The sequence below is a fragment of the Rattus norvegicus genome, chromosome 3 (assembly GCF_036323735.1).
Source record: "Rattus norvegicus strain BN/NHsdMcwi chromosome 3, GRCr8, whole genome shotgun sequence".
NCBI classification, from domain to species: domain Eukaryota; kingdom Metazoa; phylum Chordata; class Mammalia; order Rodentia; family Muridae; genus Rattus; species Rattus norvegicus.
Genome location: NC_086021.1, coordinates 135353577 through 135473271, shown reverse-complemented (window position 1 = coordinate 135473271; position 119695 = coordinate 135353577). Strand labels below are relative to the sequence as shown.

The following is a 119695-nucleotide window of genomic DNA, read 5'->3' as shown; positions in this document are numbered from 1 at the left end:
TATTAAAGGCAATTTCATCTAAGTTTGTTCATTTTGAGTGTCATTAAATTTTTTCTCTATTTGCTTATTTTAAAAATCGAGTTACCAGAAAGCTTAGATAAGAAAAAAGAACAGTAGTAGATGGACAGCACTTCAGGAATGATGCAAGTGAATATATGACTAATGTCAAACAAGAAATGTAGAAGAAATGCAGATAATCACAAACCAAGATTATCTCGCAGTGAAACTGACTTAAGAGCCAGGGAACGCTGTGTCCTTGGCTCGCGCAGACTCAGAGCGGGCCTCCAGAGAGCGCTCTGGCATTTGATCCTCGCGCCATTCCGTAGCTCAATATCTACTGCATGCTGAGCGTTTGCAATGGCGGACGTGTCTGAGAGGACGCTGCAAGTGTCCGTGCTAGTGGCTTTCGCCTCTGGAGTGGTCCTTGGCTGGCAAGCGAATCGGTTGCGGAGGCGTTACCTGGACTGGAGGAAGCGGAGGCTGCAGGACAAGCTGGCGACGACTCAGAAAAAGCTGGACCTGGCCTGAGCACGTTGGGTTCTCTCCAAGCCTCGTGCAGCCCGTATCCGGGGAGCTGCGCGACTACACGCCCTGAGTCCCGGCTCGTCCTTGCACGGCTTGCAGGAACGTGGCTTGCTTCCAGACCTCAGAAAGAAAATAGTTTTGTCTTCGCTAACAGCCTGTGCTCAGGTATTAACAGCTCAGTTTGCTGAGGGTATTTAATGGGAGTGTTTTACCACGTGCGATGCAGTTGCACCTTTACTTTTTTTTTTTTTTTCTTTTTTTTTTCGTAGTTGGGAACCGAACCCAGGGCCTTGCGCTTGCTAGGCAAGCGCTCTACCACTGAGCTCAATCCCCAACCCTTGCACCTTTACTTTTAACTTCGAAATGAGGGAGGGGGGTATTTCACGCCCCAGCCCCCACATTCATTTATAGTTCCACAATAGCTTTTTAGCGTGGATGTCAAGAGCTTTTCATTTATTTCATCATAGTTATTCTTCAGTGCTATAGTTTTCTTCTCTTAGTTCATGGTCTGCATCACAGTACGGAAATTTGAAGTTAAAGATAGTATGTTGCTGATTTTTTTTTTTCTGTTTTCAACAGCTTGTCGAAGATGGATATAAAGCACGGGAAAGAAAACATTTCTTGCACTTTATGAATCTATTTTTAAAATAAAAAATTTTAAACATCTTTGAATCATTTTTTTCCTCCTCACAAAGGAAAGCAGTGTTTTGCCTCCCATTCAGTTTGCTGCTGTAAGAGACTTGAAGCATGAAAGCAGAGACTTTCTGATAGAATCTTACATCCTTGAATACAGCCTGGATCTGATCAAGGGACCATGATGAGTCATTTTTCTGGACATATTCAGAAAAGCTAGTGACTGTGTCAAATGCCTGAATTAAGCATTACAAATGCAAGATATTTGCACTGACACATTGTCCTCATTTTTAAAGAAGAAAATCAGTTTGTTCTTCAGGAAAACACCATGGCCCATTTTCCTAGGATTATTAAGCCTTATTTCTGACTTTGTTCTTATTCTATGAATCCAGCAAGGACTGAAATGCAGGCTTTTAGAGCACCATCCTTTAGTTGACTGAAGCTCTAGTCAGCACCCCTCACTGAGACTAGCTGAAGATCTTTGAGGTAGAAGGGGGTTCTTACTTGCCTGTGGGTGGTGGTGGTGAGCAGTTGTGTGGGGACCAGAGGTCGTCAGGTGTCTTCCTCAACTGTTGACCGTTTGTTTTCCCTTGTGTATGTGTAGTGTGTGTACTGAATATATATCCATGTGTGTATGCGTGCATGTGTGACTGTTATGTAGGTGTAGACTGGAAGTTTGTCCTAGGGACTGCTGCTCCCATGGTGGGTTCTGGGAGTACAAACTCATGGTCCTTGGCACCTTGTTACAGAGTGCCTGTCCCACCCCAGGTTTTTACATGGATGCTGGGCGTTTGAAGCCAGAGCTTCATGCATGTGCACTAGGCATTTTCCTGAGTGAGCAGGGAAGCTTTATAGTCAACATCACTTCCTGAGGCCTAGTTGGGGAGGTTTCTTGAAGTACATTTTGTCCTAAACTGAAAATTTGGGGGTAAATTGACTTGTGACTAGACTAGTTCTGCCTCTGGGCCTGTTCTTGGAAGACCTGATATTTGCACTGTTTTGGCTTTTTTATGATTTTTTTTATTTTATGAGTGTGAGTGTTTTTCCTGCATGCACGTCTGTGTACTACATGGGCGCCTGGTACCTGCAGAGGTCAGAGAAAGGTGTCAGATCCCCTGGAACTGGAGTTCTAAGGCAGTTACAAGCTGCCATGGATTCAGGGAACTGGACCTTGGTCCTGAGCAAGAGCATCTAAACCACGGTGCCATGTCATCAGCCCTCTTTTCTCATTGCTTAAGTGCAGCATGCGGATATGTTCATCCTTTTCTAAGTCACTTCTGGGCATCCCGCTCAGACATGCTGGTGCCCTATGCTGTGCCAATCTTGCTCTCTACTACCACCTGTTTGTATGTCCTGTGTGTCCCCAGCTTCGTAGTGGACCATTCCGCTGGACATCACTTTGTATCACATTTCTTTTCCTTCAACTTTCATACTTAAGTATATGACGTTCCCTCTGATACGTTATTTTAACACCAGCGAAATGAGCTAATTCAAGCCAAATTAGAGAGTTCAAAGACCCTAAGGAAATTACCATGGGAAGAGAGAAGTGGGGGAAGGGAAAGAGAAAAAGCGAGAGCAAGGAGGAGGGAGGGGGAGAGAGTGACCAAAATGTCTGGATTACTTAAGAGCCTCTGGGTAAAGGGCAGCCCTGCATCTGGGCTGAAAAGTTCAAAGTTAGGGGCAGGGTATGTCAGATAAGGGCTGAGGGATCCTGGGAGAATCTGGAGACCCAGTCTGCTTTGATATGTAAAATATGCACCTCAGTCCCTAGTCCCAGGTCCGAAACCAAACACCCTCCTCGCCCACACCAGAAGTCTTCCATGGACTTGGTATCTTACCCATAAATTGGAAGCCAGGAGTCACGATAATAGATAGATACCTTGGCAATAACATACCGGCGCTATCCAGTGGTGCGCTTGGACTATCGCCATTCTTAAATCCAACGTTGCTGTCGAGTTTAAGGGTTGAGTCTCAAGGGAAGAACTACCGCCTTTCCTGAAAGTGAATAAAACTGGGGCTCTTGAGAAATCTATTTCTCAAGGCTTGCCCCACATGGCAGAATCACCACCTCCATAGAATTGAGGATGGGCCACCTGAAATTTTTAATGAAATTTTCAGAAATACCCCAAATGGCAAGATTCTAAAACCGTCTCTGGCCAAGTGTGATGGGACATACGTTTAATCCCAATACTAGGGAGGCAGAAAGGCCCGTGAACTTTTTTGAATTCAGGGCTACACAATGAGGCAAACAATAAAAACCATCTTCAGGGTGAAAGTGCAGCGAAACCAAATCCCATAAATGCCACGGGAAAGCTTCTGTAGCTCAGAAGGTTTTCCAAGCTAGAACTACTTTGAAGATTAGTTTCGCAGATCTGGCTTCGGAAAGCTGTGTAGAACAGAGCACCGCAGGGGGTTAGGTCGTGATAGTTACGAGACGTGCAGTTGGGGACTCCCGGGGACCTCTACTATCCCTAGGAATCCAGAGGAAACTACTTTTTTTTTTTTTTTCCCCAAAGCCTAAGCGGACCGTTTAGCGCAATCCCTGGCACGGGGTGGTGGCGCCCGCTGATAGCGTCATCTTGCTGAGCCCTTGCTTTGGTTTCCCTGGCAACCGGCGCGGTCCCGCCGGCGGCGGCTAGGCCAATGCTCGCCCGGCGGCCGCGGGACCCGCTGCAGGCGCTGAGGCGCCGCGGGCAGGAGCTGAAGCTGCAGGTAGGTCCGGGGGAGAGGGCCCCACTCCCCAGCCCCTCACCAGGAGACAAGTACCTGGCGGCCGCCATAGATAAAACCTCCAGAAAGCCTTGCGAGTCAACTAAGAACTCAGTCTAACGACTCACCAGCCCTCAACACCCTTCATCCCTCCCACCCATGTCTAAACTAGCCAGATCCACCCATCCCTGGGCCCCTCTCCTTTGAAATTCATCACTCTCTCTAAGTGTAACAGGTGTCAATGTATAGTCTTAATAAACTAACCCAGGACAGAAGATTAGTAATTTAAGAAAAGTTCATTTCAAAGGTGATCAAACACAAAAGAGGTAAGATCGCAAAGATTGTTAAATCACAAAGCTCGGTGCATGGAAGACGTGATGAAACGGGCAATGTATAAGCTATAAGATATGAGCTACAGCATTTCTGGGGTAGCAGTTTGACAAGATATAGCAAAACATTGATCCTTCTAGGCTGGATGATTACATTTGCAGGAATCAACCGCTTGTAATAATTTTAAGTTTGGGCAGAGATGTTTTTAATAAAAGAAACTGGATATGAATACATGACCAGTATTGGGGATGGATAAGCTACTCCATAAATGCATTATTATTACATAGGGCTCCTCAGTTCTTGTCTTGAGGAAAAGGATTTAGTGGCAGGACACAAAAACTTAAAACAAGTTTATATAGCAAACAAAGCACATAATGAAGGGGAGCCTTTTGAGAATGCAGCCCTTTTACACAACTCAGTGTGACAACTGAGTGTTCTGGCCTCCTTGGTTCTGTTATAATAGGGACAATCTAACTGCAGCTTGCAGAGTGTTTAACCACAAAGGACTGTCAGGAGACACAGCTACCAAGACAGGACTGTGGTTTTTCCTTGATGATGTCATTTGTAATTCCTTACCTACCGGCTATCATCTGATGGAATCTGATAGTGCTACGAGGAGATTTTTTTTCTAGAGCTTCTAGTTTAAATACTTAGGATAAGAAATCAAGTTAGGGGGCTGGGGATTTAGCTCAGTGGTAGAGCGCTTACCTAGGAAGCGCAAGGCCCTGGGTTCGGTCCCCAGCTCCGGAAAAAAAGAACCAAAAAAAAAAAGAAAAAAAGAAAAGAAAAAGAAATCAAGTTAGAAATGGAGTATAAGGAGTTAAAGACATGGCCCCATGGTTGAGAGCACTGGCCTTTCTTCCAGAGGTCCCTAGTACAGTTCCCAGCACCCACATGGTGGCTCACAGTTGTCTAACTCCTGAGGGTCTGATGCCTGATTCTGATGCGGGCACCAGGCACGCATGTGATGCACAGGCATGCATGCAGGCAAAATACTCATACACATATAAGAGAAATAAATACAGAGGTAAAAGAATGTGAAGTGGAATGCACACTATTTCAGTAACATTTATTCATAGTGTATACAAAAAGATGAGTGGGAACGCAAGGCAGGCTAGTGTGTGTGCAAACTGCTAATGGTTCTTGTTTGCCTATAGGTATTCTTTCTCAAGACACTGAATTCCTATTACTCTTAAACATAGCCAAGGGGAGAATGATGTAATTATATTATAATCTCAAAAAGGAGAAGAAGTAATAAATAGCCACTAATAGACTGTTCTTTGTTTTCTGAAATTGTTGATTTCCTTTAGAAGGGGTCTAACTATGTAGCTCTGACTAGTCTTGCACTTAAGTAGACCAGTCTGGCCTTGAGCTCACAGACATCCTCCTGAGAGCTGGGATTAAAGGCATGCACCACCATGCCCAGCTAGTTTACTTTTTAAGTCTGTGATCTGGCACCACATAGTTTTTCACTAAATAACTCATTTAATAACCTTTAACAGATTAAGAGACTTCCTGATGTTCATATGTTATCCAGTTTTAGATTTTTGTTTTAAAAATACAAAATTTTGTGTGTTTTCACCATAAAGAAGTGATACTTTTGAGAAGATACGTATGATTACCTGGATTTAAATATGCTTACTTATATTCAAATGTCATCCTTAAATATGTAGTGTTTCAACTGTGGAGGTGATGGGATCTAGGGGAATGGAACCAATATATGGGTGGACTACAGTCTCATGCACTAGCCAACTTTATTCAGAGCATCAGACGATTTATACTCTGAGGGTTAGGAAGGTCACGTGAGTAAAGTTCTCATGAGTTTAAGCTGTGTACAATCACAAGGACAGGCCTAAAAAACGTGTTTCCATAGAGGCACATGAATAACACAGCTGAAATAAACTCATGTCTATCAGCTACACCTGGGAAGAGCATAAAAACACATTCCAAGAGCAATTCCATGTTTTGAAGAAAATTCCTCACAAGCACTCAGAGTTCTCCTCACATGACTCCATTCTTGGATTGTGTTCTGGTAGTATACTTTTTTTTTTTTTTTGGTTCTTTTTTTCGGAGCTGGGGACCGAACCCAGGGCCTTGCGATTCCTAGGCAAGCGCTCTACCACTGAGCTAAATCCCCAACCCCTGTAGTATACTTTTTTATCAGCTGAAACATAATTTTAAAAATTTAAAGTGCAAAAGATTTGGCAAATATGTAGACAACTTTATATTTGAATCACAGTGATTAAAAAAAAAAGCAAACTACTATCTTCTGGAAGAATACAAATAAAATGGTGGAATACTGACTTCATAGAGTTTAGTAGACTTCTAACATGGAGTTCTGGATCTAATTTTATCTTTTTTTTTTTTTTTCCGGAGCTGGGGACCGAACCCAGGGCCAAGCGCTCTACCACTGAGCTAAATCCCCAACCCCTCTAATTTTAAATTTACAGAGACAATAAGAAAGCCAGGGGAAGCTTTAGAAGTACTTTATAAAAATAGTCGGGCATGATGGCACAAGCCTATAATCCCAGCATTTGGGAATCTAACCTAGGCTACATAGCAAGGCTCTCTCTCTCTCTCTCTCTCTCTCTCTCTCTTTCTCTCTCTCTCTCTCTCTCCTCTCTCTCTCTCATACACACACACACACACACACACAAACTTACTGGATTTGGATAATTAATATATGTATTTAGTTATTATATTTTAGTTAGATTATACCTAATCTGAGAGAATATTAAAAAATGCAGGGCAGGGGTATATAGCTGTTTTCTGCTGACCAGGGTCTTTGTCAGAGGAGGTAACTATGGGTCCATTGAAGAGGAGTCCTCTGGTCATATAGCAGGGGAGAGTCTTACCTTGACCAGCTGTGCTGGGTCAGGGTATTGTCATCCTGGATTCCTGAAGAGACTTAGAAAATAATTCTTCGAGGGCTATAAGCAGATGTTTGGTTATAGAGTAGAACTGGGAGCTTTTCTGGGAAGGCTAGGAGAGAGAGTGGGGGTCAGTGAGAGAAAGAGGGTGTAGAGTTAATTCAGAGTGACAGTGATTGGTCCCATTGTCAGGTCTGTTGCTCCAAAATGAGCTACCAAAGGAAAAGAATAGGAGAAAGTAGAGGCTAAAGGGGAAAAAGTTGTATCTGGGCTGGGATGGAAGGGATGAAGGTCCCCTGTAACCAGTTTCTCCACAGCATCAAAACATCTTTCTGCAGGTGTGTGGGAACAAATGGAACTGTTGTGGGCTTAGTACTGGGAGAGCTTGTGTGGGACCTTTGTCTGGGTATAGGGTGAACTTCAGTAGGTAAAATATTTAAAAGACAGGCTTAAAACAAAACTATGAGGATAATGAGGAGGAAAGAGAGATCAAGGGGGTTGGGAAGAACCAGAATGAGTAAGAACCAGAAGCCCATATAGAAGGAGGCTTGTGGTTGAAGTTTTGTCTAGCCCCTGTCTCTGGGCATCCTCTCAAACCAGTTAGAATTTATTGGTATGCAAGTGGCACTGTTTGAGGCAGGCACAGGTCCCATCCTTAGCAGCAGTCAGATCTAGTCCTTTTAAATTGTGGGACACCGCAGCAGCCAAGGAGTCCAGCTGGGCCTGAAGGGGGTTAACCTGATCTGAGTTGGTGAGCCAGACAGGTTTATTAATGCAAAGACTTTAGTCTGGGTATCTTAGTCACAAGAAGAGGGATGAGTTGGATGGCCCACAGCCCAATTAGTTCCCTTTTAGAGGTCACTGGAACTGCCTTTAGACATTTGGGGGGCATCAGTCTCTTGGTAACTGCTTCAAAGGCTGACAGAAAGGGGAGCAGCAGTTAGTGTCTCAGAAGAGGGCCCACCCAAGGGGCTATGATAAAATTTAACAAAGGGCAAAAATACAAACTTAAATCAAGAAGTGGTAACTGTAGAACTTTACAATGTTTTAAACTCTCCTTCTGTTGTAGGTTGATAGTTTGGTTACTGAAAGCCAACTAACAGGTGCTCTGGAACCAAGTAAAAGGAGAGATATTTACCAAAGGTAAAGTGTGCTGCCCATGCGCGCCGCCCGCCCGCCCGCCTGTTCAGGGGCTAGTTCAGTGCATGCTCCTTAATGATTCCCAGTGAGTCTCCCCTTCCCTCGCTCTTGCTTGCTCACTCTCTCACTCTCACCCTCTCCATCTCTCTCTTACTCTTTTCCTTTCCCCCAAAATGAAATAATAATGGAGAATAATGTGAAAGGAACAGTGAGTAAACGTTTCAGAAATGTATTTTAAAATACTGCTTTCTACCCAGTCTGACTGGAAGGAGGGAGCAAGCAGAGCTCTGCCGGAGGAGGGAAGCCTGCACGCAGTTTGTTCTCTGTGCTAAACCTTACATGTGGTACTCTGCGAACTTTCTCCATCTTCACAATAAGACCGGGAGATGCCTGCCAACACAGATGAGAAAATCAAATCAGATGTCAAAGTGGGAAGAGCGATACAAATGTTTTAGGGCAGCTAAGAAATCTGAGTTCTTTGTAGGGAACGTCGGTGCTTAGCTGCATTCTGCAGTGATGAGGGAACGTCGGTGCTTAGCTGCATTCTGCAGTGATGAGGCCGGAAGTTCCATGTAGATGCAGCACGGATCTAGAAGAAACCACACCACACCTGACAGCTGGAGACTTGCTGCCTTCATGACAGTAACTGTAAAAATTGCTCAGGGTCAGCCTCCGTAGCCATGGTAGAATCTCTCTAGCATCTTGGCCTGAGGAGCCCAGATTTGACGACCTGGTCATCAATCTCTAAAAGCCATTTGTCCCTGCTCAGGATAGTCACATCTTAACTGTCTTCGTGTGGCCAACTGTGCTCTAGGTGACCAGTTAGCCTTGCCACTCAAGAAACTGTGGCTGATTTAATAAAAGTATTGCCTAGTTCTGACAATAGAGGACTGACCTATATTTTATCTTTTTAAAATTTAGATGTATCCAGTTAAAACAGGCAGTAGATGAAAATAAAAACGCTCTTCAAAAATTAAACAAAGTGAGTATGATGAATCACCAAAATCTCCTTTTACACGAATACTTTAAGTGGGAATGGATTTCAGCTGCTAAGATCCTGGGTTTGCATCACGGGTGATGTCCAGCCACAGACAGCTCCAGATTGCTGATTTAATTTGCTTTAATTTGCTTTTGTTGCTGTGGTAAATGCCATGACTAAAAGCAACTTCAAGGAGGAAAGTTATTTAGTTCACAGATTACAGTCATCACCAAGGAAGCCATGGCAGGAGCCTAGAGACAAGAACGGTGGAGGCCATAGAGGGTTGGCTCACTGTTGGCCCTCAGGCTCACCTTCAGCTGCCTTCCTTGTACCCAGGCCCGCCTGCCTAGGGCTGGGGCTCTGACATAATTAATAGGCAGGAAAATGTCCCACAGGCCAGTCTGATGCAGGCCGTTCTTCAATGCAGATTCCCTTTGCCAGGTGTGTCAAGTGGACAGCCAGAATCCGCCACCACCATTGCCCAGTAGTTTATGGTGCGGCTTTCCTGGAAAGCAGAGCGGCTGGGACTTCAGATACTAAGACTCTTGCTGTACCCAGCACCACCAGTCAGGAAACCTGGGAACGGGGTGGTGGTGTTGTTGTTGTTGTTGTTGTTGTTGTTGTTGTTGTTGTTGTTTTGTTTTTCCCTTTCTTTTGCATTGGATTAGTTGTGTTTTACAGTTTAGACTTAGATTTAAAATGTGCGGACAGAGAAGATCTGGTTAAGAGGTCTCTTGCCCCCACGATAACTGCTATCAGTGACTGCAGAGGTGAGATGAACAGGGATTTGCTCTTGACAGCCCTGCCCAGGGTTTAAACACAAGCCGGGGTCTCTGTGGTGACCATGGCTAAGGCCCCACGGAGCATTTACAGTGGGAGCCACCTGTTCTGAATGGTTGATCCTGCACCTGAGCATGAATATGGCCTGGATCTCTCCAGTGACATTGGGCCCTTCCATGTCAGAGGCAGGCTGGCCCTTTAGGGGCAGTGAAGACCTCATTGCTCCTCATCCAAGGACAACAAAAGGATGTTTTCAAAGGGAGAAATCTTGTCTCACCCATAAATGCTGGAATACAGGAACAAGCCTTCCTTGTCTCTTAGCTGCCTAATATTCTACTACCGAAACCTGCCCCAGGCGACGATACAGGATCTGTAATGTAGAGTAAAAATCCAAAGAAATCCAAGTTTTCATTTGCTTTGAATTCTGAGTCAATGAACTTTAAACTCTCATCTCCAAGGTAAATGTATCCTCACGTTGGTAATTAATGCTTCCTTAAAACATTTTGTTATTTATTTATTTATTTATTTATTTATTTATTTTTGTTTTGTTTTGTTTGTTCATTAAGACAGGGTCTCACTCTGTAGCTCTGGCTGTCCTATTATAAACCAGAGTGCCCTCAAACTCAGGGATCTACCTGCCTCTGCCTCCTGGGTGCTGGGATTAAAAGTGTGCACCACAACACCTGGCTTCTTTTATATTTTTAAATATATTTTTTGGGTGTGAATGTGTGCCTGTCTGGCTGTATGCACCCCTCGCGCCTGCAGTGCCCTCAGGGACCAGAAGAAGTCATTAGATCCCTTAGAACCAGAGATATAGGCAGTTGTGAGCTGTCTTGTGCATGCTGAGAATCTAACTAACCTGTGTCTTCCACTGGAGCAGCAAGCACTCTTAGTCACTGAGCCATCTCCTAGCCCCGGTGTTATCCTTTTACATTAAATACGTTTAGGGATCCTGGGGTTGATTTTCCAATGATCCGAGTCCCTATTCTCTCGTAGGCTGACGAAGCTGCACCTGTGGGGAACTATGAGCAGAGGAAGGAGGAGGAGCACACACTTCTGGAGAAGCTAGCCTGCCAGCTGCAGGAGCTTGCTGTGGGCATCAGCAGGAAAGACACTCTCAAGTAAGCTCCCTTCTTCCCTCAGGCCTGTGGTAGCACCGTTGAAACTTGGTTCAGAATAGAGACATACCACAGTGTGAGCAGAAATGTCAAATACAGTACAGGCAATTCACGGACATTTGTTATGGATTCCAGAATGTGTTAGCTCCTGTGAGAGGTATAAAGAGTCATCATAGTCTCAGCTCTCAGACTGTCCTCTAGCTGGGGCAATAGACTAGAGATCTGAAAAGCCGAGTTAGAAAACATGGATGCTGCCTTAAAAGCAAGCCTTGATGCTAACAAAGGAGGCAGTTCAGGCTGTCCATTTACTCCATTTCCTCTTTCAAAGACCATAAATGTGTAAACATTGAAAGCAGGATCATGTACTTTGTTTTGGTTTTTGCTAGAAAGAACATTAATAATAGTTTTTTTAAACGATAGAGCAAATTATAACCCCTGTAGTTATGAGCAAATCCAGCTTGTGGAGAGAAAAGATCAATTATTGAGACTCTTCAAATGCTGCTGTTCTATTCGTTTAGATGGGATCTTGCTGTGTAGCTCAGGCCGGTCTTGGGTTTGTAGTCCTCCTCCCTCAGCATCTCCAGGACTGGAATTATGGGTATGCAAACATTCCCAGCTTGTTCTTCAATCTTTTACTTTGAACTCTAGGTAGAACTCGGATGGATATACATGCAAACATTCTGGAATTTTTCTGATTTTTAATATTAAGAATGACAGAATATCCAGTGTTGTGTTTCTGCTCCCATTAGAAATAACTAAGATCCAGGGGATAGCGGGTGGTGCAGCTCTCGGAAGACATTGCACAAAGCTGGACTGACATACTTCCTACACTGGTGATGTCAAACTGAGCCCTGGCTTTCACCTGTTCCCTAGGGATGAAATGGAATCTTAAACAAGAAACGAGCCTTACAGGGCTGAGGTGCCAGAGATCACATTTTAGAGTTGCTAAGTCCACTGGGACTGAGTTCTGGTACCATAGAGTGAAAGGACTTGGAGAGAGATAAGTACAGAAATCTGCTGTGTGTTGGGCTCCCTGGGGCATGATTCTGAAGACCAAGCAGAAGGCCTTTACTAAGAAGCTGAGAACACTGGGTTTGGTGGTGCATGCCTTGAATCCCAATACTTAGAAGGCAGAGTCGGCTTTGTTAGCTTGAGGCTGGCATGGTTTACATATTCCAGTATGTAAGTATTCCAGACCAGTATTCAGGGTTATGTAGAAAAACCCAACTAAAAGAAAAAAAGAAGAGGAGGGAAAGGAGAAGGAGGAGGAGAAGGAAGAGGAAGAAGAGGAAGAAGAAGGAAAGCTGAGAGCTTAACAGATTTTAAGGCTGGAGAAATTCAGACTTAAATCCTAGAGTAAAGAAACAAGATGCAGGTGAGGGGGTGCGCAGCACTCCAGAGGCAGGGGCAGGTGGACCTCTGAGATTAAGGCCTAGCCTGATCTACAGAGGGAGTTCCAGAATAGCCTGGGCTACTGCTGTGTAACATTAAACATATCAGCACTCTAAGAACACAATATAACCCCATGTATAAATATGCCCATCACAGTATCTAACAAAACATTACTAGACATGCCAAAACAAAGACAAAACTTGGGGGAGATAAATGAGCAGAATAGGCAGGTGGGGTGTTGTTAGTAAAGATGTGAGCCAAACAGTGGAGCTAGCTGGCAAGGACTTCAGTGAGTGATACATTAAAGAAAATTCAGGGGCTAGAGAAATGGCTCAGTGGTTAAGAGCACTGGCTTTTCTCCCAAAGGACCACGGGTCAATTCCCAGCACCTACAGAGCAGCTCATACCTGTGTGGGACTCCAGTTCCAGAGGCTCTGATACCCTCTGCAGACATGCATGCCGTCAAACACCAATGCACATAAGAGAAAAATAAGTAAGTCTTTAAAAAAGAAAGGAAAAATTCATCATGGAAGAAAAGATGGAGAAAGGGAAAGAGATAGCAGAGTTTATAGAGTTCTGGTGTAGAAGGTGATCGGATGAGCCTTCTGCAGCTGAGCCACACACCAGGCGATGGAGAACCCCACAATCAGATGTGCTCTAAAGCTCTGGAGAGATAGGAGTGTGCCATGTAACCGAAAGGGAAAGTGATGCCTAGGCTCGCATTGGACCAAATGTGAGCATTTCAGTATGCTGACAAATTAGACAAAAATGTACACATTGGGTGAGATGATGGGGATGTTAAGTGGGAAAATGAAAATTAGGGACAAAGGAAAAGTCTGGGATAAAAAATACAGTAGATGAAAATGTAAACACTGAGTTGTTTCTTAGCAAACCTCACACTTGAGGAAGGAATTTGTGACCCAAAAGGCAGGTTCAAAATTTTAATCTTATACACTGTGAAGGAGAAAGGGAAGGAGCAGAAAAGGAAGAGAAAAAGAAAAGAGGAGGACAAGGAAAAGATGGAGGGGAGGGGAGGGAGAAGGGCTGTCATGTATAGATAACTGACAGCTTAAAATATAGTTGACACATTAGTAAAAGAAGACAACTCTAACCTCTTGAAAGGACTGAGAATACCCAGAATTCTGCATGCAGAAGAAGCAAATTCTAGACACTGAAGAGAAAGGCAATTTCAGACAGACAGAAGCTGAACAAAGGTATCAGCCTGTCTTTCAGGCTGAAAGGAAATAACCCCATATAGAAATCCAATCTGCAATAAATGAGAGCTGCTGGGGTAGAATTAAAAATATGAGCTGGGTGTTGGGCACACTCCTTTAATCCCAACAATAACAAGGCAAAGGCAGACAAACTCTGTGAGCCTGGTCTACAGGAGTGAGTCCCGACAGCCAAAGCTGCATAGTGAGACCATGTCTCAAACAAACCAACAAAGCAAACAGCAGCAAAAACAAGACAGAAAGATAAAATATGAAAAACTAAGCTTTTTTATTTTAGATGCCTTTGAAAGACATTTGATTGTGTAAAGCAAAAGATATATTTGGGTACTTATGTATATAGTTTGGGGTACTTATATATATAGTTTGGGGTACTTATGTATATAGTTTGGGTACTTATGTATATAGTTGGTTCCATTCCTGTGACAAAACTCATAACCAAAAGCAGCTTGGGAAGGAAAGGGTTTATTTGTCTTACATATCCTGAGTCACAGTCCATCCAAGGAAGTCAGGTCAAGAACTCTAATCATGGCAGGAACCTGGAGGCAGGAACTGATGCAGAAGCCATGGAGGGGTACTGCCTACTGCCTTGCTCCCCATTGTTTGCTTAGCCTGCCTTCTTATAGAACTCAGCACCACCAGCCCAGGGGTGACCCACACATGATGGACTGGGTCTTCCCCTATCAATCAGTAATTAAGAAAATGCCCCCAGACTTGCCTGTAACCCAATCTTATGGAGACATTTTCTCAATTGAGGTTTCCTCTTCCCAAATGACTCTTGCTTGTATTAAATTGACATTAAATTTTCAATCACAATAGTCAAGTCTTATTATTTGCAGTAATTGTGTTTTATAAAGTTGCTATGAACACGGAATTAGAGATTACTAAGCAATTATACCTAGGGAAAATACAAGTTTAGAATTCTATAAGCTTCTGGTCATAGTGTTTTCAGCAACAGGGTAATACACAATATTGTTTGCATGTGTTTCTATTTAAAGACATATCACACACATGTGCACACGCGCACTGATTCATTAATACTAACCGAAAGCCAACAGAACCATAATTTACACATGAAAAGTCTTAGCCCCCCGCACATCTCTGCAAGGCAAAACCAGCTTTCTCATACTTAGAAGCACTTCATAACACTCCAGAAACCCATTTTGGAGCCATGTAAAAAGCAAACATACCACCACCGCCAATAACAACACAAAAAATGCAGAAGTTATGATGTTAAGTCAGCTGCAGCAAAGACATATGTTTTCTGCCTCAGAGCTAAAGGGAAAGAATGCTGCCGTGGTCAGCCTGAGGGGGAACTGAACATTGATAATTGAGTTTCTGCTGCCTTGCAAATGCCCACAGCTGACCACACACGCACTACACATGCTAGTTCACTTTACCCAGCAGACAAATTCAGACATAAAAACTGAAACTCCTGAATTAACCACATGTGATAGGAGCACAGCAGAGCACAGAGGAGAAGAGTGTAATTCTACTGTCTTAAGATTCTTTTATTTTTACTGATCATCAACTGTCATTACTGAGACAGTTGTTAAACTAAAGGTGACATGCCTGTGATGTTATCACTTAGTTATGTTAAAGGTAAGTAGAGTAGCATTCCACACTAACAAAGGCTACTCTCTAGCCCCAGCTGTCTTCGCCACCTCCGTGGCTAGCCCCATGGAATGACCACCCATCTCATCGTTCTCTTGCTACAGATCCTGCTCACATCCCCAGCCATCTGCCCCCTGTGGTTAGCTGTCACAAATCCCTGTAACCCAGTAAAATCAAAACTCTAGAGACTTGTGATTTATCAGTCAGATTTATATCAGTAAATTCTCAGCCCACAAAACACCCTCACAAAGAACGCAAAACTCAGTTGATATAAACACAAGCTACACACCTGGATGGGGCAAACGCACCCTACTTATAATTTAATCATCTAAGAAATTCCCAATGCTTATGGCTCCCAGGACTGTGTGGCTCTGGCTCCTCTTCCTCTCCTATAGGTTCCATCTTGCCTCCTCTCCGTCTCTTCCTCTGTCTCCCTCTACTCTCTGTATTCATCTCTAAAACTCTCAGCCCGCCTTCCTTTTCCACCGCCCAATCACAGGCTCTCACCTTATTTTGTGCCTGCCCTCACCTACATAAAGACAGCAACCCACAGCCTTGGAGTTTGGGTTTGTTTGTTTTTGTTTTGTTTTGTTTTTTGTAGACCCAAATATGTATATTGCTTATAAGAGTTATGTATTAGTGACAAATTATAGATGACTTCAAAGTAAAAGACTAGAAAATATATTATATGCAAAACTAACAAAAGCCAAGTAAGGCAGTTACTTTTTTTTTTTCATAAAGTACTTTTATAATTTTTGGGCTGAGGGTCACTAACACTTTATGCCCAGGAAACAAAGATTAGGTTCAATACATTCTAGAATAATGAGAATTTGGTTAAAATCTGTAATCCCTGCTTTTTTTTTTTTTTTTTTTTTTTTTTTTTTTTTTTTGCAGACCATTTCCCCCCCAACCCCCACCCCTGGAGCTGAGGACTGAACCCAGGGCCTTGTGCTTGCTAGGCAAGCGCTCTACCACTGAGCTAAATCCCCAAGCCCAAGGCAGTTACTTTAACTAGGCAAAGTAGATATTTAGGCCAGAAGTGTTTACTACATAACGGAGGACATTTTATATTTATAGAAGAGTGAGTTCAGTAGGCAAAATATAATCCTAACAACAGACTCAAATGTATAAAGCCAAAGTGGCCAGTAAATCAATCCATGGTACTCAGCGACCTTGACTAATAACATTGGTGTAGATTGTGTAGATCTCTGTGCACAAGGACACAGTGTGCTGCTTCTCAAGGTCAACGCACATATGACATCAATTGTTAATTAAATGAACTATGGAGCCACAAAATATTTGTCACTGTGTTTTTAAAAACTGAATTTGTTTCATGTATATTGTTTGAGATTTTGGAATTACATTAGAATTCAATAATAAAAAAATAGAAGTCACCAATATTTGCAAATTAAATCATATACTTTTATATAACTCATGAGTGAAAGAAAAGATTGCAATGATAGTATATTATGAATAAAAAATGAATATATCTTGTGAGTTACAGCCAAAGTGGTGCTTAGGGGAAAGTGTATAGCTTTGAATGAGTAATTTGGAAAGAAGATTGAGAATCAGAGCTTCTGACTTAAGGAGCCAAAGAAGAAAGGAAGGAACCAAAGAAAACCCAAGAAAGGGAACAAAGAAAGCAGCGGGAATGAGAACAGCTAAGTAGTGGTTCAGATCAACAGACAAAAGTCATGGTTTCTCCCCTTCTCTGCCCTCTCCTCTCCTCTCTTTTTTAAAAGATTTATTTATTTTATATATATGAGTACACTGTAGCTGTCCTCAGACACACCAGAAGAGGGCATCAGATCCCATTACAGATGGTTGTGAGCCACCATGTGGTTGTTGGGATTTGAACTCAGGACCTCTGGAAGAGCAGTCAGTGCTCTTAACCACTGAGCCATCCCTCCAGCCCCCTCCCCCTTCTCTCTTTTCTTTTTCTTTTCTTTTGAGAAACAATTACAACTCTTTCTGGGCATGGTAGCAAATGTCTCTAATCCCACAGGTGGGAGGCTAAAGCCACCGTTTGGCCAAGGACTGGGGTTATAGCTCAGTAGTAGAGCATTTGCCCAACATATTGAAGCCTTCAGTTCCGTTCTCAGCACTACAAACACACAAGACCAGCTAATCTAACCACGTTTATTCAAGGAAGTATGGGCAGAGGCAGAATTGAAGTCCGTGCCCCTGCTGTTGGCACCAAATAAGATGCTTGAGCAGTGTGCGTGTGCAGGGACCACTCCAGGGTCTGGCTACAGTCACTGAGCTCTCCTCCTCCACCCTCAGTGCCTCCGACTCTGTGAGCTCAGCCTGAGGGTGGAGACTGACAGCCAAGCTTTCCTCCTGCTTCCTTCCACTTCAGCTCCAAATGCAGAGCAGCTCTTGTCCATACATGCCCTCTCCGCTAATTATGTCACTGCGCCTTCACTGTCCCAGACGGTCCTCCTGACAGAAGTGTTTTTCACAGAGTTGAGGCACACAGTGACAAGGAAGAAGATGACACCACTGAGGATGATGAAGAAGAAACTGAAGAAACTGGTGGAGAGGAAGAAGAGTCAGAAGGGGACGAGGAAGGAAAGCAGGAGCAAGCCTCCCCAGAACATGCAGAAACTGTCACATACATTGCTCTTGGGGACTTCGCTGCTCAGCAGGCTGGCGACCTGACCTTTAAGGTAAGGTGGAGTAAATCTGCAGCATAGCCAGGGTAACTGCATGGCTGAGGGTATGAAAAGCTATGTGTGCTTGTGTTACACAGTCCTGGTATAATCCATCTTTAGAAAAATAACCATGACTTCTAAGTAGCACTAATTGGAGGATCTCTTATTAAAATTATCCCTTCTAAAGATTTTTTTAAATAGCTGCCGTTTTGATAACTCCTAATAAGAGTAAATTTTATAATTGTGATGTGCATGAAATCACTTAAGTAGATCCTCAGCTTGCAGCAACGGCATGCTTCATGTTGTTAGAGACACTTACGTCCCTGGCACTGGATTATGCCTTTACTCCCAGCACTCAGGAGGCAGAGACAGACAGATGTAAGTTCAAAACCAGCCTGGTCTACACAGTGAGTTCCAAGCCAGCCAAAGTTACATGGTAAGACCTTGTCTCAATAAAAACAAAACACCCGGTTGTGGATTTAGCTCAGTGGTAGAGCGCTTGCCTAGCAAGTGCAAGGCCCTGGGTTCGGTCCCCAGCGCCGAAAAAAAGAAAAAACAAAAACAAAAAACCACCCTCCTCCAAAATAAAACAAAAAACAAACCCCAAAACCCTCAGGGTATTGCTTCTTCAGTGCTAGGGAGCAAACTGCAGGCCTTACTAATGCTAGGCAACCACTTTCCCACTAAGTCAGCCTGGCCTGAGATTTGTGGTTCTTTGTTTGTTTGTTTAAACATATTTATTACAACAGATACAATTCACACCTGACTAGCTTTGTTTCTCCTTTCCCCTCCCACAACCATGTTCATTGGCCACTTCCCTGTGTTTGAGCAGCCAGTGTACTTTCAGCAGTACACTTGCCCAGCAGTACTTTGAAGTCCATTCTTACAGGCTGAACATGGATTTCAATAATTTATATAAATGTGGGTTGTCCTGAGATTTCACCTCACACCAGTGAGAATGGCTAAGATCAGAAACTCAGGTGACAACAAATGCTGGCGAGGATGTAGAGAAAGAGGAACACTCCTCCATTGTTGGTGGGATTGCAGATTGGTACAACCATTCTGAAAATCAGTCTGAAGGTTCCTCAGAAAGTTGGACATTGAACTACCTGAGGATCCAGCTATACCTCTCTTGGGCATATACCCACAAGATGCCCCAACATATAAAAAAGACACGTGCTCCACTATGTTCATCGCAGCCTTATTTATAATAGCCAGAAGCTGGAAAGAACCCAGATGTCCTTCAACAGAGGAATGGATACAGAAAATGTGGTACATCTACACAATGGAATATTACTCAGCTATCAAAAACAACGGCTTTATGAAATTCATAGACAAATGGTTGGAACTGGAAAATATCCTGAGTGAGATAACCCAATCACAGAAAAACACACATGGTATGCACTCATTGATAAGTGGCTATTAGCCCAAATGCTTGAATTACCCTAGATACCTAGAACAAATGAAACTCAAGACGGATGATCAAAATGTGAATGCTTCACTCCTTCTTTAAAAGGGGAACAAGAATACCCTTGGCAGGGAAGAGAGAGGCAAAGATTAAAACAGAGGCAGAAGGAACACCCATTCAGAGCCTGCCCCACATGTGGCCCATACTTATACAGCCACTCAATTAGACAAGATGGATGAAGCAAAGAAGTGCAGACCGACAGGAGCCGGATGTAGATCTCTCCTGAGAGACACAGCCAGAATACAGCAAATACAGAGGCGAATGCCAGCAGCAAACCACTGAACTGAGAACAGGACCCCCGTTGAAGGAATCAGAGAAAGAACTGGAAGAGCTTGAAGGGGCTCGAGACCCCATATGAACAACAATGCCAAGCAACCAGAGCTTCCAGGGACTAAGCCACTACCTAAAGACTATACATGGACTGACCCTGGACTCTGACCTCATAGGTAGCAATGAATATCCTAGTAAGAGCACCAGTGGAAGGGGAAGCCCTGGGTCCTGCTAAGACTGAACCCCCAGTGAACTAGACTGTTGGGGGGAGGGCGGCAATGGGGGGAGGGTTGGAAGGGGAACACCCATAAGGAAGGGGAAGGGGAGGGATTAGGGGGATGTTTGCCCAGAAACCGGGAAAGGGAATAACATTCGAAATGTAAATAAGAAATACTCAATTTAATAAAAAAAATAGAATAAAAAAAATAAATGTGGGTTGCGTTCAATCACTGCAACTTCCAGCTACTGTACATAGGAATGAGACGGTTATAGGAAAGTGCCACAGCAACAGTGCCCCAAGAAAGGAAAGGGGCACCTTTAAAAAATTGGGTGAAAGCAGGCCAAGGAACTTCAGAGGGAATGGGACACACAGGAAATGAAAACATCTCTTAGCAAAAACAAATGGAGCAGCACTGCTCTTAATCAGGTTCCAGTGCTGATCAATTGTCTCATGATATTTGTACACTGCTCATAAGGTTCAAAATCATATCCTCAGACACAGATCACCTGACACTTGCACGGAATTTTTGAAAATGCAAGATTTCTGAATGATAACTAGTCCGCCCAAATTTTTTCTTTTTTAAAAAAAAAAAAAAAAAGCTAATTTTGCAGTCAGGTTTCCATGTAAAAGGGTAGGTATTTAGCCACCTCAGCACTGATTAGTTTCAGATGTCTAAGCTCTGTTGCACATGGCTTCCCATGACTTCACTTTACAAAACATATTTACAATATGAAGATACATCTAGAAGAAGTCTACATTTCAAGGGAATTACAAATCTGTCTTGTATCTTTCTCCTGAATTGACTCACAGACCCTGTCCTCTTGTCATTTCATTTGTCCAGCTTAATGGTCCATGGTCTACTTAAATGCAGCTCAAAATACTATGACTGAGCAGCAGATTGACAGTTCCTCTATGAGATATGTGCAGTTATTCACATCTTCAAACTATGAAGAAAGTCTGAATTTTTAGCTTTTCAAGTTTCTTAATTTGTTGTCTCAAAAATAGTATCCTCTGCTCTCGCAGAGTTACTTAAATTTCACATATTCAATCTAATGATCTTGTAAGGCTCGAAGTGAGTCTTAACTACTGGGACATCCCCAAGTGAGAAACGAGAACGGAGTTTGATGCAAATGCAAGAGGTTTATTTTTCAGTGCGTTGGGATCGACCTTCAATCAGCCACTCATGTGACTGGAAGGTGACCCAAATGGCTATAACAAGCAGTTTTTGTACTTTTTAAAGGTGCAGGTTACATCAGTAAGATTACAGTTTAAACTTATTGGCTAAGCATATTGACCTTTGAATCTATTGTCTAGCAAGCATATGACATGCATTCAAGCTCTATCTGGGACCAGAAGGTCAAGTAACTATCAGTCAGTACATTCCGTGGATTTTCAAGAATGTCACTGCTCCTCCTGAGAACTGCGGGTGGAGAGTAGAACTTGACCTATCCTTGACCGGAGATGGGGAGCTGGTATTTGGCCTAATCTTGACCTGAGGCAGGGAGTATAAAGCTGGAGAAAGCCCTTAGGGTCCTTCACAGAAACTCCTTAACCTACCTACCTATGAAGAAATTCTACCAGGCCAAGCCTCTTAATAGCTCTTCTTACACTTCAGTAAGAACTAGGGTCCTTCAATCTCAAATTTTTTAACTCAGTACACATTTCTGACATATGAACACTTCCCATATTATGGGCTTCTTCACATAATCTTGATGCCTGTTTGTCTCCATGGTCTGCGAGCCACCCTTGAACATGTTTTATGAGATTACCATTGAAGTGTGCTGCTAGAGTAGGTGTTAATGAGCACGCAGGCCTAGCAGATGCATTTTGTGGTACAGAAGCTGCAGTTGATGCATTACTACTACAAGTATGATTTGGACCAGGTGATGGACTGCTCTGGCTACTTAAGCACTGAAGACTTCATGCAGAGACAGAATAGTGACACTGGTCAGCAGTTACAGGCTGCTGTGTAGCTGAATGTGACACTGGTCCTTGCTTCTTTACTGGAGCACTAACCTTTGGCTGTGATGAGACAGGTGGAGTACTAATCAAAGGTTTAATGGGGACTGTGTTGGTTTGAGGTGTGCTTATTCCTGGAGGCACGTAGGGTCTTGGGGATGAAGCATCAGACGTTAGAGATGTTGGAGACTGATTAGATGGCTGGGCTTGTGTAGAAAGCTGGGCAGCTTGAGAAATCAGCGAGGTGATGTTGAAAGCAGTAAGAAACTGGTGGATGATATATATACTGCAGGGAAGCTTGTGTTACGGCTGCTGTAAGAACTTCATTTATTTTGGATGTGTCCACATTAGAATTATCAAGCTGTAGCATGGCTTGCAAAGCAGGAAGCAACTGTCTGAAAAGATTTGGATCCTGAAGTAATGGAGGTATTGTCGACTGTGGGAAGGGAGAAGCAGGTACCGCTGAAGCAGATGTTGGAGGCACAGATGTAGGGTTCAGGCCAGAGGCTGAAGATGTGGAAGGAGTTGTGCCAAGAATGTGATACTGATTTGTCTCTTAGAGCAGATGTTCCACTGGTGACCCCACTAGTGGCTGCTGCTTCATCACCTCTCTTCAGTAACCTCTGTCTTTTGGGAAATTAACTGCCTACTTACTTGCTTCTCTTTGTCTCTGTTCTCTTCCAAGCCACTCTTGGTTTCTCCCATTGTGAAACTTCTGTAGACAATTGTAGTAGTATTTTTTCCAGATGAACTAACGTGCTCAGGCCAATCATCTGCAGAATCCTAAGGTGCATCTGAAGCTTTGCTTGGATTATTGCTTGGATTAGAAGAGTGTGAATTTGAATTATGAAGAGCACTGTGGTTGTGTGACTTTTCTTGAGGAGAGTAACTGGTCCCACCTTCCCTTTCTCTAACTCTTTGAGTATGTTCATTTTTGGCCTTATTGTGACCTGTGCTGTCACTGTATTTGTTTTCAGGGCTATTAGATCTCCACAACACTTTGTTTGGTGGTGAAGGATATGGCATCTCGCATCTTTTCATGTCTGTGATCACTACTGGGGTGACTCATCGACTGATATTTAAGTGCCTGTAAAACATCACTCCCATCCCCGACCCCGGAAAGGCTGAGAGTTCCCCCTCCTGTCGTGACAACCATCACCAAGTCTCTGGTGTTTCCTCGCATACATTACCATCAATGCCAGACTGTGTGGTGTATGTGTTGTGTGTGGTGGTGGTGGGGGAAGAGCGGCCATGAGGCGGGCACAGGACTTGGTGCACCCTCAGCGGTTCTTAGCACCTCCCTTACTGATGCTGGTGGTACCAGGCCATCTCCCTCTGGTCACTACCATTTAGGGTCCACCAGGGCAGAGGTGCCAGGTGCCAACTAGAGTGCGGTAGTGTGAGCGGGAGGGGGTGGAGAGCCGAAGCACCTCCTGCACCTTCCCTTCTCCTCCTCCACTGCTACCTTCTTCCCACCCGCACCTGGACACGGGTGCTTCTCGCTGCCTCCTGCCTCTCTACCAACTACATCCATGAGACTTGTGGTTCTTAAAGAAGCTTGTGACTCTGTCATCAACATGAGCTGAAAACTTTAAAGAATATACTAATCTTAGTCCTTGTAATTATCAATTTTCAAAATTAAATAATAAATGAATAATGCAATATATAAGTGTGTTATAAAGCTAACACATTTACATTTTAGTTCATAGGATTATTTTTCAGTTCTGAAGAATGCCCTCAATATTAGACATAATGTATACTCTAAGAAAGACTTCGTTTCTCAATCATCAATGATAGAACTTCTTTGCTCATATAGTTGACATGATCTCATAATCTCTGGCTGGCTTGGAATTCATCATGTAGATTAGTCTGGCCTCAAACTCAAGAGTTCCACCTGCTTCTGCCTCCCCAGTGCTGGGATTAAAGGTATTCACTACCATACCTAGCTGGTAGACTATAATTTTATATGTGCATAAATGTCATTCAGAATGTTAATTGGAATATGTTGGGGAAGTACTATTTTTTTTCTTTTTTTCGGAGCTGGGGACCGAAGAGAAGTACTATTTTGGCTTCAGCATATGGTTTAATTTTAATTTCACAGAACTGAGTTTCCTAAAGTATTCACATGTTGTTTCTGAAAGATATTGTCCAAAGAAAGACAAAAAATTCAAAATGTCTTATATAACCAAACTGTTAGCATAAGCATGGCGCCTTAAAAATGGTAGCGAAGGGGCTGGAGAGATGGAGAGCACTGGCTGCTTTGGAGGACCTGGGTTTGGTTGCCAGCTCCTACACTGTGGCTCACAAACACCTGTAACTCCAGTTCCAGGGAATCCAGAGCCCTTTCTGATTTCTATGGGTACCAGGCATTCATGTGGTATATAGACATGCACGCAGGCAAAGCATTCATACACGTCAAAATAAATAAATGAATGAATGAATGAATAAATAAATAAATAAATAAATAAATAAATAAGTAGAAAGAGGTGCTTCTCCCTTGAATATAATCTTCCTGTGATGTGGTTCATTTACAGTCACAAAGAGTCAATAGTAGAGTTTTACAGATTTTTTTTTCTTTTTCATTTAAATGGGACTAAATAAGCTCATTTTTCCTTTGTAAAAAAGATATTTTCGAAGCATTTGTAATGAACTATTATTCATAGTTTTACAGTTTTTGTTCAGTTTCTAATTTGTTTCTACCTAAGAAAGGAGACATTCTCCATATAATTGAGAAAAGGCCTGATGGTTGGTGGCTGGCTAAAGATGCTGAAGGAGGTGAAGGTCTCATTCCCAGGACCTACTTGGAGGTTAGTCCTGATCATTTATGCCTTCCAACTAAAGTGCTTCCATTTTGATGGTAATGAGGCATACAGCTGTCTTCTGATTTGTTGGTAAGTGGATGGTTTGAGATAGAGAATTGGCTTTAAGTTTAAAGAGACAGTGAGTAGGGGAACTGTGCTCACCCCCATCCCCTTGGGGCATGCTGTGAGCCCTGGAACACTGCCATCACGAGGGGGCTTTGGGTTAGTGCTGTTTCAGGCACCGTCCACCTTACTTGTTAAGTCAAGGTCTCTCATTGGGTTGCATATAGGCTACCAAGTCCCAGGGACCTGCCTGTCTCAGCCTCCCCGGTACCTAGTGTAGTCAGAAATTCTTTCAGAACAACGATGGAAAGTTGGAGAGCAGGCAGCCACTGCTGTTATGGCCCATACACCATTTAGATTTGATTTGTTTTATCAATTTGCCATTACTTAAGACTGTCTTCCTTTATGTTTGACCATGCTGGCTGTGGTCATCAAACCTAACCTCATTCTGGTTTTATTCATATTTATTATACTCCTTGTTGGAGTCCACAAACCACACAAACACCGGTCTCAGTCAGACAGGGAGAGTTTATTGAGCATAGGCCCCAGGACTGATCCATCAGGGCTGCAGTCCAGACTTGGGAACTAAATTTCGATGTTAAGTCAAGATCCTATAGAGCTTTTTAAGCCTGGGATATATAAACATCTGTGCCAAGTTACTCCATCATCCAGGACGTAGGGAGACGGCATTTCCTTAGGAACATGTCTTCGTTGTACATTTATCCTGTACCTGTTGGTTGGGGTATCCAGTTGTGGCGGGGGGTTTGCCTTGTATAAAATTCATGTCTTAACTTGTTGACCACAATGTCAGTTACTCACATACATGTCTGTTGTGCCAAAAAGGATGTCAGTTCCCAGGGAGGTCTTGGAAACGTACTCAGAATGGAAGTCCTATTTTAAATAGGTGCAGCTGCTCTGTTATGTCGGGGTCCATCCCAGGGGCAGCTTATACAGGCCACACCATAAAAGCTCATACACAGGTACAAGAAGTGCTGTGGGTGGTTGGTTTGGGTCCAAGCTTGTTATGGGTAACTATACACAGCGTCTAACTGACTTCCGTTGCGATTGGTTTCCATTGAGTGCACATCATCTTAGTAACAGGGTATATAATCAACTTGGGCATGAGAAAGTTTCCTAGTAACAGCAGAAACAACATATGAGAAAGTTTCCTCATAATATTAGTAACAGAACAAAATGACAGGTTAGCCAGGTAATAGTTACTTAGGCCTTAGCATTCTACCTAGGCCTTAACACTCCTTGTTTTCTATTTATATCATTCCTTATTGAATATAACAGCTGTTATAATATTAATGAAGATATTATCCTTTAGGCATATGTATTTGATATTTTTGTTGGCTTTCATCTGTGTGTATTTTTGTTAGCTAAATCTGTCAGTGTTGTGTTTCCAGTTATGACTTTTGTTTTATATTTTGTATTACTTCTAAAGAGTGTCCTCATTCCAAGACTGATTTTTTTTCCAGAACTTTTACTGATTTCTCTTAATTTTTAATTTAGACAGGTATATAAGTTAGACTTGCCTTTCTTCTCCTCCTCCTCCTTCCTCTTTCTCCTCCTCCTCTTCCTTTTTTTCTTCCTCCTCTTTATCCTTCTCCTTCTGCTGCTGCTGTCTTTTGGTTTTTTTTTTTTCTCTTTTTTCTTCTTCTTGAACAGGATCTTGCTATAGCAACCATGCGGGGCTAAAACTCATGATCCTCCTGACTCAGAGTCCCAAGTTGTGGGACTACCATGCCTGTATGTCATTTTTTCCAAATAGTGACATTACCAAACACATGTTACAAGCTTTACACACAAATATCCTCATCTAGGCTGAGTACTGAGTACTGATATTTTTGTTGTTTGATTTTTGTGTTGGCCGAAAATCACTTTTGTATGTCCACAATTTCTCAGCCCTATAATAAAGAAGACAAGCTGGAATCAAGCGAAGGCAGTGAGGAGGGTGACGAGGAGGGTGTCGGTGAGGACGGTGAGGATGGTGAGGACGGTGAGGATGGTGAGGAGGACGTGGAGGTGGTGGATGAAACTGCAGACGGAGCCCAAGTGAAACAGAGGTATGAAATGTGAGAGGGCGTCTGGGTGGCTAAACCTGTGTGTACATGTTCAAGTATGTGTTAGTTCAAGTATGTGTTAGTGGGTGTATGTGCAGGCATGTGCATGTGCCTGTGTATGTGTTTGTGAGGGAAACCTTGGATAGTGTACCCCAGGAGCTATGCACCTTGATTTTTGATGTTGGATCCCTCTTGGGCTTGGGGCTGGCTAATTAGGCTGGGTAGACAGTGAGCCCCAGGCACCTTGCTATCCCCACCTGTCCAGCTCTGAGATTAAAAGACACAGCACCATGCCTTGCTTTTTATGTTGGCTCTGGGGTTTTGAACTCGAGTTCTCACACTTACTTGGCAAACATCTTACCAACTTAAAGCATCTGCACCTTCGGGAACTTTTGGCTTTAATTTTACTGTTATAAATAATTCAACACTTTCTTGAAATGGAAACAAATTTTGCTACTTTAATTTTGTAATTCTTTTAAGGCATTTAGTCCTAGTTGGGCCTCCCCTGAGAAGACCATTAAGTTTTCAGGGCTGATTGGTGACTCCACACTTGTTTTTGACTCCCTGTTGAAATAGGCCTAACTGGTCCCTGCACTGACCTTGCTTCTCTGTCTCCCTAGAACTGATTCCCACTGGAGTGCGGTTAGAAAAGCTATCTCAGAGGTTGGTACCTCCTGTATCCAATTTGTGTCTAATAATATTGATGTATTTGACAAGTAAGGCTCTCCTTCCGCTTTCCTGGGCCCATGATGCAAATAGCATCCTCATTAAGTCGTTTGTATAAGAAGGAGAGAATCTCGTCTGTGATATGATTTGAGAGCTTGGAATTATCCTGTGTTCCTACATTAATTTTCTATCATTTTGGAATATGAAAGTTGAGCTACTTAAAAACATTTTAAAAGACATCAGAGTAAGCAATTACCCACAATTTGTCATTCAGAAATTATGTAATACTGAAATTTCTCCCAATCCCATAAGTCAGCCTCTAGCAGTGTAGTGAGTGTCTGTCCTCACTCCTCATCCCCCTTCATTATCAGGGCTGCTGTGAGTGGGTGGGCAGTGCTCACACACAAGTGTTTATTAGGTGCTCTGGTCACCATTTGTTCAGTGACATGTGCTGTGGACCTTGACAGGACTGGGGACACTTTGGTAGCTAATTTAGAACCCAGAGTTCCGTTCTCTAGTCACTATGAGAAGTCACAGTCATTAGGAGAGACCAGGGTTCATAATGGGTTCCCCCTCTAGGAATTTGGGCTTGCACTACAGTATTTTGTTTTTCTTTTTCTTTTATTGTTTTAAAGATTTATTTATTTTATGTATGGGAGTACACTGTTGCTCTCTTCAGTCATACCAGAAGAGGGCATCAGATATCATTACAGATGGTTGTGAGTCACCATGTAGTTTATGGGATTTGAACTCAGGACCTCTGGAAGAGCAGTCACTGCTCTTAACCGCTGAGCCATCTCTCCAGCCCCCACTGCAGTATTTCTTACTTCACAGTCTGTACTGTTTACATTTTCCTTGGGTTGCAGTAACAATAGTAACAAAAGAGCTACAAAGGCAAGAAGAGGAACAGCAACAAGTCTTTCATTTTCTTCTCTTCAGCAGATAAACACAGTTGATGTGTTAGCCACAATGGGAGCCATTCCTGCAGGGTTCCGGCCTTCCACACTCTCCCAGCTGCTGGATGAAGGTAACACCGGCTTTCAGTCTCTGTACCCTTGTAGTTCAGGAGTCAAGGCTGAATTCTGATTCTTCTATAGTTGTCCAAACAAGTTTGTGTGTGTGTGTGTGTGTGTGTGTGTGTGTGTGTGTGTGTGTGTGAGAGAGAGAGAGAGTGTGTGTGAGAGAGAGAGAGAGAGAGAGAGAGAGAGAGAGAGAGAGAGAGAGAGAGATCCTGTGTGTATATATGCCAAGGACAGAGGTCAACACCATGTATCTGCCTCAACTGCCCCCTACCATATTTTTATTTTTTTTTTATTTTTTTTTTATTAACTTGAGTATTTCTTATATACATTTCAAGTGTTATTCCCTTTCCCGGTTTCCGGACAAACATCACCCTCCCCCCTCCCCTTCCTTATGGGTGTTCCCCTCCCAAACCTCCCCCCATTGCCACCCTCCCCGCATAGTCTAGTTCACTGGGGGTTCAGTCTTAGCAGGACCCAGGGCTTCCCCTTCCACTGGTGCTCTTACTAGGATATTCATTGCTACCTATGGGGACAGAGTCCAGGGTCAGTCCATGTATAGTCTTTAGGTAGTGGCTTAGTCCCTGGAAGCTCTGGTTGCTTGACATTGTTGTACTTTTGGGGTCTCGAGCACCTTCAAGCTCTTCCAGTTCTTTCTCTGATTCCTTCAACGGGGGACCTATTCTCAGTTCAGTGGTTTGCTGCTGGCATTCGCCTCTGTATTTACTGTATTCTGGCTGTGTCTCTCAGGAGCGATCTACATCCGGCTCCTGTCGGTCTGCACTTCTTTGCTTCATCCATCTTGTCTAATTGGGTGGCTGTATATGTATGGGCCACCTGTGGGGCAGGCTCTGAATGGGTGTTCCTTCAGTCTCTGTTTTAATCTTTGCCTCTCCCTTCCCTGCCAAGGGTATTCTTTTTCCTCATTTAAAGAAGGAGTGAAGCATTCACATTTTGATCATCCGTCTTGAGTTTCCTTTGTTCTAGGGATCTAGGGTAATTCAAGCATTTGGGCTAATAGCCACTTATCAATGAGTGCATACCATGTATGTCTTTCTGTGAGTGGGTTAGCTCACTCAGGATGATATTTTCCAGTTCCAACCATTTGCCTACGAATTTCATAAACTCGTTGTTTTTGATAGCTGAGTAATATTCCATTGTGTAGATGTACCACATTTTCTGTATCCATTCCTCTGTTGAAGGGCATCTGGGGGGTTGGGGATTTAGCTCAGTGGTAGAGCGCTTGCCTAGGAAGCTCAAGGCCCTGGGTTCGGTCCCCAGCTCCGGAAAAAAGAACAAAAAAAAAAAAAAAAAAAAAAAAGAAGGGCATCTGGGTTCTTTCCAGTTTCTGGCTATTATAAATAAGGCTGCGATGAACATAGTGGAGCACATGTCTCTTTTATATGTTGAGGCATCTTTTGGGTATATGCCCAAGAGAGGTATGGCTGGATCCTCAGGCAGTTCAATGTCCAATTTTCTGAGGAACCTCCAGACTGATTTCCAGAATGGTTTTACCAGTCTGCAATCCCACCAACAATGGAGGAGTGTTCCTCTTTCTCCACATCCTCGCCAGCATCTGCTGTCACCTGAGTTTTTGATCTTAGCCATTCTCACTGGTGTGAGGTGAAATCTCAGGGTTGTTTTGATTTGCATTTCCCTTATGACTAAAGATGTTGAACATTTCTTTAGGTGTTTCTCAGCCATTCGGCATTCCTCAGCTGTGAATTCTTTGTTTAGCTCTGAACCCCATATTTTAATAGGGTTATTTGTTTCCCTGCGGTCTAACTTCTTGAGTTCTTTGTATATTTTGGATATAAGGCCTCTATCTGTTATAGGATTGGTAAAGATCTTTTCCCAATCTGTTGGTTGCCGTTTTGTCCTAACCACAGTGTCCTTTGCCTTACAGAAGCTTTGCAGTTTTATGAGATCCCATTTGTCGATTCTTGATCTTAGAGCATAAGCCATTGGTGTTTTGTTCAGGAAATTTTTTCCAGTGCCCATGTGTTCCAGATGCTTCCCTAGTTTTTCTTCTATTAGTTTGAGTGTGTCTGGTTTGATGTGGAGGTCCTTGATCCACTTGGACTTAAGCTTTGTACAGGGTGATAAGCATGGATCGATCTGCATTCTTCTACATGTTGCCCTCCAGTTGAACCAGCACCATTTGCTGAAAATGCTATCTTTTTTCCATTGGATGGTTTTGGCTCCTTTGTCACCCCCTACCATATTTTTAAGGCAAGGCCCCCTACTCAATTTGGCTAGACTTGCTAGCCAGGAAGCCCCAGGGATCCCCTGCTTCTGTACCCCAGCACTGGGATACAGGTGAGTGTCACTGTACTGGTCTTGTTTTGCCTGGGTTCTGAAGGATAGAACTGAGGTCCTCAAGCTCACATGGCAAGCGCTTAGCTGATCTGTCTCCCCACAGGCGAACCTCACCGTCTTGAGAGTGCATATTTTCCTCCTCCTTCCCGTGGCTGCACAAACATGACTTCTTATTTATTTGCCCTTCCCTGTATCTTCCAACCTCTTCCCGCTTTCCTCCTCCTGGCACTTGCCCCATCAGTGCTTCCAGGATTCCTAATCCTGTGGCTGAAGCCTTAAAAGGTGCACCCCAAGCCCCAGCCCTCTGAACCAAAGCCTTCTGTGTAGTGTTCGCTCCCCTGTTTCTGTCTCCTTGTCTGTTCTGGGCTTTCCTGGTGCTTGAGAACTGTCCATAAGCTGCTGGTGGCAGGTGCCTCCTGGGTACTGAGCTGGTCAGTGGTCCTTGGAGGTCTTCTTGACGTTACTTCTGATGGAATGGTTCTTCCCTGTTCTAAAATGCCCACCCCTTTCCATCCTTCCCAGAGATGCTTGCCGTGTTGGTTGGTTTCCCCTGAAACCCTTCAAACTCAAGTGTGGACTTTATCAGTCCCTTCACTCCCTCCAAGCTAAGGCGGGAGAGCATACCTCTCCCGTTCACTGTTGTGTCTCTGGCTTTTAACATAGCACTTGACACAGAGCAAGGGCTCCAGAACTGTTTCTTGAGTAAGTAGAGCTTTCTATTGTGGAGGCAGAAACAAGAGGGCAAGAAGTTCAAATCATTGGCTTTATAGAGAGTTAGAGGGCTCTTGTATTTATAGGAAACATTGTCTCAAAAAAATAATTTAAAAAAGTGAAACCAGTTATGTAATTTCCCCCCTCAAATCTCTAAAAAGTGATTACAGATTTCTTACATTTTGCACACGTATTTGAATACATCATCACTATCATGAAGCATGTTTTTTGTCTAACTCTCTTAAAGCCGCCTTGAAGTGATCTTTCCTTTTTTTTTTCTTTTTTTTTTTTTTTTTTTTTTTTTTTGGTGTGTGTGGGGGCTTGGGGGGTGTGAGATTTGTCCTGGAACTCACTCTGTGGACCTTGCTGGCTTCATACTCAGAGATCTGCCTGCCCCTGCCTCCTGAGTGCTGGGATTGAAGGGGTGTGCTACTACACCCAGCTAAGGTGATCTTTGCATCTTGAAGTTCTGTGCCTTGTTTTACTGTATAAACATATCGGTACAGCCATCTCAGGAGCTGAGCTCTAGTGAGTGCGTGGCTTTTCAGTGTCTTGCTCACCTTGTCGTGTCGCAGCATGGACTCGAATCTGACAGAATAAAAGAGTGTTGTTTCAGCAGGGGGCCGCTTTCGAGCAAGCTACTTCTTGCAGCCGGAGCTCACGACATCACAGCTGGCCTTCAGGGATCTAACGTGGGATGCCAAGACAGGCACGGTACGTGTGGTCACTGTTGGCAAGACAGCGCCCGGGGTCTCTCCTGTGGCAAGTATGTGCATAGCATGCAAATTGACAAGTACATTGCAGAGAACACACTCTACTTCTGGAAGATATTTTATAATTCAAAACCATACCTCTACTTTATCTTTCTTTTTTTCTGTTGTTTTCTTTCATTACAAAAGAAATAATTCTAACTTTATATATTAACCATTCCTTTTTTTAATCATTTCTTACTATATAATTCCAACTATCCTGCCATTTTTTTAAAAAAGATTTATTTTATTTTATGTATATGAGTACATTGTCACTGCCTTCATACACACCAGAAGAGGGCGTCAAATCCTTACAGATGGTTGTGAACCACCATGTTCACATGTTGCACACATGTTCCCACATGTTGCTGGGAATTGAACTCAGGACCTTTTCAAGAGCAGACAGTGCTTTTAATCGCTGAACCATCTCTCTAGTCCCCTGCCATTTTTTTTTCGTGTGTGTGTGTGTGTGTGTGTCTGTGTCTGTGTCTGTGTGTCTGTATTTGACTGCATGAATATGTGTATAACATGTGTACCTCGTACTTGCAGAAGCCAGAAGAAGGAATTGAGTCCTCTTAAACTGGAGTTACAGACAGTTGTGAGCCACCATGTAGGTGTTAAGATTCTAACCCCAGATGTCTAGGAGATCAGCCAGTGCCTTAACCACTGAACCGTCTCTCCAGCCCTCTCTCTTTACCTCAGTTTTTCATATGTAAAAATGTGGTGTTTAGAATAATAACAATAATTGCTTGAACACAGAGTTATTGTGGGAATTGAATGATAAAGAACAGCATTTGGCATGTAAGAACTCAATAAGTGTTAGTGCTACAGTCCGGTGAGGTGTCTCTGTCGTGGGACTTTGCTGGGGAGATATTTCTGATCACCCCTGATAGAGAAGGCCATGACAGACCAAAGAAATGATTCCGTGAAGTCCACTGTGAACCAGTCCATCTGTGGGGTCACTTACAAGAGCATGGGTGACTTGTGTAGCTTTGTCACTGAAAAATCACATCTCAGCATGGTTGGTGGCTTAACAAAAGCTCAACACACACACACACACACACACACACACACACAGGAATCCATAGGCAACTACTCCACCAGGCCTCCCCCAGCCCAGCGGTTATTTAGTTTTTATGGCCTCAGAAAGGGGTGGTCATACTTGAAGTTTCTAGTGCTCTGATAACAAAGCAACTTGGGGAAGAGGAGACATTTCCTCTTACCACTCTCAAGACTCCCTGCATCACTTAGGAAGCTCAGGGCAGGAACCTGGACACTAATGACTTGTCCCAGTGCCAACCTGTGCATGCCCACACACATCTTACAGAATGACTCAGAGACAGATAAAATCTGTGAGTCCTGTGTGTCCTTTTCATTGCAGTTTATAAGTTAATTAAGAAAAAAATGTGCAGCTTTCAAATGTACCTCCATGAAAATTTACCTCAAATGACTGGTTTATATTTTAAGTGAACTTCACCAAAAGTATGTTGTGCATATATGCTTGTGTAAAATTTTTTTGTTTTTAGTCTATATGTCTTCTTTTTATTCCTTTGCTTGCTTGCTTTTTTTTCCCTAAAGAATTATTTGTTTATCTTATGTATATGAATACACTGTCTCTGTCTTCAGACACACCAGAAGAGGGCATTGGATCCCATTACAGATGGTTGTGAGCCACCATGTGGTTGCTGGGAATTGAACTCAGGACCTCTGGAAGAGCAGTCACTGCTCTGCTCTTAACCACTGAGCCATCTCTCCAGCTCTTGTTTGCTAATTTTTTTTTTAAAAAAACAGAATCTCATGTAGCCCTGGCTGGCCCTGAACCTCTGGTCGTCCTGCCTTTACCTCCTAAGTGCTAAGATTTCCAGAGTGTATTGCTACACCTAGCTGTGTTTGTATGCTTAAGCTGTATTTCTAAAAGATGATTTAGAAATGTATTTTGTTTTAAATAATAAATAAAAATAAATTTTGTGCTTAATTTTCCTTTCAGATCATGTCAAGACCAAGTCGTGTTTCATTGATTCTGACCCTATGGAGCTGTAAAATGATTCCTCTCCCAGGAACAAGCATACAGGTCCTCAGCAGACACATCCGCCTCTGCCTGTTTGACGGCAGCAAGGTAGGAGCTAAATCCATGAGAACTGAGTCAAGTTGCCCTGAGTACAGTAAAAGAATTCTGTTAGTATCTATCTATCTGTGTCTCAATCTCTATAGATACATTGAGCAGCTACTGCCTCCTCTCCCCCCAACCCCCGCTCACTCCCTCTGTATACACATATCCGTATACAGGCACCCACACCACACATATATAGTGCACCCCACACTGCTTCTGATTAAGTAGGTTTGACTCCCGGCTCTTTGATTGGTGAGTGTGGTATTGTTACATCACAGATAATGTATTTAAGGTTCTAATGCTTATCTCCTGCTGTTATCCTCAGCTGGGACCTAACTAGAGCCCTACCGTTTTGACAAATACATACATCATTGTAACCAGCTCCTTAATTAAGAAAACAGCACCACCATGTCTGTACAAAGCCCACCCTACCTCTCCATGATTCCAGAGACTCTTTCCCCAGTCCCAAACAAAAGTCAGAAGGATTTTTTTTAAATAAGTATCTTTTATGAAAAAATTCTTAATGCCCAGACAGACATTTGTAGCTTTAACTGCAAATACTGGATAGAATAAAGACTCAAGTCAGTTGCCCAAACTACCAACTTAAAAACCTAGGCATAGAAAACTGAGAATCAAAAAATCAAGAAGATGAAATTACAGAAATTAATAAAATAGGAGAAAGGATGAACCAGAGAGAAAACATTAAAAAATTGTTTTGTTTTTGTTATTTTTTGTTTTTGTTTTTAAGAAGCAAATTGAAAGATACATTGTAAGTAAAAGAAAGTGGTTTTTGGTTTGGCTTGGGTTGGGGATATTTTTCTGTTTTTTGTTTGTTTGTTTGTTTGTTTGTTTGTTTGTGTCTTTTGAGACAGGATTTCTCTGTGTAGCCTTCGCTGTCCTGGATTTGCTTTGTAAACCAGGCTGGCCTGGAACTCTCAGAAATCTGTTTGCCTCTGCCTTCCAAGTTCTGGGATTAAAGATATGTGCCACCACTCCCAACTGAAGACAGCTGTTTTTAAAGACAAAACAAAACAAACAAAAAAACAAATTACCAATATCTGAATAGAAATTGAGTCATTAACACAGATCCTTCAGATATTAGCAGGCAGTTTGGGATCTCACAATCAATTCTGTGCCAGCAAATTTTGTAATACTGAAAGTGTTTCTTTGGAAACTATAATTTAATGAAACTAAAGTAAAAATGAGTAATGTCTGTGTAAGGAATAAAAGCTTAATAAGAAATCTTTCTCTAGAGAATACTCTAGGCCTACATGGCTTCACTAATGGCTTACTCCCAGCATAAAAATTTTTAGAACCAATCTCATATGAACTTCTTGTATAGAACAGATATGAAGAAAAATATGCTTATTTCATGATGCCAAAGAGTTACATAAAAAGAGAGACACTGCATGACCAGTATCCTTCATGGCCATAGAAACTGAATTCTAATCCAAATACTCAGACTGAGCCTAGGGGCATAGGACAGACACCATCCCACAGCCAGGGGAGTCCCTTCCAAGAACTCAGATGTGTACAACTATGCAGCTAACACTTAACACTTGACAAGCAATCATTGTAATCTGTCATATTGGCAACACATACACGCATGCATGCACACACGGGCGCACACACACACACACACACACACACACACACACACACACACAAAATGACCAGATGAACAATAGAGAGCTCAATAGATGTCAGAAGATTTGGGAAATCTCAAGGCCCACTTGTGATTTCTAAGACTTTCTAGAGAGTAGAAATAGAAGTGATGTCCTGATTTTGTAAAGTGCAGCATGAAAGCGCAGTGCCGCATCGGCAGACTTAACAGGAAAATGTCCAACATTTCCTTAAGATCAGGAACAGCTCAGAGATCTGAGAGGGAAAGGGGAAAAGAAGATAAGTCAAATGTTTGCATAAACAAGACTTGGACAAGCCCTTCAGAAAAAAGAAATATGCTTAGGAGCCCAGTGTTTGTTCTTGACCACGTGACAGATTATCTGGGAAATGCAAAAATAGACCACAGAGAGACAGAACTCAGTGCTCTGTTCAAGAAGCCCACCCTCAAATGAAATACTACAGGTAGGTCCGAAGTTGGAAGATGGAGAAGACACGCCATTGACATCAGTCCACGGAGTAGATACTCCACAGTGACAGTGAGGAAATGGATCCCCAGGAGACAACAGTCCCAGGTGTGTGCACAGCCACTGGAACGTCAAACTGCATAAAATTAAGCCTATATAGACCCGAAGAAGGACATGAGCAAAGCTCTAAGTATGTTCGGAAACGTTAACATCTGTCTCAGCAACATAGAACTAACTTTAAAATAAGAATCTAAAAGAATGAGTAACACAAACCAGACCAAATGATGCACTTCACCTCAAAACAGTATGGGTCCGTGAGGCGGCTCAGCAGACGGAGGCTGAGCGCCATCCCTGGAGCCTGCATGATGGAAGGAGAGAATCAAATCCCACAAGCTATCCCTGATGTCCACACGCATCCTGTGGCAAGAGTGTGCCCTACCACATACCCCCCCACACAGATAAATAAATGTAATAAAGAAAATGTTAAAACCAGTAAAATACACATGCTTTTAACTGTATGTGGAGTGTGCACCAAGACAGGTGGACAGTCTTGGGGCAGAACACAAGCCTAGATGAGTTTCAGAGAACTAAAGCTCATGTAATACATGGTCCTTGAACACATGGAATTAAAACAGACAGTGATGAGCGGGTTCACCTTCATCGTCTCCTGACCAGACTTGGAATGACCTAGGAGACATCTCTGGTTATGCATTTGAGAACGTTTCCAGAGAAGCTTTACTGGAGAGAGAAGAGCCACACAGAATGGGTGTGGCACATCCCATAGACGGAAGTCACCACCGAGTGGAAGGGGAGGATGAACTGAGCAGCAGCATTGGGCGCTCTCTGTCCCCGACCCCAGCTGAGACCATAGTGTGACCATCTGCCTCCAGATCCGTGAGCAGGATGAACCCTCCTTCCTGGAGTTCCTGCTGTCAGTCATTTGTCACAGCAGTGAGGCACACAGTGACCGATGCCATAACAACAATAGAGACCACAGTACTTGGTGAGCAGCAGACTTCTCAGTAATCCATGGGCCGCAAGAGAAATTAGAAGAGTTTTGTACTCAACAAAGTATGAGATGTTGGGTAAACATGGGTGGGGGTGGGGGGTGTCTTGCCCTAAATGTGTACCTTAGTAAAGAATTCAGTAGGCAAGGAGACTAGGCCAGACGAAAGGACAGAACAGACAAAGGTCCTTTAGGGGAAAAAACTTCGGAACTAGGATCCCAGTGTGACTGGGTGGAGGGAGCAAGAAGCAGACACTGAGGGGAACTGGGAAATAGCAGCCAGGACAGTGTAAGCTGCAGGCTGTCATCGAGGTTTAAGTTGGATCACTGTCCTAAAAACAGTGAAAGGCACCGGAGGAGGTGGCATGGTTAAGGGAGTATAAGTAGACCCTTGCGGGGTCAGAGGCTTGAGACTGTATGGTAGTCAAGGTCAGCCGACTGTCATTGTCCAGTGAACAGAATATGAAGCCAGCTCACTTAAGATTAACCAGCTCTACCATTTGTTGGCACGAGACCTTGACCAAATGACTTACTTGACCCTGCTCACACTGTCCTCAGGCTGATGTGGGGATTAAGGGAGTTACCAGTTCAGCACTTAGAGCAAAGGAATGCTATGTGGGTGGGCTAGGGAAACAGGAGGGATGTTGGTTACACAGCGGGTAGCTTCAGAGGCCAAATGTGGTGGGCTAGATGGTGAGGGCAGAGTGTGCACCAGGCAGGAGGTCTTAAGGCTTCCGTGTGACATGGGTGAGCACATCCTCTCATTGATCCTCATTTCCATGTTCTCTGTAGAGAACCACTGCCAGTAAGTGACACCGGTGACTGCCTTTTAGTTAGTTAGTTTGTTGTTTCAGAGACAGTCACCCAGCCACACACTCCCAGACGCACATATCATAAGAACTGGGATCCCGACAGCTTTATTTTATTTTTGTCTGTCTATCTTTCTTTCTTTCTTTTTAAAATATTTATTTTTATTTTATTTATATGAGTACACTGTCATTGTGTTCACACACACCAGAAGAGGGCATCAGATCCCATTACAGATGGTTGTGAGCCACCATCTGGGAATTGAACTCAGGACCTCTGGAAGAGCAGTCAGTGCTCTTAACCTCTGAGCCATCTCCCCAGCCCTCTATCTTTCTATCTATCTATCTATCTATCTATCTATCTATCTATCTATCTATCTATCTATCTATCTATCTATCTGAGACATTGTCCTAGTTATGTATCCAAGGCTGGCCTGGAACTTTTTCTTCCTTCCTTCCTTCCTTCCTTCCTTCCTTCCTTCCTTCCTTCCTTCCTTTCTTCCTTTCTTCCTTTCTTTCTTTCTTTTTTTCTTTCTTCCTTTCTTTCTTTCTTTTTTTCTTTCTTTCTTTCTTTTTTTCTTTAATATACATGGGTGTTCTGTCTGCATGTACATCTGCATGTCAGAAGAGGGCCTCAGAACCCATTATAACTCAGGACCTCTGGAAGAGCAGTCAGTGTTGTTAACCACTGAGTCATCTCTCCAGCCCTTGGCCTAGACTCTTTAAGTGTTGCCCAGGCTAGCCTGGTATTTGTCCTCTTGCTTCTGAGATTGCATGTATACAGCTCACTCTGTTCTAGTTTGAACGCATCAAAATAACAGAACATAAACAAAAATCATAGACATTAACTCATGAAATTGGATTGTAGCAGATTTCCTGTTATAGGTGTATCTAGTAGGAATGCGTGTCTCCATGCGGTTTACTTGACTTCTCCTACAATAAACCTAAGACTGTCATAAACAAGAAGCCCTGCTGTCAGAACCAAGCAAGGACATGTTGCTTATAGAGACAATGTCCCCACGCAACCCAGTTCTCTGAGAAGTTTACCAAAGCCTGAAGTGTCCAAGGAAGCAGGAATGCTGGAAAAGAGCCTGGGACTTTCATCTGCATGCTACATTCTTACTGATTTTCTCTTGTGGGTGGAGATGGAGCTCGGGGCCTTACATGTGCTAAACACATGCTCTACACTGGACCCTCGATGCCTGCTTTGTTTTCCCTTCCTTCTAGTCTTTTGCTTTTCCATTTTCTTTGTCCTACACACACACACACACACACACACACACACACACACACACACACGTGCGCGCGCGCACACACACACACACACACACAGGGGGCCGGGGGGAGGCAGCTATTGTTGGTGGCTTGGGATTCAGAGGTGCAGTAGTTTCAAATGAAAAACCTCTTTCAGGTCCTGAGTAATATTCATACAGTCCGTGCCGTGTGGCAGCCTAAAAAGCCAAAAACATGGACCTTTTCTCCTCAGGTAAGTCCTCTGCTGAGGGAGATCCTTCAGCTGTGAAGTGTAAGGTGCATCCAAGGCTTCCAGCGAGTAATGCATGGGACCTGCAGTGCACAGGGCCAAATGGAAGTCTTTGTAGTCTTTATCATCCTTTCCGATCCTGCCAAGGGTCCCTCAGGTCTGACTCACCGAAGCTGTGACCTCAGCCTCCTGGTGGATTTCAACTTCAGGAAACGTCCCTCCAGAGAGCAGAAAGCAGGAAGGGAGATTAGGATTGGGGGTGTTTTTCAAAATGAAGTCTTCCAGCTGTGCTACACCCCGATCCCGGTGAGGCTGCAGTGAGGTTAGAGCCCCTGAGTCAGTTTCACATAGACTAGGGAGTCTTCGTGTTCTTTTTACACTGTTGTTTGTGGTTTGCTTTTTCCCACCTTCAAGGACTCCTGGCTTCAGCGTTTACCTTCCTCCCACAGCTGACTCCTTTCTTCCACTGCACCCTAGAAGCCCTTCAGTTCCCTTCTTCCTACTGAGTCAGGTCTTAGCACAAAACAGGTCAGGGAGAGGGCACAGCCACCTCTTGATGTGACTCGTGTCCTCACTGCTCTGTGGCACATTTCCTCAAAGCCCTCTGTTCCTCACGCTGCCTCCAGGGAGCACTGCTTGTCCTTCGGCTCAGACCTTCACAGTTTGCTCCCTCACCTCCGTGCAGCCTTACAAGTAGGATTCCCTGTTTTCCCAGGAGGTGAGGGTGAGCTGCTGGGAGGAATAAATATGAGTGCTTTTCTTGAATGAAGCCGAGCACGTCGCAATCTCTAGTTATGTGCGGGTTTACATGTGCATGTACATCCGTGAACGGTGGCAACATCCACTACTCATGGACACTGGCCTTGGACCGGCCACATGCACCATGCATGGTCTTTAGTCCTTTAGAAATAGTGTAATATAGCATACAGGATGTGTTTTGTCACAGCTCTGGGGACTGACTGATAGCACTTTGCTTCTTGGCCTGTTCTAAGCAAAAAAAAAAAAAAAAAGAAAAGAAAAAAAAAAGTTGAAAGTCATTTCCCTGTCAACAGAAAAGTTAAATGTTTCTACTTCCAATCATCCACATGTGAATCTGGGCCATCTACTTTCAAAAACTCCTGTGTTTGTTTGCTTGTTTGTTTGTTTTACATTTGTCTATTTTAGCATACCATATGCTAAAACACAACATGCAAATGGAGAGCAGAGGGTGGCTTGTAGAAGTCAGTTCTCTCTTCTACTTTGTGGGTCCACCCAGGGCTCAAACTCAAGTCTTCAGACCTGGCTGCAAGCCCTTTCTCACTGAGCCCTCTCTGTGCACCCCTCCCTGCTCTCCCTCTCTCCCTCTATGATAGCATTAGCCCTTTGCTGATGAGGGAGGCTTCGAGCCCAGCCCACGCTTCGCTTCTGTCAGTAACTTTGGTTCCCTATCTTTCCAGGTCACTGGCATCTTGCCATGCTTGCTCGATGGTGACTGTTTTATCAGGTCCAATTCTTCAACTCCAGACCTCGGGATATTATTTGAACTTGGAATTTCTTATATTCGCAATGTATGTCAAAACGGAAAGCCAAACTGCTCTGATGCATCAAAGGGGAACCGTTAGAACTGTATCTGATTTACAAGCACAGTGATAGCGGCTGTGTTAGAAGGTGTTTTCTGGTAAACCGCCCTGACAAAAGCAGCTGGGGAAGAGTTTATTCTGACTCACAGTTCCAGGGATCCGTCCACCCTGCCAGGGAAGGGAGACCTCGTCTCTCTGCAGCAGCAGTCACAAGGGAGGCAGGCAGTGAACAAGTGGTACTGGACTGGAAACCTCAAGGTCACCCCCAGGGACCCACTTCCTCCAGCAGGGTCCACCCCTAAAGGTTCTGCAACCAAAATCCCAAACAGTACACCAGCTGGAGACCAGGTGCAGACACACATGGCTTTCGGGGAGACTCACACTTGACCCCCAAGGAAGGATTTCTCTGTATCAGAAATTGAACTGTGAAGGAACCAGAGTGGTACTGACTCTCATTTACAGAAAAAAGTATTATATGTTATTTATGGGGCCACAGTATGGAGGCCAGAGAACAATGGTAGGAGCTAGCTCTTTCCTTTCACTGTGTGGTCCCAAGCATCCAACTCAGGCTGTCAGGTTTGGCAGTAAGCACCTGGACTCACTGAGCCATCTTTCCACCCTGGTTGTCATTTGTGTGTAGCAATGTTAAGTGTTATTTAAGGCAGAAGGGTTTTATTGGCATTTATAGCATCATTGAACTCCAGTTGCTTTTAAAGAACAAAATCTCATAAAGACTGGCACTTCCCAGAGGTAATTAAAAAGTCCTGAGGGCATTCTAGCCCTGTCCTCGTGGAACCAAAGCCACTTAACTTTATAGGTCACAGGTCTTGCTCAGAGACTTGAGAGAATGACAAGGGAACATCAGAAGTGTGCTTTAATGTTTGTCAGAGAAACACTAAATCCACTGGTGTGCATGTTCACCAGAGACTCCACATGTCCGTACTCTGATCCCAGCTTCACCTGCGTAGCGTATAAACTTGGCCTTGTAGCTGCACAGAGCACAGTCACAGGAAGATCCCATTAATTTACTGCATGGTCCTGTCCATCTTCAAGATGGATGGGGAGGCATGAGGAGACGAGGTGGGCCCTACTGACCCCTGGCAAATGGCAAGGGGGCTGAGGAAAGCGATCCTTGAGTTATTGATTCCTCTATTCCATTCTCCTGAAAAACAAAGCTTCACACTGTATAGCACTGAAGACCCAGTGGCAACAGCTGCCTCAGGATGGGATTTAAGGGGCCTTCCAAAGCAACTGTGCTAAAGCAGAACTGTCGTTTGAAGTACCACATTTAACAACTGACCTACAAGTAAAACCCCTGGCATGTAGCATCTTATTTTCTTTGAGGGCAGCTGGGTACTTAGAGTGAGTGTGAGGACTTGGTGTGCGCTTGTAAGTGGCTAGTTTAAGCACTGTTCCATGTGTTCATTTTATTTCACAGTCGACTGGTGAGAGAGGAGAGTTAAGCTGTGGCTGGGTGTTTCTTAAGCTTTTCGATGCCAGTGGAGTTCCTATTCCAGCAAAGTAAGTGACCTCACTATTCCTTTTTTTTTTTTTTTTTTTTTGGGTTCTTTTTTCGGAGCTGGGGACCGAACCCAGGGCCTTGCACTTCCTAGGTAAGCGCTCTACCACTGAGCTAAATCCTCAGCCCCGACCTCACTATTCCTTACAAGTGAGTGACTTGTAGAAAATCCCTAGGGATTTTCAGGTGTCTTCTGTTAATAGTTCAACAAGTTTTGGGAAGAGGGTTTCTCATATTGATCTTAGTGTTTGAGGGAACACAGGCAAACAGTTCACATGCTTACCCTAGTGAGAAAGAAATGACCCAGAGAATCCGTGTTTTAAAAGATGTTTGCCTGGGCTGTGTGCTGAGAGCATTCAGTCCAGAGTTCCCATGGATTCCACACACTTCAGTGTGCTGAAGAAAGAGCCTGGGGGCTTCAGAGAGCAAACAGTGAGTCTGGGGCTCTGCCTTCCACAGCAGGGAGACCACTGAAATGGCAGTGGTAACAACTGTAGACAAACTGAGGCTGCAAGAGCCAACGCAATCTGGTCCAGTACCTGTACTCCACACACCAGTGAGGAGACTGCCTCCCGTCTCAAAAACTAACAAGAAAATAGATGATCTCCATTTTAACTTTTTTTTATCTTTTTATTTATTTTATTTATATGTTAGTACACTGTAGTTCTCTTCAGACACTTCAGAAGAGAGCATCCCATTACAGATGGCTGTGAGCCACCATGTGGTTGCTGGGAATTGAACTCAGGACCTCTGGAAGAGCAGTCTGTGCTCTTAACCGCTGAGCCATCTCTCCAGCCCCGATGATCTCCATTTTAAATAGGGAAAATAAAGACCTAAGTCAAGGACATAAGCATAAACTCCCAGGAGGGATAGAGAGGCAGAGAGAGGGGCAGATTGGAACTGAGATTCTGGGTGAGAAGTCCTCTGATCCAGAGCTCTGGGCCCAGCTCCTCCTGGGTGATGGTTCAGGTCCTTAGCATCTCCAGGTCTCAGACCCCTCCATCTTTAATCTTGAGATTACTTCTTATCTCAAAGTCTCATGTGAGGGCCACTTTAGGCAACACCCCCTCATGGCCTCCTCACCACTGGGCAGAGATAAGAGTCCTAGCCCCCAGCTGTCTGACATCACCCTCCTAGCAAGAAGGAGAGGACACTTGTCATTACTGTGTCATTGTGAAAACCCTGATTTCTTATCATTTTTTTAAAAAATTATTTTATACCCAGTATAATATAAATGGTAGCATATTGCACTGTAACTCGGGGTTATAGTGTGCTTATAGAGGATATATGATGTCCACCTTTGCAGAAGAGCAGTCACAGCTGTTTGTAATTGCTCCAGTGTGCGTTGTGTGAAGGGAGTGTGTGGTTGGATTCAGGGGATCCTCTCTAGGAGTGCAATGGGGAATCAAGGAGCCTTTTACCTGCTCTCTGCATTTAATTCACACTTCCATGGAAGAGAAACACATGGGCTACAGGGGCAGCAACTCAGGGTACAGCACATTCTAGCAAGGGAGGAAGGGTACAGCTGAGTACTGACATCATTGCAAATAATGGCTAATACATTTGAAAAATAAAGGTTATTACTTATCGGAACAAATCTTTAAAGTCAAATCATTTTAGTAATGTCAGAACTTCCCTTCTCTCCATGTGGACACCATAGTTTCCTGCAGTTTGTGCTCAGGAGAGAGTCTGTCTGTTGAGTTGCTACCTCATGGAAGAGTCAGCACGTTGATTCTCATTTACCCATGAGTTTAGTAAAATACCCATAAATAACTTCATGCTAAGAAGCATTCCTGGCAGAGTCTAGTTCACAAGTCCATGACAAGGACTCATCACATATCCTGTTCTTTCCTAGAACATACGAACTCTTCCTGAATGGCGGCACTCCTTATGAAAAAGGTGTTGAAGTAGACCCTTCAGTGTCCAGAAGAGGTACAGCCGTTATGTGTGACCCTCTGTCATCTGGCTTCTTATCCCCATGACCCTGCCATAAGCAAGCTATGTGAGGGAGGGTTTATTTGGGTCTACATTTCCACAGGGTTCTGCTATGGTCAGTTGGCCCTATTGTTTTGGGTCTCTGTTAGTAAAAAACATCATGGCGAAGCATGTGGTAGAGAAGCCCTTCATCCCCTATGGCTGCGGAGCAGTGCAGGAGGGCAAGGGTTTCTGTATCTCTTTCTCAGGCACAGTCCTGTGGCCTGGATGTGTCCCTGAAGGCCCCACCCCCAAATGGTTCCCCCACCTCCATAGTATTCAGCTGGTGATCGGCCTTTAATATATAGGTATTTTTTAGAGACTCATTGTGTTTTTTATGTATGTGTTTGTATGCATGTATCTCTCAGCACTACATGCATGCTTGGTGCCTATGGATGTCAGAAGAGGCTGCCAGATCCCCTGGTACTGGGTTACAGATGGTTATGAGCTACCATGTGGGTGCTGGGAGCTGAACGTGGCTCCTCTGCAAGAGCAGCCAGTGCTCTTATCCACTGGGCCATCTCTGCAGCCCTTCTGGGCCTCTGAGTGACATCTAGAACCATGTTACCCTCCTATCCGTAAATGAGGTGAGCCGTAGAGCAGCGGAGAACAAGCTGCATCCTAACAAAATACACTCCTCCTTGGAATCAAGAGGCCTTCATGTGCCGTCAGAGTGAACAGTAAACCACTAAGTGATTGTTTTGTTGACACCTCTGAGACTCTAAGGTCTGGAATTGTGAAGAATGGGGACCCTGCCTCAGCAGGGCACTGCACTGGAGCCTGGCTTGGTCAGGGCGTCTTTGCTATAATGAAACAGGGACAGGAACAACTTGGGGAGGGAAGGGTTTATTTGGTGTACACTTCCACATGGTCTTCCATCATGGAAGGAAGTCAGAGCAGGAACTCAGACAGGGTAGGAGCCATGGAGGAGTGTTGCCTACTGGCTGGTTCCTCATGGCTTGCTCAACCTGCTTTCTTTTAAAACCCAGCAGTGGCACCACCCACAATGGGCTGGGCCCTTCCTCATCAATCACTAATTAAGGAATGCCATACAGCCTTGTCTGCAACCTGATCTTGTGGAAGTATTTTCTCAACTGAGGTTCCTCTCTCTCAGATGACTCCAGCTTGTGGCAAGTTGGCATAAAACTGCCAGCATAATACTTGACAGGTACAGAATGAGTAGAATAAGCTAATTCAAAGGATGTAGTTTTTTAATGTATGCCAAGTTGCCCTCCCCCTGAGCCAATAAAAACCTGAGTGCCCTTAATACCATCCACCCAGCAGTGTCCTGGAGAAGCAGGGACATGGGCAGTAAGATATACAGTCCTTCCCCAGAGAGTGAGCCAACAGACTCCTCCACTATCCAGGTCAGAGCTCGGTGCTCCAGATCCTCACCAGAGCCAGTGCCCCACAGTGCTTGACAGTGCCAGTGCCCACAGTGTCAGTGAGAGTCCTCTTTGGAGAACAGGCAGGGCTTTGGAGTCTAAGGATCTGTGTCCATCTGGAGCCAGACATGTTTTATCCGCTCCCTTTATGCCACAGAGCATCTGTCACAGTGGCCTGTGAGGTGCCATCTGGAGACTCATTCACATTCATGTCAAAACAGACTCACCGAAGCTGGGCGGGTGACCACTGCCTTTCATGCAGCCCAGCTCCACTGGCTGTAGATTTTCATTGAATGTGTGTTTGAATAAACACCGTCCCAAGAACTTAAACTGTGACTCCATATTCCTGGTGTTTTTGTAGCACAGGGCAGTGTTTTCCGTCAGATGATAAGTGTGCGGAGGCAACCTCAACTTCTGGTGAAACTTCGGTCTCTGAACAGGAGGTCAAGGGCCATGCTCAGGTGAGTAGCTGGCCTGACCTTTTGGGAGAGGGTGGAGAATAAGAGGGAAGGGGATGCTTGCTTGACCTCTGTCAATTGTTCTTGCCTCTTTGAGTCCTCTCCCAAAAATCCAGTAGTAAGAAAGCTTAGACTCGCTTCCTCTGCAGCGAGCTCAAATGGTGGGTGTAAAGCCTGGAGGCATGACTCGGGTTAACAACACTGGCTGCTCTTCCAGAGGACCAGGGCTGGATTCCAGCACCCATGTCAGGCAGCTTGCAGCCTTCCATAGTCATCTCCAGGAGATCCAATACCCTCTTCTGGCCTCCATGTGACACACACACACACACACACACACACACACACACACACACACACACACCCCTGTATTTTTAAGTAACAGATGTCACGTTAGATAATTTAGAGGCTCTTGAATAGGTGAGGCTTACCAGTATAGCCCTATGCTCAGAGGCCTTCTTTTCTCTGTCAGGTTTAGGAAGCTCTGACTCACGTGTAGTAAAATTCCCTTTTTATCAAGCAACTCTGAGTCTTGACAAATGTTCATGATGATGGATGTAACAGTTCCTGCAGGCAAGATGGAGAACACCTCATTCTTTCCCTCTCTTTAAAAAACAAAGGTTCTCTCCTGTCCCTTTGCAATGAGCACTCCAGCCCCAGCCTCAAGCAGCCAATCATATGTCTTTTTCCTCAACACTTCTACGTTTTCCAGACCCTCACAGTAAATTGGTCCTTTTTGTTCTAAATGGTGTTACACTTGATGGATAGGCCATTGTTGGCTTATCCATTCATTGCCTGATGTTTCTAGATCTGATCAGACAGTAATAAAGCTTCTCCAAATATTTGCACATGGTGCACATATCTGTATTTCTTATGGGTAAAAATACCCGGGAATGCATTGCTTTAACTTGATAAGAAGCTGCCGGAGTGTTGTCCGTATGACTGTGCCATTTACCCTGTAACTAGCAAAGCAGGAAAGTGTAAGTTACTCTACATTCTTGACAGAACTTGGGAGAGAGGGGTGGACCAGTCTAAATTTGAGGAGATGTTGGATTTCCTCGGGAAAATTGACTCCATGAGTGACATCTCAGAGCTGCCAGTGCCTCACTCAGTGCCCTGTAGTCACTGAAGCCCCTCTTTCAGGATCTCAGACTTTAACAGTATGAGCCCTGAGAAGCTGGAATAGGGCTTAATAAGAGGAATCATATAAAACACTTAGCCCATATTTGTGTGAGACACACACAGAAACCCAATGCTGCTCTCTGTATGTGCCAGCATAATTGTTTTATGCATAGATAAATGAAAATGTGATTCCAAGATTTGTTCAAATGAGCATGTCTGGTAAAGTCAGACATTGTCTTTAAATAGGCCTTGAAGGGTTGAGGGATAAACCATGGGGCACATAGGGAATCAGGGAAAGTGAGGAAGGTGTACAAGGCAGAGCCTGCTGAAGAAGTGCGCCCTGCCAGGACCTGGCTCACAAGTCACTGGGAAGAGTTGCCAATGAGATGGCTCAGCAGATAACGGTGCTTGCCGCCAAGCCTAACCGTCTGAGCTTGATACCCAGGGTCCATGTGGTGGAAGAAGAGAACCAACTCCTGAACGTTTTCTTCTGCCCACTGCCTACACAAGTGAATAATATAATTTACAATTTTCAATGATGCAGGGAAGTGAAAGAAGGCTTGGCCTGCCCCTCAGAGCATGGCTGTTCTCAGTCCAGGTTGTGCTGGAGTCTGAGGTATACTTTACAGTTCAGTCTGTCAGCAACCATTAATAATGTGTTCATGGACACTGTTTACTCTTGGCTTTTTTTTTTTTTTTTTTTTTTTTTGGCCCTAGGTCATAAAGCCTCTAATCTACCCTCTCCCTGTTGGCCAGTCTTCCCTTGAAAACTTGTCCGTTTCATGGTGTAGAGAACAGGAGCCTCACAGTAGCAGCCTTTGTGAGGGAAACCCAGTCCTGCCCTCATCCTCCTGTTGCTGTGCTGCCCTGCTGCTCAGCTGTGACCAGGCCTGCAGGGATCCCAAGCGGCTGTCAGGGACAGCTCTTAATGCTGCTTTCTTGGCTCAAACACTGCTTCTCAGATACTCCACTGCCTCAAGGTCAAGCTGGCCATCTGTCTGAAACTGTGAACACTGCCCTGAGTTGTAGGGTCATGGGCAAAAAGTCCTTAGTTCCTGTCCCCCTTTAGGGATCAGTGAGGTGTGTGTTAAATGTAGCTCATGGTGGGCACAGAAATAGTGTTTCCAAGTAGAGATCTTCCTGCTGTGTCCTCTTGTGCTTCTCAGGGACTTCACTCCCACTGACCCAACCTCTTCTGCCTGTCTGCTGTGTGTTCTTTTCTCTTAGTTAGGGTTTCTGTCGCTGCAAAGAGACACTTTGACCAAGGCAGCTCTTATAAAGGCAAACATTTAATTGGGACTGGCTTACTGGTTCTGAGATTCAGTCTATTATATCAGGAAGCATGGCAGTGTGCAGGCAGACGTGGTGCTAGAGAAGCTGAGAGTTCTACATCTTCTGAAGGCAAACAGGAGAAGACGATCTTCCAGGAAGCTAGAAAAAGGGTCTCAAAGCCTACTCCCACAGTGACACACTTCTTCCAACAAGGCCACACCTTCTAATAGTGCCACTCCCTGGGTCAAGCATAATTCAGAGCACCACAGAGCCAGACTTAAGCTGTATCTTGAAATGACCATTCTGCTTTGATCACTGTGTTGGTTTGATCCAAGAGCAGGCTGACTCTCACAGAAACCAGGCCACAGACTTTCTGGGGCCAAAGGATTATGAACTATGAGACCTTTGCTGTGGGTGAGACGCTGGGCACCAGCATGTGAGCTTTACACAGAGTTCTCTGAGCTTCTACTCCAGGGAAGTGAAGACAGGCAGAGCTGACCTGTTCAGCATCCTCACATCCCTGACAAGCTACCCTTGTGGGCAGAAAAGGAGAACAACACCCTGACATAATTCTCCTCCCTCTTACAGGTATATTCCACTTCTAGCTGCACTTGCCCCTGTGTCACCTTCACCTGTGTTTAAGTATGGTTCTCTCCTGCTAGGTGGTGAGAGATGCTCTGTGGAGAGCACACAATAGGGGAAGCCTGGTCACTGGTGAGAAGCCCAGTTTGAATTTTCATGTGCCTATTTCACCTGAGACCCAGCTTGCTTGTGGTGCCTCATCCATTCAGCATGTTGTGTATATGCACTAGGTATCATCAGAAGACATGAAAGTGCGGAGTGCAGACCCATGTCTTACACCAGTTTCTTTGCACAAGTAAGGGCCTCGCCCACTAGGCGCACAGCCTCAGTTTGTGTTGAACCTGTTGCGTTATGTGACAGTAGCTCTCTGTTCAACTCCACCAACACTTTCCCCATTTTCTTTCCTTTTCTCTTTTTCTTTTCTTTCTGAGACAGGGTTTCTCTAATGTATCTCTGGTTGCCCCTGGAACTTACTAATGAAAACCAGGCTGGCCTTGAACTCACAGAGATCCACCTGCCTCTGCCTCCTGAATGCTGATGTTAAAGGCATGCACCTCCCACACATACCTAGAGCCATTTTCCAAAGGGATTTAATTTGACTCAGTTTGACCAAAGGCACACTTCTGAGGTCCTGAGGAGAGATAGTTCCAAGTTCAGGTCCTTTGAGTTCTGAATGAAAGGAAACATTTGCCTAGAACAATGGTCTGTATAAATTCCTACAGAGTTATTTTCCTTTGTGTGTGTGACACATTTCCACCCCTTTCTCCCTTTTACAATAAGACTGTAACTGCTGGGACCCATTCATTTCACTCTTCTGTTCCTGGCTCACTGATCCTCAGGTGAGATTGGAGTAAAGCATTTTTTCCACTTCTTCAGCTCAGACTTTAGTAGCTGAGAACTGTCTGGTCATCTTAGGCTTGGAAAAGCTTAGACAGCTTAGACAAAGTGAAACACCATTGCCTCATACAGGAGAGAGGTGGAAGGAAAGGAGTGTCCACCCTGAAGGAGCACCCACGCCTTCCAGCAGATGGAGCAGGCAGATCTGTAAGAAAAAGAGGGGGCAGATAGAAGGGAGGAAGGGTCCACCCCTTCCCCTGGTAAAATCAGTGACAGGTCTTCAGCACGAGGCAGTACTTGGCATACCTCGGAGCGCTGCCCGCAAAGGCCACAGCCCGACGTAGACTACCCTTAGGAGTCTCAGCATGGCCTTATAGGGCATGGTGGCACTAGGGCACCATAAGTGCTCCTCAACAGTAATCATGAAATCTACTTTGAACTTATACCAAATCAGGATTTTTATGTGCTCAGTGAGCCAAATAGTGCATATGACTGGTAAGACAGCCTAGAAATGCAGGGACAGGGATGATCAGGGTTGCTCACCTGCATTCTGTGAAGCTACTCACCTGTGAACTCCTGTGCTCCTGCACACCAGCCTAATGCCCTCATTCATCTCTTATTCCAGTCATCTGGAAGCCTGAACTTTACCTGTGTAATCATTTTCCCTTCTAAAATTGACTAGATATTAAAATTAGGGATTAATTATAAAAATTGAAACAACCTTTGTAACCTTTGAAATGTTTGTCCTGAGTCTAAAGCAAGACTCCTATATAGTTGGATTTATCTTTTTAAATTCTTTCTTCCAATCTATATATTTTGATTGGGGAGTTTTGATCCATTTACATTTAATGTAGTTACCCATGGAAGTGCCATCATTTTGGCACATCATTTTTCTCTATGTCTTGTAGCTTTTTTTTTTTCATTTTCCTCCATACTTTTTTCCTATTTCTTTTGTTTTGTTTTGCCACTGACACTTGATTTCTTTTCGGTTTCCGTTTGTGTATAGTCTATAAATCATGAATAGTTGCTTGTTTTGTGTACATGTGTTTACCACAGAGATTACATATTCCACCCAAACTTATATTAATCTATTTTAAACTGATACCATCTTAGCTTCAATATTAAATTCTTTTTTTGAGCCCTTGCTATATACTAGATAGGTATTAAATGCTACAGCTGCTTCATTTTAATCCTTTCAGTAACCTGAAATTCCGGTGCTAGGCTTGGCATCCTACAAATAAGGAAACAAAAGCACACCAAGAGTGATTAATTAATCCCTAGTCTGGCTGCCAGGAAGTAGCAAAGTCAGGATTCAATTCAGGTCTGCCACACCTCCTGTGTCCCACCCAGCCCATGAACAGTCTGAACTGGCATTTCCTCCTCTTCCACCACACCAGGCTTGGCAGCCACATGCTTTTGTTCAAGCTTGTAGCTCACTAGTCACTTTCCAGAACAGGGCATTAATGACTTTCCTTTATTTGACACTTAGTATGGGTGTGTGCACTAGCGCGAAAGCACAAGCTTGTAACACCGGGCTGAGACATAAAAATGTAGAGCTGAGGAGAGTAGTTATCTCTGGTTTAAGGGAGACTAGTTATCTCTGGTTTAAAGTGACCAAGTTGTGATGTAAGTTTTCTTTTAAACTGTAAAATCTTTTTTTTTTCAAAAATAAGGTAAAACCTGTTCATTGAAGTAATACACAGAAGAAAAAGCCCAGTAGGATGGATTGGAAGGGTCCGTTTAATGCCTGCCTTTCTTCCCGTTAGTCTGCTGCCAGAAACCTTGGTGGGGAGTATGTGCTCCGCTCACTTGCTGATATTTTACCGACAAATTCTTGGAGATGTGCTCCTGAGAGACAGGACAAGCCTGCAAAGTGCTGGTAAGTGTGGGTATTTCCTGTGTGTTGATGCTGCCAAACTTGAAGGTGTGTTCTGTGCAGGCTGTATCTCCTGCATGCAGATGTGACACATGGAGTAAAACCACTAAATAGCACAGGGTGGACACATCACTTAGGAGCAGCTTTGTGAGCTCACTCATGGTCAGCTCAGCCCCACACACTCAGCCTCACCTTTTCCATCCATGTGCGAACAGTTTCCCTTCTAGCCTTGGAATTAAATGTTTTTACCTGTAACCCTGTATGTCACCTTTTCAGGAAGAAACCATCACCCAAACAGCTGTCCCTAATATAATAAAGTGTGCCCATGGCCCAGTTACAAATAGTGCCTGAGTTTCTATGCACTTTTTTTATTCTTAGAATTTCTCTTTAAATTAATTTTTATGCATATGTATTAGTTCATGTGCACACAAATGCACATATATGTGGAGGTCCAAGCTTAGTGATGAACACCTTCATTCCTTACTCTCTATCTTATTCACTGAGGAAGGGCCTCTCAGTTGAACCCAGAGCTCTCCCATACAGTTTGACTGGCTAGCTCTAGGATCCACTTTCTGTACTGGAACATATATAGGCTGCTCTACCCAACTGGTATTTGTGTGGGTTTCTGGGGAATCCAAACTTCAGTCCTCATATTTGTATAGTATGTACTTTAACCACTCAGCTGTCTCTCCAGTCCTTGTCATTTGTCTTGAATTCACAAGTTTTTTCCAAGTAAAATATTAAAAATAATTTAAAATACACAAGGTGTCATACATGAGAAAACTTTCCAAGAGGAGAGCATATGCTATAAGAGCTTAGCTCTAAAGTAAAACATCTTAATTCTGTTGTATATCACCTGAACCCTAGAAATCAGTAAGTGTCCAGATACCCACTGCCTGCTGGGTGCTGGGTATATAATGTTGTGCCATTTTGTGGTGAATGGGACCCAACCTGATGGAGCAATCAAGCTTCAAAACACAATGACATGAAGAAGCCCTCTGGCCTTTTAAAATAAGTGATCATAAAGATAATGAGGGGACATTCACCGAGAAGACCTGAACTATTCCGTAGCCAGAAGAAAGACTTCTTTCTGTGAGCAGGTCATATCAAAGATGAAACCTGAACAAGAGAATAGGCCTGTGGGGAGATGTGTGAGAGACTCCTTTGATTAGAGTAAGTGGTGTGCCTGGAGACCCAAGGCAAGAAAGTGTATCTAGGCTGGTGAGATTGACATTGAGGGCAGCAGGCATGGATGGGGCACAGGAGCAGGACAGCGTGGTGAAGCCTCACACTGTGGACAATCATGTTCCTGGCTAGAACAGATTCTACATCCAGAGTTTCGCCCCAGTAATATAAGACAGCAAAGTCTAAAGCTGCACAGAAATACCCGAAGAAATATTCGTAATGTGGGTAGTGAGACTTAGGCTTTTACCATCAGTTGCAACTAGGAACCATCACCAGCACCAGGGCTCAAGTGCAGGCTTACCAGCTGTTCCTAGAGGCAAGGAGGCTGTTCTAGATGGTTCTCTACTGAGGGACAGTATGGTGGAACGTGTTGCACTTGGCATTTCAGAAATAAATGCTACTGTTTGAATGTGCCTTTTCCAAAAGTAGTGCATTGCAGTATGGTGGTGTTTAGAGGAAGAGCCTTAGAGAGGAGTCAGGCCAAGAGTGCTGCTCATGCTCTTGAATGGATTTAGGTGTCTTTGTAGAAGGGCTTGGTACCGGGAATTCAAACTGCCCTTCAATTCTTTCACACTCTCTTGTACAGAAGACCCAGTATGGCCACCCTCATTGGAAACCTCATTTCAGAACTTCCCAGGATAAGAGGTAGAGACACAGAGATACTAAAAGGGACAGATTCACGCCTCTGAACTCTCCTGGAGGCCAAAGTGCATAAAAAGTGTTACCAGAAAATAATTGGCAAAATAATTTTAACCTGAAGAGATAACATTTCGATCAAATACAGTAAAATAGGAATGAAGTTTGAATTCTTCCTTTTGTGTGTTTCAGATTTAATTAGTCACCCCGTGCTGGCCACCTTCCCTCTGCTCCTGGAGCAGCCCGATGTGATGGATGCTCTCAGGGTAGGTAGCACGTACCATCATGTAAACCCACTGCAACCAGCGTCTCCCAGTTCCTGCTCATTGTCTAGCCAGCCTGGCCTCATCCTTCCAAGCATGGTGACTGTTACTCCCCAGGGTCTACCTTCCCCGATGCAGTGGCAGGGGACTGTGAGTTGAGCATTGTACTTTCTTGCCTGTTAGATTCCTCCATGTAAGATGTCCAAGAGGGTAGAAAATTCAGAATGGTCCACTGAATAAGTCAGCCAAGCTTTCAGGAGAGTTGGGGCGTACCTACCATCTTTAGTTTAATTCAGCATACTGTGCTGTCTGAAATAGCAACTGGATATTAAAGTGACTGGTTTGAAATCTCTGATCTTCAGCTGAATTTAAATTTCCAAAAATCACTATTTTAATGTGAACCTGAACCACTGGAGTCAACAAAGAGAGAAGCCTCGTGACCGTGCCAGGTTCATATGTAGATAACATGGAGGCACCATTGCCAAGTTTGTTCTAGGGATCTTAAAGGTGTAATGCAGCCAGCAAATGGCATGAGAACTGTCTCATTAAAGAGCCTTAGGTGAGGGGGAGCTAACAAAAGGTGAGGCCAGGGCCTAACTGCTGACAGGGATGCTGTCACAGGTAGGGGAGGATTGGCAGAAACCTTGTGAGGCAGATCAGATCCAATTTGGCATGATATGTGTGGAGGGGCCAAAGGTAGCCAAAATCAGAGGCTACACATGGAGAGCAAGGGAGGTGGGGAATGACTATGACCAGGAAGTTTCCCTGGAGGACGATTCTTCTGGCAGTACAGAAGCACATGTCCAGGACTGTGGCCATGTCAGCTGAACTTTTCTTCTCAAGAGTAATCATACTGTCATATGACAGGGAGGCACAGGCTCCCTTGTACAGGTTTCTTGTCTTATAGGTAAATGAAATTTAAAGCAGACCCAGAAGGAAACTTGAGGACAATTTTATTGTTTTTTATGCATGAAGTAAGTTAAGTGCCGGTGTTCTTGGACAGCTTTCTTGGAGATCATAGCAGGACTCCAAAAGGGAATTCGCAGTTCAGCTAGAATCCACATCATGACACAGCCTTTAGAACAGTGGACTTTTCTAGTTGAAAAGTATTTGCTTGCTGTATGTCAGAGGGGCCTGAAATAGCAGAACAAACATATTTTCATCCTGGAGCCCGAGAAACACCACAGGAGCAGCCAACTGAAGATGATGGCAGATGGAGACGATGGGGCTGGAAGAGGGATAGGGTCATCTGCACTTTCCAAGTCAGAGGTCAAGAAAGCAGGCAGGAGGCACAGGCAGGTCTGAGAAGCAGCCTCGGGTGGGGTGTCTTCAAAAAGAGGGTTGTTTCTCACTCCTGGTTCCCTTCCAGTGTGACTCCATCCCATAGCTACCCAAGGGTGAAGGCTGTTGAAGGCAGGCCCTGTTCTCTCCTAGAATCATTTGGAATGAATAGCTCTCTCTGTTGTCGTTTGTCCTTACAAGAAAGGGTAGGGGATTGACCTTGGGCTCTCCGTCTGCCTTAAGAGCCTGTTCATTTCTGCTCACATTTCATTGGCCAGAACACATGTGTCTGCTTAACTGGAAGGGAGTGGGAAAGATAGGCATCTGTTTGTTCCAGAAGGAAAGGGGTGGGTCTTGGTGAGGTGGTAGTGGCCCACACACGTTTTCTATCCCCAAGTCCCTCTGTGTGAAACTCCGAATTGCTTTCTGTGGACTAAAAGCTCAGGTGGAGTCTTCACGCTGATGGACAGTGGGCAGTTTACAGTGAGTCTTACTAAGCAATGCTCACACTGAGCCATGTTGTCTCTTAAGATTTATGCTATGAAGTGTATGAGCCTCCGGGCTTTACTCAGCTAATTTCACTTTATAGTTGGTGTTTTAATATTGATGACACCTGACTGTCATAAAATGCTGAGGCTCTGAAGGGTTCTCTCAACCTAGAGGCAGTAGGTGCAAGTTATGGGTGGGATGTCACAGCCCCAAGAGGCAGAAACAACCTGGCCACACTAACACTTCACGGTCAGCCTATCCACATCCTTTCCCCAGGGGTATCTAGGCACCTATGGGCTGCTCTACCCAGAAAGGGTTGGTGTCTTCAGGACACCTGTAGAGTCAGGTACCAGTCAGGTAGTTATCTTCCAATCCACACAAAGCCAGTCCTGGACAGTCAGTCTGGAGACTGGGGAATTCACCCAGCCAGAGGGACCTGAAACTGCCAGGAATCACGTTGCCAAGGTCTTCAGTTCATCGCTGTGTGGGATCCCTCGATCTCTAGCTTCTCTGTTTAAAGAAGCTTTTGTAAAGCCTGTGGAAATGTTTACATGCAAATGGACTTGTCTGTCCCATCTGTGTCACTGGTGTGGCAGGCAGAGTCACTGGTGTTGGGGACTTGGCAGGATTTCCTATTTCTGTTGCAGTCTCACCTTGGAAGCTCATGACTGTCTGAGCATCTGGGCATTGTGTGTGTTTGGCACGGGGCGGGGGGTGGGGGTTAGCCCATTCTTTGCCCTCCCTGCCAGGCTGGTTCTGGGTTGCTGGCAGTAGATGCCAAGACAGTGTCTCCTCTTTAGCGTTCGATGCTGTGCAGCAATCCTGACCTGCCCTTCACTTTAACTACGGGTGAAGCTGCAGAAGGTGCTGCCAGGACTTGTGACTGCTCTGACTAATAGTGTTTCTCTTCTCTTCTGTAGAGTTCCTGGGCTGAGAAAGAAAGCACACTAAAGCGATCGGAGAAGGTAACTGGGTTTCACACTGACCTCAACTCTGATTTCCCATGTGTTCTAACAAGGCCTCTGTTTCAGTGAGCAGCCCTAGATGTCACCCCTTCTCAGCTAAACTGTGTCATTGTGCTCATAGACAAAATCTAAGAAAGCAGCATGCTTGCTTCTTAATGTAAAAGGCCCCTGAACAAGCCAGGCATTGTCATCCCTGAGTTTCACTTACGGAGGAAGTGGAGGAAGTCTCTTAACTAGTGGTGCAGCTCACTAGCACACGTCCTTTGTTTTTTTAAACCCCTTGAGCTCTCCCACACCTATCAAGTAAAGAGAAGAGACAGAGGAGCTGGTCTGAATGGTGGATGCACTGAATGGGTGCCTGGTCTGGTTTACACTGGTTTTCACTGCTGCAGGCTCCTGGGCTAACTCAGCAAGCCTGGCTTTGACCAGTAAGATAGGACATCACTGCCAGAATCCAGGACTGGACAGTCATTTTCTGTATAGGACCAGGGAGTGACTTCAGACAGGCATTGTAGGGCACATTGTCTCTCCCACAGTGAGCAACTGTCAAAGAAAAAGCAGCAGAGATGGCACGCGAGAGCCCAAAGCTCTGTTTCTATAAACATTTATTTTCAAAAGGAGGCAGAGGCCACATGAGGTTCATGTATGCTACTTCACGACCTAGCAGGTGTCCCCCAGGCCATGTGCCACATGTGCCCTAGGATAGTTGTGGGTGTGGCCCGACATGAAATAGGGACTGCACTTAGAACAATACAGTCCCAATTTCAAGAGGTTGGATACACCTTAAAGTGTTAATTGTTTACAAGAAATGTAGCAGAAAAAAAGAAAAAAGAAAAGAAAACACTTAAACTTCAGAGCAGGAGCAAGAATTACAGCCTGAGCTCCCACATGACCAATAACACCAGACTTTACCCAGTCTGTAGGTTCTAGAACAACTGGGTGAGGTGCAGGGCCTCAGGCTCCTAGAAGCTGCCCCATATGTATGGTATGCTTGGGCGCACTCCATGTGCACAGCGGACTGTTTGGAGCCCTCTGCGCTCAACTACAGTGCCTCTGGGATCCCACCCCCAGCCCGTTGGCTGCAGGTTAAGTGGATCCTCCCATTATCTAGGGAGGGTCTGATGTCCTCAGGCTGGTGAGCCTTCACCCCTCACCAGTAGTCTCCTCTGCTTGGGCCCCCTTTCTCTAGATCCTAGAGTGCTTGTCATACTTCTTAATATGCAACCCTGGCTGACCAGGATCTTGTTAAGTAGACCTAATTGACCTCGAACTCAGAGTCTACCTACCCTTGCCCAGTCCGTTCTTTCTAACATTGAGGCAGTTAGTTATCTCTTGACAGATAATAATCCAGCCAAGTCTACACAGTCACCTCACATTGTGGTGTGTGTGTGTGTGTGTGTGTGTGTGTGTGTGTGTGTGTGTGTGTGTGTGTGTGATGTCACTACAGTAGATGGCAACACTTTGGTCTCCTTCACTAAACACAGTGAAGTGGAGTTCAGGAGACCCCTGCTCTAGAGCCTCTGCAGAGTTCTTAGGGAGAGCTGCTAAACTCTACTGTGAGTCTCACTGATGCCGGCTCTGAGCACGTGCCATCCCTGTCAGCCCCTCTATCCTGCTCCTCGGTGGCTTTCAGTGGACAGCTCACACTGTACTTTGAGAGCAATGATGCCAGGCTATTGATAGTTCCTTTGTGGTGATGTTTTCCAGAGAGACAAAGAGCTCCTAAAGGCCGAGTTCCTCCTGGTCTACCATGACTGCGTGCTCCCTCTTCTGCATTCCACATTGCTGCCCCCCTTTAGGTGGGCCGAGGAAGAGACAGAGGCTGCTAGATGGAAAGCCATCGCTGACTTCCTCAAGCAAAGCCGAGAGAACGAGGGTTCCCTGAAGGCTCTTCTGTCACCAGATGGAGTTCACAAACCATTTGACCTTTCAGAGCAGACCTATGACTTCTTGGGTGAAATAAGAAAGAACTCAGGCTAATGATGGCCATGGCTCCCGATTCCCACTGGACCCAGTGAGTTCCCCAGGATGACTTGGCTCAAACAACAGAACCAAAAGAAACAGACTGGTTAGAACTTAGGTCATATTCTTTTGTGTGCAAATAATATTTTCAAAAAACTATCTAATAATTTGATGCATGTAAAACAATAAAATAAATTTTATAAGGAATATTGTTATATCTAAAATTTTTGTTCAAAACACCAATTATTCAAGTGTCAACCTGAAGGTGTAGATGTCTATAAGAGCAGTTTTTAGCAAAAGTTGAATTTGTGGTTATCCAAGAAAGTGAAAATACAACCCCCTAACTGGGAAAAGATCTCTCCAAGTATAAGACTAATACAAATTTAATGTCAAGGATGGGGCGCAGTGGTAGAGCGCTTATCTAGTTCATGCCAGGCCCTGGCTCCAGCCCTAGCATTGCAGAGACAGTCTAATATGCAGAATATATGAGCTGCTAAATACTGTTAGTGGTATTTATAGGCTCATCGGAGAAATTGTGTTGTTAGTCATTTAGTCCAGTCTGATGTTTGCTTTACCCTTGATTAGAACAAATGCAGAATCCTTGTCTTTTAAAGTCAATATAAAAAGTCCTCTGTCAAAATGAATTTTTTCCCACACTGAAGAGTGGAGCTGACATGGCTTTTCATAGAACACCAAGATCTTAGTTCATTTCAGATATCCTCACAAATGCTGCCGAATGTCTCAAGGGTGTTGGTGCTGGTGGTTGGTTACTGGTTGGTGTTTGTTAAGGAGTTTGTGCAACGAAGGACCAGCAAGAAGAAATTAGCTAACATAACAGCAAGATCAAACTTGTCCCAAGGAACTTGACACCCCAATCCCTCAGGAAGTAGTCTAATGATAATGCCACCCCCTTTCCCCTCCATCCTTCTCTCTCTCCTACCTAGTGTCAGGGCTGAAAGGGTGGAGCAGGGTGGAAAGAAGAACCCACCAAGCAGCTAACTCCAGCTACCCGTGTGTACTGCCTCAGAGGCTCCATCTCCTCATGTGCAGACAGACAGGACTTGTTCTTTTAAAGAACAAGCATGTTCTTTAAAAGGAAAAATAAGTGTGCTAATAACATTTCTTAAAGGTATTTAAGGAAAAGTCTGGATCAAGGAAGAAGAGGCTGACCTAAACTGTTTGAGTCCACAATACATTTTTTTAAACATTTAATTAAAACTCTTTTTTTTCTTTTTTCTTTTTTTTTTTTTCAGAGCCAGGGCCTTGCGCTTGCTAGGCAAGCGCTCTACCACTGAGCTAAATCCCCAACCCCTTCCACAATACATTTTAACAATGTATTGAGACCTTTAGTATTAGAAATTTACTATATTATGACACTTCTGAGCTGTTCTGATTCCACTAGGCCCAAGCTCTTAAAGGTCCCAATCCTTTTTGACATTGCCACACTGGGACCAAGCCTCCAACCTGTAAAATCTAGGGAGACATACTTAAATTCTATCCAAACCACAATGGGCCTTGAGCTCAGAAATGAACATGGTCTGGCGGGATTCCTGGCCCAAAATATGACAGACAAGTGGGAACTTGGCCTTGACAAAACATTCCCTGTGCCTGTCTGTCGTCAGTGACTGGTAGGGAGCTGAAAAGAAGACGCCTTTTCTGACCATCATTCTAAGGCAGCTCTTTTCCTTCTGAGGGTCTCTCCACTGTTTTTCCTGGAAACCCTGCCTGGTCAAAGTGCATAGGGATTCCAGGGGTCTCTACCCAGCCTTAGGGTCATCTCCACTTAGTCTCCTGGAGGCCTGTTTTTAAAGGAACGTAAGACACACCACTGCTACCTACTGCCAAGTCAGATTTCTCTGTAGAATCTGTGTGTGTGTGTGTGTGTGTGTGTGTGTGTGTGTGTGTGTGGTGTGTGTGTGTGTGTGGTGTGTGTGTGTGTGTGTGTCTCTGTATCTCTGTGTTTATGTGTCTGTGTGTCTATGTCTCTCTGTGTGTATGTGTGTGTATGTCTTTGTGTGTCTGTGTGTCTATGTGTGTGTATGTCTGTGTGTGTGTCTATGTCTGTGTATGTGTGTCTGTGTGTCTATGTCTGTGTGCGTGTGTATGTCTGTGTCTATGTCTGTGTTTGTGAGTCTGTGTGTGTGTCTGTGTGTCTGTGTGTGTTTGTGTGTCTGTGTGTATATATGTGTCTGTGTGTCTATGTCTGTGTCTGTATGTGTGTGTGTCTATGTCTGTGTATGTGTGTCTGTGTGTCTATGTCTGTGTGCGTGTGTATGTCTGTGTCTATGTCTGTGTTTGTGAGTCTGTGTGTGTGTGTGTCTGTGTGTTTGTGTGTCTTGTGTGTTTGTGTGTCTGTGTGTATATATGTGTATGTTTGTCTATGTCTGTGTGTTTGTGTGTCTGTCTGTGTGTGTGTGTCTATGTCTGTGTCTGTGTGTGTGTCTATGTCTGTGTCTGTGTGTGTTTGTGTGTCTATGTGTGTATGTGTGTGTGTCTATGTCTGTGTCTGTGTGTGTCTGTGTGTCTATGTCTGTGTGTGTTTGTGTGTCTATGTCTGTGTGTGTTTGTGTGTGTGTATGTGTGTGTCTATGTGTGTTTGTGAGTCTGTGTGTGTGTCTGTGTGTGTGTTTCTATATGTGTGTCTATGTCTGTGTGTGTGTCTGTGTGTGTGTATGTGTGTGTGTGTTTCTATGTGTGTGTCTATGTCTGTGTGTGTGTGTCTGTGTGTGTGTGTCTGTGTGTGTGTGTGTTTCTATGTGTGTGTCTATGTCTGTGTGTCTGTGTGTCTGTGTCTCTGTGTGTTTCTATGTGTGTATGTGTGTGTGTGTTTCTATGTGTGCACACACACCTGTGGCCTGTGGGGGGATTGTTTGTCTTTGGTTTTTCATGACACGTCCTTTGATGCTATTATATATTAGTTGGCTTATTTGTGGCTGGGATATAAATGGATTATATCACATTTGGGATATAAATAAATGCTGGCGAGACCCTTTTAGTGGAGGTGGGGCCAGGAGAAAAAGCCATTTCCAGAACTCTCAGGCTATCTTCCCTGTTCGTATTGTGTCAGGAGCTGATGGCTGTGGACAGTTTCCTAGTTTTTGACACATGGAGAAAGTACAAAGACAGCCACAAACAATTTAAGTGATGCTGGGCCAAAAAGGGAGGGACACAGAGAGCCAGCCATGACTAGAGGGTCTAGCCTAACCCTGCCTGTGAGAAACTTCTCCTTCCTTTCAATCAGGGGAATCTTGTTTTTTCAGCAGAACCTCTCTGGCTTTTTAAATGTCACTTTTTAGCTTCCAAAACAGGAAAGGGTTGTCAAGGAGCCAAAAGCATCCTGGAAATAGTCCTGGGGTGTGTGTGTGAAGAAGGGAGGCTCAACAGCAGGCTGAGTTAGACCTGCAAGGGAGGAGTGTGAAAAGGAAGCCTTCTCCACAGGGTCCTACCTGGAAGATGAGGAGACTCCCTAAATCAGAACCATAGAAAATAAATCATAAGGCTGATCTTCCTCAGTCTCAAACACCTAACCTCTTTATTACTGCCTTTTAGAATTTGTGCGTCTCTCTCTCTCTCTCTCTCTCTCTCTCTCTCTCTCTCTCTCTCTCTCTCTCTCTCTCTGTGTGTGTGTGTGTGTGTGTGTGTGTGTGTGTGTGTGTGTGTGTGTTGCTCATTTAGAGAGAGTGTGTGATGTTCAGAGGCAACCTTGGGTGCAGTCCTAGACCACATTATTTGGGGAGGGTCTTTGTTCTCTGCTCTGTTATACAAGGTTAACTGGCCTGGATCTTTTTGGAATTCTCCTGCTTCTGCCTCCCAACTCAGAGTGCTGGCTCTACAGATGCATAGTACAGCCGGCTTTATATGGGTCCTGAGGATCTGAACCCAGGTCCTTACACTTTCCCAGCCAGTCCTTTACCCAGTGAACTGTTTCCTCAGCCTCTTTTGCCACTGCTCGAGTGTTCTATCATCAGATCTGCTGGAGGTCCTTATCCCTGGGTGCTTCAGATGATGCCAAAGAGCAGGAAGTCTCCGGCTTCAGTGATTCTGTGGTGTTGACTCTGTGGTCTTGTGAACTCCTATGGAGTCTCCGGATGAGCATTCCCATGACCAGGGCAGCCTTGCCTGGCCTCCCAGGAGCATCTTGGAAAAGCATTATCCCTACAAAGGAAGAAAGGAGCAGAGATGTCATCCTCAAGGGAGGGTTTTGTCAGTCTGCAGTGTGGTAGGATATCTGTCACAGGGTCCCCACACTTCCTCTTGTGTAAAGTGTTCCCAAGGCAGAGGAGTTCTCTGGCAGGGACAATGATCAGACCTGATTGTTGGCCCAGTGCAATGTATTCTATTTCCTCAATTCAAAGAGGTGGGGACGGAACTGCACTTCCTTAGGTGCCTGCACATCTGAGGGGTGTTACTGTGTGTCCCGTTGTTTATTCAGAATGTTGCTGGGACAACTACTATACTACCAAGCTGAGTGCCACCTCTGTCCTAACTTAGAGCACGCACATGTGGTCAGGAACCACAGGAAATAACCTCAAAGCTAGGGTGTGATGGCTATGAGGTCCTACAGTGGTGTCTCATTTTTCGTGACATTTAAATTCTGTTTGGGCTGTGGCCATAGCTCAACTGCTGCACACAGACAAGGACCTGAGTTCAGTGCTCACATAAAAAATGCCAAGCACAACAGCAACATGGAAAGCACTGGCTGGCGAGGCCCAGGCAGGCCACTGCCTCTGGGCTCACTGGCAGGCTAGTCTAGCCTACTCCGTGAGCTCCAGGTCACAGAGAGACTCTAAAAGCAAGGTAAACGGCACCTGAGGATGTGCTCTAGGCTCTGTGTGCACATATATATACGCCCGGACACTCAACCAACTCTAGTAGTTCTCTAACTGGGGCACTAGTAGCCCAGTGGCAGTAAGTCAGCAATGTGTATACAATATATATTCCTATCTGGGTGCTCCCTCTCCAAGCCACTACCTGACCTTGGAGCCATCTCAACTCCAACATCCAAAACTGTTTCGGGACCGCGTAAGCCTGAAAACACTGTCTCTGGAAATACAGCATGTCAGCTGAGCTCCTGCGATCCGGCACAGTAATCATATCAACTTGGGGAGGAAGGAATGAGGGATAAGAAATGACCAGAGCACAGCTGAGCCGCCACACAGGTAGGACACCGGTGGCCTATGACACCTGACTCAGCGGTGACTGACACTGAATGAGGGTGTGTGGGCTGCGGGCAGCAATATAACGTTGAAATCATTAATGGGATGCAGCTCACACTGGGGACTTTGGTAGCTCACTCGGGGTTAGTCAGTTTCTTACAGTCTACAGGCATGGACCTTACCCTGCTCATCTGTGTCTAGCGCTGCCCACAAAGATTAATACAGAACTTTGTTCTTTCTCAGAGGCCAACCTGGAGGCTATCAAAATAGCAAGACGGGGAGGAGGAAGGGGAGGAGGAAGGAGAGAAGGAAGGAGAGAAAGAGAAAGGGGAGGAGAAGGAGGGGAAAGGTTGTCACTAAAATTTTTATGACTGGAGAAATGAGGGGTGGCATCATTCAAACACTCGTTGTGGGTCCTCCGTGCCACCAGGCAGCATTCCAGATGGCGCAGTGGCCCACTGCAAGAATATTCCTGCTCTCCTCAAGGCCATCTAAGGAAGGGAATGGACAAGGTTCAGGGACAACCGTCAATGAGCAGTGAATGAGCCGGAGAAATTCCCGGCAGTGGTAAGAGTGTGCAGAGAATTAACAGGCGGCGGTAGATTTACACTCGGCTCCAGCCAAGGACAGTCTGCCTCCCCTTGCCCACTGGGTAGAGCTGAGACCCTTGATCAGGACCCAACAGAAACAAGGGAGGCAGGGTAAGGAAAGCAGGACACAAAATATTACCATGCTGGTGCTGATTCTCCCTCTCCCTCCTCCTCCCTCCCCCTCCTCTTCCTCCTCCTCTTCCTCCTCCTCTTCCTCCTCATCCTCCTTCTCCCTCTCTCTCTCTCTCTCTCTCTCTCTCTCTCTCTCTCTCTCTCATTATTTTGGTAGATTTTGTTTTGGTTAATTGATTTGGGTTTTTTTTTGTTTTTTGTTTTTTTTTTGTTTGTTTTTGGTTTTTTTTGTTTGTTTTTTGCTTGAGGTACAGCCTCACTCGGTAGCCCAACTGGGCCTTGATCTCATGAGTAATCCTCCTGCCTCAGCCTCCCACATTCTGAAATTATAGCTGCAAACTACCATACACACCTGACTTTCCCATCCCCACCCCCACCCCATACCTCCCAGCCAGGACACAGAGGCCGTGTTCTAGACCATGAACTGAGCCCAGAACTGGCAGAGGATGCGAAGACGTCTCCAGAAGTAGCCTTCGATGCCTGGCCTGATGAATGGAATGAGCCCTCGGAACCAGAGAGCGTGCAAAGCTGCAACAAAATCCCTGACAGAAGCAACAGAAGGAAGGCTTTGCTTGGCTCAGTTTGAGGGATAGTCTATAATGGCGGGCAAAACGTGGTTCCGAGAACATATGTGGCTGGCCATGTTACACCACAGGCCGGAGCAGAGATGAATGTCGGTGTTCAGCTCACCCAACCCTTTATATTCCGGGTGAGATCCTACCCATCAGATGGTGTCACTACATTTAGGGCAGGTCTTCCTACCTCAACCCAGTGTCTCTAGAGGCCTCCTCACAGATGACCCTGGAGGAGGTTTGTCTCCTGGGTGAGACTAGATTCTGCCGGGTCGTGATCAATACTATGTAGGAGAACTCCCGGAAGGAAACCGTGGCTGCAAAGGCTGGTTGACTGGTTGGAACTGCAGTGACATGGAGAGGACCAAGGGTTGCAGGCCCAGAGTCCAATTACATCTCATCCTGTCTCTTAGCCTTAGCCCTCCAAACAGCCATTTCCTTGCCCATCTCTGCGTGGGACCTAACATCCTGTGATTAATAGATAAAACCCTTTTGGGATTTATTAACTTAGCCAACCACTGACTTCTACCAACTCAAAAGCTAAGAACGTCATCAGATAGCGTCTGAGCCTGTAGGGGAGATTCGCTTCTCTGATGTTTCCACCCAAGTATTTTAAAATTACTTCCATTTATGACTGTCTATGTTCTGCAGCTGTAAGACAGTGAAACGTGAACCATGGGATAGCTAACGCTGTGTGTTCCTGGCCATGGGCACTCAAATTTGGCTCCTGAACGAGCTATCTCCTGCTTCCTTTGAGGTGAGAGAGGTATTTTTTTCTTTCTTTTTTTCGGAGCTGGGGACCGAACCCAGGGCCTTGCGCTTGCCAGGCAAGCGCTCTACCACTGAGCTAAATCCCCAACCCCGAGAGATATTTTTTTTAACATCAAAGTATTCTTCCCCCAAATCCTTGTGCACCTTTCCTGCCCCAGCTCCTCCTGGGTTCTAGAAGGTGTTAGAGCAATCACAGCATGGAGAAAGCTCAAGAAAATCATAAAGTAGCCCATATGGCCTGAGCTCACCCCCAAAGCTGACCATATACAAAACAGAGTATCCAAGGCTTGTCCTGGGGTTCAGAGCTGGCACCACAGTACAACAGAGCCTTCAAAACATTGAAACCACAGCCCAAGGAGACACAGAGCTCCTCGACTGATAAAACTCATTAGTACTCAAGACAGGATTTAAACTTGGTGCAAATCCCGTGACATAAGATTCCTAATGTCCACGAGACAATCCACAATCAACATCTGTAAGAGAAAAAGACAAAAAGACAACCAAGAGCTAATAAGTCCAAGACTACATAATTATTAGAACTAAGGCATTAACGCAACTCTCATAACCATGTTCCAAGAAGTAAGGGCAAGCGCTGGAGAGATGGCTCAGTGGTTAAGAGCACTGACTGCTCTTCCAGAGGTCCTGAGTTCAATTCCCAGCAACCACATGGTGGCTCACAACCATCTGTAATGGAATCTGATGCCCTCTTCTGGTGTGTCTGAAGACCACTACTGTGTACTCATATAAAATAAAATCCTTAAAAAAAAAAAAAAGAAGTAAGAGTAAATCTATTTCAATGGAAAACAAACCATTTCAACAGGGAAACATAATACAAACAAGAATTGAGGTAAATTTTAGAGAGATAAACTGTTGTAAAATGGCAAACCTCCATGAACATACACACACACACACACACACACACACACACACACACACACACTAACAGTAGGTGAAATTAAAATATGTAAAAAAAATCCACTTCAGAGAGACTACAGAAACCTTATCGTCATATGGTCCCTTTACCTCTCTCTTGCCCCGTGTGGAGGTCACTGTATTAAATACATACAAACTAAAATTATCACCAAATACGAGTACACTGTTTGCTCTGGACCATGGTAATACTTTGCCCACATACTTACCATCCATGTCACTATTCCTTCATTTTGACTACCCACAGCTCCCTACTGGTAGAATTTTCCTTTGCTGGAACTTGTGTGTGTGTGTGTGTGTGTGTGTGTGTGTGTGTGTGTGTGTGTGTGTGTGTACAGCACACTGTGAGTCGACAGTATGTGAATATGTATATATACAGATGTGTGCTCTAGCGTGCTCTGACATATTCCTTTGTGACAGGATCTCGGTGAATCAGGACTGAGGCTAGCATCGAAGAGAGCACCGGGGATGCTGTGTGCCTTCGTGTCCCTGGAATTTGTTTACAAGCTGCTCTAGGATTCAATGGGCATGGTTAACCTCACAGTCTACTCAGAATTCATGCTTTCCAGGCCAGTGAGATGGCTTGTCAGGTAGAGGCATTGACTGTCCCTCAAGCCTGATGACCGGAGTCGAATCCTTGGAACCTGTGTGTACTTCTTACTCTGCTGTTCCTGATGCCCCATGTAGATTACGGTCACGTCAAAGGGGGTCAGAGCCCCAAAGAATGCATAATGCTTATGTATGGCATTCACAAAAGGTGGATGGCTTCGGATGCCAGCAGCGTGGGGACTGAAGCATATGAACTATAAGCTCTAGAACTTGGAAAAGATTGAGGCTGGCTCGAAGCTTGCTGAGGAGACCTTTGCTTTTCCCTGCAATGCCTTGGCTTTAAGCTTTGCTTCGTGTATCCAAACTCTGCTGGCCGCTCCAGACCAGGTGGGGCTAACAGGCTACTTCTCCAAGCTTGCCCAGGAGTTCCCTGCTGTTGCTAAGAAACAAGACACAGGGCTCTTGTGCAGGACATCCCCCAGTCCTTGGGGCAACTCTTCCATGCCTCCTCTCCTCCTGAGGAGGCTTTCCAACTAGCCTTCTGGAGCCAAAGAGGGAAGGAAGACGACTCTGGGGCGCCAGACTTTTTCCTCAGGGTGGTGGAAAAAAAATGAAGGTTAGTGGGTTGGTAAAGAAGAAAGTGACCCAGTCTCCAGACCTGACGTGTGTGTGTGTGTGTGTGTGTGTGTGTGTGTGTGTGTGTGTGTGTGTGTGTGTGTGCAGCCAGCCCCAGGCTCTACTCAGGAAGGAACTGCCTGGCTCCAATCCTGTGTCCTAACTGACTAAGAAGACATCAAGAGGAGGAACCAAGAGGAATTCAGAGTCCCTGAGGAGGGGAGGTGGAAACCAGGCTGCTCCAATCCTTCCATTAGAATTTGAGGACAAGGCGGATGCTGCTGTGACCGCTCTGTGATCCTAACTGCACCTCTTTCTAGTCTCCTTTCTTGGAAAGGTACAACATAGACACGTGGTGGTCTGTCTGAGCTCCAGATGTGTGTGTAGGTGGCTAACCATACAGTAGATCCTCAATAAAATGGTCTTTATCTTAGCAAAAAGAGCCCTTGCTTACACTCTGAGCACAGAGATCATCAGGGGCATACAAAGCTGTTCCATTCACACACTGTCACTCATATCATCTGGAGTCATTTGCTCCAGCATTCAAAAGTTCCTTAGCAGGGAGGTCTAGATAGAAAGAGCCTCTGCAAGGCTGGTCTGTCCCCTCTCTTGCCTAGCCACAGTACACAGAAGGACCTGATCCACTGGAACCTTTCTTTTCCCCTCCCAGGCGACGACGTCCCTCTGGCCGATGGGTGTGTCTGGCGGGCGGGAGGTGATTCTTGCACAGCTGCGGGCGCGGGCGAGTGCCGCGGAGTAAGGACGCCAGCATAGGTGACAGCATGGCCTCCCGGGACACACCGCCGGCCACCAGCTACGCCCCGCCTGAAGTGCCCTCGGGGGTCGCCGCCTTGTTCCTCACCATCCCCTATGCCTTCTTCCTACCGGAGCTGGTGAGTGTGGCTGCCCCCACCTGCGGGGAGGGAGGGGCGGAACCACCGGGAACCTCTCTGTAACTGGGATGGGGAAAGGCAGCTAGCTACAGGCTCCTGCTTTTCCCGTGTCCCAGACTAGGTTCCAATAGAGCGAATTTTCCTCTTTCCCAAAGCTTGAAGAGCCATCCCCAGGCCACTCGCTTGCTGGAGGAGTCCAGCCACCTTCTAGACTACCCAGACCCCTAAGAAAATTCTATTACCTGGTTTCTTTCCCCCTTGCTGTTTCCTAAAGTTCAAAGAACTAGGGGACTCTCTAAGGGCCTTCTGAAAGAAGGTCTCCCAGCATTTTCTCAAATCACATCAGCTGACTTTGAACTTTGATTTATGTGTACTCCCTGCCAGAGGGAGCTCCTGACAGCATCATCCATAAAACAATCTGAACCGCCCAGGTTACTCTGGAAAACTTGTTGCTGCCCGACTCTGGGACACCACACAGCAGAACTGGGCGCTAGTCCATGCCTGCACTGAGCAGTGCATTCAGTAGAAAACAAAACAGGTCCCTCGGCTGGTTCCTGCTCTCATCCACCTCCCCCACTCCCCGCCAAGCCTCCCGTAATATCTAGTTTGTGGGTGAAATTTTCTTCTTAGCCCTGAATTTGACCATGCTGCCTCTGGATTGGGAGGGAGACTTGGAGTAGGACTGCTTACATAAAATGGGTGTGACCAACCCTTTCCCTTCTCCTGGTCTTCCGTGGAAGGTTAGGTCCCCTTGAGTGACCTTTAGGCAAATTGCTTAACCAACAGCCATTCTTGTCGATCAAGAAAGGGAAGTCAGGCTTATGGGTTCCACAGGTAGGTGGCCTTGATAGAAACTCCACCTAAGAGGCAGGTTTCTTCCAGCGCCAACCCCCCACAAATGTGGGCATCCTGCCAGGCTGATCACGTCCTGAGCTCTGTGTGCCAGGCCCTGGGTGTGGGCCTCACTTTGGAACAGCCACATGGATGGCAGGATGGCTCTGCTGAATTCTATTGAGAGAATGCTTGTCAGTCACGAAAATCATGGTCAGCGGAGTGGCTACCTGCCAGGGGTCTCTGTGGACAGAGAGAGGCTTGGGAGCATTTTCTGAGCAGTTAGAATGCAGCATGGTGTCCCAGCCAGATGAGTGAGGGTCCAGTCCTGTCACTGGGAGTTGCCACTGGAAGAACACTGGATGCCGGAGGCAGGAAAGCAGTCAGGTAGAGAACTGTCACTAGAGGCGCTGACAGGTGTCCCCACCTCTCCTCCTGCAGTTGGATTCCTGGAAAAGTACTTTCCTGGTGTCCTGGGACTTCGAGGGGATGAGGTCATTGTCATTGATTTGATTTTCTTGACTTACTTTTAAATAGTTTTAGATTTCTCCTAAAGCCATAGTGGCCGCACAGGAAGTCTGTTCCTCACTCTGAACCCCCAGGTCTCTCCAAGCCAGGAAGTTAACACGAGCACTCCGCCATTGACCATTGTTGTCCTACTTGCTCATTTCCCCACTAATATCCTCCCCCCAGCCCAGGATCCAGGTCAAAGCTCCTGATTGTGCTTGGCTGTCCTTCCCCTTAATCCCGGGAGGTTCCTCCGCCTTCGTCTCCGTCTTCTAGAGAAAGCACGGTCGGTCGGCTATTGCGGACCCTGGTCGTAGTTAGACTTCTACGCTCGCTCACTGTCCCTGTCGCTTTAATTTGCAATCCATCTTCATTCATTGATGAAAACTTAGAAAACACAGAAATGTGTTCACAGATGGAGCACATGCACGATCTCTGTGTGTACGTGTGTGTGCATGTGAAGGGATATTTCAATCTGTGTGTGTGAGTGTGTGTCTGAATCTGAGTGTGTGTGAGTGCACATATGTGAGTGTGCTGTGTGTATGTGTGTGTGTGAAGGGGTGTGTGAGTCTGTGAGTGTGTCTGAATCTGAGTGTATGTGAGTGCACATATGTGAGTGTGTATATGTGTGCATGTGTGCATGTGTATGTGTGTGTATGTGAAGGGGTGTGTGAGTCTGTGTGAGTGTGTGTCTGAGTGTGTGTGAATGTGTATATGTGTGCATATGTGTGAGTGTCTGTATGTGTGAGTGTGTGCATGAATATGTGTGTATGTGTGTGAGTGCATGTCTGTATTTGAGTGTGTATGAGTGTGTGTATATGTGTGCATGTATGCGTGAGTGTGTGTATATGTGTGTGTGCATGTATTTATGTGTGTATGTGTATGAGTGCGTGTCTGTATCTGAGTGTGTGTGCAATGTATGAGTGTATGTGTGTGCATGTATGTGTGAGTATGTGAGTGTGAGTGTGTATGTCTGTATCTGAGTGTGTGCTTGTGTTGAGTACATAATTCTGCACATGCTGCTTGTACCTGCTCTGAGCATGCCTAGAAGGACTCCAGAATGATGTGTGCCTGTTTGGAGGATGGGGAAGGAAATGAGAAGGTGGGGGAAAAGATTTTGATGTCATGGGCAGAAGAAGCTGGGAAGATGTTATGTGTGCGGGATGAGTTTGTCCAAAGCCCTTCTTTTGGCTCTAGTGATCTGATGTATTCTCGCTCTGCTGTCTACTGGGGCAGTGTGAAAGCACCAAGCCTCCAGGCACCCCTGATCCCTAAGTCTTCTGGTGTGAGACAAAAGTCTATATAGAACACATTAGAAAGCACGGAGGCCAGGACACCTCTGCAGAGCACAGAAAGCAGAACCCTAGAGCTAGGGCACAGTGATTCCTCATGGGGTAGCTCGGGGTGATATCAGCACATGGTGTCTACAGTGACCTCTCCTAACCACTGTGTGTGTGTGTGTGTGTGTGTGTGTGTGTGTGTGTGTGTGTGTGTGTGTGCGTGTGTGTGTGTGTTCACATAGAACCAAGAGTGGGCAGATTCATTGTCAGATCAAAGCGGACAAGCTCTCCCTAATCATGGGCCTCTTTGACTGCAGAGGAAGTACAGCCTCTAGCTCTTCGTGGTTCTTGAAGATGACAGCAAAGGTTACTCAGGCTCCCCCTAGCCTACTCTAGTGACCTTTGACCTTTGCCTACAATGCTTTATCTCCCACTCCTCAGCATTAAAATTCACATTAAAACATTTTACTCTGTGGTAGTGGTTGTTCTCACAGGAACTTGTAGTCCCCGCATCTAACTAGCATTATTTTCAACCCAGGAAACTGAGGTTGGGAAGACAGATCTCATGTTTAGAGTAGATTTGTCTGAGAGCAACTGAGGTTCAGGACTGTCCCATAACACCAAAGCCCCCTTTTTGCTACTCTCTAGACTTCCCCAACCCATCCCACTCCCTTGCTATTCCAAACAGTCTATTAGAAAAAAATCACGATAATGATTTTAGTTCAAGAAAGTTATGTACAGAAATGTAACTGAACAGTACACGACCTTTAGGTACCCACTCGTCCTGTGAAGCGTGAATCTTGGTGTCCATCTGAGTTGTCTGAACCCCCAGTTTGCTCCTTTTTATTGCTGAGTGAGCCCTTGGTAAGGACTCACCGTAATCTAGCCCAGCTCTATTGAATGTCTCCTGACGTAGGCAGTTTCAAATGGAACTGCTCTTGGCGCCTTGCTCAGGTTTCTGTTGGGGGCATCATTTGTACTTCTTTGAGGGGAAACACCTAAGAGTAACTTGCTGGGTAGAACAGTAGATGTCTATTTTATTATTATCATTAGGAGACTGAGAAGTTGTTTTGCAGGGTGGCTGGGAAGTGGTTGGCTGGTTTGCATTTTTACTGCTTCACTAGCATGGCGTGAGACTTCAACACACCCAAGGCTTTGTTCAGTGTAGTGGTGACTCCAGATTTCTTATCTGAAAGTACAATTTGACGATAACCTCTTGAGAGTGAAGAACCTTCACTCGATGGGCAGTAAGGTGAGGATAGGCCTCCATTTATTTTTCCCACCCCGTGGAGAGTGTGGGCACCGGATTACGCCAGCACTGGGGGTTGAGCCTGAGGTGGGCAGAACAGCCAGCCCTGCCTCTTTCTACAGAGCCAGTGTTTGTGAGAGCAGAGGGCCCACCCCGTCGTGACCTGGGAGACTCCTGAGCTCTGGGGCAAGCTCAAGGGTGGAAGCTGAGAGCTGTCCCCAGTGGCTGTCCCTGGAGATTGCTTTATGAATGAAGGTGTGAGGGAGTCATCTGAATGTTACCCTTCTCATTAGTTGACTCTTTAATTAGATTTTTGCCTAATTAAAAAGCAGCAGGTGAGAAAAGTCTTAGAGGGTCAGCTAGTTAAAAGGGGAGGAGGCCCGAGTTTGCTGTTTGCTGTTGGGAGCTCTCCTCCTTCTATCCCACCCCTACCCCGGGAGGTTCATCTCTATGTGTCACCCCAAATCCCCAGTTTCACCCTGCTTGCTTTTTACTATTTAGCCATATTTAAGAGTTTGTTTGAAACTGCAGAACCCAGGTAGAGCCAACACTGCTGGGACTGAGAGTGACCAGGAGGTCTGCAAGGAGGAGTTAGGGGTTTTCCTTAGAAGTTGGGTTTTCTGTCCCTAGCGTTACCCTCTCCCCATCCAATGGCCTGGCTCATGCAAGCAGCTCATATGAAGCTTGTTCCTCACAGACTGACTTTATCACTTCTGTGACCTCAGCCTGAGCTCCAGGCTCTGTTCTACGGTGACCAAAACCAAGAAGGGAGACTGGGGATGGATCGGTGGGCAAAGTATCATTGTGAAAGCATGAAGACCTCAATTCAGATCTCAGCACTCAAGTAAAAGCTGAGACGAGCAGCCCCAGCATTGAGGGGCAGATGCGTGGTGCTGAGGGCTCACTAGACAGCTACTACAGTCAAAGCATCAGGCTACAGGTTCAAGGAGACACTCTTATCGAGAGAGAGAGAGAGAGAGAGAGAGAGAGAGAGAGAGAGAGAAAGAGAGAGAGAGAGAGAGAGAGAGAGAGAGCACTCCAGGGGAGACTTATCTTAGTTAATCATTTAATTAATTAATCAATTAATTAATTCTTAAAAGCCACTGAGGAACATGTCCCAGTGTCAAACATCTGGCTTCTTAATACACACACACTAGAATGAACATGCATAGGTAAACACACACAAACATGCACACAAACAGGCTTGTGCGTACATACACACACACACACACACACACACACACACACACACACACACACACACACACACACACACGAGAACTCTCTTAGCTTATAGAAGCAATCCAGAGAACAGTAAGCACATGAAGAGACCACTGTCCCCCACCCCCAGGTTAGAGGAATAAAAGGGAAGCAGTGTCTGGTACTTAAACTCTGAAAGAAGCGCTTGGCTTGCTGATGTCCAGATCGATGCTTACAGGGGCTCTCGTGAAACAGGCATCAGCCAGTCAGGGGCCACAGGGGCCTAAGGAAGAGCCAGAAGCTTCTGGAAAGAAAGGAGCAAGACTGGAAAAGGCCACAGAAATAGCTCCTCACCAGTGTCTGTCCACCACCCCATCACCAAACAGTGACAAGGATGCTGCAGGAATCCATGCCCTGCAGAAGACGAAGGAGCAGGAACTGAGCAGAGACAAACTGGGAAGCTGCCTGTTCACCCTGCATCCCTCCTCTCTCCCTTCCTACTCCTTGGAAAGTTCTAGGTCTGTTCAGGCCACATGATTCAACTAAAGCTTGCACATGATTCTTTAAATAAATGTGAAATAAATGTTCTGTCTGTACAAGCAAGACAGACAGCGCTGGTCAGGTCCAGGAAGTCAGCAGATCACAATGATTTCATGTGCACATCAGGCTTGAAGGAAGTAACCTGGGATCAGGATCAGAGGGCCCAGGATACAATGTCATAGTTAAAAAGGGCTAGCCTGGACACTCAATTCATTCCACTATTCCCAGGAGTTTTTCCCCCAGTCAGGGCAGAGCTGAGGGAGTCAGAACAGTTTCCTGAGAGTCGTCCAGATCAGAGAGTGGAGGAAGTAGGCTAGAGCCAGGAGGAAGTACAAGATCTTTGACCTAAGTCCCTAACTGCACTCTGGTCCCTGCCTCTGCCAGTCTTCCTTTTTGCCCCCCACCCCCACCCCCATCCCTGCCAGCCAGCCTCACAACTCTAACCCCTTGGGTCCTTCCCCATTTGGATTTCAGATTCCCACTGCCTGGCCACAACAAAACACCCCCAGATGGGCCCCCAGAGTGGAGTCTCAGGGGCTTCGCATCCAGAGGTCTAGACTCTAGAACACTGGTTTTCAAGCTGTGTGTCGCAATCCCTTTTGGAATTGAACAACCCTTTCACAGTGTTACCTAAGACCATCAGAAAACACAGAAATTTACATTAAAATTCATAACAGTAACAAACTTACAGTCACGAAGTAGCAACAAAAATAATTTTATGGTTGGGCATCGCTACAACATGAACTGTATTAAAGGATCGCAGCATTAGGAAGGTTGAGAACCACTGCTCTGCACTGTTCTGATCTATTTTAGACAAGCCCATCTAAGATTCCTGCTGTGGATGGGTTTTCTGAGCTTTCCTTTTCAATTCCGCCTCTGGAAGGTTTATAACCCTCAACCCCTACCCATCTAGACACCCTCTCTGCCCAAGCGATTTCTTTGAATATCATCTTTCATGATGCTGTTTTGTTCCAGGGCTTTGGGTCACCCTAGGGTGGAGAGGAAGGTGGGGATGGAGGAGGAAGAGGCAATGGGGACCGAGAATCCAAACAGAGCATCCCACACACTAACCCTAACCCTAACCCTAACCCTAACCCTAACCCTAACCCTAACCCTAACCCTAAGAATTTCGGGAACCTGGGAGGGAGCAAAGCAAATGTGGATGAGAAGGAAGCAAATGGGCCTCTGTCCCCATCAATCTGGGCTCCTGGGAGAAGGCCCCGCTCACAGCTGGGCCCAGAAGGTAACAGGGGCACTGGCTGATAAGTGTTTCCTGAGCCCCGTCTTTCTCAAGGTAGCTATCCTGCTTGGCACCAGCCTCTGCCCTTTGCTGGGGACATGAAGACCTCAGGAAACTCAGGGCCCAGACAGCAAGCAGGGGAGAGCAACAAAGACAAAGTGGAGGGTGGCAGTGGAGGGTGCTGGGCTTTGGTAGGGTGGCTTTCTGGAGGAGGTGACATCAGACTGGTTCCTGCCCTGTAAGGTCTGGTCACAGCTGAGCTGAGGTGGTCTCGAGGTCACATAGAGGAACCAGTGGGAAGATTTGGGGAGCCAGTGCCTGGGTTTCTGGAGACAGTGGGTGTCCAGAGCTGCACTGAGGACTTACACAGAGACATGAAATCAGTCACAGAGCCTGGACCAAAGGGAGAGAAGGAATCAGAAGCCTAGGGGGTGGTGAAGCCGAAAATGTGGGGTACATTTAGCTTCCTAAAATCCACAAATGGAGACGAAAAATGAAAATCAGCCCACATACCCAGCCCTACCCCATCCCCAACCCCCACTCCCGTTAACACCTAGTGCTTTCTTTTTAATTTATTTTTTAAGAATCAGGAAAGAAAGAATTTTTTATCATTCTATTTAGTGTTACATTGTAAATCTGTGCAGTTTGATCAATAAAACTCAGGTCAGTCGGAGTCTGAATGAGAGGGCATGACCCAGGAGCAGGAAGCCCCCAGAGCAGGGAGGAAGTATGGGTCAATTTGCTCAGAAAAGGCACTAGCTCCAGGTTTCCTGGGCTTGCCAGGTCTGGAGAGCATTTACAGGGCCCTTATGTGACTGTTTGCAAGGCGCAGTGGCCCATGGGGCTCCAACCCACACGATCTGGCTATCTGAGAGGCCAGAATAAGACATGGCCTCATAGGACACAGTCTGGGCAGGCAATTTCCTGCTAACCTTAAAGCCACAAAGAGAAAAATGTTCTCACTGTGAGTCAGGGTAGAATGACTCAGAATTGGTAAGAGTTCTGGGTGTGTTTATTGAGCAGGGAAGTGACTTACAATGATTGATGTTTTTGGGGTTCTGGTGGAGGTATTTGACTGGGTTCCTTGACTTGTCAGAGCTGTGTCTTCCCGAGACCCAGAAGCTTCAGAAAGGCTTCCTAGCCAATGTGTCAGGCTATTCCCAACACTCTGTGGGAGCTTGTGTCTCTGAACTATCCACAGAGGCCTGCAGTAGCAAGGCTTGCCCAAGAACACCCAGATACAGTGGCTATGGCCAGCACTGCCTGTGGGTCTCTGGCTTCCACCAAAGGTCATTGCTAGCTGGAGTCTACATTGTGTGCAGTTCTTGTGTTAGTGACCAAGCAAGTCAGGCCCCTCTGTTAAAGCACAGTCTAAATATCCTTTATCTTTTTCAGCTAAAACTTCTAGTGTGAGTGGAGCATGCTCAGAGGCCTTCCTATCCATCACTTTAATCTTTGCTTACTTGTTCTGAGATCTTAAGCTAAACACCACCAGCCCCAGTGTAATGCATCTACTCTTTTTAAATTATGGCCTTAAAGTGAACATAGTCAGAAATGGACTTACCCCATATGGATATATGTAAGTCCCCTGACTAAAATCCCTAGGCTTTTTGGTTCAGGTAGATTTAGACGTGACTCCCAGAACTCTCCTTGCCTGTTACAGATTGTAACTCTCCACTTTTATATCTTGGCTGTGATGTCTTTGGCTTTGCTTCCTCCAAGAAGCCAACCCATTGCATTTGACGACCGATGCCTGTAGAGATGACTCGCTCCAGGGTCCCTCCCACTGCTCTGGCTTGCCCACCACTGTGTTTTCCTTTCCCACCCTATGCCTGGTTTGTATTTGCCATCCAGGTCCCGGCATTTCTCATTCTCCAGCCAGACCCTCTACCCCCATGCCCAGTGAGTGCCACTGAAGCAACCTTGAAGTCCTTATCACAGGACACTGCTGTGAAGAAGAGACATCCAGGGTGTGCAGGCTCTGGCAGGATACTCCAAAAGCCTGTGGCTTAGAGTCAGGGAGGCTTGCCAGAGGATGGTCTTCCACAATAGACTGTGTTTCACACACACATACAGCTTTCCATGGCAACTGGTGTGTGTGTGTGTGTGTGTGTGTGTGTGTGTGTGTGTGTGTGTGTGTGTGTGTGTATGTGTAAAAACAAAAGACTCAGGAAATAGTATCTCCTTTTCCATGGATATTGAACTCCCACTTCCCATTCTGTCTATTTGATTTCTTCATGCTGGTCACTGACCCAATAACAAGTCATAACCTACAAATGGGTCCATATTTGAAAGCTCTGGTGGAGCTGGGCAATGGTGGTGCACACCTTTAATCCCAGCACTCAGGAGGTAGGGGCAGGTTGATCTCTGAGTTTGAGACCAGCCCAGTCTACAGAGCAAGTTCCAGGACAGCCAGGGCTACACAAAGAAACCCTGTCTTGAAACAAAATAAAACAAAAATTTTAAAAAGGAAGGAAGAAGAAGGAAAGAAAGCAAGCTCCCATGGAGAGAGAGTGCTGAGAGTTGGGGAGCCTGCCACTGCTTGGGGTGCTCCTCCTTGGATGGTTTGGCGGTTACTGCAATCAGGGGTCTGAAGAGACAGCTCAGCACTTAAGAATTTTGGTTGCTCTGGCAGAGAACCTGAATTCTGTTCCCAGTACACACACCGGGCAACCCATAGCTGTCTGTAACCCAGCCCCAGGGTATCTGATATCTTCTTTTGAACCCCTTGGGTATTAAACTCACACGTGCACCTACCCTACCTACACACACACACACACACACACACACACACACACACACACACGCACACACACACACTTCTAACGGGAGATGGGCTGGGTACATAGCTCAGTAACAGAGTACGGCCTGACATGCACAAAGCACTGGGTTCCCTCTCCAGCGCGGAGAGAGTATTCTTAAAAATTGTGCCAGGGAAGGAATAAGGCATGATGAAAAGTCCCTGCAGTGTTCACAGTTTTACAATCAACTTAAAATCTCAGTGTTCCACAGCAATTCTTGCCATTTGCTTTCATTGAAATCTCCCTGGACTTGAAGCATTTCTAGTGGATGCCACAAACCCTCCAGCAGTGACCACAGCAACAGCAGTGTGTGTTTGACGGGTTGCTACTCTCCAGGCCCTCTGCAGGAGAACAGCTACCTGAGAAGAACTAGACACGGTGGCGACTCCGTTCTTCCGCTGAAGGAATATTAGCATACCCTTGTATGTAGCAGTATTGTTCCCCAGAGCCAAAAGGTGGAAGCAGCCCACACAGGCGAGATGATGAGCCAAGAGAAATACTCGTGCCTCTTGGCATGAGGGGATTTTGCCCTGACGGGCCCACTTACGTTGAGATCGCACTGAATACACATCACCTTCCACACAGTCTAACTTAACAGCACAGGTCTACAGCAAGGTCCCCAGTTCCCATCCATGAGTTCCTGGCCATCTAGGAGCCTTGCTCACATTGCTGCCCGAGGGGAAGACCTCACCATAGAGCACTAGGCTGGGGAGAGACACGGCTGCAGAACTGAAAGTTTGTACCTAATGCTTGTCATGTTTGCCTGTTGCAAAGCCAAGACATCATAAGCTCCAAATTGTTGTACGGCAAGGACTACATTATGCAGTGGAACACTAGTTCGCCTTAGAACAAAGGGAAGTTCTAATGCATGCTAAACCTTGAAACCAGTATACTAAGTGGGATCAGCCAGTCGCAGAAGAGAAATTCTGTGTGACTTATTTTTATCCGAGGTATCTTGAGTATTCAGGGGGCTCAGAGAAGAGTGAAGGCTGCTGGGGCTGGAGAAGGAGAAAACAGGAGGTTGGAGTTTCTGTTTTGCGATGGAAATCAGGAACTCGACAATGGTTACACACAGAATGCATGTGTGTAATTTCACTTAACTGCATGTCTATAAAATGGTTAAGATGGGGATTTTGTGTATTTTAGTGCCATTTTTATACTTTATCTTAGCCTAAAGGCTGAGAGTCAGCATGTCTTAGTACAATTTTTAAAAAGAGGAAAGACATACAATGTCCCAAAGACCTTTAATTCCATCAGCCTGAACTCGGAGGGACAATAGCTTTGAGGCATCAGAACAACTACGCAGGGAACCTTCGGGGCTCCCACCTCGTACCACACCTGAATGAGTCCGGTATGGGACTCATTCCTGTCGGCAGCTCCAGGAGCCCTTGCTGGTTTCACTTCTGACTTTATGAGCCCCACCCGTCTTTTGACTTGGTCTTTGCCTCTCAGTTCCCGGGGATTCCTGGTACACTCTGTTGTCACCTGAGAACCGAGTAAGAGTAAGGGAGGAATCTCATGAAAACAAAGATGGGCAGGAAAGACAAGAATGCGGTATTGGCAGAGGGTGAGACCTGGCCTGCTGCCATTTCACCAGCTATGCAGAGAAACCTGCCACCAGTGTCTCCTCCTTCTGCGTGCCTCCAATTCTCAGCTCTTTGGCCCACACTGAACCCATCCCTGGCTTGGAGCCCCACCATGCAGATTTGACACCTGCATATACTTCCCACCTCCCGGGCCATCACTTAGGCAGTCTTTCTCTGACCCTCTAGGCAGACTGGCCAGGCCCTGGTCAACACCACTCACATCTGCTGCATTGCCTGGGAAGGCAGGTCTCATCTGGGACACTTGAGGACAACCACTACCCCACTTGTGCAGCCTACTTTCTTCTTGGTCTTTAAAAAAAAATTGTGTTTCTTGTTTTGGATCATTTTAAACATGACCTTTGTCCCACATTGAAAACTCTGTCCCCTGCTGGTTATGGTAAGAGGGAGGGAACTTCAGTTCTCCCTGAAGCGGAGGCAGGGTCTCAGGCCAGAAGCATTATTTTCCTGTTCTGCATAAATCCCAGCTTTCTGGCATGTTGCTCTCTGCTGGGACTTGTTCCATTTCGGGAAATAAGCACCTTTCTTCTTCTTTCTGAAGGCTGCAGAGGAAACCAGGCATAGCTGGTGTGATAGGTGTCCTCTAGAAAAGCATTTGGGTCAATCTATCTTTTCTTTTCTGCATCTTTTAAAAAGTCTTTTTCTCCTAGCTTTTCTGTATCTATTTAGATGCAACAAGCACCTCTGTAGATTCTTCACTGTGTTCATTCCTTCTGTGTGGAGGACAATGGAGAGTGAAGTCACTGAGTGGAGCATCTTAATTTAATGTATTGAGCAGTGTTTCCCAAACAGCAGGGTGGCCGGTCACACAGGTATGTGTGAGGTGTGGTGGCACAGGCCTTTAATCCCAGCCATCCACAGAGGCCTGTGGATCTCTGTGAACCTGAGGCCAGCCTGGTCTACATAGTAAGTTCCAGGACAGTTAGGGCTACATAGTAAGAACCTGTCTTGAAAACAAAAACAAACAAACAAACAAACAAAAGTAACAAACCAAACACAACCCCCAAACCAGGTATTTAACCTGGAGTATCTGTGGGCTTTAACCATGGGCTACAGACGGGCATGGGAGGCAGGGCAGGGTCTGTAAAATTTAAGGGCAAAAAAGTGTGTGTGTGCCTGTGTGAGTGTGTGTGTGTGTGTTTGTGTGTGAGTGTGTGTGAGTGTGTGAGTGTGTGTGTATGTGTGTGATTGTGTGTGTGATTGTGTGTATGTGTGTGAGTGTATTATGTGAGTGTGTGTATGTGTGTGAGTGTGTGTATGTGTGTGTGAGTGTGTGTGTGTATGTTGTGTGAGTGTGTGTGAGTGTGTATGTGTGTGTGATTGTGTGCATGTGTGTATGTGTGTGTGTGCGCACACTTGTGCGTGTAAGTGCATTTTTAAAGGCTTTCATCAAAGAAGAAAGACCCTGCTAGAGTCTGACTCACACGTACGATAAACGTCTAACTGCAATGGAGTAGCCCCTCCATGGGGGTGGGGATGCATGTCACCTAAAAATACACCCTGCTCCTGGGAGATGTAAAGTGGGGAACAGTGTGGGCAGCCAGGAGGCTCTGTAAAGTTCAATGGGAGCTTTTAAAAAGAACTTGAAAATCACGTTCTCAACTGAGACTACTTGAGGTAGAGGTGTGAGACACAAACACCACTGGGTGTTAATTCTCCTGGAGTTGACCTCTGACCCCAGTGCCATCTACTGTTTAGAAAGCGGAGGGATGTGGAAGTAAAACTCAAACAACATTCCTCTGTATAAGACTTGTTCAGCAGGGCTATTAAATATTCCAAGTAATTGGAGCATGCTCAGAGGTCTTTGAGTGAATAGTGGGAATAGACCTTCCCAAACCTCAGCTAGAAAATGGAAGACAGAGATCCAATCAGGCCGTCTGGTACTAGGGGCTTGAGAGTGCTGCTGAGGGAGGTCTCTAACTGACTCAGGGCTTTTGCTGTGGTTCTAGACGACCAACTCCTGGCACTTTCTAGGAGCGTCTAGCTCCCCTGCCCTCAGCGTGAAATCTGCTTTGGGGGACAGAAACCCGAATGTCCTGCTCTGTGTTCAGGCCCCATTCCGTACTTCCTGTGCAACCTCAGCCCTCAGCCCCCTGCAGTGGCACTGGTGGTGTCCAAATTCACAAAGATGGATATTGTACACACAACAGTAACGGTCAGTGCAGGTTCTGATGGCAGGGAAAGGGTCTGGGAGTCTTTCCGGCTCTGACAGGAGCAGAGGGACAGAAGCATTTGGCTGGCAGCCATGCCTGTCACAGGTGGGCTGAACACAGCCGTGAAAAGATCTGGTGGTTCTCTGGTCTCTCTGGGCGCACAGCAGACTAAATGAGGCAGTTCGAGTGGATGGATTTTTACAAACGGTGAAGTTCCTGGTGAATGTGTGAAGAGATGATTTTCTCATAGATTTTTTTTTCAGTGTAGCCTAACACTCCTCACCTGTGTATCCTGCTTTGCTCCAGGCCCTTTTCTTGGCTTGCAGTCAATAACACAGACCACTACCTGCCCTCTGAGCTCCGGTGTGTCCTGGTGTAAGCACCGGCTGGCTGGTATTCCTACCAACAGCACCTTCTGGGATTGCCCTGGGCCAGCACCTGTGTGCACTTCCTACAGCCTGTCGGGGAAGGCGCTTAGCAAGTACCTCAGAGTGCTATTTTCTCCCTGTGATATCACCAATGGAGGGTGGGGATGGGGGGGGGCAGTCCTCCATCCCAAATACCCTTTCCCTTGGATAAGTCAGACATTTCCAGATCAAGCCTAGAACTTCCAAAACCTCACTTGGAGATGGATTGTTTAAAGTGATTGCTTACAGTAGACCTAGTGGGCCTTTTAAACTAAAATTTAAAATGTAGAAAACTTTCATACACATATGCAGTGTCTTTTAACCACATCCACCCCCTCACTGCCCTCTGTCTTGCCCGCCCCCTTCCCACTGGTCAGCTTTGCAACCAGTACCCCTTCTACATTTTATTTATTTTCTTAGTTTTTGGGTCACTGGTTGAGTTTAATTCAGGTTACTTGCAGAAGCATGTGGGTGTAGGCTACACCCTTGGTGAGAATGCTACCCCATCCCCCAGCGCCTATTACCTGCTAATGGCTCTGCAGGGAAGAACAGAATATCATGAGTCCCTGCAGCATCCACGACAGAGCGCTGCTGGGTGCCATCGATTGTTTGTGGTGCTTGTGCAGCCATAGCCATTATGAGTTCATGAGTGTAATGGCCATGCAATGTCCAGAAGAGAACAGTTCGCAGCCCTGCTCCCCTCCCTCCTTTTCTGCCCTCCTCATCTTCCACATTCTTTAGGCCTTGGAGTGGGTGGTGTAGATGTCTCATTTAGGGCTGAGCACAACAGTCCCTTGCTCTTGGCATCCTGACAAAGGACTTGTGTTTTAAGAGGAGGTCAGGATGCTGGAGCTGGATCCACCCTGTGAGAGCCAGGCTTCCACTCCTGGCCTGTGGTTAGCTAGGTAGCTTCTTACTCCCTCTTCCCATTTTCTCCTTAGGAGCCCAGGATTCTCCAGAAAGACAAAAGAACTTTTCTTCAAGGCAACAGTTAGGGATGTCTTACAGGGGATAGCCGGAATGGCCGTACCTATATCTGTATGCTGGTTAGTTGTAGGCCGAGCTGGTCCCTGAAGCGGGTGACGCTGGGGAAGGTGGAGCCTGAAGGCAGGGTATTTCTCCACTCAGCTAGACAGATGTGAGTCCAGTCTCTACAGAGGGATTTCTAAAAACAGGTGTCTAGTGGGCAGGTGCACCGTGGGGTTGAAGGTCACAGAGAAAAGGGGACAGAGACAAGTTCTTGATATCACAAGTCAATGTCGTCCTTAAAAAGCACTATTTAGGGCAAGGGAGATTGCTCAGGAGTTCTACAGGAGAACCTGAGTTTGGCTCTTAGCACCCACAATGGCAGCTGACGGCAGTTCCAGAGGATCCACAGACTTGACCATGATTCAGAGAGGTCAGCCGTCTTCTGTGTGCACACATACACATTATAATGCACATGTGCAGATCAGGGAACAGCTTGAGAGAGTGGGTTCTCTCGGTGGGTTCCAGAGATCAAACTCCGGCTGTCAGAGTTGATGGTAGGCTCCGTTGCCCACTTTCTGACCCTCAGCTGAGCTTTTAACCAGGGATGCCCTGCAAAGGGACCCCATCCCTCCGACACACAGCAAGCGAAGCCTTCTGTGCTTTTCCGTTACAGGTGTTTGGGTTCTGGGTGTGGACTCTGGTGGCTGCCACACACGTGGCATACCCCCTGCTGCACGGATGGGTGCTGTATGTCTCGCTCACGTCATTCCTCGTCTCCCTGATGCTCCTGCTGTCCTACATATTCGGGTTTTACAAACGATTTGAGTCCTGGAGAGTCCTGGTAAGAACTAGGAAGTGGTACCTCCTGGACTGGTGTCCTGGGTTTGTAAGGATGGTGGGCTTTCCTAGGTGGGGAGGGAGAATGGAAGACTGGGAGTAGAGACCCCATGGGGAAGAGATCCCTATGAAGCCGAGGATTCTTACTTCAGTGAGAGCAACACTTAGCCAGAGTGAAAACATGTTCGTAAATCTTTCCTTGTATTTCCCTCCACTGCCTTCCTTGTTAGGACTGTACACACCTTCCTGGCCTTAAGAATATTATCTGGAGAGATAGCTCAGCTGTAAAGGGTACTTTGTTGCTCCTGCAAAGGACCCAGGTTTAGTTCCTAGCAGCCACATGGAGGCTCACAACCATCTGTAACTCCAGGTCTAAAGAGATCTGTCACCCTTTTTGGGCCTCTACGGACACTGCATGCATATAGTGCACAGAAATAAATAAACACACACATGTATGCATGTATGTGTAGGTGTATATATATGTATATATACATATATACATGTAGGCAAAATGCTCATACACTTAAAATAAACTAAAAAATATTGTACGGCTAAGTGAGGTGGTATGTACTTATAGTCTCAGAACTCGGAAGTCTGAGACAGAAGGATATAGCAAACCTAGGTGTTGAAGACAAGACTGGGCAACGTAGAAAGGCCCTTAGGCCGGAGAGACGGCTTAGTAAGTAAAGTGCTGAGGAACAGGGTTTGAATCCCACAACCCACATAGAGCCCCATGCAGCACATCACACATCTGGAACACCAGTGCTTCCACAGCGAGATGGGCAGCAGACACGAGAGAGCATCTGGTTTCCAAAGGCACACCCTGGCACGTGCCAGTTACTCTTCTCTAGAGGTTGCAAAATGAGGATTGGTCAATTACTGCCTTCTCCCAAGAGCTAGTGAGCATTTTAGTGGCTGCAGGACCTCCCTGTTGAGTTGACGGTGTAACACAGGAAATCAAAACCAAAATCAGGGGCTAGCTCGATGGCTCAGCAAGTGAAAGGGCTTGCCATCAAGCCTGGAAGCCGGGGTTCAATCCCTGGGACTCACCTGGTGGAAGGAAAGCACCAGTTCCCACAACTTATCCTCTGACCTCCACACTTGTGCTGTGCCCTGCTCCAAGACACACACACACACACACACACACACACACACACACACACACACATGTAAAATATTCTGACTAAAGTCAGAAGTCAGGTTCTCCTGACCCCAACATTAGCTGAGTCTAAGTTTCCTTCTCTATAAGTTGGGAATAATGAAAGCAGTCCTGTAAAGTCAACTGTGAACATCACAGGAGATAAAGTGTATTGTCCAGGCAGTGACAAGCCCATAGTGGGACATCATCAAGCTGAAGCTGTAGAAGGCTAGTATAAAGGTGGTGAAAGAATTCACTGAGACAGGGAAAGGCGGAAGTAAGGGATTTATTAGATACACAGCGGGGAGAAACTCAGAAGCATCCAGACACAGTGGTATAGAGCGGAGAGAAACCAAAGAAACATGTGGAGCATTCTGGAGGGCAGATCTACCCAGGCAGTCTTTTATTGCCACCCTGCCCAGGAACAATTGCAGCTGTGCCTTGCTATGGTTAACTCTCTTCGAGGAGATAACGCTCCCATTTGGAAGCAACAAGCCCAGCCCTCCCTGAAGCAAAACAGACTTGTTTTGAGGTTAGTATAGCGCAGCATAGCTATCTGTCTCAGGATGGTGTCCACAGTTAAGAACAATAACTTGGGATTCATGAGGCATGGGTTCAAGACTTGGCTCACCCACTTGAAACTTGAGGTTCGGGGCTGGGGATTTAGCTCAGTGGTAGAGCGTTTACCTAGGAAGTGCAAGGCCCTGGGTTCAGTCCCCAGCTCTGAAAAAAAGAACCAAAAAAAAAAAAAAAAACTTGAGGTTCCATTTTATTTTATCCATTCTTGTATGCTGTGTAGATATTCCATTAAAAACACTGCAAAGAAAGGCTGGGGAAGTGGCCTAGCTGGTAAAGTGCTCGCTGTATAGGCACGAGGACCTGAGTTCACATCCCCAGCCCCTACAAAAAAAAACCCAAGCAGGGTGTCATACATCTGTGACCACAGCACGTGACAGAGGTGAAGGGTAGACGGGAAGAGACAGTAGGATCCTTGGATTTGCTTGCCAGATGGTCTACCTAGATGTCTCTCAAAAATAAGTGTTAAGGGGCTGGCTGAAGAGGTGGCCCAGTGGTCAAAGGCTTTTGTTTCTCTTGCAGAGAAACTGGGTTCAGTTCTTAGCACCTATATCAGATGGCTCACAACTACTTCTAATTCCAGCTCCAAAGGCCATCGACGATCCAAGGCCCTTTTCTGACCTCCACAAACACTGTATGCCAGTATGATACCTACAGACAAGCAGGCACATAAATAAAACCTTTAATCCCAGCACTCAGGAGGCAGGCAAATCTCTGTGAATCTGAGGCCAGCCTGGTCTATGTAGCCAGTTCTAGGACAGCTGATCCTGAGAGGCTTTGTCTCTATAATGAGATCTTGTCTCCAAAAATAAAAAGCTAATTATATATATATATATATATGTATATGTATATGTATATATATATATGAAAGCAATAGAGGAAGACTTCTGAAGCTTACCTTTTACCTACACACTTGCACACATGCACACATGTGTGCATACAGAATACACATGCACACATGCACACACAGAAACACTATAACAAAAGAACAGTAGGATGGTGTTGGGGATTTGGCTCAGTGGTAGAGCACTTGCCTAGCAAGCGCAAGGCCCTGGGTTCGGTCTCCAGCTCCGGAAAAAAAAAAAGAGCAGTAGGAGACACACATGCATATACAATATGCATGTACACACACAGAGAACAGGGTAACAAAAGAGCAGTAGGAAGCACACACACACACAAACCACATACACTAGGGAATGGGCCTGCCTGTCTCTCCCCATCTTCCCTGCTGTGTACATAGAGAGGAGAGCTGCTCGGTTGAGTAACATTGACCCCTGCCTCTGCTCTGCGTTTCCAGGACAGCCTGTACCACGGCACCACAGGCATTCTGTACATGAGTGCTGCTGTCCTGCAAGCACATGCCACCATCATTTCTGAGAACCAGAACCTGGACCACTACTACATCAATGTTGCAGCCTCGGTGAGTGGCTTCATGGCTGCTGGGCAACGACACAGATAAGCACATGTGGAGGGCATTGATTACTTGCAGCTCAGTGCTGTCTTGGGTGTTTTGGACAACTGTATCAAGTCACAGGAGACTGGAGGAAAGGACAGAGTGTGTGTTTGTGCATGCCTGTGTGTGCGCACTTGTGTGTGTGTGCGAGAGAGAGAGAGAGAGAGAGAGAGAGAGAGCGCAAGCGCAGAGACAGAGAGAAAGCATTAGTGTGTGTCCAAACGTCAAGGGCTACCTCTTGCCTGGTGTTTGTTCTCAGATCTCCCTTGAGGTTAATTAAGACATAGAGGCATCTATATAATTTAAAACTGTTGGCCTTTTTCTGGGGCAATAGCTAGTAGCTAGTTATCCCCCCACATGTCTCCTTGTGTCCATGGTTCTCACTGCCTGCTTCCAGCTCCCCCTTCTGCCTCCTTCTTCACCTCCCTCCCACTACCTTTCCCTCCACCTCTGCCTGCCTGGTAGTTCCCACCCCAGCTCTTTATAACGCACAAAGCCACATTCTTTATTCAACTTGGGAGCTTCCCCAAGGCAGCTTGTCTGACTTTTAAAGGCGGGTGCAGAAGTGACATTTACCGATCCTTCTAACCTGCCAGCTCCAAATAATTATTGAAAACACAAAAAAATTCTTTTTTTAGAGTCAGAAAATACAATATTTGTGGGTCACGCCAACACCAGTCTTCAGAATTTTGTTCTCTCCACAAATAAAACCACATTTCTCTTTTCTTACATCTACTGAGAGCTCTGCCTTGTGATGGAGCCTGAGTTGCTGGGCTCAGGCAGCTGTTCTGAGTCCTTTTGTTTCAGTGACAGAAGTCCAAGGAGATGCCATTACTATGTAATGGAAGACAAGGCTACGTGGGCATCATAGAGTGTGCAAAGAGCCAGATGCCCAGGTGGTGGTGTGCTTCTGAGCTCACCTGTCTCTCTACTGTGCAATGGCGCCCTCTTGTGGTAGTTAGCTCACTTGCCACAAGCTTAGTGGCCAATAGCACCTTGACTGAAACAGCATGACCTTGTTAATAGCTTCCAAAGGCTGTCAAGTCATGGCAGGGGCAAAGGCTGCATTCATTAGAAGGCACTGTCCCCAGAATAGGAACAGGGTACCAGACAGGCACTGTGGGCCTCTGGAAAGGTCATGGCATCTCCCAGCAGCCAAAAGGGTGTTTACCTGTTGCCAAAAGGCCTCCCCATCCCTTTCCTCTTTGCCATAGCTCCTGAACTTCCTTAAACTCACACTCCCAGAGAGTGGCCTCTCTACTGCTGCGGGCTCCCAATCAGCCCCCAACCACACAGGTCTTGTTGCTGTCCCTCAGACACACAGGCTTTCTCATTCAGGACCTAGGCAGGGTTGCCCACATTCTACGTCAGCAAGGTATCTCCTTTCCCCAAACTCCAGCCTTTCTCTGCTTTGTGCTCTCCTGGCCTTAACCCCATCTGGACTATTTGTATAGGGTCTGTTCTCTCGGGTTCTTGCTGGAAAATGCAACCTGTCTGCGGCAGGCGTTATTTACTTATTCATTAGACTTATTCACTAGACAGCCAGGCTGGCCTCAAATTTGTCATTCTCCTAACTCGGCTGTCTGAGTGCTGGCATTAAAGGCATGTGTCACCACTTTTTAACGTCTTGCTCGCTGTTGTAGAAATAACTATTCTTGAAGCATAACAAGTGCTCCCAAGCTATTGGATGGATGGATGGATGGATGGATGGATGGATGAATGATGGGTGGGCAGGTGGGTGGATAGATGGATGGATTGGAGAGTGAATGGGTGGAAGGGTGGGTGATGGACGGATAGATGGATGAGTGAATGGATGATGGATGGGTGAGTAGGTGGGTTGATGACAGATGGATAAGTGGGTGGGTGCGTGAGCATATGAGTGATGATGGATGAGTAGGTGGGTGGATTGATGGATGATGGGTGAATGGGTGGGTGAGTGGTTGGAGCAGAGGGTGAGTGGACAAAAGGACAGCAAGGCTGGAGTGGCTTTCATCCTAAGGAGAGCCATTGTACCATTTTAAGCTCATTTTTAACTGTGGTCACGTTTACCTGTTGCAACAGAATAGAAGAAGCAGAGTAGACAGGAGGTGAACTGAGGCCCCAACGGGTCCTAGAGAGGGATGACAGCAGCCAAGACAAGGGAGTCAGATGTACCAAGAGCTGGCAGGATAACAGAGTCCCTGGCGGGCTTTGGCCTTGTCAGTTAGATGGAAGGAGAGTGGAGGAGAGCTCAGGATTCTGTCACTGGAAGCTGGAGGGGATGGTGAATCCTGGAGCTGACCAAGCTCAGTGGCTTTAGAAGTTCAGCTTGGGCCATTAAGAGCTTGAGAAGAACCCTAGATGTTCATAGACAAGATTCTCCAAGCAGATTTCTGGGCATAGCTGTGGGAGTGGCCAGAGCACAGAGACACACATCAAAATGGGCCCAGGGAGACAGCTCAGCATGACCTAGGTCCCAGCTCATGGAGGGAGGAGAGTAGCTTTGAAGCCAGGTGGAGGCCCGGCTTACAGTTGGACAATGCAGCCCTAGCAGCGCCCAAGGAGAAAGCATCCTTAGAGGATGGAGTAGCTGCCCAGTGCTTGCCCTGCGCTGACCCTGCCTCTGTTCCTTCCAGTTCTTCGCCTTCCTCACCACGCTGCTCTATATCCTGCATGCCTTCAGCATCTATTACCACTGACGTGCAGGGAGAACCAAACCCAGCGAGACCCTGGAGGCCATGTGATTAGCCGTTTGCCAACCAGGTGATAAACCCAGCGAGCTACCTGCAGGCCCGCAGGCCATCTCTCTGGGATGATGAGACACACTTTGGCATCGTTCTCTCTGGACACTTTTACTCCTTGTGGTGACTATGAGAAAACTATCCCCCCACCAAAGATGACTGCCCCTCCTTCTTCCCTGAAGAGTCCTCTCACCCTGGCTGCCCACAGGATGACTGCCTTTTGGAGTTTCCCCAACCATGAACTCAGCTGAGCTTGACTTTTCTAGAAAACTAACCTTGAACCCCTTAGGCACTGTTCAAAATGTCATCCCTGCTGTTTCGCCTGTCAGGATCTCTTTGTTAATGGTGCTCACTCTGATAGGTTTAGGAAATTCTCTTATTTTCTTAAACAGGCAAGGCTCCGCAAAGGCTCGACGGTCTACCGGCCTCGCACACACCTTGCTTGCAGCTTGTGCTACGGCAGCTGTCGAGACCTGCCTTCCTCATCACACCCCAAGGAAAATGTACACAAAACCAACTCTGAGGATAAATTTGTGGAAGAAATATACACTGCTGGGTCTGGGGAGTCAGAATGAGAAAGAGGCGTAACCTTCGGAACTGCAGGGCTTGGTGTGCCTGGGTAGAGCCTCAAAGACCAACCTTCTAAGGACCAGAGGCATCCTCGTCCTTTAGAAAAGACGTCAGTGAAGGAGGTTGGAACATCGCAACCCTAGATTTACCTTCAGGCTCCTCCCAGAAACACCAGGGGAGAAGCAACTGCTATATTGTTGTAAGGGCTGTGAAAGGATCCAGATGGAGGTCTACACTCACTTCTGTGTGCTCTCAACTCTTCGTGGGAACCCTCTGGGCAGGGCCGGACTGCAGGATTCATCATGGAAGGGTGTTTGCATTTGGGGGTCTTGCCAAGGACCCCTGCATGCCAAGGGTCCCCACTCAATAGTCCAGTAGGACACAGCCCTGCAACCACCTAAATTACCAAAAGGGACTTAACAGAATCTAACTTTTCTCCATGTGTGTGTGTTGGGGGTTGGGGGTGGGAACCTGAGATGTTGGGGAGGCATGGGATATGGGGGGGATGGGGTTGTGCAGGCTTAGCTTTGACACTATTTACCAGTCACTAATCACCCCCAACATCTTGAAAAGCCACCACTTATCTTTCTGTAGCCTGGAAGCTGTCTGTGATCTTCACCATTGAGTATTTGCTGGATGACCAGAAGTGAATAAAAGATGGTTGGACAGTGGCAAATGTGGAGTCTATTGCTTTGATATTGCTGGCCCATGCATCCGGCCATCATTTTTTTATTGACTATCATGAAATGTTAAAACTACCCCTGGGATGGTTTTAAGTCTTGATAGCTAAGTCCAGGTCATAGTACTCTACTGCTGTGAAGAGATACCATGGCCAAGGCAATGGAGGGAGGGAAGAGACTGGCTCTGGCATGGGCTTTTGAAACCTAAAGGCCACCCCAAGTGGTACACCTTCAACAAGGCCGCACTTATCCCCACAAGGCTACGCACCTTTCTCACTTGGCTTCCCAGGGTCCCACCCTCAGGTCCCATCGCACAGTTGGCCTTGGAGGGAATACAGACCAATTCCCTGACACTGCCCCCAGGGAACCTACTGCTTCCCAGATGGGGTATTGTAAGTCATACCTTGTACTGAGCAAGCTTTGTCTGGAACAGCCAGAGAGGAGGAAATAAAATGTTAAAATCTAAAAGGCAACAGTGTAACCTCTGGGGCCAGCAGGTGGACTAGAAGATCTCTAAGCGGTCAAGATGTCCCCCGACCCCCAAGTCTATTGACCACCGTCCCATTGGGAATCTAAAGTGAAATATCAGGACAAACTGGGCTCTGCACATGGAGGGCCACATGCAGGCCCTTGTTCAATGGGCTATGCTGTCACCAATTTCTCCCCAAAGGGCACAGCTCAGAACCCAAGGTGTATGTCTTAGGGTTTTCTTACTGTGAAGAGACATCATGACCAAGGCAATGCTTATAAAGGTAAATATTTAATTGGGGTTGGCTTACAGTTTCTGAGGCTCACTCCATTATCGTGGTGGGAAATATGGCAGGGTGCAGACAGGCATAGGGCTGGAGGAGTCAAGAGTTTTACATTTTGACTCAAAGGCAGCCTGGAGGAGGCTCTCTTCTACACTGGGTGGAGCCTAAGCATAGGAGGGGACCTCAAAACCACCCATCCCCACAGTGACACACTTCCTCAAACAAGGCCACATCTCCTAACAGTGTCACTTCCCCTTGGCCAAGCACATTCGAACTACCACAGTGTGCAGTAAGTCTGACAGAGCTGGGTGGTAGTGGTGCATGTCTTTGATCCCAGCACTCAGGAGGCAGAGGCACGCATATTTCTGTGAGTTCAGAGCCAGCCTGGTCTACAGAGTGAGTTCTGGGACAGCCAGAGCTACACAGAGAAACCCTTTCTTGAAAACAAAATGGAAACAAGAGTCTTCCTTAGTCATAGCTGATCCTAGCTGGAGCACCATCAATACCCAGTCCCTTTACTTCCTCCCCTGGTGCCTCTGCTGTCTCATCTGCTCTACCCACCTCCCAGCAGTTAGTTCATAGAGGGAAGGATGCACTTTGTAGAGGGCTGGCTCCTGCTCCATTTGCAACAGTTTTGTACACTAGTACACACAGCTGAACACGTGAAAACCTGGCTGAGTGCCTCTTCCCCATCTCATCCCTACAGCCTGGCTGGCGTCCTGTTAATTGCATCCTGAAACTCCACAGAGAAGCTGCCGTCTTCTTCCTGCACTGTGGAGAGTGAGCTAACCCAAGCACCCAGTCTGGCCTGGGATAGCTGGCTATAGGGAAAGCAGGCCTGCTGAGGAAGCTGGACCCTCCCTACTACCCAGCCTGGACCCCTATTCTAGTCACTTTACATAGTAGGACTGGTTAGTACAAATGCACTACATGGTGAGTAGCTCCGTGGGAGCCCATTTAAGGGAGCCACCCAAACCATGGCTCTCAATCTATGAGTTGAGACCCCTTTGGGGTGGGTCACATGTCAGATATCCTGTATCTTTGATATTTACATTATGATCCACTACAGCAACAATGTTACAGTTATGAAGTAGTTAGCAATGAACTAATGGTTGGGGAGTGTGTGTGTGTGTGTGTGTGTGTGTGTGTGTGTGTGTGTGTGTGTAACCACACCATGAGGAACTGTATTCAAAGGTCGCAGCATTAGGAAGGTTGAGAACCACTGGCCTAAATGACTCTAAGAACAGTCAAATTCAAGAGGCAGGTAGATAGGAAAGCCCTAGGCCAAGACAACGGTCCTATTAAGAAACAAAAGAGACGCAGAGAAGGTACATGGAGCGGGAGTCAGGGAGTGGATGGAGATCTGCTACCAAAGCACCAGAAGAAATACCTGGAGCATGTCAGAGGTTGGAGGTGGCAAAGCACGCATTCTCCTGCAGGGCTGTGGGGAAACTGTTCTGACAAACAAGTTGTACGAGAACAAGTCCCTACTAGGTTTGTGGCAGTTTGTCGCAGTAGCCAGGGGACACTGATACAGCAAAAAACTAATTCTACCACGGCTTGCTTCATCTGCTGCTGTTCCCAAATATTTAGGTTTTTCATCATCCCATTTCTTCACTTCTGTTTACAGTGGAGCAAAGAAACCCTCCTTTTATCTCCTTTCCTTTTGGTGCCCCCACTACTCTCCCCCCATTCCCCTGCCCCTTCTCTCCCCTCACACCAATGACCACACACCAGGATACTGGCATACAGTTCTCTGGCCAGTGGGTCATAGATGATTTATCTAGCAACTATTAATGAGAATTAAACAGGAATTCTTGAGCTGAAAGGTTTAAAAAGTCCCTAGAGTTAACTCATCAGAAATGAATAGAAAGAAAGAAAATAGCCAAAGTAAAGAGTTATATCGATCGAGAACATTTTCAACCGGTAGGGAAGAGAAGAAAAATGTTGCAAATAGGGCCCACAGAGTCCTGCGTGATAGCGGTGCAGAATAATTAAAACACAGGCACGGCCGCCCCACACTCGTGTGAAGTTAAAGTGGATACAGGAAGGAAAGAGAATCCCTTTCTGAGAAGGAGGGTGATGTGGGGCGTCTGTCCTTCAGGCTCTTGGGGTTCCCATCACTTCAAATAGTTCAGACTTCTTGAAGGGTTTTCTTAGAAAAGCAACAAGGTTGCCACAAATGCGTGTTTTTAAAGGGTCAAGTTGGGTTCATCGGAACATGAGATTAAAGGGTGCCTTTTAGAGCAGCCAGCTAATGCCATATTTTATGGGGTTTGCTTATTTTTTAAGGTCTCAGTAGAGACACTTTCCTCCCTGCAATGCCCAGATAACCCGTGTATTTCCTATGTTTAGTGGAGCACACAACTGCATTCGTTAATATGTATGGTACAAGTGTACGTACATGTGTAGACTATGTTAGACAAAAAGGCCATCTGAGTTGGATGGGTTGGGTCTGAGAGGGGAACAAGTCAGAATTCTCAGTGAGTCCAGCCAGTCATGCCTGTCTGTCAAGGAAACCAGGGCTAAGGAGCTTTCAACAGCTGTCTCCGACGCCTCTTCCAGTGTAGATCTATTTGCAACTATGAGGAATATACGTATAATTGTGGAGAATTACACTTCACAGAAAGTTCCTTGCCAGCACTGTGAATAAAGGGAGTTTAACTTCAGTGTGTGAGAAGATGCCCATTTCTTGGTTAATTTCAAGACAACCTTAATGTCAAATGGTGCACATGCAGCACAAAACGCTGTAGTGTATACCTGAAAGTTGCTGACACAGATTTATCTATCTATGTACCTATCATCTATCTATCTTTCAGAGACTGGGAAAGTGTAAAAGCCCTGGGAAATGTTCGTGACCCAGGAGTGAACACTAACCATCAGGGAACCACATGCAAGAAGAGCGGCGTAATCTGGATTCGATCTACTCTGTCCAGAGACACAAGATTTAGGGGTTTTTTAAGTGACGAGAAGGGGGACAAGCCCTCAGAGAGTCACATTTGCATACATGGATCCAGCCTAACGTCAGAAACCCAGTGGATGAAGATTTCTTCATTGAGTTGGGACCATCCTCCTGGACAGGGATCAACACACTTGTTCTCAGGCCTGGGCTTCTCACCTGCAAAGGCAAGAACAGCAGCTGTGACCACAATTCCCCGACGAACTCTGAAGTGGCAATTTAAAACAATCTACCCAGGTGGTGGCCCTTCCCCGCATCTGCAGCCCCTGCGTCTTTTGTGTTCCCAGAATTCCCTCCTGTTGGTGGCTCACAGCCTTGGCTGCTCACGTGCGTTGTAAGCGACAGAAGAGAACCATCCCAGAACTTCCTCTTTTCATAAGCTGGGACAACAACACAGCCTTAGGAATTCCTGTCAGTTCCTACTTTCACAAACTGAATCTAACAAGATTTCCTCACTATTTCAACCCATTACTATTTTCTTGATACCCAATTGTAAAGAAGATAACAGTTCTTATGGCCAAGCTGAGCTATCACCCCCTATACACAGTGTTTGCCCTGACTAACCAATCTCCTTCAAGGTCAGCAATAGTACTAAATATTTAATCTCAGTCGGGGGTTTCTATCCCACCTTTGATTATCCAGTTTCCAGATTAAAAAACACACATAATCTTTATATTTTCTTTACATTTATAATAAGCCTTCAAAGCACTAGACCTGGGCAGATATCACCCCTCTAAGCTATTAGAATCAATAACCCCAAGATATGACTTGCCGTGTTCCGTTGGGGCCGCTCTTACTCTGGCCAGACTTCATAGCCAATCCTCACAGTCATTTACCCCATGGCATCTTCTCCTCTCCCCACCCTTCTCTCTTCTCCCTCTTGGTCCTCCTCAGACAACAAGTTCAGGTACCAATCTCACCTACCACTCTTCTGCCCAGCCACAGGCTGTTGGCATCTTTATTAAATTAAGGAGCATGGTTACATAGCATCACTTGGTATAAGTGAGGATTTTCTTGTCCCTGAGGCAACCAGAACTTGGGGGCCAGTATTAGCATCATAATACATAGCAAAAGACCAGATCTCAACAAGAGTGCTTCCAGGGCCAGCACAATTCAACAGCCTGCCTTTTCTTTCTTCCATTCAATCTGGTTAGCACAATGGCATTAGACATTTCAATGCTGCTTCTTCAAAAAGCCACCTACAATCTCTAGTTCACCCAGTGTTTCAAATCTCCATAGAACCTTTAAACATTAGGGGTCTGAAAAGTGAGTTGACTTAGCATAAGCTGAAGAGCACTTCCACAGGACGGGGAGGACGGCACACAACAGTATCACACGAGACTCTGTAACCAGAGCCAAGTACCAGGAGGGAAAAGAGACCGAGGAAGCTTTCTATGTTGCTTGGTACTCCGAGTTGCAGGAACCTCTCGCCCAGGGCTGACTTACCTTGTTATTGTATTCCAGTCTGTGAAGTCTGTGAGGCTGACTCAGGTATGGTGGGGAGCCACAGCTATATGAGGCTCTCCCAAAACACAAACCAATGTTGGCTTAGTTGATAGTATCACTGTCGCAGACTGAAGACTGTCTGGTTGACGCAAGTGATATGGGCACTGTGTTTTCACACAGCTTTTCCAAGTGGGGAGGCAGAGGTGACTTTACCTGGCCTAATTATCATGACATTCTCTTTAGCTTGTGTGTCTGAGCCAGATGTCAAAGGGACCATTTCTTCACAGAGCTTCTCTACATCACCAACCAGTGGCAGCTTGGCCGGTGTGTTGTCTGTGTAGCAGTTCCATCCTGTGTGGGTGACACTAACGTGGTGAGGACATCTTGGTACAAACCAGCTGTGACTTGTTGTGATGATGTCTATGTAACAGGTTTCTTCCTGTATGGCTTATCCTAATCTGTGGGGACATCTTCACAAGGACTTTATCAGGGGCCAGTGACTCAGGTAGGTGAGGATCTATGCTCCCCGACTCTCTGGAGAGTTTCTGTCAGAGTTTTTCCAGCTCTTCTGGGAGGATAACTCTCTCAGCAAATTCCTCCCCTTTTTTCCTACAGAGAGAAAGAGATTCAGGCTAACATTTCATGTCTCAGAAGAAAAGCCCTTCTCAGTTTGTGGGTATTATTTCCCAATCCAGAAGTCTTGCTTTCCCTTATACTCGTAGAGCCATGCCATGGAGGACAGACAGACTTATCCATTCTCTACTGAGCTCTCTTCAAAGACAAAGTTCCAATCTTCTTGGTGTCCTATTACACTTCTTAAAAACGTTTTTCTGTGTGCATTTGTACACGTGTCTTTCTCTCTCTCTCTCTCTCTTTCCCTCTCTCTCTCTTTCCCTCTCTCTCTTTCCCTCTCTCTCTCTTTCCCCCCCCCCTCTCTCTCTCTCTCTCTCTCTCTCTCTCTGTGTGTATGTGTGATATGTGTAAACATGTGTGTCAACTTCTGGGGTCAATGTTTGGATGTGGTCCGTTTTATTTTTTCAGGGAGAGACAACGCTTCTCACTGGTCTAGAAATCACACATTTGGATAGTCTAGCTGACCTGAAAACCCCTGGGATCAGCTTGACTCTACCACCTTAATGTTGAGATTACAAGCAGGGTCCGCCCTCCTGGCTTTTGTCATTGTTATTCTTATATGGGTTTTGAGGCTAGAGCTCAAGACCTTTTGTTTATCCTGCAATTCATTTGCAGACTGAGTTACCTCTCCAGCCCAGAATTTTATTCTTTATTGAAATCTTGGCGCACTTTCTCTGCCCCCTCCCCATAACTTGTCATTCACAGTTTTACTCTAAGTCTGTACTATATGCATAGTCTGTATCCTAAACAGGCTAAACTCCAGAGTTACACCTGCTGTCAGAGCCTCCAAAATGTTCCTAATGATTGTGTCAACACAGTGACATTTAAAATAGCACAAGCGGATCCTGGCCCGTAGCTCCCTGCTCCCAAACCCCGTGGGAGAGAGAGCTCATCGCCCAGACGTGTGAGCAATCCTGAGACTGCAGGGCATGAGAGACCACCACTTCTTCCCACCTTTGCACACATCCCTGGCCCAAGAGGAAACTGTATAGGGCCTCTGGGAACAGGAAGATAGGGGCACTCAAGCTGCAGGAGCCCTGCAGTCCAGACTGCGCCTGAATCTGAAGGGACCCAGTCAAACAGCTCTCTGTACCCAAATCCCATGGGAGGGAGAGCTGGACCTTCAGAGGGGCAAACACACCTGGGAAACCAGAGGAGACTACTCTCTGCCCACATTTCTGACTCTAGAGGAGAACACCTAGTGCCATCAGGGCCCCCTGTGCACAGGGACCCTGAAGTAGGGGCAGGCCCTTCTGGTTGCTGCCCTCACGGAGAGCTGAAACCCAGCCCTGAGGAGTGACTTCAGACCAGAGGTCAGACCAACTTTTCTGCTCCAAGTGATCTGCCTGGTGGACTCAGGACATATGCCCACAAGAACAGCTGAAAGCCAGTAAACAGGAACGACTACACATCTGAAAACAGAACACTCTGTTCCGATAACTGGCTGAAAGAAAACAGGAAAACAGGTCTACAGCACAACAAGGCAACACCAGAGACAACCTGATGGTGAGAGGCAAGCATAGGAACCCAAGCAACAGAAACCAAGACTACATGGCATCATCGGAGCCCAATTCTCCCACCAAAGCAAATACTGAATATCCAAACACACCAGAAAAGTAAGATCTAGCTTTAAAATCACATTTGATCGGGGTTGGAGATTTAGCTCAGTGGTAGAGCACTTGCCTAGCAAACGCAAGGCCCTGGGTTCGGTCCCCAGCTCTGAAAAAAAAAAAGAAAAAGAAAAAGAAAAAAATCACATTTGATCATGATGATGGAGGACTTTAAGAAAGACATAAAGAACTCCCATAGAGAAATGCAGGAAAACAAAAGTAAACAAGTAGAAGCCCTTAGAGAGGAAACACAAAAATCCCTGAAAGAATTACAGGAAAACACAATCAAGCAGGTGAAGGAATTGAAAATGGAAATAGAAACAAGAAATCACAAAGGGAGACAACCCTGGATATAGAAAACCAAAGTAAGAGACAAGGAGCCGTAGATACAAGCATCACCAACAGAATACAAGAGATAAAAGAGAATCTCAGGAGCAGAAGATTCCATAGAAATCATCGACACAACTGTCAAAGATAATGTAAAATGGAAAAAGCTACTGGCCCAAAACATACAGGAAATCCAGGACACAATGAGAAGATCAAACCTAAGGATAATAGGTATAGAAGAGAGTGAAGACTCCCAGCTCAAAGGACCAGTAAATATCGTCAACAAAATCATAGAAGAAAACTTCCCTAACCTAAAGAAAGAGATGCCCACAAGCATACAAGAAGCCTGCAGAACTCCAAATAGATTGGACCAGAAATGAAACTCCTCCCATCACATAATAGTCAAAACACCAAATGCACAAAACGAAGAAAGAATATTAAAAGCAGTAAGGGAAAAGGTCAAGTGACATATAAAGGCAGATCTATAAGAATTACACCAGACTTCTCACCAGAGACTATGAAAGCAAGAAGATCCTGGACAGGTGTCACACAGACCCTAAGAGAACACAAATGCCAGCCCAGGTTACTGTATCCAGCAAAACTCTCAATTAACATAGATGGAGAAACCAAGATATTCCATGACAAAACCAAATTACACAATATCTTTCTATAAATCCAGCCCTACAAAGGATAATAAATGGTAAAGTTCAACACAAGGAGGCAAGCTACACCCTAGAAAAAGCAAGAAACTAATCGTTTTGCAACAAAACAAAGAGAAGACAAGCACATAAACATAATCTCACCTCCAAATATGAAGATAACAGGAAGCAACAATCACTATTCCTTAATATCTCTCAACATCAATGGACTCAATTCCCCAATAAAAAGACACAGATTAACAAACTGGATACATAATGAGGACCCAGCATTTGCTGCCTACAGGAAACACACCTCAGAGACAAAGACAGACACTACCTCAGAGTAAAAGGCTGGAAAACAACTTTCCAAGCAAATGGTCTGAAGAAGCAAGCTGGAGTAGCCATTCTAATATTGAATAAAATCGATTTTCAACCAAAAATCATCAAAAAAGATAAGGAAGGACACTTCATATTCATCAAAGGAAAAATCCACCAAGATGAACTCTCAATCCTAAATATCTATGCTCCAAATAAAAGGGCACCTACATACATAAAAGAAACCTTACTAAAGCTCAAAGCACACATTGCACCTCATACAATAATAGTAGGAGATTTCAACACCCCACTCTCATCACTGGACAGATCATGGAAACAGAAATTAAACAGAGACATAGACAGACTAAGAGAAGTCATGAGCCAAATGGACTTAACAGATATTTATAGAACTTATCCAAAACAAAAGGATATACCTTCTCACCACCTCATGGTACTTTCTCCAAAATTGACCATATAATCGGGCACAAACAGGCCTCAATAGATACAGAAAGATAGAAATAATTCCATGCGTCCTATCAGACCACCACGGGCTAAAGCTGGTCTTCAATAACAATAAGGAAAGAACACCCACATATACATGGAAATTGAACAATGCTCTACTCAATGATAACCTGATCAAGGAAGAAATAAAGAAATTAAAGACTTCTTAGAATTTAATAAAAATGAAGGTACAACATACCCAAACTTATGGGACACAATGAAAGCTGTGCTAAGAGGAAAACTCATAGCTCTGAGTGCTTGCAAAAAGAAACAGGAAAGAGCATATGTCAGCAGCTTGACAGCACACCTAAAAGCTCTAGAACAAAAAGAAGCAAATACACCCAGGAGGAGTAGAAGGCAGGAAATAATCAAACTCAGAGCTGAAACCAACCAAGTAGAAACAAAAAGGACTATACAAAGAATCCAAAAAGAACCAAAAGCTGGTTCTTTGAGAAAATCAACAAGATAGATAAACCCTTAGCCAGACTAACCAGAAGACAGAGAGTGTGTCCAAATTAACAAAATCAAAAATGAAAAGGGAGACATAACTACAGATTCAGAGGAAATTCAAAAAATGATCAGATCCTACCACAAAAGCCTATATTCAACAAAACTTGAAAATTTGGAGGAAATGGACAATTTCCTAGACAGATACCAGGTACCAAAGTTAAATCAGGAACAGATAAACCATTTAAACAACCCCATAACTCGTAAAGAAATAAAAGCAGTCATTAAAAGTCTCCCAACCATAAAGAGCCCAGGTCCAGATGGGTTCAGTGCAGAATTCTATCAGACCTTCATCGAAGACCTCATACCAATACTATCCAAACTATTCCAGAAAATTGAAACAGACAGAGAGCTACCGAATTCCTTCTATGAAGCCACAATTACTCTTATACCTAAACCACGCAAAGACCCAACAAAGAAAGAGAACTTCACACCAATTTCCCTTATGAATATTGACGCAAAAAATACTCAATAAAATTCTTGCAAACCGAATCTAAGAGCACATCAAAACAATCATCCATCAAGATCAAGTAGGCTTCATCCCAGGTATGCAGGGATGGTTTAATATACGGAAAACCATCAACATGATCCATTATATAAACAAACTGTAAGATAAAAACCACATGATCATTTCATTAGATGCTGAGAAAGCATTTGACAAAATTCAATACCCCTTCATGATAAAAGTCCTGGAAAGAATAGGAATTCAAGGCCCATACCTGAACATAGTAAAAGCCATATACAGCAAACCAGTCGCTAACATTAAACTAAATGGAGAGAAACTTGAAGCAATCCCACTAAAATCAGGGACTAGACAAGGCTGCCCACTCTCTCCCTACTTATTCAATATAGTTCTTGAAGTTCTAGCCAGAGCAATCAGACAACAAAAGGAGATCAAGGGGATACAGATCGGAAAAGAAGAGGTCAAAATATCACTATTTACAGATGATTTGATAGCATGTTTAAGTGATCCCAAAAGTTCCACCAGAGAACTACTAAAGCTGATAAACACCTTCAGCAAAGTGGCTGGGTATAAAATTAACTCAAATAAATCAGTAGCCTTCCTCTACACAAAAGAGAAACAAGCTGAGAAAGAAATTAGGGAAACGACACCCTTCATAATAGTCCCAAATAATATAAAATACCTCGGTGTGACTTTAACCAAGCAAGTGAAAGATCTGTATGACAAGAACCTCAAACCTCTGAAGAAAGAAATTGAAGAAGATCTCAGAAGATGGAGAGATCTCCGATGCTCATGGATTGGCAGGATTAATATAATAAAAATGGCCATTTTACCAAAAGCGATCTACAGATTCAATGCAATACCCATTAAAATTCCAATCCAATTCTTCAGCGAGTTAGACAGAACAATTTGCAAATTCATTTGGAATAACAAAAAACCCAGGATAGTTAAAACTATCGTCAACAATAAAATGACTTCTGGGGGAATCACAATCCCTGAACTCAAGCAGTATTACAGAGCAATAGTGATAAAAACTGCATGGTATTGGTACAGAGACAGGCAGAGATAGACCAGTGGAATAAAATTGAAAACCCAGAAATTAACCCACACACCTATGGTCACTTGATTTTTGACAAAGGAGCCAAAACCATCCAATGGAAAAAAGATAGCATTTTCAACAAATGGTGCTGGTTCAACTGGAGGTCAGCATGTAGAAGAATGCAGATCGATACATGCTTATCACCCTGTACAAAGCTTAAGTCCAAGTGGATCAAGGACCTCCACATCAAACCAGATACAGTCAAACTAATAGAAGAAAAAGTGGGGAAGAATCTCGAACACATTAGCATTGGAGAAAATTTCCTGAACAGAGCACCAATAGCTTATGCTCTAAGATCAAGAATCGACAAATGGGATCTCATAAAACTGCAAAGCTTCTGTAAGGCAAAGGACACTGTGGTTAGGACAAAATGACAACCAACAGATTGGGAAAAGATCTTTACCAATCCTACAACTGATAGAGGGCTCATATCCAAAATATACAAAGAACTCATGAAATTAAACTGCAGGGAGACAAATAACCCTATTTAAAAATGGGATTCAGCTAGGAAGCACAAGGCCCTGGGTTCGGTCCCCAGCTCCGAAAAAAAAAAAAAAAAATGGGATTCAGAGCTAAACAAAGAATTCACAGCTGAGGAATGCCGAATGGCTGAGAAGCACCTAAAGAAATGTTCAACATTTTTAGTCATAAGGGAAATGCAAATCAAAACAACCCTGAGATTCCACCTCACACCAGTCAGAATGGCTAAGATCAAAGACTCTGGCGACAGCAGATGCTGGCAAGGATATGGAGAAAGAGGAACACTCCTCCATTGTTGGTGGGATTTGCAGACTGGTACAACCATTCTGGAAATCAGTCTGGAGGTTCCTCAGAAAATTGGACATTGCACTACCTGAGGATCCAGCTATATACCCAAAAGATGCTCCAACATATAACAAAGACACGTGCTCCACTATGTTCATAGCAGCCTTATTTATAATAGCCAGAATATGGAAAGAACCCAGATGCCCTTCAACAGAGGAATGGATACAGAAAATGTGGTACAGCTACACAATGGAATACTACTCAGCTATCAAAAAACAGTGACTTTATGAAATTCATAGGCAAATGGATGGAACTGGAAAATATCCTGAATGATATTCTGTAATCCAATTACAGAAAAACACACATGGTATGCACTCATTGATAAGTGGATATTAACCCAAAAGCTTGAATTACCCTAGATGCACAGAACACACGAAACTCAAGGATGACCAAAATGCGGATGCTTCATTCTTTCTTTGAAAGGGGAACAAGAGGGGCTGGGGATTTAGCTCAGTGGTAGAGCGCTTACCTAGGAAGCACAAGGCCCTGGGTTCGGTCCCCAGCTCCGAAAAAAAAAAAGAAAGGGGAACAAGAATACCCTTGGGAGGGGATAGGGAGGCAAAGTTTAGAACAGAGGCTGAAGGAACGCCCATTCAGAGCCTGCCCCACATGTGGACCATACATATACAGTATAAGATAAGATGGATGAAGCAAAGAAATGCAGACCGACAGGAACCTGATGTAGATCTCTCCTGAGAGACACAGCCAGAATACAGCAAATACATAGGCGAATGCAGGCAACGAACCACTGAACTGAGAACGGAACCTCCGTTGAAGGAATCAGAGAAAGGACTAAAAGAGCTTGAAGGGACTTGAGACCCCATATGAACAACAATGCCAAGCAACCAGAGCTTCCAGGGACTAAGCCACTACCCAAAGACTATACATGGACTGACCCTGGGCTCCAACTGCATAGGTAGCAATGAATAGCCTAGTAAGAGCACCAGTGGAAGGGGAATCCCTTGGTCTTGCCAAGGCTGGACCCTCAGTGAATGGGATTGTTGGGGGGAGGGCAGTAATGGTGGTAGGATGGAGAGGGGAACACCGATATAGAAGGGGAGGGGAGGGGCTAGGGGGATGTTGGCATGGAAACTGGGAAAGGGAATAACATTTGAAATGTAAACCAGAAATACCCAATTTAATAAAGATGGAAAAAAAATAAAATAGTACAAGCAAGTTATAAACTTCCTTCCCTCACTAGGTGTCTTAGAAATGGACAGCTCAGAGCTGCTTAGCCCTCTAATAGTCAACATCTGCATGTAGACAGAAGACAATTCTAGAATAGTGTGTGTTCCTCCCAGCATGAGAGCACTGCAGGACCCTGGATGTTCTCTGAAACCTTGAGCTAACTCTTCCAGATACAACTCAGTGACTGTACAGCCAGAAAGATCAAATATGACAAGCAGACAGGGTTACCTATAACCACATGCCAGCCAAACTTCTGAATCCTCTGAAGTCAAGAATTGTATGTTCTAGTGAGAATTTTCATGACAGTCAGTTTTCTTGCTCTGGTTACAGCAGAAAACACTTTCTGTTCCTCTTGGATAGGCAGGCTAAATCTGGTTGATGCCTCCAATAGCACTTTTCTTTTTTAAAGTTACTGACCTTTGCCCCCTCCCATAAACTAGCACATTAAAACCACAGAGTCATAGTACCATCCCAGGGCACAGCCTGAGAAATGAAGGCACCCTCACCCGTACTTCTGTGCTGTTATCATTGACTCTACGTGTCCCATACCTCTGGTGTATTTTTTTTTCAAGAGTCCAGAATGAATAACTCAGCTCTAGGAATGTGCTGTATTCTTTAAATTCTGCCAGACAAAACAGAAACTGAGTTAGGAGAGTTCTGACATTGCTTAAGAAAGAATTGAGTTGGGAGCAGCAGTAGCATCTGGTGCACACGTGCATGCCACACACACACACACACACACACACACACACACACACCTTTAACCTGGCCCTTGAATTGCACTGGAGAGGCAGCCTCAGCTCTTCCCCCTCACTCTTAATGCTCAGGATCTACAAGGCCTGAATAGCTCAGTCACTCTGTGCTGCTTTGAAACTTTTAGGTGGGCCACAGTGAAACTGAAGACCCACCTTCAGGGCATCCCCTCCCCTTTAGGGATGACATGGAGGGCTTATAGCCTTGGCCCTTGGGCAGGTCTTCTGTGAGAAGACTGAGAAAAGAGACAATAATGGTTAGGGCGCACAGAGAACATCCACACTTCCCTGAGAGGCTGAGGCGATGTGGCCCCTGTGCGAAGGATGCTAGAGGTGCCTGGGAAAAGAGGTGTGTTCTGAAAGTCCTGTGCTGTCCTCCTCCATTCCTGGAAAGAAGGGCCTGTGCCTTTCTCCAGAACTGAGCACATGGCTACAAGCACCATATCCAACAGGACAGCCAAGTAGACCCTGTGCTGTGGACCTGTCCTCTCAGCACTCAGAAACTGAGGACAGCAGGAATGCACTACCAGAACCCTGAGGAAACGAGCCATGCTTCCAAACTTCAACCAAAGGAAACAGGGGCCTTGGTCTGTTTTCTACACTCTCAGATCACAACATGGAGATTTTTACTTTTCTTAGTATAATAAATACTTCACCCCAGAGAACTTTAGGTAATCTCAGGAGACACTGGTGGCATCAAAGCAAGAGGAAGAGTGATATTGTCACCTTGTAGGTAGACACCAGGGATCCTGCTGTCGTTCAAGACTCAGCCTGGTCCCAGAGACAAGAAGTATTCACTGGTATAGTCAGAAACACAGGGAAGGGGTATATGACCAAAACCAATGTGATACACCATGACATGCATCTACCCATCCGTGGTGGAACACACTAGGAATTGATGAATGTGTATGAGGTATGAGTAGATAAATTTGTACCACATTTTTAGCCAAACATGCTCCTTTATCTTCATAATTCTATTAAGTGTGTACATTATCTCTTCAAAATACAATAATACAAATCACCGAAGGATAGGATGGCTCATGAAAAGTGTAGAATACCACTAAAAGGAAGCATGAAAAGGACCTGTGTTGGAAAAGGAGCCTCAAAGTAGCCCTCATAAAACCTGGGAGACGTCATTGCAAACTTCCGAACACACAGCTAGTCACTGAGCCCTGGGCTTGCCCCTTCCTCTGTAGAGCAAGGTGGTGATGGGGCCCGCTCCGTTCACCCAGCTCTGCAAAATCAATGAAATCATGCCCGCCCGGGAAACCCCTCCTGAGCCCTCGAGATCCTTACAGCCACACGCCAACGCTTCAAGACCCGGCACTCTAAAGACGAGTTTAGATGTGACAGGACCTGTGTTATCATCCCCTTCCTCATTGCATTGTGCTGGGGCTTTTGGTGCCGTCCCCTGGTGAACACCCCTGCTGCCTAACCAGAAACGAAGAGCTCAGGCAAAGTTATGAGCTGCACAGAGCTCGGTGGTACACCGGTGGTTTATATAATTATAACCAGGAGAAAAGGAAACTCCTCTCCTGCCTCATTCAGTTTGCTTTGGGATGTACAGAGGTGAGAAGTCTGGGCTTTCTAGAGACTAGCAGTTACTGTGCGGCTGACCACTTTAGTAGGGAAACAATAAAGTTTCATCAGTACACTACATCCTATCTCGCTATCAACGCTTCGGCCATCTGGGCTATGTGGGCACAGGCAACGACTCCACCGCCTCCTGTTTGAACGGCAAGGACAACCCGTGCGTAGGAACTGGCAGGAAATGTGATTAACCCCGATGACACTGTAAAGTTTCCTACCGTCTAGCAATGATGAGATGCATGAACACACAAGGACAAGTGGGGTGTCAGTCACAGGAAACGGAAGCTGCAGGCATCTCTCGTGAGGTATTATACGAGAAGCAGCCATCTTCTGTCATTGTCTTTGTAGTGGGTCAACGCCTCGGGGATGATGCTATTTCCCAGTAGCAGCAAGATAGAAGGTTTGAATTGGGCTGTATTCCCGAGCAGGCTTCGAACTAGACCCACTCTTGAGGTGGGAGACTGACATCTTGATGACCAGGTGGGAATGTGGACCAGCTCCTTCTGTGACAGAGAACAGATTACATCAAGACCAGGGTCCTGCCATCTCACCTCTACCTTAGAAAGAGGTCGGAGAAAATAGCATGGGTTTTGGGTCAGATCAAATACATTCTGTCTTTCTACCATCAAGAAAACCCAAACCATGATGCTAGGATTGGCACACTCAAAAGATCAACCCTTGTCCCACAACTCAATGTTACAAGCAGTGTTATTAGGGAGCCTGGGAGTTTAGGAAACAACTCACATTCCATTATTTCCTATACACCTGTATTCACTGTACCCTCACAAAGAGTGTCATGCTACTTCATATTTGATCTTTGAAAATAAGTAATAGTTTCTGTAATTTTTGTTTTTCAGAATTGAACAAAAGCTAGCTAAGGAAATCGTTCTGGATAAAAACCTCATTTACTCTGCTCACTGAAATACTTTTTTTTAAGATTACTTTTTTTAATTTATATGAGTACACTGCCGCTGTCTTCAGACACACCAGAAAGGAGCATCAGATCCCATTTCAGATGCTTGTGAGCCACCATGTGGTTGCTCGGATTTGAACTCAGGACCTCTGGAAGAGCAGTTAGTGCTCTTAACCACTGAGCCATCTCTCCAGCCCCCGAAACACTATTTGATTCAGTGCATAACATTGTCAGGATGATATCGCAGCTCAAGAGTATCAGCGCTTCACTAGCCGAGGAGTAAATAAATGGTAGTTACCTCAGATGGGGTGGAAGCTCCCTAGTGTACACTCATTGTATTCCAGACTCCAATAATTGCACAACGTTCCTGGATAGGAGCAGCTGCAAAAGAAAGGTTAGATGCCCCCCAAAGGCAGGATTGGGTGGGCACTCTGAGCGGGCGCAGCCCTGCCTGCACTGCCTGACTGGGAGCTGGCAGGTCCCCCTTTCTTTGGGCTCTTATGTTAAGGAGATCATCTCAGTGTTTCTTAGAAGTGTTCATTAATAAAATCTTTAGCCTTCTAATAGAGTAGCATCCGTACGTATTAAATAGACAGATAATGTCCTTGGCAAGACCCGAAGGAGAGGCCTCAGAGAACAATTCAAGTTCACATGAAAGTGTTTCAGTGCATCTGACTGGGGAACTCACGGCGGCTTCCAAAGGCTTTAGAGGATGGGAGGAAGGGACAGAAGAGCTCTCTGTGACTCACTGACTGCATCTTACGTGGTCCAAGTCTACTCTTATGTCTCTCAGTTTCTTGGCTTCCTTGGGCTGGGTTGATTCAGGTCTGAAGATTCATCTCTCTCTTCTGCTCTCACTTTGTGAGTTTTTCCTCTCTCGGACTTTGTGGCAATTCGTCTGGCCATGCTTTGCTTCCTTGGCTGCACAGACATCCCTTTACCTTGATTTCCCATACAAGAAAAGCATTAAGGTGCTCTCTCCTCTCCTCTCTTTCTTTGTCTTCTTTTTTGAGACAGGGCCTTACTCTGTAACTCAGCCTGATCTAGAACTTACTACTTGACTCAATCAGGCATCCAACCTAAGACCAGCCCTCCGGCCTATGCATCTCGAGTGCTATGCTAGGATCGTTCTTCGGATGCATATGAAACCGTTGTGACAGTTAGGGAGGTTGACCGGCCCCAGCAAACAGCCACTATAGAATCTTGGGCCTCCAACATTCTGTGCTGCGCTCAGGGTTCAAGGGTGGCAAAATGGAGGGGGAGATAGTTAGAAAAAGAAGACATTAGGGGAGCATAGGAGTATACAGCCTCTGGGAAAAGAGATTCCTAAAGGTCTTGGCTAGTTTGGGTTTTTCTTTTTTTGGTGAGAAGGGTGTCAACAGTTCTGAGGAGCTGCAGAGTGGACCCTGGCTTTTCTCAGCAGGCAAAGGTTTGCTTTGTATTTTCAAAATGGATGATTCAGTGGGTTTTTTTGTTTTTTTTTGTTTTTTTTGTTTTTTTTTTTGTAGCACATCCAGAAACTGTATGAGTTCTGCACACTGAAGGGGAAATCTTAACTAGGCCTCCTCTTTTTCTTTTGTGTTATATCTCTTATGTCAGTTATGTCTGCAGACCACAGGTAACTTGAATGGATCATGTAGACCATATAAATTTCATATTTAGCAGCCTACCAAAGCAATAATAAAAACAATGTTTAGTGTTCTCTTTTAAAAAATATCTTAAACAATTGTATGCTTCTTTAAGATTAAAACAAGTTCAAGTATAGCCAACTTGGACAAAACAGTACTCTGTCTAGCTAGGCAATCAGCTCTAACTAGCAAGTGCTAATTGAAATTTTTCTTTTGAAGATGTAAATTGTATTTGTTTCAATGTGGTTGTGGGTGTTTTGCCTGCATGTGTGTCTATGCACCACAGGTGTGCAGTACCCTCAGCAGTCAGCAGGTGGTGTCAGATCCCCTAGAATTGGAGTTTTGTGTGGCTGCTGGGAATTGAGCCTGGGGCCTCTGGAAGACCAGTCAGTGCTCTTAATGGCTGAGCCATTTCTCCAGCCCCCTGTATTTCTTTTTTAAAGAACAACAATAATCCATCCTGTTAGTTGTGTTCCTAAATAATTTTTTCTGGGGTGCTGGAGAAGCCTGGGCCTGGCCCTCATTAGACAAGTGTTCTACTCCAGGGTCACATAACCAGTGCATCAGCAACAGAAAGTGCTTTGCATGAAGATCTCATCTTGAGTAGATGTGGGCAAAACACTGTAAGAGAAATGTCCCTGTTTCACAGAAAACCTGGAATGCCTTTATCTTCCATCTAGTCAGGGCCTAAGGCAAGCAGACCCAAGAAAGCTGATACACTCACTGCTAGGACAAAATACTGAAGAGACAACTTGAAGAAGGAAAGATGTGTCTGGGCTAACCTACGGTTAGTTTGAAAACTATCACTTTGGACCAGTGGTGAGGCAATCGTCATCATGAAAAGGAGAGTGATTGTAAGACAGGAAGGGACACGAATCCAACTTCAAAGCCACAGCACTAGCAACCAACTTGCTTCAACTAGGACCCTCTTAGTTTCTATTTCTTTCCCATCACATTATGATTCTGTAAATGCATGCGTTCACCGAGTAGATCAGACCCCTCATGACCTCTAGCCCATCAGAAGCTGTGGGGGGTTAAATAGGAAGGTCCCACCAGCTCACATATTTGAATGCTTATTCATCAGGGAGTGGTACTACTTAGAAGGATTGGTAAATATGACCTTGACACACTCGACGTGTGTCACTGGGGGGGAGGGGGGCTTTGAGGTTTCAGAAGCCTGAACCAGGCCTAGAGGCTCTTGCTCCGGGCTGCCTGCAGATCCAGACGTAGAACTCTCAGCTCCTTTCTCCAGCACCATGTCTGCCTGCTTGCTTCCTGCCATGCAGATAATCAACTAAACCTCTGAAATTGTAAGCCAGCCCCAACGAAACGCCTTCCTTTATAAGAGTGATGGTGCACACCTTTAATCCCGGCACTCAGGAGACAGAGGCAGGTGGATCTCTGAGTTGAAGGCCAGCCTGGTGTACAGAGTGAGTTCCAGGACAGCCAAGGCTGCACAGAGAAACCCTGTCTCAAGCAAGAAAACAAAAACAAAAGAAAAACAAAAACAATAACAACAAAACACAAGAAGAGAATAGAAAGGAAAGAAAAAGAAAGGCAGAGGAGGAAGACATTACAGTGAGTTACACCAGACCCCAAGCCTAAGGATGGGTGTTTGCAGCCCATTCATTGGCAAGGAAGGCAAGGCAGGAACTTAAGACAGAAACATGCAGACAAGGAAATGAAGCAGCATCAATGGAGCGCTCTCTCTCTCTCTCTCTCTCTCTCTCTCTCTCGTGCACGCACACACACACACACACACACACACACACACACACACACTATTGAAAGAGCCAGAGTTGGGGGCCAGTGAGAAAATTCCACCACAAACCTCCAAGCACAGAAAGACCCCTCCCTTCCAGGAGGGGTAGAGCTAGTTTTAGTTCCTGGAACAGCTGCAAGTCAATCGGTTGAACAAAGCCACCTGTGACTCTCAACCAAATGTCCTGAATGGTACACTGAGTTGGTTTGAAAGTTGTTTCACTCCACCAAATGGGCATAGTACCCTGCCTAGTTACCAGTGTGCAAATTCTGCCCCAATTGTTTGCAAGGTATAACTCCCTGTTATAGTTTGCTTGGAATCTCTCTATGAAGGGAGGAGGCCCTACCATGCTGGATCAGTAAAGCTCCTCTTGCTTTTGCATCGATCACCACCTCCATGAATCTCATACAAGGGGTCCCGGAAGGAGTTCAGAGTGGACCTCACTATTTATTTATTTACCTATTTATGTGTTGTTTTTTCAAGGCAGGGTTTCTCTGTGTATGTCCTGGAACTCATTCTGTAGACCACTGGCCTTGAATTCAGAGACCCACCTGCCTCTGCTTCCTGAGCACTGAGATCAAAGGTGTGCACCACCACCACCCAGCTCAACTTGCTTTCTTATACAATCAAGGACGATCTACCTAGGTATGGCACTGCTCACAGTGAGCTTGATCCTCCCGTTTCAATCATTAATCAAGAAAGTGCCCACAGTCTTGCCTACAGGACAGCCTGACTGAAGTCAACTGAGATTGCCCTCCCCACTTGACTCCAGCTTGTGCCAAGTTGACAAAATAACTAACCAGCATGGCTTTCAAACTTACGAAATATCAAGTTTTCTGTGATTGTGCATGGAAGATTTGTCAGTGTAGAAACACAGCATAAAATGTAAAAGTTTTAAGGATGTTTCAGCTCAGCATCAGACTTCAGATAACTTACTTTCCTGCTAAGCATTCATAACACAAATGGCTTAAGACACACACACACACAGAAAACCAGACCAATCTCTACATTCCCGTGGAAATCAAGATAACACGGTTTCCTCAGGCAAAGGTGGAAGCCACACTATGACAGACGAGAGTGAGATGAGCTGGTTACCCTGGTTACCTTTCTGTTACTAGGATAAAGCACCTGAGATGAGCACCTTAGAGAGTGAAGGTTTATTCTGCTTGCAGAGTTCAGTGTTTCCATTCACAGTCAGTCGGTCCTGCTGCTTCTGGGGACTGTGGTGAGGATGAACATCATGGCAAGATCCTTACCTCATGGCCTGGACAAAGGAGAGTAAGGGAGTCTGGGGTGTGGCCGAGTTGGTAGGATGCTCTCTTAGCACGTAGGAAGCCCTGGACTCAATCTCCAGCATCCTGTATAACCGGGCATTGTGTTACCTGCCTCAGGCTGTGGGAGCTGATGTCAATCCTAGGGACATAGTATCCCACTGAGCTAAATTGTGATATACCCACTTGGTGTCCCAGGAATTGGAGTGCTGGATGGGGGGGGGGGGTAAGGGTGGCTTGGGGTGGGGGAACATCATGACCCAGGAGCTGAACAAAACAGTGACTCCATTTCTGGGTCACTACCTCACTGTTAGAGGGAAGGGAGTTCAGAGGTCCCTCAAGTACGATGGGGCTATCCCCTAATAAACCCATGGTGGCTGAAAATGCTGTACTTGTCAAATGTACTTTCCTAAACCTAACACCCCAGCTCAACCTGGCTTAATGTGTTCCGAGCACTTACAACAGCCTGCAACACCATACAGTCCATAGAACCCACCCTCTAACACAATTCCTACTTTACAGCAAGCCAATGAGCATCTTCTGGAAACTTCTTTAGTACTGTGCATTGTAGGGTGCTGGATGTTTACCCCAAAAACAGCATAGCTAAGGCTCATACTGTGCCATAGGTTACTATCTATCTCAAAGAAAAGATTAACAACTGAAATATGATTTCTAATGAATGGGTGTTGCTTTCCACCATTATGAAGTTAATGAGTGTGATCTTATTTGAGCCGTGCTGAGCCCACCATGACAAACAGTATCCCTAACACCTGCGAGACAAAGTAAACCCTCTGTCCCTGCAGAGACAAAAATAGCCACTACTGTCTTCAGTGGCTAGCCACCACAAATCTCTCCACTGCAATGTTTTGCTATGGGCAAACTAAGAAGTGGGGTGTCACCCACAAGGTTACTGTCAGATAAGGTTTGAAGGCCCGTGGAAAGGACAGGTGTGGCGGTACATGTCTGTTATCTCAGCACGTGGAAGGTGGACGGAGGAAGATCTGAAATTCAAGGTCATCCTCAACTTCATACCAAGTTCAAGGTCAACATGGGCTACAGAAGGCCCTTCCTCAAAAGAGAGAAAAAAAAAAAGACAACCTTTAGATTATCATTACTTCCTGCTTTGTTGAAGCAGGCAGTAACCCACTAGGGGCTATCCCATCCGCCATGCTCAGGCTTCAGAATTAAGACTCAGGTGAAGGTCGACATAAAACAGTAAACCCGGCAAAACACAAGCTGATTTTTAGAGCCAGTTAGATTATCTCCACTAGGTGGCATGCAGTTACTAGATATTTCCACTAGGTGACGCGCAGGCTCCACTACAATTCGGGGAAAGTGCAGTCCAACCCAGGCACTACCTAGCCAGAGTTTAAGAGTTGAGAGCTCCCGACCTCCACCTCAGATCTCTGGGAAATCTTGCCAGTCAGCGCTGCCTCAGACACTGGAGCTCACCCAGAAGTGACCTTGAAGCTTTGCCTATGCACATGGGGAAATTGAGGTCACAGACAAAAAGTGAGCTTGCCTTGGCAAAGGTTGCAGGTTGGATGAGGGATGCTGGAAAGGAGATGGATGTCACAGTGAGATCCCTTCTGCTGTGTCCCTTGTCACCGTGGGCTGATGGCAGCTAAGGCCCTGCCATAGGGAAATGGCCAACTCCACACGGAAGTCTGTAACTTCAGAGCTAAGTTCCATCTGCTCCTTTGTACTCAATCATATCCACAAAGGACATGAAATCTGTGCTTGAACAGGACAGAAGTGCATGCTGGGAGTGCAAAGGGGGGCACTCTAAGGCAAGCTGAGCAATGAGTATGGGTGAAGTCCTGGGGTTATGGGACCAGAACCACAGATTGTGCACATATTGTTAAAAACTGTTTCTTCTATTGGTCCTTTATTATGCCCAGGTTTCCAGAAACTTCCGGAGGCATCCTGATGTGCCTCCGCTCCCCACCCTAGTTCTGCAGTGCCTCACACAGATGTATTAGTGCTTTCAGCTGTGTTATCTGGCCCTACCATGGCTGAAATCAAGCCCCTGAATCTGAGGAGGGGCCACTGTCGGGCACACTGACATCACAGGCCATGCACAGGGTCATGACTTTTGCTGGCTTTACTCGTAAGAGGAATGGCGGACACTGAGGAGAGGTGACCACCAGAGCCTCTTGGGGGCTTGAGTACTTCTCTAGATCCTGTGACTTTGACTTCAAGAGTTAAAAGTTGCCATTTTGAATGTTTTGCTGTTATTAAGATTGAACCCAGCTGGGCAATGGTAGCTCACACCTTCTACCAGAGCTAGGGAGACAGAGGCAGGTAGATCTTCTTGAGTTTGAGGCCAGCCTTGTGTTTAAAGTGAGTTTCAGGACAGCCATAAACAGAAACCCTGTCTCAGAAGGGGGGAGTGGGGGAGCAGGCTTTTGCTGTGTGGGCTAGCTGCACTCCAGCCACCTCTTGATTCGGAAATGACTGTCAGAGCTGTAGTACCCTGGAAGGAGCTAAATCAGGCCTCATCTGAACCCCTTCTCCCTTGTCACTGGGAGCTTTACCTGCAGGTGAGGTAAGCAGCACTCTCTGAGTCTCCAAGGGAAAAGATTGCTGGATGAAGGGCCGCCATCATCCCAAAGTCATGTTAGCCCAGAGATCCCAAGAAACCCTGGGATCTGCCTGACCTGGGGCTTAGGCCAGGCAGCCTTGGGGAAAGGTTCAAGAATCCTTCTCTCACTGTGGTGGAGCCCACATCTTTGCAGGGAACTGAGGGGGCTTGGTGTGGGATTCTATTTGAAGTGTGACATATTGGACCTGAGAGCCATCTCAGCGACTCTTGACAGATAGCTGCCAGCACCTTCTCTGTGCCAGGCAGGGACCTGACTATCAGAATAAATAAGAAATGACCTCTGGCCTCGAGGAGCTTGCAGACACCAGAAAAGGCAGACAGGGAGGAAGTGCTGGGAAGAGGTTGCATGAGGGCAAGATCCGAATACCAGTGTGGGTAGCATGAGCCTGAGTCCCATCTCCAGTCTTCATCCATCCTCCACACACATTTGTTCACTGGGCTGGCTTGCCTTTGGCTTGCAGTTTAACTCAAAAATTCGGAGTTTCTCAGAGGAGCCCCATGTCACAGAGTGGAAAATCTTTGTCAGAGACGATCTACTGGAGTCACAACATGGAATTCTACCTTGAAGCGCTGTACATTTCTCTCGTGCCACGAATGTACAAATCAAGAAGAGTCACACTTATTTGGGGCAGTGGAAGTCTGCAGTGCATGTGTATAAGCAAACACAGACAAGCAGGGGAGCACAGGAAGTTACAGACATGGAGTCGGAGACGCTGCTGGGTCTGGCCTAACACAGTCCCTTACAGCCTGTCCTGCTGAAGAAAGGTTCAGAGACCCTGGGACCCCTGATGGTAGCCAGTGAAAACCAGGGCTAATAACACCCTGTAGGGGTTTGAAAGAGAATGGCTCCCATAGGCTCAAATATTTGAATGCTTAGCCACCAGGGAGTGGAATCTTTGAGGATTAGGAGGTGTGGACTTGTTGAAGAGGGTGTGTCCCTGAATGTGGGCTTGGAGGTTTCGGAAGCCCAAGTTTCTCTCTGCATAAAGCTCTCAGCTATTGCTCCAGCACCATGCCTACGATGCCTGCCGCCTTGTCCCTGCCCTGATGACAATGAACTCTGATGCTCCAAAACTGTCAGCAAACCACTTTGTAAGAGTCTCCGTGGTCATGGAGACTCTTTAGAACAATAGAACAGCACTAAGACCCTCCCCACAAGCACTTCGGAAGAAAGCAAACGTGTTAGCTGCCTTTCTGCTGCTCTGACAACATATTTAACAAGAGCAACTTAAAGACAGTTTTATGTTGGCTCACCGTGTGGTGCCCTGGCTGGGAAGGCATGGCAGCCAGAACCTAAGGAAGCTCATTGTAGTCACAGAGTTAGGAGCACGGATAGGTGCTAGGCCTCAGCCTGCTTTCATCTTTTTTATACAGTCTAGGACCCCAACCTACAGGAGGGTTTCATCACAGTTAGGATAGGTCTGACCATCCTGGTTAGTCCAGTTAGACGCTCTCCCAGGCAGGCCCAGAGATTCAGTCTCCTGGGTGACTGCAGCTGCTGTCAGGTTGACAATTACTGTTAACCCTCACAGCAAGGTGAACAAGGCTCACCCTGGGTCGATTTGGAGGGAACCATTGTTTGCAAACCTCTGGGCTTCCCAGGAAAACCCTCACTTCCTGCTCATGAACTCACAAGGCAGGGGGGCCTCGGCTGGAATCAGGCCAGAGTATCCTGCAACCCTGTGAACTATTTACTGGACTAGAACCTGCTTACATCACCTACAGTTATGGCTTAACCTAAGCCCTTGCCTCCCTTATCACAAAATAGAATTGAAATAATGTTCTTGAAGTTAGCCCACATGAGTGTAAATGGTATCTTTTATACGTACTATATGGATAGTATTTATAGCACATATGGGCATCTTTTCTTTGGCTCTGAAGGACCAACTCCATGGAGGTCAGAGACCTTATCCTAGGCTACTCTAACCCTTCCACTGAGAAGACAAAGCGTGGATCAAGATCCCAGTAAAAGCCGGGCGTGGTGGCACACACCTGTGATCCCAGCACTGACATTCAGGTGACTGAAGCACAAGGACTGAGGATTGTCAGACAACCTGGGTTGCATAGCGAGACTCTGCCTCAAGCCAAAACAAAACCAATAACAACAAAAGAGGAGCGCCCAGGGAAGCTCCTTATAGTTGACTTCACTCCTTTTGACACAGCGTGGATGTGTTTTGCGGAGTCACGATATAATGTTGTGTGTGCTCATTGGGCTGGGTAGGGTGGGTGACTGTGGTCACTGAGTAAGGCTGCCGGGACATTTCTGTAGGCATCACCTACAGGACTGGCAGGGAGCCGGGTGTGATGGCGTCTACCTGTAATGGCCTATACACACTTGGGAGGCTGAGGGGGGGGGGGTTACAAGTTCTGGACCCATCTATGGCTATGTAGTGAAACCTTGTCTTTAATTCCAGCACTAGGGAGGCAGAGGCTGGCTACATACCTCAGACAAAAAGGAAGATACTAAAGGCTAAAGAGGCAGCTTAGCAACAGAGGATCCAGCAGCAGAGGATCCAGGTTTACTCCAGAACCCACACGGGCAGCTCACAACTGTCTATGACTCTAGCTGCAGGGGATGCAATGCCCTCTTCTGGCCTTTGGTGGCACCCACATAACATGAGGCGTATATTCATACAGATAAAAATAAACATTTAAAAATAAAGCAGGGAAAGGTAGTGTAAAAGAAATCTGCTGGTGTTTGGGATAGCAAAGTGTCTCTCCGTCAGGTGCACATGCCAGTCTCGGGGCTATGTGCAAAACGAGAAATGTCTAGGAATTAGTAGGTTTCAAGGACAAAGTCCCACATAGCCCCAGATGGCCTTGAATTAAAATGTGGCTAAGCCTGACTTTGAACATCTGGTACTTCTGTCTTCACCCCACAAGGCTCTGGGATTACAGACTTACACCACTCCACCTAGTCTTCGTGGTGCTGAAGCATGAAACCAACTGCCATAGTTAGCTTCAACTGTCAACTGGACACAGCCTAGAGTTATCTTTAAATCTCAACACATTGCCCAGGTCATCACCAGGTCATCATTTCTGTGAGAAGGCCTTTTGATTGGTGATTGTGCAGCACACCCTAGGCAGACTCTGCATAAGAGAGTCAGCTGAGTATGAGCCAGGGCGTGAGCCAACATGGAGCCGGTTCTGCTCTCTGACTTCCTGCCCTGACTTCCCTCAGTGAAGGACCGGTACCCGGAAGTACAGGATGAAAGAAACAGCTTCTTCCCCGATGCAGCTTGTAGTCCTGGTGTTTTGCATAAGGACAAAAAAAAAAAGAAAAAGAGGACTGGGACAGCAACAAGCTAAGTCTCGAGTCTCCATATTTGAATTGTAGGCAGCCTGATGGCTAATAGTGTCTGACACTCAGCAGGGTTTAGATCACCTGGGAGCAACCTCTGTGAGTATCTGTCTATGAGGACTTGACTGAGAAGGGAAAACACACCCAGCATGTGAGCAGTAGCGTTCCATGGATTGGAGTCCAGGACTCAACAACAACAACAACAACAACATCAACAGAGCCAGCTGAGCCCCAGCATTCTCCTCTCTCTGCTTGCTCACTGAGGACCAATGTGAACAGCCACTTCACCCTCCTGCCCCCACACCTTCCCCACCACGACGGGAGAGACTCTCACGCTTCATGCCAAAAGAAACTCCTTTTCCCTTCAGCTTGTGTCACGTGTTCTGCCCCAATAGTAAAAAAAAGTGACTCATTCTGTAGGGCTGGAGAGATGGCTCAGTGGTTAAGAGCACAGACTGCTCTTCCAGAGGTCCTGAGTTCAATTCCCAGCAACCACATGGTGGCTCCCA

The 119695-nt window shown here is 45.6% G+C and overlaps 2 protein-coding genes, 2 long non-coding RNA genes and 1 pseudogene across 8 annotated transcripts; 3 read left to right on the top strand and 2 right to left on the bottom strand.

Moving 5' to 3' along the window:
* The first annotated feature begins 332 nt into the window (after nucleotides 1-332).
* Mtln (mitoregulin) lies at nucleotides 333-1191 on the top strand. Its single transcript, NR_132743.1, has 2 exons — nucleotides 333-690; nucleotides 1105-1191. It is a non-coding gene; the product is annotated as a mitoregulin (long non-coding RNA).
* Nucleotides 1192-3766: 2575 nt separating this feature from the next.
* Nphp1 (nephrocystin 1) lies at nucleotides 3767-59345 on the top strand. Of its 3 annotated transcripts, none has more exons than NM_001314004.1 (20): nucleotides 3767-3870; nucleotides 8137-8210; nucleotides 9129-9189; nucleotides 10963-11087; nucleotides 17784-17988; nucleotides 24596-24697; nucleotides 26663-26823; nucleotides 27441-27483; nucleotides 28429-28513; nucleotides 32155-32249; nucleotides 34272-34400; nucleotides 39705-39779; nucleotides 41213-41323; nucleotides 42774-42856; nucleotides 44710-44786; nucleotides 46575-46674; nucleotides 52248-52360; nucleotides 54371-54444; nucleotides 57132-57176; nucleotides 58884-59345. In NM_001314004.1, exons 1-20 carry the CDS (start codon nucleotides 3802-3804, stop codon nucleotides 59154-59156), a joined length of 2100 nt encoding a protein of 699 aa, NP_001300933.1. In that variant the 5' UTR covers nucleotides 3767-3801; the 3' UTR covers nucleotides 59157-59345. The 3 variants fall into 3 exon arrangements, with proteins under 3 accessions (NP_001300933.1, NP_001300932.1, NP_001300931.1); NM_001314003.1 differs by having other exon boundaries at nucleotides 28426-28513; NM_001314002.1 differs by having other exon boundaries at nucleotides 28426-28513; nucleotides 32152-32249.
* Wac-ps2 (WW domain containing adaptor with coiled-coil, pseudogene 2) lies at nucleotides 20871-23083 on the bottom strand (annotated as a pseudogene).
* A 9790-nt stretch (nucleotides 59346-69135) lies between the features above and the next one.
* Nucleotides 69136-92092, top strand: Mall (mal, T-cell differentiation protein-like). 3 transcript variants are annotated; one of them, XR_352582.5, is made up of 5 exons: nucleotides 69140-69346; nucleotides 84801-84968; nucleotides 87976-88098; nucleotides 90747-90873; nucleotides 91244-91377. XR_352582.5 is itself a non-coding variant. In XM_008762181.4 (4 exons), the coding sequence occupies exons 1-4, from the start codon at nucleotides 69236-69238 to the stop codon at nucleotides 91424-91426; spliced, it is 585 nt and encodes a 194-aa protein (XP_008760403.1). In that variant the 5' UTR covers nucleotides 69136-69235; the 3' UTR covers nucleotides 91427-92092. The 3 variants fall into 3 exon arrangements, 2 of the variants coding, with proteins under 2 accessions (XP_008760403.1, NP_001014204.1); XM_008762181.4 differs by lacking the exon at nucleotides 90747-90873 and having other exon boundaries at nucleotides 69136-69346; nucleotides 91244-92092; NM_001014182.1 differs by having other exon boundaries at nucleotides 69206-69346; nucleotides 90747-92092.
* Nucleotides 92093-95503: 3411 nt separating this feature from the next.
* LOC102555822 (uncharacterized) lies at nucleotides 95504-109757 on the bottom strand. Its single transcript, NR_185103.1, has 5 exons — nucleotides 108918-109757; nucleotides 107925-108209; nucleotides 105914-105986; nucleotides 97259-97867; nucleotides 95504-95971 (listed from the first exon to the last, which is right to left on the bottom strand). It is a non-coding gene; the product is annotated as an uncharacterized LOC102555822 (long non-coding RNA).
* Nucleotides 109758-119695: the final 9938 nt, after the last annotated feature.

Bases quoted from the DNA above. Each gene is read 5' to 3' on its own strand.
- Nphp1 (NM_001314002.1), top strand. From the start codon at position 3,802: ATGCTCGCCCGGCGGCCGCGGGACCCGCTGCAGGCGCTGAGGCGCCGC. The intron at 3,871-8,136 runs GTAGGTCCGGGG...CTTCTGTTGTAG, and splicing joins GGCAGGAGCTGAAGCTGCAG to GTTGATAGTTTGGTTACTGA. The intron at 54,445-57,131 runs GTAGGTAGCACG...TCTCTTCTGTAG, and splicing joins ATGTGATGGATGCTCTCAGG to AGTTCCTGGGCTGAGAAAGA.
- Mall (XM_008762181.4), top strand. From the start codon at position 69,236: ATGGCCTCCCGGGACACACCGCCGGCCACCAGCTACGCCCCGCCTGAA. The intron at 69,347-84,800 runs GTGAGTGTGGCT...TTTCCGTTACAG, and splicing joins CCTTCTTCCTACCGGAGCTG to GTGTTTGGGTTCTGGGTGTG. The intron at 88,099-91,243 runs GTGAGTGGCTTC...TTTCTTAAACAG, and splicing joins ACATCAATGTTGCAGCCTCG to GCAAGGCTCCGCAAAGGCTC.